Consider the following 140666-nt stretch of genomic DNA (forward strand, 5'->3'; position numbering starts at 1 on the left):
AGCCTACTGGGGCGGCGAGCGTCAAGCCTCCCGGTGCCCCACGGCCCAGGGACCCGGCCTCCCCGCGATCTCCCCAGGGCTGCGCCCCGCCGCACGCGCGGAAGGCCACTGGGAGCGCGGACCCGGAGCCTCGGGGCCCAGGCGACCCCGCCCCCGGGCCGCGTCACTGGGCGCCGCGGGTGAGCAGCTACCATTGGCCGAGCCGCGGAGGGGGGAGAGGCAGCGACCCTTCCCCGCCGGCGGGCGACGAGCCAGGGGGCCGGCAGCCTGGGCCCGGCGCTCAATTTAAACTCTGAAATCGGGGCCGCTGGCGGACTCCAGAAACGAAACCACGTACGCCTGGCCGGCCCCGCGCCCCAGGCCCCGCCGCATTCCCGGAATCGACTCTTCTCCCGCCATTTGCCACCCGCCTTTCGCCGAGCCCGCGCTCCGAGGGCTGAGGCCCACGGCGGCCGGGAGCGGACGAGCGGCATGGCGCGCGGCGCGGACGGCGGGGACGGGGCTCGCGTCTGGCAGCACGTGTTCCTGCTCCCAGGTAACCACGCCGGCCCTGGGGCGGCGGCGGCGCGCGCGCGCGCGCGGCCCGGGCTCCTGCCCTGGGCGGCCCCGCCCGAGAGCGCGCTAGGCGGGTTCTCGGCGACAGGGCGCGCCCCCTCTGGCCCGCGGTCCCTCGCGCGCGGGCGAGTCCTGACTGTTGCCGAGTCAGCGCCGAGTATAGGGGCCGCCGACCCTGGCCCTGCCCCCGCGGCCGCGCGTGGGGGACCCGAGTGTCGCCCGGAATACATGGTTCCTCCTCTTGGTCACAGTGCCCTCGGTTGAGCTTTTTTTTTTTTTTTTTAAACCTGAGCCGGAAGCGCAAAAGCAGACCGAGTTGATTTCCCCGGTTCGGGTTCTTTGTGGGTCGGGTGGCATGGAGGGAGCGGCGCAGGCTTGGGGAGGGCGGCGCGGGTTCAGGACCTGGGGGCCAGCCGCGAGGCCTGGAGGTGTCTGCTCTTGGGGTGTAATTTGGTATCTCCTAGTCGACAGTTGGCTTAGCGTCTGAGCCTTACTAGATGGGAACCTAGAATCCAATAGGTCCGCATTGACCTGAAGGCGGTACTGTCTTAACACTTATCCTGCACTGGGACATGCCTTGATTTGTGAGGCTGCATGGTGGCGGGGGATTCAGGCAGGTAGCTAAGGATTGGAGCCAGCCTTGTCAGCCTCTCCAGGATGGTGACCACATCCAGGCCTGCAGGGGCTAGGGATGGTGGACATCAGTTGGCACCTATGATGGCATGAAGTGGCAGAATAAATGGAGTTTGGGACCAGGGAGTGCAAGCCAGAAAGTTTTGGCCTTTTCATAGGAGGATACATTGATTTGATGGCATAATTGACTATCGGAAAGCCCATTGTTCTCTGTATCTAATTTTGAGATGTAGCTCAGCAAATGCAGTATTTTTGCAGTAAATGAGACTCTGATGTCAGGTGTAGTTGCCCAGTAATTTGGATTTTCATGTGTGCTTAGTTGCTCAGTCGTGCCCGACTCTGTGATCCCTTGGACTATAGCCCGCTAGGCTCCTCTGTCCATGGCGTTTTCCAGACAAGAATACTAGAGTGGGTAATCATTTCCTTCTCCAGGGAATCTTCCTGACCAGGGATGAAACCTGAATCTCTTATGTCTCCTACATTGGAGGCCGATTCTTTACCCTCTGAGCCATCAGGGAAGATTTTTATGATGGATATTGAAAATTATTACAGGATAATCTGTCAAGGGTATTTTGTGTGTGTGTTTAACTTTTCTTCTCTTTGTAAAGAAGTATAACATACATATTGTTGTCCCTTTATAAATTAATATAACATATATATTGTTGTTTAATCACTTGGTCATGGCCGGTCCGACTCTTTGTGAACCCATGAACTGTAGCTGGCCAGGCTCCTCTGTCCATGGGATTTCCCAGACAAAAATACTGGAGTGGGTTGCCATTTCCTCCTCTAAGGGATCTTCCTGACCCAGACCCAGATCATACCTGCCTCTCCTGCACTGGCAGGCAGATTCTTTACTGCTGAGCCACCTGGGAAGCCCATATACATATAGTAAAGTGCAAAACGTTTAAGTGTGCAAGTCAGTGAGCTTTTCATATGTATACACCCCTGTCACCATTCCACATATCAAGACCTAGATCTTACCCTGTGAGCTCCTCTTGCTTGTTCTAGATGACCTCAGTAACCTCCATGCTGACCTCTGTCACCAGATATTTGTTCTGCCTGTTTGGTCAAGCATGTGATTCTTAATCCCTTGCATCTTTTACTCAGCGTTACATCTGTGAGGCTCATCCGTAGTCTGTAGCTGTGGTCAGGTTTGTTGGTTCATTCGTGTTTTCCTCGCTGTGTCTATTTTATTGTATGCATAGTCATATTACTGCTGAGAATGGATATTCAAATTATTTTTTCCTGGTTATAACTATTACGAGTTGCTGCTGCTGCTGCTAAGTCACTTAAGTCGTGTCTGACTCTGTGCGACCCCAGAGACGGCAGCCCACCAGGCTCCTCCATCCCTGGGATTCTCCAGGCAAGAACACTGGAGTGAGTTGCCATTTCCCTCTCCAATGCATGAAAGTGAGAAGTGAAAGTGAAGTTGCTCAGTCGTGTCCGACTCTTTGCGACCCCATGGACTGCAGCCTACCGGGCTCCTCCGTCCCTGGGATTCTCCAGACAAGAACACTGGAGTGGGTTGCCATTGCCTGCTCCGTATTACGAGTTAGACTTCTACAAACACGTTTATGAGGCTTTAAGTAGCTGGATGTGGTCACTTCTCTGTGGTGCAAACCCAGGAGTGGAATTGCTGGCCCTGGATATTGTGTATTTAGCTTTGGTAGACATTGCTCAACAGTTTTCCAAAGTGATTGTACCGATTTATTCCCCCAACTGTATGAGAGTTCCCGTTGCTCCACACCCTCACTGGAGGTTTGTAGTTTGTGTAAGGCAAATTAATGCAAAATTCAGGGTTTTCATAGAGTCTAGTAAATAGTAAAGGGATGCCTGATACATGCTTTACAGTAGAAAATTTCTCTTCTCACTGTTAACATGTTATCTCAATGAGATTTTAATGGTGGGAACTCTAATCATTCAGAGTGCATAAAAATAATTCAGATATACATAATTGCTGAGAATAATTTGAGTTTCTTGTTCTATTTAATAAGTATTGACATTTTCATTCTTAAATATGTTTGTATCCTCATAGTATTAAAATCTTTAAGATAATTAAATATTGATTGCATCCCTGAAATTCATAGGTTCAATATGTCTGCTTTCGGACCACAAGAATTTCAGTCCAGTTCCTGTTCAAAGCTGGGACTTACTGTGACCTTCAAACTCATTGGAGGAGGCTGAGCCAGCTGTTAAGAAACTGTTGAACAGTGTGGTCAGGCAGGCTGGCTCTGTAACACTTAGAACTTGATCTTCTAGTGCCTGTAATTCTTCTAACTGGCCTTTACTGCCACCTGTAGGCTCTGGGAGTTACAGATGCTGGTGGTGTGATTGTTACCTCTGTGCAACTGTGCTTCTCAAACTTGGGGGCATCAGTCACCTGGGGGACTGAACCCTGGAGAGTCTCGGACTCAGTAGGTCTGGGGGCAGAATGCGCATTTCTAACAAGTTACCCAGTGATGCCAATGCTGCTGGTCAGAGGTTCCACTAGGAACCACTGTAGGAGGCCAGCCCTAGGGAGTGGATTGGGAGATAGACACAGCCAGCCTCAGGTTTAGCTGTCTTTATCTTTATGGTGAGTCAGAATTTCCTCAGTCACGGGAGTACGTGTAAGTACAGGTTATGAGTCTTCACAGACTTCTTGTTTTTCTCCAGTAGATGGAAAGTCCGCCCCAGTAAGTTATGCATTTGAGCAGAGGAGAACCATACCTACCACTGTTGGTTGGTTGGTCGCTAAGTCACATTCGACTCTGTGACCCCCACGGACTGTAGCCTGCCAGGCTCCTCTGTCCATAGGGTTTTCCAGGCAAGAATACTGGAGGGGGTTGCCTTTCCCTTCTCCAGGGGACCTTCCTGACCCAGGGATCAAACCCATGGCTCCTACCGCATCTCCTGCATTGCAGGTGGATTCTTTACCGCTGAGTCAGCGGGGAAGCCCATACCCTGCCATATGGCTGTAAGATATCCTTATATCTGAAAGGATACAGTAAAGGACATATTAAAAAGTACTAGTTAGGTCTCTCTGCTGCTAGTTTTCAGTTTGTCTGAGAAGTCCAGTATCCCAGAAAAACAAGAGCTGAAACTTGGAAGGGATACTTGTGAGGTAGTCAGATGTGGGGCCTTGATTTTTATAGGTCAGTGGTGACAGAACGGCCTCCTGTTTCAGCAGGGTAAGCGTTTCTTGCAGTTTGGGTTGGTCTTCAACATTTCTCCCACACGGCCTGGAACACTAGCTGGTTTCCACTTTTAGTTGCTATAAGAGACCGTGAACATCTCTACTTTTTGGAATAAGGTAGAAGTTTCCATCTCTCTTTGCTGCCCTAAAAGTAAATGTTTTAAGTTATATTTTTAATATTTTTCTCTAGTCCAAGTTTTGTATGCTTGTCGGTCCTAATAAGTTGGATTGGATGCCAGCAGGAATGGATTCAGTGAATGCAGGAGAAAGGACTGGGTGGACTGCTCCTGTGGATAAACTCTGTTACTTAGCCATCCCCAAGGAAACATGAAAGGGTTGGGAAACCCTAACGTTACATGAGGGGAAAAGAAAGTACAGAAATGATCTCAGGGATCTCAGAGATTACGCTGAAATCATGCCTTAGTCAGCCGCTGCCTGATTGGAGAGTTTCCAGGTCAAACTAGGGCTTCCCTGGTAGTTCAGATGGTGAAGAATCTGCCTATAATGTGGGAGACCTGGGTTTGATCTTTGAGCCAGGAAGATCCCCTGGAGAATGGAATGGCAACCCACTCCAGTATTCTTCCCTGGAAAATCCTATGGACAGAGGAGCCTGGCAGGCTACAGTCCATGGGGTTATAAAGAGTCAGACGTGACTGAGCGACTAACACTTTCACTTTCAGGTCAAACTGGACCTTAGATAACATCTTCAGCTGTAGACAAATTTTGCAATAAAGTTATTTCCCTTTACTTTATGGAAATACAGGTTTTAAAGTATTTTAGGTATTTGGTATTTTTCCCCCACAGATCGCATCAGCAATGCCAGCTTTTGGAGGGTAGATGACGGAGTGCTGTCTGGGAGATTATTCCAGGCCTGCCTGCCTTAGACATTCCAAGCACAGAAACGACCCTTGCTTGTGAGGCGCCACGTTAATCACACATAGTAATATCAGATTCATCTCTCCAGAAGGAACACAAAAATAGATTTGTATGACTGCAAGCTTTAGAGCTATATTCTAATTAATGGATTAAAAAAGAAATTAAAAAGGAAAAACGAATTTCCTATAATAATAATGAAGAAAATTTATATTAATCTTACGTTTGATTAGAGACTCATAGCTTTTTTTTAATAGGCCCACAAGAAACACCTCTTGTTTGAAAAGTAGAAGTTTAATGTGGCAAAGAAAGAATTACTGTAGACCCAAATGACTTTTCAATGACCCTAAAAAAAAAAAAAAGTTTTTTCCTCTTTTTACCTAAAGGCATATGGTTAGCCTCGGAACAATGTAAGCAGTTTATTTTGTTCTTTGTCAACACCATTTGCATGTATGTATGTCTGTGCTTAGAATTGCACCTTGTGGGCTGAAAGCTTCTCTACTTCCAGAAGAGCTTGATCACCTGGGGGTAACCTGTGTTAAGTTGGCCAGAGACAGGGAACCTGGCGGGTTCACGTGCTGACTTTCGACAACTTCGAATCATTCAGCTCAGGTTCCTGGAAGATGTGTCATTTACTGACTAGTAAGGCCGATGGCCGTGAGGGAGTCTCTGAGTTTTCCAGCAGGGTGTGTTTAACATTTTCCACACAAATCCTCAATCTGGTTTTGACTTTATGAAACGTTTTTGGAGTTAACCCGGCTGACCTTTCTCAGATGACCGCTCACTGAACATGCTCCCCTTGCTCTCTGAGCACGTTCTGGAGTGAATGGACTCAATCAGTTGCCAGTCAGTATAATCCAGCAGTTTCCAGAGCTTGATCCGGTCCTGCAACAATTGTTCCAAAAGGCCTTGGATGTTTGTAAGTCAGGACTCAAGACTCCCACATATTTATCCTCCAGGGCAGAAAAGAATTCATAAAAGGAAAGTAAGACATGCTCATGATTTTTTTTTTCACTTGAATAGCAGAATAGGGACTGCTTGGTTCCCCCCTATGCTCTGAGCATTAACCATGATGTTTTCAGAAACAAACAGCTCATCAACGTTCTCAAAAGCCTGGCTATAATAAAAACACAGCTAAAAGTAGATGTACACTATTTATGAGCTCTGTGTCCTTGGAAAAACTGCTCGTTGTAAAGCCTCCATTTCCTCATCTCTGCAGTGGGGAGAATAGTACTGGTCTCACGGGGTTGTTGTCTGTTGACTTGAATTAAATGTCAGTTCCCTCTTGCACCCCAAGCTGGGATACAGACCTGGGACAGAGGAGGCATGCAATGAACATTTGCTGAAAGAACAAAGGTCTTTCATTCTATTTCTCCCCACAGCCTTTGTCTTTGCTCATACTGTCCTTTTTCTTCCCTTTCTACTTCCATCCAAATTCTACCCTTTATTCAAGGCTTGGTTCACCTTTGTCTTCCCTGAAGCTAAGCCATTTGTATGTATCACAAAATGAATTCCAGTGTTCTTTTTTCTATCTCTGCCTTGATTTCCCTATTTACTCTTACTATGTGTTTATTGGATTCCTCAGTGAAATACTTAACACTCTTTTGGGGTTACACAGCTTCTCTTTCTTTGAGTGCCCATGATTTGTGCCTGCCTGGACCCCTACACACTCTTTTTCACATGCTTTGCTTAGCAAAGAAACGTTGAAGAAATCTTATCTCTTTAACCCAGCGCAGGTGTCACCTCCTGCAGGAAGCCTGCCTTCTGGGCCTCTCCCACCACCTGCACGTTTTCATCGTGGTTGCTCAGTTCGTTGTCATTTATATATGAGTATGTGTTGGGTGCCCAGTGTGTGCCTGTAGCTGGGGAGGATCCGGGCACTTTCTCCCCGGTGGCCCCATTAGTTCCTCAGTGGTAGGCTCGCCTCTGAAAGCACATATGCCACCACACCCTTCCAGCCTTTTTTGTTCTGAGGTCCTTTATATGAACCTTTAAAATACCTTTAAAAGGAAGGACCTTTCTGTTCTAGGTGTGACTGTTTGCTGAAGTGGAGTGAGCCCTCTGGTGAAAGGCTCTGACCCACTCTGAGCCCGTTTTCTGCCTCCTGAGCCTGCAAGGATCCGGGCCACTGAAGGCTCTCCAGCCAGAGTCGATCCCCCTGTGAAGGCCTGATGTCCCCGAAGCTTTTGACAGGGCTCTCTGCCGTCTCCAGCTGCTCATTTAACCTCGGTTTTGACCATTTAACTCTTTATTTAACCACATTGTTCTCCAGTGTTTTTTTTTCCAATAACATTTTTTAAGTTAGGACGGTACATAGCCAGTGTAGAAATTTTACTAATGCAGAAAAATATACAGTAAAAAGGGATTTGTCCATCATCCAGCCACTCAAAAATAACAATTTTAGGAATATTTTTTCTAACCTTTTTGTGTTGTTGGTGTCAGAATAAATCCCAGTAGTATTTTTTTCCCCTCATTTTTCTATTCCTGCTTTTCTTTCACTGTTTACTCTTATTTGCTAGAACAGTGACTAAAACACTCAGGGACATTGAGGTTACACAAGAGTACTCTGTGGCTCTGTGTACGATACTTCTCCATAGCATTAGGGAAAGATGGCTAGACTGATTTAATGCAGAGCTGTGTGTGTGCTGAGTCACTTCAGTCATGTCCGACTCTTTGCGACTCTATGGACTGTAGCCTGCCAGGCTCCTCTGTCCATGGGATTCTCCAGGCAAGAATACTGAAGTGGGTTGCCATTCTCTTCTCCACGGCATCTTCTAGGGGGCCAAATTTTTTTCTCCTTTTTTTTTGAGAAAGAAAGAAACTCAGTGACATGAATAAGCTGACGAAGAGAATCTGTAGGTCATACTTTGAGCATTGAAGAGGCTTATGACGAGTTTATTTATACTGTAAGAAATCAACCAAATAAGAATTGTCCCTTTGCAGAGTAGGCAGTACATATTAGGAATGGATTATCTTTACGAGTGGACAAAGACAGAAAATTCAGTCAGATGCCAGAAGGGTGAAGATAAATTCATAGACCCGTAGTGAACATATGGCCAGGCTAGGATGTTTTGCAAGACTTCAAAGACTTCCATTTTAAAGACTTCATTTGAGCTTGAATTTTTGAAGACAAGTGTGGTTTCCTGCAAACGACCCTGGTGTGTTTGCCATAAGTAGGATGCTTGTTTGAATGGACCATGGGTCTACCTTAGTCTGGAAATTACTCTTTCTTTAGTGTGGGACCAACGCATCCTGATGGTGTGTTAGAAAACCTGACTTACGCTTCTTCAGGACTTCCTTAGCAGGGCCACGTGTGCTTGGCAAGGGCCGGCTGTGTGAGGCGGGGTGGTGGAGAGCTCTGAGACCTCGGGAGTAGGGCGTCCCAGCACCCGGAGGTCCAGGCTGTCTGCCTCTCTCAGCGTTCACTTCGTCTTCTTAAACCAACTTCCTCCAGTCTGTATGAAACAGGCTGCACGCACCCTGCACCCAGGCCTCAAACCTCCTGGTGTCGGCTGGCAGAAGCTGCCCCCTTCTCTTAGCTGTCTGTCTTCAAGACAGCCTTGTGACCGGTTCCCTGTGACTGCTTGTAACCCAGCCTCCACCCGCTGTGAGTTGTACCTGAGGAGCTGTGAGCTCCACGAGCAGCGCAGGTGGGAGAGGAGGACCACAGAGGGTGCTGAGGGTGTCCCCTTTGTCTGGAAGAAGGAAAAAGTGCAGGGCGGATGGCCCAAGAGCCAGCCCCTGCCTTCACTCAGCAGTGAGACCCAGCTCCAGCCAGGAGCCTCAGCACACGTGACCTGGCCTGTCCTGGTAATTGGCGGTCTTTGAATGGCATAGAGATACGGCAGTGCCTGCGTGCTCAGTCACTTTAGTTGTATCCAACTCTCCTTGCTTTGCCAAGGTTTATATCATTTTTAGGAAACTCATCTGCTAGGCCCCTATCTTCCGTCTCTTACACTGATGTAATACACACTGGTATATGTTATTGTATTTGACCCTCACAGCAACCATGGGAAGTAGTCCACAGAGGCTTTCCCCATTTTAAAGACTTCAAAAAGTCAAGTAATCTGCCCAACACTCAGTAGGAGTTAAGGGGCAGAGACCGCCAGCTCTCCCAAGTCCTCCAGGCCCCCTGCTCTGTGCAAGGCCACTCTGCCTGCAGCTGATGGTCCTCTCCCCGATGGGGGCGGTGGGAGGGCCAGGCTGAGTGCCCTCTGTTGTCAGTGTGGTGACCAGGAGCCAGACTCACCTCCTTTCCATGAACCAGTGCTGTTATTGGACATCCCAGCCAAGTCTCTCCTTTCTACCTCTCCAGGATTCTCTGCGTCCCACGTATTTCAGGGCCTCGGCTCCATCTCCTTATGTTGCTGACCTTTGTGGCTTTGAGTGGCTCTAAACCTGGAGTTTTGCGTTGGTTTCTTTAATGCACAAGCCATTCCTAGAAACATGGCCACTGATAGATCAGCCTTGAAAGAAAAGAGATTGTATCTCCTATGGTCTTGGCTCAGGAGGTTTTGGCACTTTTATTTTTTTTTTCAAAACTTCAAAATGAAAAGATATTCTTAGAGGAACCCATTACTAGGAAATTGTTTCCCTAGTCCATGCCACTCCAGCTTTTCCTGGTTTGCCTCCTGTAGTGTTTGAGCAAGCAGAGAGCTTCAAAGCAGGGAAAATGACCCAGATCTCTTTGATAATAGTGCTGACATCTTGGGAAGGATTACTGAAATTAGCATTCCTGGAAGCGGGCAAGTAGCTTGAAAACTGTGCTGATTTGTCTTGCGTGCCTTATTCTTGTGTCCTAGCAAAGCCTTCCCAAGGAGATATCTCTGGCTATCAGGCAGAAGGAACCAGCGGATCTGAGTATATTCTGATGGCTGGAGTCTAAAGAAAACGAACTGAGACCTATTTTAGAGCACAGCATTACATGAGCATGAGAGTGATAATCTTTTTTTTTTTTTTTCCCCTGCTGGATCTTCTTAAGAAACCTGAATAGCCTTGATATGGTATCTAAAAACAAAATGAGTGGCGCTTTGATGTCTGTTCCCTCTTCTCCGTGTAACAGTGGGTGTGTGTTGCTCAGTGCTTATCTGCTATGTGCCAAAAATCAGACAGGGTCAAGAACAAATGCCCATGGGTTCCAAGTCATGAGGACACTTGGCAAAAAGGTGGTTCTTCTCTTTTTCCCTGTTTCGTGTCTTTGAACGATATGAAGAAGCTTGTCTTAACCAAGAGAGGGATAAGAAAGAGCTGCCAGGTTTAAAAACTAGTTGATAAATATCTGCAGATGAAAAATAATGTTCCATTTTGGCTTGTGTAATACTTTACAAGTAACCTTTCAAAATTACTGAATGGTTTTATTTACAGATTAAATATTTAGAGAGGAACATAACCATGTAACTGAAAAATACCTTGATTTGATACATTGAATTATTTTATATTTTGTATTTACTGTTATCTACTGAATTTGCTTTCACTTATTTAAAGCAATGTCAGTTACCTCTTGTAAATATTGAACTTTTGTTTTCTTCCTAATGAACATGTTTTATCATGTACTGTTCTTTTCTTACCCTCTAAAATCACCATCTACACATATTCATTAAAAATTACTGAATGGTTAAGTCTGTGCTTTTGATTATGTGCTGTACACTAATTTTTAAGCATTTAAATGTCATAGATAATTGGAGGCAGGGCTGTATACAGCTGTGCATAGGATATTATAATAGGAAGATCAGTTTCTTTTTTTTTTTTTTACCAAACTTCACTTAACTGTTTTTATCACCAGATGTTTCTTGTATCTCACGATAGATTTCTCTCATCCTTCTTTTATATATTTTTTGATCCTGTCTTTTTCTCTTTCTCCTTTTCCTTAGCTCCCCCTCCTTCCTCTTCCTTTTGCTTCACCCCTGGCATTGTGAGGTGCATGCTGGCTTGGAGTGAGGGCAGCTGATTCAGCAAGAAGACTCTAAGAAGGACAGGATAGGGATTTGAGGTGTTAGTGTCACAGGAGAGCAGTTATACCAATTATCACAATAAGATAATTATTGTGCTTCAGAGCTTCCGTCTCATTTCCTGAGTTAAGAAGGATGAGTCTTCAGATTAAGAGTTTCTCTAAAGCATCATAGTTTAAAAATTTTGTTGCCTGATTTAAATATTGGCTCTCTGTATAGCTGAATAGCTCTATGACTTTGTACAGGTTTCTTAACTTCTGTCAAATTTTTCATTAAAAAATTGGAAGTTAAAATTGTACCTACCTCATGGAGGTATTGTAAAAGGCAATGGCACCCCACTTCAGTACCTTGCCTGGAAAATCCCATGGATGGAGGAGCCTGGTAGGCTGCAGTCCATGGGGTTGCTAAGAGTCAGACGCGACTGAGCGACTTCACTTTCACTTTTCACTTTCATGCATTGGAGAAGGAAATGGCAACCCACTCCGGTGTTCTTGCCTGGAGAATCCCAGGGACAGTGGAGCCTGGTGGGCTGCCGTCTATGGGGTCGAACAGAGTTGGACACGACTGAAGCGACTTAGCAGTAGCAGCATGGAAGTATATTATGTATATGTATATGTGCGTATGCATATCTTCGTGCTCAGTCGCTTCAGTCGTGTCTGATTCTTTGTGACCCTGTGGACTGTAGCCCACCAGGCTCCTCTGTCCATGAAATTCTCCAGGCAAGAATACTGGAGTGGGTTGCCATGCCCTCCTCCAGGGGATCTTCCTGACCCAGGGATTGAAATTGCATCTCCTACAGCTCCTGCATTGCAGGCAGATTCTTTACTGCTGAGCCACCAGGGAAGCCCATGTTATTAAGGATGTTGTTTGGTATAAATGCTGCATACAAATGAGCTATTATTTTACATTTACTGTACACAGTTGTCTCTGTGTCATTGTATGTTTTCTTTAAAGTTCACATGTCAGGAAAGTAGTAATCAGAGTTCCCTTTTTGTTGAGGGTTTTAGATCGGGATGGTAAACAGATGGAAGGTTTGCTGGTAGAGTGGATGGTGACCAGTGAGACATAACGGAGAAGGCAATGGCACCCCACTCCAGTACTCTTGCCTGGAAAATCCCATGGATGGAGAACCCTGGTGGGCCGCAGTCCATGGGGTCGCTAAGAGTCGGACACGACTGAGCGACTTCACTTTCACTTTTCATCTTCATGCATTGGAGAAGGAAATGGCAACCCACTCCAGTATTCTCGCCTGGAGAATCCCAAGGACGGGGGAGCCTGGTGGGCTGCCATCTATGGGGTTGCACAGAGTTGGACACGACTGAAGCGACTTAGCAGCAGCAGTGAGACATAAAATTGGATCTTTACAGAGAAGACAGAGACCATAAGGAAACTATGTGGAATTGGTTAGACATAAGAAACTTAAGTGGCAGGGCTTGAGATAATGGGGAAGTTTAAGATATTATTGAACCTGAAGTGGCACAAAAGACTCAGTACCTGCTTCTGATTTGTCTGAATTTTTTGTTTTTGTGAAAACTGTTTTAGCCAGCATGGCTTATGATGTCACCTCTTATGTAAGAGAAAACAGTCAAAAAAAGAAAGAGTAAAGCTTGCTTTTTAAAAAATATAATGTGAAGTCTTATTTTACTCAGCATAGTTTTAGAAGGTGTTTCACATGAGTAAATATTCCATATAAATGAAGTTTGGCTCATTAAATTTAAAAAGTTTCTTTTATCATTTCTTACTGATAAATTTTTCTAAAAATCAAACAACACATTCATGTAACATTTATCAAGCACATTGCATGTGCCAGAAACTGCTGAGTGTTTAATATATGTTATCCTATTTTTTGCACATAAAATTCTTTGCGTTCTGGTTTCTTGAATATGTTTTTGTTGTTTAGTTGCTAAGTTGTGTCCAACTCTTTTGCGACCCCACGTACTGTAGTCCTCTGTCCGTGGAGTTCTCCAGGCAAAAATACCGGAGTGGATTGCCATTTCCTTCTCCAGGGGATCATCCCCACCCAGGGACTGAACCCGCATCTCCTGTGTCTCCTGCATTTGCAGACAGATTCTTTACCACTGAACCAGCGGCGAAGACTATACAGGCATAATTTTATTGTGTTTTGCTTTCTGTGCTTTGCAGTTACTGCATTTCTTTTCTTTTCTTTTTTAATTAACAGTTTGTGGCAACTCTGCTTTGGGTAAGTCTATTAGCACCATTTTTCCAACAACATTTGTTCAGTTCATGCCTCTGTGTCACATTTGTAATTCTTAGAGTGTTTCAAGGAGAAGGCGATGGCGCCCCACTCCAGTGCTCTCGTCTGGAAAATCCCATGGATGGGGGAGCCTGGTGGGCTGCAGTCCATGGGGTCGCTGGGAGTCGGACACGACTGAGCTACTTCACTTTCACTTTCACTTTCATGCATTGGAGAAGGAAATGGCAACCCACTCCAGTGTTCTTGCCTGGAGAATCCCAGGGATGGGGGAGCCCGGTGGGCTGCCGTCTGTGGGGTCGCACAGAGTCGGACACAACTGAATCGACTTAGCAGCAGCAGCAGCAGCAGCAGAGTATTTCAAACTTTTTCATTATTGTTGTATTTGTTAATGTTGATCAGTGATCTTTGATATTACTATTGCAAAAAGATTATGACTGAAAGAGCAAATGATAGCTTTTTAGCAATAAAATATTTTTAAATTATACTTTTTTAGGCATAATGCTATTATACACTTAATAGACATAACTTTAATGTGCACTGGGAAACCAAAAAATTTGTGTGACTCACTTAATTGCAATATTCACTTTATTACAGTGGTCTAGAACTGAAGCCACAATATCTCTAAGATATTCCTCTACTGGTACTAATTTAGCCTCCTCTTAGAAAGCTAATTGTTAGGCCCTTTGGTCAGTTCTGTGCTTGGATTTTTGACTTTTATATTTTGACCTGAATATTTCTAGCACACTCTTAATGTTTCCACAGAGTTAAGAGCAAGGAAACCGGTTCTTAGTTGAGTGCTTATTGCATGTTCTAGGCACTTTCACATTTAGTTAAGCCTAACAAAAACCTATAAAATAATTATTGTGCCCATTTTGTAAATGAAATAAGTGAGGTACAAGAGATTGAATATCTTGCCCAAGGCTGCACTGCTGAGTAAGAAGAGGAGCTGGGAATAGATTATGGATCTGTCTGACTTAAGACATGATTAAAGAAATAGATATCAATTAAAAATAGTTTATAGAGGAAAACCCTTCTTTACACTCCTTCTACTTTTCTGATTCTTTCCGACTATTCTAAAAGCAGATTTTTTTTCTTCCTTAATTAATTTAGCTGTCTTTCAGCTGTGCTGAAGGTACACACAAAAGTTAAAGGAAAAAACGGAGATTTCAAGCTTGATAGGTGAGGGACTAGCCCATGGGATGACCCAGGATTTTCCTAATTTAAATGAAAAATTTTAAACTCTGTATCTTTGACAGAACCTTTAGTTTAGAGTCACAAGTAACTTTGTGTGCTTCAGGCACACACAAAATTATCAACTAAGCATTGAAGCAATATGAGTTGTTTTTTCATACCAAGCCTTCACAATCTGATGGTGGTAGATCCATCCCTCCTTAAAAGCAGTGAAAACATTGGCAGAGATGGCCAAAATCAGCTATTTCAGAACTCTTGAAATTTGCCAAAGGCTTCCAACAATCTGAGGAGTATTTATTCAAGAAAAACTGCTGAATCTCATTGAGCAGGGTTTGTGGCGTTGCAACTTGAACTGCTCCTATCTCTCTTTGCTCAGGTCTGCAGTAACCTTGAAAACCAGCAGGCTTGCAGCTACTGGATGGGCAGGGCTTGCTGGGGCGCCTCAAAAAAAAAAAAAAAAAAGGCCATTCCGAAAGCACTGTCCCTATTTGACCTGTTGTCCAGCTCCCTGGAAAAGCCCTGTTTCATTGTTGTCAGTTGACCTGACTGGAGCTCAGAACTTGATCTTCAGGAAAACCCTGTCCTCAGGGCCTTTGTCAAAAACAATCAGTGGCAACTGATACTCAGCTGCTGAGGGGTCAGTAGCAGTTGTGGAAATAAGAACCTGACCCAAAACTTAAAAGGAAGATATGAGAATAAAATCTCCATAAAAGACTTTGAAAAGCTGTTAGTATAGCCACTTCAGCTGTCCTTGCCCATCAGCAGAGACTCTTGCAGGCGGTAAATGTATTAAACATTCCTATTAAAAAGGTGGAGAGGGAGGAACGTGATCCAACTGTGTGCTCTCTACAGGTCACACACTTGAGAGTCAAAGACACAAACAGGTTGAAAGTAAATGGACAAAAAAGATATACCATGTAAATGGTAATCAACAGAGAACTGAAGCGGCTGTACTAATATCAGATGATACAGACTTTAAAGTGTTGTTATTGGACAGAAAGAGGGATGCATTATAATGATAATTAGGAAGATATAACAGTTATAAATGTATGACCTAGTGACAAAGCCCCAAAATGCACGAACCAAAAACTGGCAGAATTGAAGGGTGATATGGAAATTTGAACAGTAATAGTGGGAGATTTCAATCACCCATTTCAATATGGACAAAACAACTAAGCGGAAGATCATTGAGGAAGTAGAAGACTTGGCCAGCTCTATAAACCAGTAAGACCTAAGAGACATCTATAGAATGCTCATTCAACAACATTCTCCAGAACAGACCATATTCGAGACCATAAAACAAACCTCAATAAATTTCAAAGGACTGAAATTGTACAACGTGTGCTCTCTAAAGATAGTGATGTAACATAGGCAATTAATAGAAGAAAATGTAGGGGATTCACAAATATGTGGAAATTTTAAGTTTGCATGCTTCTAAATAATCAGTGAATCAAGGGAGAAATTACAAAGGAAACTAGAAAGTACTTTGAAATGAAAGAAAATGAAGCACAGTGACGTAGGAATGCAAGTAAAGCAGTGTTCAGAGCAAAATATTTAGCTGTACATGCCTATATTAAAAAAGAAGAAAGATCTCAAGTCAGTAACCTAATCTTTCATCCCAAGAAACTAGAAAAAGAAGAACAAACTGACACCCAAGCAATCAGTTCAGTTCAGTCGCTCAGTCGTGTCTGACTCTTTGTGACCCCATGAATCGCAGCACGCCAGGCCTCCCTGTCCATCACCAACTCCCGGAGTTCACTCAGACTCATGTCCATCGAGTCGGTGATGCCATCCAGCCATCCTCCGTCGTCCCCTTCTCCTCCTGCCCTCAATCTTTCTCAGCATCAGGGTCTTTTCAAATGAGTCAGCTCTTCACATCAGGTGGCCAAAGTAATAGAGGGGAAGAAATAAAGATTAGAGAAAAACGACACACACACAAAAAAAATCAATGAAAACAAAAGTGGCCCTTTTGAAAAGACCAGCAAAATTTTGCAAATCTTTAGCTAGACTGACCAAGAAAAAGAAAATTAAAATTACTGTGTATCAGTAAAATCGGGAATGAAAGCCAGTGCACCATTACTGATCTTATAGAAATAAAAAAAGGAACATAAGGGAATACTGTGAACAACCAACAAAGTAAATAATTTAGATGAAATAGATAAATTCCTAGAAAAGCATTAACTACAAAAATGGACTCAAGAAGTAATAGACAATTTGAACAAACCTGTAGCCGATAAAGGGCTTCCCAGCTAGTACTAGTGGTAAAGAATCACCTGCCAGTGCAGAAGATGCAAGTGACGTGGGTTCCATCCCTGAGTTGGGAAGATCCCCTGGAATGAGAAATGGCAACCCACTCCACTGTTCTTGCCTGGAGAATCCCATGGACAGAGGAGCCTGGCGGGCTGCAGTCCATGGGGTCACACAGAGTCCGATACAACTGAGCGGCTGAGCACAAGGAGCAGGTAAAGGGGCTTCCAAGGTGGCGCTAATGGTAGAGAACCCACCTGCCAATGCAGACATGGCAGAGAGACGATGTAATCGCTGGGTCGGGAAGATCCGCTGGGGGCGGGCATGGCAACCCACTCCTGTGTTCTTGCCTGGAAAATCCCATGGACAGAGGAGCCTCGTGGGCTATGGTCCATAAGGTCACCAAAAGTTGGACATGACTAAAGTGACATTACACACACACACACATACACACACAGCAGGTAAAGAGATTAGTAAATTAAAACCATTCCATACAAAAAAACCCAGTCCCAGAGTGCTTCACTGGTAAAACCTAAACACTGAACAAATTAATACCAACTCTTTACAAGGTTTTCTCCAAAAATGGATAAAGAGAGACTACTTCTCAATTTACTCTGTGAGGCCAATATTACCCTCATACCAAAACCTGACAAAGATGTCATAAGAAAACTACAGACTATCCCTTATGAACATAGATGCAAAAATTCTCAAAAAGTAACAAATGAAATCCAGGAGTGTGTAAAAAGGATTATGCGTCATGACCAAGTAGGATTTGTCCTAGGAATATAGGGTTGGTTCAACATACCAAAATCACTTAATGTAATATACTATTTCAGGAAAAAAAAAAAAAAAAGGCCCCAAACCACATAATCATCTCAGTAGCCATAGGGAAGATATTCAAGAAAATACTCTTTTCATGATTACAAACACTCAAAAAATTAGGAATAGGAAACTTTCTCAGTCTGTTGAAGGGCATCCATAAAAAATCCCCACAGCTAACATATTTCACATTTTTTATGTATTGAAGTAAAGATATTTTAGATACATTGGGTTAAATATATTGCTGAAAATTTATTTTATGTATTTTTAATGTGGCTTCTAGAGAATTTTTAATTGCATTTGTGGCTCATATTTAACGGATGCATTTTATTTGTGTTTGACCATGCACTTCTGGACACGGGGCCTCTCAGATCTGAGTCCTACCCCCTGCCCTGTAGGACAGGATTATGAGACACAGGGCAGAGGCTTGAGGGACTCGGGTGAAGAAGCCGCAGACAGGAAGATGAAGGGGCGTCTGAAATGCAGTTTTTCTCTGCGGGGTTGTTTCATTCACGGCTCTATCCTCAGTGCCTTGGATAGTCAAATTGGTAATAGAATGGTTTCAATAAGAGGGTAATATTTATTACTAAATGGTTATTTAGTCAGCATCTGATCTTTGCTGTAGGTACCTAAAATCTAGAAAATGAGAATAGTGCAGTTTAGTGAGCACAGACATGGCGTTTGATAAGCATCCAGCCATGAGGTGAGTGTACAGATGCCTTGGAGGACTAAGGGAAACTAGACAGTGGGAGCTGCCCTTTAACAAAATCTTTGGTGTTGCCAGGTGTTTTGATAGTACAAGGCAAAATCTTTGCCTAATAATTTTTTTTTTAAGTATTTAGGGAGATTATATCTGATGTAAAATTAACTGATTTCCAAATATTGGCACCTAATTCAATTTTTTTTAATGTGTATATCAAACAAAACCTGCCTATACACTGGATTTGGCCCCAAAGCCAACGGAATGTCTGACTGGTAAAGTGAATATATACTTCCTTTGAACTCTTAGGCATCAAAGCAAGGGACTCAACCGGTGCTACACACAGGAAGCCTTCCTTCGCAGACCTCCTTAGCTGTGTTATATCCTGTCATAAGACCTCATAGTCCATGTATTTCTTCTTCTCGGCAGTCGTTACGTTTGTAGTCTACATTTGTGTGATTGTTTGATTCAAGATATGTCTCTTCCATAGGACATCCAAACACTCCCCATGGGCAGGACCTGGGTCTTTTTACTAACCAGTAATTAACAAATAAATGAATAAATTGAACAAGAGAGATGAATTTTGAAATGCATTCTGTATTTTAGTTAAAGAGTATAGCATCTTACTTGGAATTCTGTGTTGAAAGATTACATCCAGTAAGTTGTTTTGTTAGCTCTAGATGAGAAAAGATAACTTTTTCCCCCATTACACAGACATTTCACTGTTATCTACATTAATATATCTTAAAGCATATTTCAGAGAACTCTGGCATTTGCAGCAGAACACATTAATGTCAGTATTTATTTGTACTTAGTAATTCCAGAGTTCTTATAGTCTGACATGTTAGGCTATAGCTAATCCTCTGGACTTACTGCTCTTCCTGGGAAAAATAGAAACACTGCTTCCCTTGAATGGTTATTAAAAATATCTTTTTTAGATTTTGGATATTTGTAAAGTTTGATTATTTTAAGCTCTGGGAGGGAAAGGGAAAGGTGGAGAACTGGCAGGCATCACTAGAAGCAAAGTTTTCAATTGAAAAACAGAAAGAAACAAGAATCAATAATAATCTGCCAAGTTAAAATTGAAATATTCATTGTCATACCAAAATAAAATAAAGTTTGTCTTGCTGAAAAAGAGAGGTCACCTTTTCTCTGCCTTAAGACAGAATGAAGAAATGTGAGCTGGGGAAGTGAGAAACAGCAGGCAGGAGGGGGAAGGAGAGGAGACCACGACGTGCTGTAGTCTCCTGGAAACGTCGTTAACAGTGCTAACCCTTATCCTTTACGTTTTTGTAAGCTGCAGAAAAGAAAGCCTTAAAGATTTCTTAAAATCGAATCTGTATGGTTCCGTTTACATAGCATTCTCAAAATGACAGCATTTTCGAGATGGAGAACAGATTAGCGGTTGCCCAGGATTAGAGGTAGGGCAAACGGTTCTATCAGTTTTTGCTCTGTGTATCTTAAAGCTCTCTCTGTGTGTAACTGTGAACATCTGGGTATCCTCCTGATCCTTCTTCCATCATTATGAAACGGCCTCCTTTATCCCTGGCCATATCTTTTGTCTGTTATTAACAGAGCCATTGCATCTCTTCTTTAATTAGTTTAGCATGATAACCATACTCATTCTTCTTCCTGTTAATCAACATGTGTCTCTGTATAAAATGTGTTTCTTATAGGGAGCATATAATTTTATCTTACTTGTTTATCTAGTCTGACAGTTTCTGCCCTTTCAATGGAATGTTCACCCCATTTACCTTGAACGTGATTATCGGTGTGCTTGGGTTTGAGTCGGTCATTTTGCTATTTGTTTTCGTTTCGTCTGTTCTTTGTGCTGCTTTAACTCCCTTTCTGCCTTCTTTTGAATTCAGTGCTGTTTATGATTCTGTTTCATCTCCATTGTTGTCTTTTTAGTGATAGCATTTTTTTGTTTTGTAGTTTTTACTGGCGCTTTTGGGTTTACTGTCCACATATTTAAATGATTACATCTACCTTCAAGTGATGTAACACCACCCCACATATAGTACAAGAAACGTACAATGGTGTGTTTTCATTTCTCCCTATTGTTGTTGTATATTTCATTTATGCATAGCTTATAAACCCTGCTGCCCTAAATTGTTATTTTTGTTTAGCCAGTGATCTTTAAAGAGATTTAAATAATAAAAAAAGTTATTTACCCCTGCAGTCACCATTACCAGTGTTCCTCATTCCTTTGTTTAGATTCGTATTTTCCTGGGGTTTCCTATTCCTTCTAGCAGAACTTCCCTTAGCATTCCTTGTTGTGTGGGTCCGTTGATGATTATTTTTTCCAGCCTTTGTATGTCTGAAATAATCTATTGACCACCTCCACTTTTCAAGGGTATTTTCTGTGGTTTCATCATGTGTTCTTTTCGTACTTTAAAGACTTTTCTCCATTATCTTCTGCCTTACATTGTTTCCAGTAAGAAATTTGCTCATTTTAGACTTTGTGCTTCAGTACATAGTGTCATTGTTTTCTCTCTGCTTTTAAGATGTTTTCTTTATTACTGGTTTTGAACTGTTGATTCTGATGCATAGTTTTATTCCTGTTTCTTGTGCTTTGGGTTTGTTGAATTTCTTGAATGTTTAGGTTTATAGTTTTCATTAAATTCAAAAATATTCTGCCGTACTTTCTCCAAGTTTCTTCTGTTTCTCCCCTCTTCTCTTTCAGGAGCTCCAACTGCACATATATTATTAGGATGCTTGAACTTGTCCCACAGTTTGCTAATATTTTATTTTTAGTTCTTTTTTTTCCCGTGTTTTCATTTTAGATAGTTTCTGTTGCTGTGTCTTCAAGTTTATTAACCTTTTCTTCTGCCATTAATTGCATCTGGTATATTTTTCATCTCAACTTGAGTCTTAAAAAAATCTTCTATGTCTGTACTTTTTTAGTACATGAGGAATAAATACTGTTTTTAATTATTTTATCTCTACATTCTAACATCTGTATCTAACATCAGTACCCCCTCTCAGTAACTGATTTCTTTATTTTTTTTCTCATTGTGGGTCACATTTTTTACTTCTTTGAATGCCAAATAATATTTGATTAGACACCAGACTTTGTGACTTTTACCTTTTTGCCAGATGAATGTATTTGTATTCCTATAAATAACCTCAAGCTTCATTCTGGGACATAGTCGAGATACTTGAAACAGTTGATTCTCTTAGGTCCTGCTTTTAGAATTCGTTCGGTGGGACTGGCAGCATTCCGTCAATGGCTGTTGACCCCTTACCACCGAGGCAAGACCCTTTGGAGTGCTGTACCCAGTGTCTTCTGAATTGTAAGGTTCTCCAGTCTGCCTGGGAATAGGCCCAGGGCAGGACCCCATGTGAATCTGGGGCACTGTTCCCTCTAATCTGTTCGGCCGGTTTTTCTCCTACCCTTTGGCAGATCCATGCATGCACTGAGCAGTACTCTGTTAAATGTTCGAGCTGTGTACCCTTTGCAGGTCTCCGGGGTTTTCTCTGCTTGTAGCTCGCTCCTTTCCTGACTTGGGAACTCTAGCCGTGGCGTCCTGAGAACTCTCCACTCCTCTCCAGCTCAGGGAGTCCTCCGGGCTCCAGCCGGGATCTCCCATTCTGCACCGTGGCCTGGAAGCCCTCTCATGGCAGTAAGCTGGGGCGACAGGGCTCCCCTCGTTTGTTTCTCATCTCTCAGAGACCACTCTCCTGCATCGCCTCATCCTCAGTGTATTGAAAATAGTTGTTTTGCCTATTTTTGTCCTTTTCGCTTTTGTTTTTGGTTGTTAAATTGGGTTTTTTTTATTCCATTTGGTTGCAAGTAAAAGTCTCAAAATTAGGAGTTTTTTGTTGTTGTTTGTATATTTGTCACTATTGAGAAAAATGTTGTATTAAAACCATTTATTACCTAAGCTAGTTTCTAAACATGTTTGCTGTGCTTAAGTTCATGAAGATCTGAAGTGGAATAAAGAGGGGGCTGTAGAGAGTAAACGTGACTGTGAGTCCCTCTCCTTCCCCACAGTTCTCTGATTTACTCTTTGGCAGATTATTGCTCCCTTGTTAATCAGGGTCCCTTGGTTCCTTCTGGAGAGAGATTCTTTCAATGGGTTTAAATACACCACTGAAAATATGTGAAAATGCTATAAATAAAATTGTCACGGTTTTTATGTTTTCATCTAAGTGATTTAAACTTTGACATTAAAATATTGTAGAGAAAGCACTGAGAGGATTTAGCTCAGCAGATGTTAAAATGTCTTTTAAAGCTACAGTAATTAAGATATTGAAATACTAATGCTAATACAGCCACAGACTCGTGGGTCAAAGTATAGTGTCTATTGCTGCTGCTGCTGCTAAGTCGCTTCAGTCGTGTCCGACTCTGTGCGACCCCATAGATGGCAGCCCACCAGGCTCCCCTGTCCCTGGGATTCTCCAGGCAAGAACACTGGAGTGGGTTGCCATTCTGCAAACAGACTTATAAATGTGTCTTAAACATTTAGCTTAGGTTATTCAGTGGATGTGGAGGAGGGCATGGCCACCTACTATGGTATTCTCGCCTGGAAAACCCCATGGAAGAGGAGCCCTGGTGGGCTACAGTCCACGAGGGTCCCAAAGAGTTGGACACGACTGAAGCGACTTAGCACGTGTGCACTCAGCAGATGATGTGGAGACAAGCAGACAACTCACTGCAAAAGTGAAAATTGGAAATTTCCTCCTCTTATTTTATAGGGGATGTATTCCAAATAGGTTAAATATAATTTAAAAGCATTAGAAGAAAATAAGGCAATTCAGATAGTCTTGAGGAAGAGAAGGACTTTTTAAGTATGACACAAAAGGTATAACCATGAAGGAAAATATTGATGAGATTACACAAAGATTTTTTATCTCCTAAGTGGCAAAATAATCATTAAAAACAGGGAGCTCCCTGGTGGCCTACTGGTTAGGATTGGAGACTTTTGCTGCTCTGGCCCAGGTCAAATCCCTGGTCAGGGAACAGATCCTGCAAGCCACACCACGCAGCCCCTTCCCCTGCCCCCTAAAAAAATCACTAAAAACTGAGTTTATATCCTTACTGTATAAATACTCCTAATAAGGTAGTAAATATAAATGTCTTACTAAAAAAATGGGCAGAGAACATGAGTTAGGTAATCATAATTAGGGACAAAAAACATAAGTTTCTGGGAAATATTTATCTTTTAAATGTTCTATTTCATAATAATAGTAACAATAAAATAATTAAAGTAATAAAAGCTATCATTTATTATGGGTTTCTGTTTGTCTGAATTTGTTAAGAACTGTCAACAGATTAGCTCATTTAATCCTTTGAAAGGCAGGTATCCATCCATCATCATCATTTTATGAATGTGACACCTGAGACAGGACATGAGGAATCTTGCCTGAGATGACAGAGCAGTCAGGTGGTTGAGCCAAGCTTTAAGCCGGCCATCTGAGTCCTGCTCCTCGTCACTTCTCCAAGAAGTAAATTAAAACTACCTTAGATTCCACTGCCCTTCACAGAGAAATTGGTAATTTGTACAAGATCACACAGTTTGTAAGCAATAGAACAGAGCTAAGATTTTTAGAAAGAAAAATCATTTAAAGAGAAGAAGGAAAGAGCAAAGTGAGCAACAAAGCAGCAGTCTTCTAATTCTACAATGTATTTCTTTCCAGAATATTTGAAGGATGATTCAAAGAAGATGAAAAGTGGGCTTGTGTTTGTAAAACTGGCTAACCCATGTTCAGGTAGGTGCCCCTCTCCTCCCTTCTCCTCTGGTAATTTGAACATTTTTAAAACGTTGTGGCTGAAAAGTGTGTACATTTATTTGTCTTCTCATGTTTTTTCTTCCTGTCTAGCTTTTAAAGGTAAAACAATATTACATGATGACAAAAGCAAGCTAATGACATAACCAGTCTTCTAAGATAATTCACTTGACCCGAACATTTTTTAAAATTTCTGCGTAATTTTAATCCATAGAACTGTTTATTCATCAGAAATGCTGGCAAAACAAAAAAGCAGAGCATGTTTGATTTCTCTCTGAAAACAGATGAGTTTTCCTTGGCCTTTTAAAGCCAGCTTTTCTTAAAGTAGTTATCCAATATAAGATTCCATTTATACTCATGTTATAAAGTAAAATAAATAACCTGAGTTTAAAAAAGGGGCAGGGGAGGCTTTTACTGGACATGCCAAGGTTTTGAATACTTTCATTTTTAGCTGTACTTCCCTTATTTTGTTCAGACCAAAAAGTAGTATATATATATATTTCCTGTCAAGGTGATTTTTTTTTTCATTAAAAAACATTGTATTTTGAGGAAATACACATTTTATCAGGAATAATTTTAACTCTACACTCAGTGTATTTTCCTTTGTCTTATCATTTTTAGGCAAAAGTATAAAATACACTAAATATATGGTGATATTGATGACATTATTTATCTTTGTGAAATTGTTTTTCCATCAGTTTATTTTACAAGATTTATAGGGTTCTTCTTCATTTTACAAGGTTTTAAATAGCTATCTGATATTTAGCAGATTAGGCCGTCCTCTTGGGACTGTCATACTGAATAGTGAAAGCAAGAGACATCAGCGGGTGGTGCTGTGTTTGTAAATAGAAGTAGCAAGTGAGGCAGAAATTCCAGTTTCCTTTTCCTCAAAACGAAATTGGATGTAATCGGTCAGCTATATTATTTGAAATTCCTTAATATGTGTAAATGTAAGATGAGGTGTGAAGTGTTTTTGCAAGAGACGTCTTAGCCAGTAAAACATTTAACAAAGGTAAAATACAAATAAAAGCCAGGCTTCCTGGAAAATTCTGAATGTCCATGGACAACACTTTGCTTTACTGACTATGGAAAGATAAAGGCTAACCTTTGCTGAGCACTAACTTCTGTGCTGTGCTAGGAGCTTTACGTGTCCATATTCTCTTTTTAATCCTTAAAAAAATCTCTGGTGAGGCAGTTCAGTATTGCTCCCACGTTACAGGCGTGCAAACAGGCACAGAAAGGGTGGCTGCACTTCCCCAAGGGCACGCGCCCAGATGTGGTCGAGATAGATTCTAATTCAGGGCCCTGACTGTGCTGTGTTTGGAAGGAAATTCCTGCATTCATTCGGATGCACGCAGATGTGTGCAGTCCTCACCCCTTCTACTGGTCATTTTCTTGGGGACTCTGAGGAAAGGGAGATTTTCATCTAGTTTGACGTGGCTCTCCTCACTCCTCATGGCTGAAAGTGTGCTGCGGTCGTGGGCCCTGGCCTTCCTCCCGGAGGCCACCCCTCTAGGGTGTGCGGACCCCATCTCATCCCTCGGTGTGGGAGGCTGCAACCCCCGACAGGCCAGCTCAGTTCATCTGGCCGAGCCATTTGGGTTTGGGTGGCTTAGGAATGATGGAGGACTCAATGAGAGGCTTTGGAGCCGTTAAGATAAATGATTTGTCCTTTTGTATTTATTGGTCTAAGTTCAGTGAGGATTACAGAGCTGGGAAACAAGCATTTGTGTGTAATAGCTACAAGCTTTCCTTGGAGTAACTTTGTATAGACTGTATATGTATGTTTATGTTCATATTAGGAACATTCCTCAGAACTATTAGTCTTTTGAGTGTGTGTATGTGTGTGTGAAAACTTACAAATAAAAAACAGATTTGTCTTAACAGGGGAAGGAACCATTTACTTGTTCAACATGTGTCTACCGCAGCTGTTTGAAATAAAAGTTTTCAAGGAAAAAAACCATTCTTGGTTTATAAATGAATCAGTTCAATCAGGTAAGTGACTAGTGTATATATTTCCATTAACTAAACACATACACTGACTTTGCCATCCTTCACGCATGGAAGTCTGAGTCAGTCCGCCTGGCTTGGAGTCTAGTCCAGAGTTGTTTTTTTGTTGCTGGCATCAGAGCAGGGTTTGATCAAGGAGAAAGGAAAGATGGTTTGAACAAGTTTAGGTCACCAACTTTGTGTCTTAGGTAGGTGGCCGGAAATTTTTAGCTATTAATAACAACTCTGATTTTTTTCTCCTAAAACACTCACACCCTGAGTCAGAAGTAAGATGACTTTTGATGGAGAATACACTGAACAGTTGACTGAAACTCTTTGCTCTTCTTTTAGCCACTTTTGAGATTCTTCAAGTTTTTTAACATCTTATTTGCATTGCAAATGGATACTGATATAGCTTCTATCGATAAAGTAGAATAGAATAGAACAAAGATATTTTTTAATGCTTTGTCATATAAATTATCATTGCAACCCCCCACCCTCCCTATCCCCTGGGCTTCCCTTGTGGCTCAGCTGGTAAAGAATCCGCCTGCAGTGCAGGAGACCTGGGTTCAATCCCTGGTTTGGGAAGATCCCTGGATAAAGGAAAGGCTACCCACTTCAGTATTCTGGCCTGGAGAATTCTATGGACTGTATAGTCCAAGGGGTCACAAAGAGTCGGACAAGACTGAATGACTCTCACTTTCACCCTACCCCCCAACACACACACCCAACACCCAGTTTCTCTCTGTTTTCCTTTGTTTTGGGTCATTGTGGACTCTGAAGGAGACAGGATACCAAATGTAGCCCTGACAGTTCTGGGGTGCCGGGGGTGTGGAGGGGGGAGGTGTCCTGGGATGGTTGAGGCCATCTCAGTTCCCGCTGTCTCATTTTTTCTGTTGCTTGGGTGGGGTGGGGGGGTGTCCTGGGGTGGTTGAGGCCATCTTAGTTCCCGATGTTCCTTTGTCTTGGTTCCGTTGCTTTCTAAGCCCCTGCTTTCTGTCGAGTGTCTAAGCCGCCACCTAGTGCTAAGGTTGAAAGGCCTCTTGACCTTTCTTGTAAGGCATCCAGAAGAAGGGTTTATTGCTGGCGGTGAATTTCATATACCTGTGTGCATGAGAACATTTGAAGTGGTTTTCAGGTGCGAAAAGGCAATGGTAGACTGTGGTAGGTGCCAAGTATACATTCCTTTTTATTGTTCCCTTTTATTGTTTTTCATTTGATAATACATGAGAGTTCCAGCTTCTAGTATAATATACTTGCCTTTGGGTTTGGCTGCATAGACACAGTAACATCCAGATGAAACTGGAAAACATTCAGAGGCAGTGACTGATCACCTCTTCTGAACTGTCTGAGTTGGTACCTGCTGTTTTTTAATAGACTTTGTTTTTTTTGTTTTTTTGTTTTTAGTTTTTGGTTCTCAACAAAGGTACCTGTTTTTTTTTTCATAGTCTTCTTTTTAAACATAAACTTGAAGAAGGAGCTGTTTTTAAGAATGGCCACTAGGATATTGTTTTCAGATTGAGAAACCTGTTTCTAATTTCTGAATATAATAGATGTCTCATATAAACTGGGCTTAGAGCTTCTGATAGATTGTTTTCATAAACTTCCTTCTACTTTAAAAAAAAAATCATTAACTAGTACTCTTGCCTGGAAAATCCCATGGATGGAGGAGCCTGGTAGGCTGCAGTCCGTGGGGTCTCTAGGAGTTGTACAGGACTGAGCGACTTCACTTTCACTTTTCACTTTCACGCATTGGAGAAGGAAATGGCAACTCACTCCAGTGTTCTTGCCTGGAGAATCCCAGGGACAGGGGAGCCTGGTGGGCTGCCGTCTCTGGGGTCGCACAGAGTCGGACACGACTGAATCGACTTAGCAGCAGCAGGGTCATCATATAAAATTATGTCCTTAATTTTTTTCTTTAAACATACTATGAAATGCATTCATGTATATAACTTAGGGTTAGACTTTCTTGGCTGTATAGTTGGGTTGCAGTGTTAGAGAATAAAAATCAGTACATGTTTCCTGAAACCAAATCAGTAAGTATGGAGATAAATGAATTGTTTATTGCTCTTCTGTGTCACTTCCATGGAAGGATTCCAGGATGTTTGGAGGGGATGTGATAGACTAAAGAAAAGTAAGGTCTAGGCGGCCTAGTTGGTTTGATTTGCCTTTTTTCCTTTCAGCCTGGTGAGCATCACCCATCTAACTGCAGAGATCCCAGTTTCCTATGTTCAGTCTTGTTAGATGCCTACCCACCTGCATTTTTTCTTTGGGGGATGGTTAGAATCTGGGGTGGGTAACAACCTCTGAGCTTTGAGTCATTGACCGTGAGCCCAGAGCACATAGAAGGAGCCATGTACAGAGGGACTAATATCGCTTTCCCGTGGCTTCGTGCTCAAAAGCACAGGAAATTACATTTTAGTACAGCTCTGTAGATGGACTTACACTGGTTTCCTAATATTTGCCTGGTTCACATTCTGTCTCTCTTCCCCCAACCCTGCTATTTTGGTGGGGGGAGGAATGGGAGGTGGGGAGAGGAGGGCCTCTGTTAAAAATGATTTCTGAAGAAGAAGTGGAAAGTTGAAGATCCAGTTCAGTGTCTTAGCTTCCCTCTCTATACCAGGGTTTGAAGCTCTTTGGAGTAGAACCTCAGGGACCACATTCTGTCTTTGAGAGATTCTTGGGCCTGAATAGGGGGAGCTTCTGAATTTGGAATTTCACATATATTTTTCAGTGGATGGTTTCCACATTAGGATTAAGATGAAATGACTCAGTTGTCTTTCCAGAACATTGAATTCTCTTTTTAATCTATAGGAGGTCTTCTTCACTTTGCCACACCTGTGGACCCTCTGTTTCTGCTTCTCCACTACCTTATAAAGGCCGATAAAGAGGTGAGTTTCCCAGGTTGAGGTATTGACAGTGGGGAAATAGCATAGATTGGCTTTGTTTGTTTAACCTCCTCTCTCTCCGTACAGTGGTCCCAGTGCAGATTCCCCACAGTTGAGTGTAACTTGGTTGGTGTAGTACACCTGCCTCGCGTGTGCCAGTGTAGACGGGAGCACTGGTCGGCAGACCTGAGACACTGCACCATGGCCTTGGACTGGTTCACCAGAGGCTTCTGAGAACCGCCTCACCCTCTGTGTTACCTCCCTTCCCTGTTTGACAGAGCCTAACAACAGAAACCTCATTCGTTGTTGAATACAGTGCAGATGTTTAAGACCTCAATCCTTAAGAGCAGAAAGTAGATTTATTGTCTTTCATTTTCTTCTTTTTGAGAGACTGTGAAATAGATACACTGGAGTGTGTGTCCAGCAAAAAGCTCATTAATGGGGAAGCTATAGCCAAGACTTAAGGAATCCCAGACAATAAAATTTACCTTTGTAATATAAAGACAGAGTTTATTAATAGTAATAGTTCCAAACAGAGGTTCTGAAATACTTTGGTCCCAGGATACCTTTACACTTGACAATTATTAAGGATCCCAAAGAGCTTTTTGTTCCTGTGTGTTTTATCTATCAATATGGACTACATTGGGCTTCCCAGGGGGCTCAGATGGTAAAGAATCTGCCCGCAGTGCTGGAGACCCAGGTTCAATCCCTGGGTTGGGAAGACCCCCTGGAAAAGGATTAGCAACCCGCTACAATATTCTTGCCTGGAGAATTCCGTGGACAGAGCACTCTGGTGGGCTATAGTTTATGGGGTCACAAAGAGTCAGACACCACTGAGTGCCGGTACGGTTTCATTGACTACATCAGAAATTAAGACTGAGAAATTTTTAAATGGCCTTATTTACTTATTTACTTATTTTCAAAATAAAAGTCATAAGCCCATTTGGAAAATACTGTCTCACTGAATTTTTCAGGTCTTCCAAATGTCAGCAGAACACACACACGTGTGCACACACACACGCCTTTGTTAATTTAATATTACTGGTGGAACTGGAGAGCCTCTTGACGAAAGTGAAAGAGGAGAGTGAAAAAACTGGCTTAAAACTCAGCGTTCAAAAAACTAAGACCGTGGCAACTGTTCCCATCCCTTCATGGCAAATAGATGGGGAAACAGCGATGGACTGTTTTGGGCTCCAAAATCACTGCAGATGGTGACTGCAGCCGTGAAATTAAAAGACGCTTGCTCCTTGGAAAAAAAGCCATGACCAACCTAGACAGTGTATTAAAAAGCAGAGACATTACTTTGCCGACAAAGGTCCATCTAGTCAAAGCCATGGTTTTCCCAATTGTCATGTATGAATGTGAGAGTTGGACTATAAAGAAAGCAGAGCACTGAAGAATTAATGCTTCTGAACTGTGGTATTGGAGAAGACTCTTGAGAGTCCCTTGGATAGCAAGGAGATCCAACCAGTCCATCCTGAATTAAACCAGTCCTGAATCTTCATTGGAAGGACTGATGTTGAAGCTGAAGCTCCAGTCCTTTGGCTACCTGATGCAAAGAACTGACTCATTGGAAAAGACCCTGATGCTGGGAAAGATTGAAGGCTAGAGGAGAAGGGGATGACAGGATGAGATGGTTGGATGGCGTCACTGACTCAGTGGACATGAGTTTGAGTAAACTCTGGGAGTTGGTGATGGACAGAGGGGCCTGGTGTGCTGCAGTCCATGGGGTCGCAGAGAGTCGGGCACGACTGAGCGACTGAACTGAACTGAGTGATCTCTTTAGAAAACTCTTTGAATGCTGGGAAGCATGTCATAGTGACAGATACAAATTCTCTGCAATTCTAATTTTTGTTTTAAAGTTCAAATTTTTTCATTGGCTACAATACTGTTAGTCTTTCCCTTTAAGTGACAGATTGACTGCATTTATGTTCTGTCAAATACTCAAGTCTGAATAACAATAGTCCGTAGTGATGTTTTCAGGGGAAAATCTGAGTAAAGGGCAGCTAGCTCTGCTCACAACTCAGACAGTTCCACAGTGTGTTTCCTTGAGCCTCAGCGACAGCAGAAGTGCTTTAGCCATGCTTCACTTTCATCACACAGAACATTGAACCGACTTGCACTCAGGGTCAAGATTTAAATAAAAGTAATTGTTTTGCTGCTTGGTCCAGGAAATCCTTAAGTAAACTGACATTTTTATAACTGCTTGTCCATGGCAGTGAAGAACGCAGTGACCACTGGACAGTTCGGCAGCACCACCTTGACTGGTGCTGAAAAGCCAGCAGTTCTCCCCACCTTTGCATTGGAGTCATCAGTGCAAATGTCAACACAGTGAAAATGCAGACAGCATAATAGCATTATTATGAAAGTAGTTTGAAGTTTGTGGACCCCTGCAAAGGTTCTGGGGACTCCCAGGGGCCTCCAACCACAGCTTGAAAACCTTCGAAATAACAACATCAGGGAATAGTGTTATTCAAACACTTAGCCACATCTTCTTTTTGCACTCAGTGTGTTTGCCGGTAGTTTAAGAGCTGATGGGTTCTCACTGAGTACTTAGACCCATTTTCCAAAACTCCTGTTTTGTATTTATATCAATTTAATTGCGATAAACACTGAGTAACGAAACTGACTTAAAATTCGAAATTGTGCTTTCTTGTTTTCTCATACTCTCCCCCTCTCCTGAATCTTCACTCTGTTCTCTAGTGTGGTTTAGTGAAGTTTTGTTCCTTAGTTTAATCATGTTTTCCCTTATCTGGAGGCTGCTGTGATAACCAGTATAATTAGGGCATGAGAGCAGTGAGGCTGGTAAGCCATGTATATCTGAGGAGCAGAAATGGTTCTAGTTACCCCCAGGAAGGCCCTGGAAGTGTTCAGGGAAGAAGATGGCAACTCCAGGGGCTTCCGCTCCTGGTGTTATCTAGGGTATACCAGCAGGGAGGAAGCCACTGACCAGCCTCAGTGCCTGAGGTGATGCACCTTTAAAGGCCTTCACCCCATTTCGGGGGACTGTTCCCCTGTTTCCCATTAAGAACCTGACTTGACTGGTGAATTAATCCTCACCGTGGCCCTCTGGGAGGCTCTGGGGGTGCTGTGACTGGCTCAGGTTGGCAGATGCAGAATGAAGCTCATGGTGGTGATTGGCTTTCATTGTAAACTGTTTTGCTGTCTCTTCCCAAATACTTTTAGTGCCCCTTGAAATAGCCCATGAGGCACCCAGATATTCCTCTTCTGTATTTTAAATGTGATTTGTCTCTATTTAATTAAGAAAAATACCACTGAGCAACTAACACTTTCACTTGGGACTTCCCTGGTGGCTCAGACGGTAAAGAAACTGCCTGCAGTGCAAGAGATCCAGGTTCAATCCCTGGGTCAGGAAGATCGCCTGGAGAAGGAAATGGCAACCCACTCCAGTATTCTTGCCTGGAGAATTCCATGGACAGAGGAGCTGGTGGGTGACAGTCATGGGGATCACAAAGAGTTGGACACAATTAAGTGACTAGCACTTTCACTTTCATTCACTTTTGAAATGGTGACCTATTTTTTAAAAAATATACAATTTATTTTAAGATCAGTGAAAAATAATTCTTCTGTCTAGCTCTCCCAGCTGTTACTGACTTTATGTTCAAACACATTTCTTATTTCAGAACCTTTTTGTGTGTACATGGTAAAGAAAAGGAGAATGAAACATTAGTTTATTATGAAATGATTATGTCATGACTGCATAGTTCATTACATATAAGTAAATCATTGTTTTAAAGTAGTTAAATATTTAACACTTCAGGTGATCATAGAAGAAAATAGACTAAGCTAGGAATCTGAAGACAGTGAGACTTGGGAAGCCTGTGGATTATTCTTACTATCTAGGAAAAAGAGAATATTTAAATTGAAGCCTTTCTTGCCACTTGTCAATGGATCCCCAGTGCTTTCAAGAGCTTTCTAAAGGGAGCTGAGAGTCAGTTCTGGAGCTTGTCCCCATAGAGGGAGTTCTTAGGTGGAACAAATGGCTTGAAACTTAGTTTACAGTTCCAGCTATGAAATTATGTATCTTTTTCTCTCTTTTTTTTATAACGTATGAGTCTGTTGACTGGAGTGCTTGCCTCCTGACTGACTTACAGTCTTTTCAGGGGAAGTTTCAGCCCCTGGATCAAGTTGTGATGGATGACATGTTCCCGGATTGCATCTTGTTGCTGAAACTTCCTGAACTTGAGAAGTTACTTCAACACGTGACAGAGGAGAAAGGTATAGCATGTGGCCTGTGAAGTCAGGCTTATGGCTGCTGGGGAGGCTAGCCGGTCTGTCTGAGAACACAGAAGCTGGAAGGCCCGCAGAAGATGATGCTTATTCGTGTGGGTTATAGGAAAAGTTCTGGTTCAGATTCCCTTCCATTTGTCAGTATTCTTCCTCTACTGCACTGCTTGTTCAGCCTGTGAAGTTTGGAACAGTGAAATACGGTGGCCTGTCTCCTGCAGGGCCAGGGTTCACGAGGCTCGGGCTTTAGTTCAGTTCTTTGAACGAGGCTGTGACTTTGCGTAAGTCCCTCAACTGCTTTCTGCCTTGGGCTTCCATTTGTAAAACTTGCATAAAATCTATGCCTTTATTGATTCAGGAAACATTTATTGAGCACCTACTAAGAAGCATATATTAAGCACTAGAGCCAGGCTCTAGGGATAGTCATAAGTAAAATACTGGTCTTTTTCTTACTTTGCTTTGACTCTGATGGAGACAAATGACAAGTTAGGGCAACAGCAGTAGAGGGTAAGGGAAGTGAAAACTGGGTTCTGCGGGGATGCACAGTATACAAGTTGATGATATATCTGCTTTGAAAACAAAAATACATGGTCAGGTGAAGCAATTTTTTTTATTGAAAAATTTAAAAATAATGGAAAACTCAGAGTAAAAAACTACAAATATTGTTTGTCCCCAACCCCAATTATCAACCACTGTTAATATGTTGTTATGTTTGCTTTAAATCTCAGGGAAAGAATTTCTTTAGGAAAAACCTGGTAATCTGATTACAGGATCTGATGGCCTACAAGAAAAATTTAAAAAGCATTTGCTACATAGTTTTGAGCAAATCATTCAAACTTTTCAGCATCCGTGATACGCCAGATGAAGGGTTTGAAGGATTAAGAGTACTCCTCATATTCTGTTATACATTATAATTAGTACCCTGCAAAATTGTTCTAAGTCATAAAATGAAGCTTTCCTTCTCTTAGCTTTAGAGTGTTGAGATCTCTAATGACCAGCATATGAACATTATTTAAGTATTGGCAATTAATAGTTTCTACCACAAAGAGATACTTCAGGAATTAAATGAAATAATACAAGTAAATCAGTGCCCAGAGAGTGCTGGGTGCACAGTAAATGTTAGTATCATTAAGGCTTCTAACTAGAGATTTTAAATTCTTTCCTGATGTTTAAGTACTAGGTATACAGTAAGTGGGGCTTCCCAGGTGGCTCAGATGGTAAAGAATCTGTCTGTAGTTCAGGAGACCTGGGTTCAATCCCTGGGTTGGGCAGATCTGTTAGAGAAGGATATGGCAACTCATTCCAGGATCCTTACCTGGAGAATTCCATGTACAGAGGAGCTTGGAAGGCTACAGTCCATGGGATGACAAAGAGTCTGACACAGCTGAGCAACTGAGCATGCACGCACACATGTAGTAAATAACCAGTACACACTTGTTTGATGGTCCACTGATGACTATATAGTCAAGTGGTTTAAGTAGGAGAATGGGGATAATCAGACAATAATAAAAATATCTGAAAATTAAGATGTTAATGGCCCAGTTGTGTCCGACTTGCCCGGTGGCTCAGACAGTAAAGAATCTGCCTGCAATGCAGGAAATCTGGGTTCAGTCCCTGAGTTGGGAAGATCCCCTAGAGGAGGGAATTGCAATCCACTCCAGTATTCTTGCCTGGAGAATTCTGCCGACAGAGGAGCCTGGTGAGCAACAGTCATGAGTTGCAAAAAGTCAGACATGAACTGAGCAACTAACACTTAAGCCTGCTAGGTTTATGAGAACCTTCACCCCTTGCCTTCTCCCTACTGGATAAACCCAGCCCAGTTGCTTGTATCCTGAATGGTGATGGTGGTGGCTTTAGTTAGCACTGTTCACTTTTTTAGTGAAGGAAATGATGTGTCTCTGCTAGCTCTGGGGCTCAACATGTTTCTTGCCAAAAAAGCTCCCATTCAGTGGAGAGTTGACAGGGGAAAGGACTAATAAAGGGTTATGAACTTCGTCTTGAGTGTAATGCTCTGTTTCATATTGCAAGCAAAAGCTGCTCTGCGTTGTCAGATATGATTAACAGGAAGAGCCAGGAAAACTTACCTGATTAAAATACCCCAAGCACCATTGCCAAGTTTCTATTCCCAGGAGGCAAGAGAAAAAAAAAGAGACCATATGAGTTTCTCAGTTGTGGAAAACATTCAGAAAGTAGATGTGAAAATGTGCTCCAGGCAGTTTGTTCAACAATACATCAGGGAAATTCAAGTTTGAGAACCGATTACCCAATTGCTGAACATGTTATTTGATTGTGGACTCCTTTTTATTCCATCTTTATTTTGTAAGCCCAGTCTTTCCAGATGTTCAAGACCAGTTTTACAGGCAACAGATACATTAGGGAAAGAAACCTTTCCAGCATATCTACATGTTATCTAACTCACAAACTCTTGCAAATATTAAGTTTAGGATACAATAGAATAGAAGCCGAAGATAATAAGAAGAGGTGGCAAGAATACACAGAAGAACTATACAAAAAAGATCTCCATGACCCAGATAACCACGATGGTGTGATCACTCACCTAGAGCCAGACACCTTGGAATGCGAAGTCAAGTGGGCCTTAGGAAACATAACTACAAACAAAGCTAGTGGAAGTGATGGAATTCCAGTTGAGCTATTTCAAATCCTGAAAGATGATGCTGTGAAAGTGCTGCACTCAATATGCCAGCATATTTGGGAAACTCAGCAGTGGCCACAGGGCTGGAAAAGGTCAGTTTTCATTCCCATCCCAAAGAAAGGCAATGCCAAAGAATGTTCGAACTACCGCACAATTGTACTCATCTCACGTGCTAGCAAAGTAATGCTCAAAATTCTTCAAGCCAGGCTTCAACAGTATGTGAACCATGAACTTCCAGATGTTCAAGCTGGTTTTAGAAAAGGCAAAGGAACCAGAGATCAAATTGCCAACATCTGTTGAATCATTGAAAAAGCAAGAGAGTTCCAGAAAAACATCTACTTCTGTTTTATTGACTATGCCAAAGCCTTTGACTACGTGGATCACAACAAACTGTGGAAAATTCTTCAAGAGATGGGAATACCAGACCACCTGACCTGCCTCCTGAGAAATCTGTATGCAGGTCAAGAAGCAACAGTTCGAACTGGACATGGAACAACAGACTGGTTCCAAATCGGGAAAGGAGTACATCCAGGCTGCATATTGTCACCCTGCTTATTTAATTTAATATGCAGAGTACATCATGCGAAATACCGGGCTGGATAAAGTACAAGATGGAATCAAGATTGCTGGGAGAAATATCCATAACCTCAGATATGCAGATGACACCACCCTTGTGGCAGAAAGTAAAGAAGAACTAAAGAGCCTCTTGATGCAAGTGAAAGAGGAGAGTGAGAAAGTTTCTTAGTAAACTAAGATCATGGCATTCAGTCCAGTCACTTCATGGCAAATAGATGGGAAAACAATGGAAACAGTGACAGACTTTATTTTGGGGGGCTCCAAAATCACTGCAGATGGTGACTGAAGCCATGAAATTAAAAGACTCTTGCTCCTTCGAAGGAAATCCGTGATCAACCTAGAGAGCATATTAAAAAGCAGAAACATTACTTTGCCAACAAGTGTCTGTCTAGTCAAAGCTATGGTTTTTCCAGAAGTCATGTATGGATGTGAGTGTTGGACTATAAAGAAGGCTGGGCGCTGAAGAATTGATGCTTTTGAACTGTGGTATTGGAGAAGACTCTTGAGAGTCCCTTGGACTATAAGGAGATACAGCCAGTCCATCCTAAAGGAATTCAGTCCTGAATACTCATTGGAGGGACTGACGCTGAAGCTCCAATACTTTGATCACCTGATGCAAAGAACTGACTCATTGAAAAAGACCCTGATGCTGGGAAAGATTGCAGGCGGGAGGAGAAGGGGACGACAGAGGATGAGATGGTTGGATGGTATCAGTAACTTGAGGGACATGAGTTTGAGTAAGCTCCAGGAGTTGGTGATGGACAGGGAGGCCTGGTGTGCTGCAGTCCATGGGGTCCCAAAGAGTCAGACACAACTGAGTGACTGAACTGAACTGACAGAACATATTGTGGTATTTTTCATAATCGTGGGTAATCTGTGGCCTTCATGAATTTAATGAATTTTTAAATAAATTTTTAAACCACTTTGCTTATCAAAATAGGTAAATTTTAAAATTAAGTGATAGTTTATGCACTTGGTCCTTGTATAGCTTTTTTGGGGTATTCAAGTTGGATATTTCTTAGTGATCTTCTTGTCCAGGGAATGTTTAATTCAAAATAAATTTGCAGTTTAAAAACTTCTTAGAAAAAAAACTCTAGGCCCACCTGGCTTCATTAGGTGAATTCTACCATACTTGAAGGAAAAAATAATACTCAAAGAAATAATGATACTTAGATTATTTTAGAAATTAAATGAGAAAGGCATATTTCCCAACTAATTTTATGAAATCAGAGTGGCAAAAAGAAAACTACAATTTAGTATTCTTTATGATCATAGACTGAAACATACTTTTAAAATATAGCAAATTAACTGTGTAAAAAGGACAGTATGTTATAATCAAGTGAGGTTTATCATAGGAATGCAGAGTTGGTTGAATGTTAGAAAATCAATCAGTATGATTCACCATATTTATGCATAACAAAAAAATTGTATGATCATCTCAATAGATGTAGGAAAAACCCTTAACAAAATTCAGTCATTATATAAATTCTCAGCAAATTAGAGATAGAAAGGAACCTCCTCATTCTTTTAAAGGACATCCATGATAAACCTAAGCTAATATCATACTTCACTGTGAAAGACTGAACGCACTTTTTCCCTAAGATTGGTACAAGATAAGGATGTCAGTCCTCTCCACATCTACTCACCAATGTAGTGGACGTCCTAGCAGTTTTGATAAGATAAGAACAAAATTAAAGGTATACAGCTTAGAAAGTAAATAGTGAATTGTCTTTTTACATCAACAGTATGGGTCATGTATATAAAAAGCTCAAAAGAATTTACCAAAACCAAAATCACTGGAACCAATAATCAAGTTCCCAGGATATAAGGTCAATATACAAAAATCAATTCTGTTTCTGTATATTAGGAGTGAACAATTGGACAGTGGAATAAAAGCATGCCATTTGTAATATTAAAAAATCATGAGGTTGTAGGGATAAAGGTAGCACAATATATGTAAGACCAGTACACTGAACAATGTACAACATTGCAAAGAGAAATAAAAGAATTAAATAAATAGAGAGAGATACCATGTTCATGAGTTGGAAGACTCAGTATTGTTAAGATGTCCATCTTCTCCAAAGTCATCTATAGATATAATGCAATGCCTCTCAGGCTTTTTTTTTTTTTTTTGGTAAAAATCGATAAGCTGATTCTAGAATTTATAAAACTGTGCAGAGAATCTGTAGTAGTCAAAACAATTTTGCAAAAGAAGAACAAGTTGGAAAATTTATACAACCTGATTTCGAGACTTACTGTAAAACTACAACAGATAAGAAAGTATGGCATTGGTACAGGATAGAGAGATAGTTAAATGGAACCAAACAGAGAGAACAGAAGTGGACCGACATTTACGTAGCCAATTGTTTTTTTCAGTGGTGTCAAGACAACTCAACGAGAGAAAAGATAATCTTTTCAACATATGACCTGGAAAAATTGGATATCCGTGTGAAAAACAACATTGACTCTTACCTCAGAATCATACAGAAAAATTAACTTGAAATGGATTAATAACTTAAATGCAAAAAATGAAAACTACTAAATTTCTAGAAAAAGCCATAGAAGAAAACCTTTGTGACCCTGAGGATAGGCAAAGATTTCATAGAACACAAAAGCCACTAACCATTAAAAAAAATGATAGATTACACTTCATTAAAATTAATATCTCCTGTTTTCTGAAAGATACCATTAAGAAAAAAAAGACAAACTACAGTTGAAAGAAAATATTTACATGACAAATATCTGATAGTGTATGTGTGTGTATATGTGTGTGTGTGTGTGTGTATTCCAAATGTATAAAGACTTCTTAACACACTAATAAAATGACATCCGGGCTTTCCAGGTGACTCTAGTGGCAAAGAACCCACCTGCCAATGCAAGAGGTGTCAGAGACATGGGTTTGATCCCTGGGTTGGAAAGATCCCCTGGAGGAGGGCATGGCAACCCACTCCAGTGTTGTTGCCTGGAGAATCCCATGGACAGAGGAGCCTGGCAGTCTGTAGTCCATAAGGTCGCAATGAACACCACCAAATCCATGGCTTCTCAGACACCATCCAGGTTGAGAAGGAATCCAGTGCTCCTGTTTACCAGCTCAGTGACTTTGGACAATTTATTTTAACTTCACTCAAACCTAGTTTTTTAAGGTGGAGACAAATAGTAGTTTCCACCTGAGATTCATTCTGAGCATTCAGTGAGAAAACATGTGTGAAGAACTTAGCACAGGCCTGAAGATGTGATGTTATTATCACTAATGAGTTATTTCATTTTTTCTTAAATAATATGAAGTACTTGCTGTGTGCCAGATGTTGTGCCATGCCCTCATTTGATAGGTGACTTCCCAAGGTGACGTCACGCACTGGGGGTGTAGGAGCCCCAGCAGTACAGCTCAGAGCCTGGTCTCCTCTTCTGAACCAGCATTTCCAGAGCGAAGGGGCCTGCAAGGGGCTCAGACCGTGAGCAAGAGGAAGGAAAACTGTGGCAGGTTGTAGATCATCCTTTCACGAAATTTGGAGGCAGAGACAAGCGAGCGGCAGAGTCAAGGTGGGATTCGTGGATGGGAGCCTCTAGGGAGATTGCCTCAGGCAACAGTCGGAAGGTCTGAGACTCAGCAGCACACATGTTCTGAGTGGTGGCTGTGTGCTCTTAGAAGCGGCCCTCCTTTTGTACAAAGAAATAGTGCATCAGCTCCAGGGAGGCTGAGTCTAGTCTCACATGCCTTGGTTCCCCAACAGGCCGTTTCGTTATTCCGGTGACACATCCTGCGGACACGGGTGCAAAGGGCCAGCCCCGACTCTCTGCCTTCTAGTTAGTGCCCGCAGGCTGAGATGGGGAGGACACAGTGAGAGCTGGCTCGGGCCAGCCCTTCCCCGTACAAACCGTCTTACTGAAACTCCAGCAGTTTAACCGTCTGCAGAAAACCACCCCTGAGTAAGCAGTTTCCATTTCCCACCATGATTACGGAGGAAAGAGAAAGGCGAGCTTGCATCTGGCCTTAGGAATCCCAGTGCTCCTGCAGCTAACTCCTGCGTGGAGGCGGGAGGGAAGAGCTGCCCCTGCTGATTGCACAGAAAGCAAGAAACCCCGTGAATGAGGTGTTACCGAGGAAATAACAGCTTAATGTCATATACCATATATATGCTATACGTGACATTAAGCCGTTAGATTACATAAAGCTAGCTGGATTGTGAGAAGAGGAAGTATAATTTATAGGAGATGAAACTTTTATCCCCATAAAGGGCCAAATTGAGCCTATCATAAATCTAAATTCCCCTGAAATAGCTATGGCTATATTGGTAATACATTAAAAGATAAATCTCTTCTTCTTTCTCCACCAGTCCCACCAGCACAGTTCTAAGTAGTTAACACAGTTCTTTTCCTGAATGTATGCAATGAACTTCTTAGGCACCTGCATTTAGCTTCAATTTTCTCTCTTGGGATTTCCATTTTTATTTTAGAAAAGAAGTCTTTCATTTGAGAACATTGGGGTGATCTTAAAATTATTCAGAAAAATGAAGATGGCTTGGTGTGTTAATTTGCTGAGTTTTAAAAATGACCTTTTCAGACAATAACTAGATTTACTGTGGTGACCATTTCAGAGTATGTGTAAATATCAAATCACTCTACCTGAAACCAGTACTATATTGTACATCAATTATATTCAGTTAAAAAATTACCTTTCCTCCAGATTTGTTGGTACAGTTGTTTTCAGTTTTATTGAGAAATAATTGACATACGTCACTGTGTAGGTTTATATTGTACAGAATGATAGTTCGATTTACTTGTATTTTGAAATGACTATCACAGTAGATTTAGTTAACATCCACCATCTCATATAGATACAATGAAGAGAAAAAAATTTCTCCTTGTGATGAGAACTATTTGTATAATTTGATACTTTTCTTAAATTCTCACTCATTTAATATTTGGTGAAACCTAAGATGTCCCAGTTCTGTTTAGGAATTTTTTTTTCCCAGTGTCTCAAGAATGCTCTCAGGGTTATTAATTGAGTTTTTCAAGTATATAAAATGTTATTTATTTTTTGGCTGCACCTTGCAACTTGTGGAATCTTAACTTCCCCAACTGGGGATTGAACCAGGGCCCTCACAATGAAAGCACGGAGTCCTCACCACTGGACCACCAGAGAATTCCTTGAAATTTTTAAACTGTTATCTTGTATATGAAATAGCTTTATGAGTTTATTTTTTGCTTAACCTACTGCACTGTCTTTTTTTTTTTCTTTTAATCCAGAAGTAGACAAGAAGAAATATTACAAGTACAGCAAAGAGAAGACATTAAAATGGCTAGAAAAAAAGGTACAGTACCTCTCAGTGCCTTGTGGCAGAAAGAGTTTAATGTTCCTTTTTAAAAATGTTAAGAGAGAAGGTAGTAAGCCTGACCCCAAAAACCATCTTGAAAGTCCACCTACAAGAGAGAAGCTGTACAAAAGTCTGCCAAGTGCAAGAAGAATCTTTGACTTTGCACTTTTCCTAACTCAGGCGGCTCTGGACTTAGCTTGACGTGCTTGTTCCCATTTCCCTGTGACCCTCACCACTGAATGAAGAAGTCCTTGCTAGTTGCTGGTGTAGACTTGAGTCTTCCAAGCCAGGTAACAGCAGGGCCACGTGTACTCTCTGTGGGTCCTGCAGGCATCTCAGAAGTTGACGTTGCTCACACACGACCTGCAGGGGCCAGGCAGACGGGGTTCGGGTTTAGCGTCTAGATGCTGAAGACGGGTCTTCTCCCAGGCAAGCCCTGTGTCTTGGTGATCCTAAGAATTAAACTCAATATAAGATCTCTTGCAGTGTTCTCCCAATCAATTTAGTGGATCACAACCAGTATTTCTCTTGGAATGGAATGGAATAGAATGGGCTAGGATAGATGAGGATGAATTAAAAGGAAAGTTGGATTGAGAATTGGGATTACCAGATGCAAAGTGGTATATATAGAATGGATAAACAATAAGGTCCCGCTGTATAGCACAGGAAACTATTCAATATCCTGTGATGAACCATAATGGAAAAGAATTTGCAAAAGAAAAAACTGAGATTATTCTGTATAATCAAATATATATTTTTATATTGTTTTAAAAAAAGCACAAGATAAGGGCAAGTGTTAAGTATGACTGTAACATATTTATATATGTTTTGGGGTATTCGGTTGCTGAGTATTTCTTACTGTGCATATAGTGAAGAAACAAAAAGCCATTGGTCTAAGGATATCGCTTACTTTCACAGTGATAAGGAATCTCACCAGACCAGATCTTTGGATGACAAAGTTTTTGCAAGTTTTGTGGATATCAGTTCTAGCAGTGATTCCTAAGATTCTCTTCTGTCTTCTATATGAAAAACATGATTGTCACATCATGTTAATGGGCACATTGGGAGCTTGGGAACATGGAGATGAGCCTTGCAGTATTAATCAGGCTTGTTTGGGTGAAGTAGGGAAAAGGTTTAAAAAGTGCGTGTGTTTCACTCTTCATTTGCATCATCAGTAGTCTTTGCATTTGTGGGATTCTGTGTAGATGAAGAATGAGAAGTGCTGAGCAGAAACTGGGCATTTAGTTTTTGCTCTTAGCAAATGATAATGATATGAAATAGTGAGGTGAAGTTTATATTTATTGTGTTTCCTTTCTTAAATTCCTAGAAAGTGAGAAATTTATATTATTTATTCTCCTTAGAAAATCATAAAACACAAGTTTTGTGCCGTGTTCTGTCCTAAGGGCCTAACACCCATTAACTCATTTAGTCCTCACAGCAGTCCTGTGAGATCGGCGCTATCTTTCTTTCCCTTTCACAGGTGGAGGCACAGAGAGGTTCAGTAAGCAGTCCGTGGTCACAGCAGACCCAAGCCGCCTGCCTCCAGAGTCTGTGCTCTCGCACGGTGTAGGCCTTAGGAAGCCCACATACCGAGCTCATCCTGCAGCGTAGTCACTACCCCTCACCCGTCTCCAAATAGGAAGCCATCTCTTATCTTCTGAAGATACATCTAGATCCGTACTACTTCTTCCTGGACCTTAAATGGATTGGAATCATGGGTTTAGAAAGTCTGAAAAGTCAGGGTGTCTAAAGTTAGTTGAAAATATCCTGATATTTCCCTTTGGTTATTTCATAGGTTAATCAGACTATGGCAGCATTAAAAACCAATAAGGTAAATGTCAGTGCCCGGGTACAGTCTACTGCATTTTTCTCTGGGGGCCAGGTCTCCAGTGACAAGGACGGTAAGCGAATCATTTTTTGTTTTGTTTTGTTTGTTTTGTCTGGAGTAAGTCGCCAATGTGTAAATGCCCATCTTAGGATTTAAAAACCTTAATGTCTCAGAAACTTCACATTCTTGCCAATGTGTTCTCTTGGATCTCATGGCAGGTGTGCATTTTATTTCGAAACCAAGTAGTACTTGTGCTGTAGATCAATTCTATCACTAATTGATACTTAAGTCATTCATTCACAAAATCTATATCTTGCACTAATAGTAATAACGACCCTTGTTATCCTTTATTGAGGGTGTGTAGTGTGCCACGCCTTTTACTAAGTTGCCAGCGTGCACATACTAGCTCATCTGAGCCCCCCTCCAAGTTTCATTTTACAGCGAGTTTGGAGGCCGTGTGTAGAGTCACACAGCTAGTAAACGGCAGAGCTGAACTACTGATGGAGCTTGCCCGGCACTTAAGCCCACACTCATAACCTTTTTGTTGTACTGTTCTTGGGGGCAAGGATTTCCAGAGCTTATCTGTTTGCATCTTTCTCTCCAGAAGCATAAGTCCTACTGTAGGTCTCAATATTGTGATTTTAGATGAAATTTATTCACTGGACAATTAATCCTTTAAGATACATTCTTTTGCCTTTCTCATTGTAGTGTCCTCTTACCTTTATATGTACAGTTGAATAACAAAAGCTATCTGATACAATTTACTTTCTGAAATGGTAGGACAGTAATTCTCCTGACTTTAAACTCTAATTCAGTGTTCCCCTGTTCTAAATATATGATTCCAAAACATCTGAGTTTCGTCATTTACAAAACAAATACCAAGCAGCCTGTTGGTGATTGGCTGTGATTCAGGCAGTCTTTGATGTGCAGAAATCCACCTCACAGTACCTTACACACACAGATGATGGCTGGCTCCCGCCATTCTGGGAGTGGTGGACTGCCCTTGGCGTCTGAATTAACTAGCTGTCAGTGTCTGTGATAGGCTTAACAGAAGGAGAGAGAGACTGAGTCAAATGGCTGGCTGGCCGGATAGATGGATAGATCATGGGTGATGGATGGATACATAAAACCAAAGATTTTCAGTAAAGCAGGAGAAGAGATGTTAGTGGTTGTTTAGACAGATGTTCTCATCTTAAAAATGAAAAACTGTGGTCTCCGAGAAGTAGATCACTTACTCAGGGTCACCCATCCTAGCTAGCAGACCAGGTTGTCTACTCTGAGTCTGGTGTTTTTACCAAACGAATATCTACATCTAAGAGTCTGGGCTTCGCTATATTGCCATTTAGTGTTCCAGCCATAAAGTAAGCTTTATACTCTTTACATTCTTGCCTTTTTAGACCTTTAGCTTGATATGTGCCAGAGGAAGCAAACAGATATGTTGGCCTTCTTATTTGCTGTATGACTTGGAAAATTCAAACAGGGGCTCTGTATCAATCTAGAGGGGTGGGATAGGGCAGGATATGGGAGGGAGGTTCAACAGGGAGGGGACATATGTGTACTTATGGCTGGTTCATGTTGAGGTTTGACAGAAAACAGCAAAAGTCTGTAAAACAATTATCCTTCAATAAAAAAAAATTAATTAATTTTTTAAAAAAGAAGGGTCCAGTGATAACTTTCAGTTCTCAGTGCTGGCAGTGAAAGTCTCTTACTAAAGACTTTGAGATCAGGGCATCCAGGCAGCAGTCCCTTTCTAACTGTTGATAATACTGAGGCAGGTTGTTATCCTGATGTCAAATGTAGAAAAGGGAAAAAAGATGGAAATGAATATCCCAGCAGCAAGCCTGACATAGTGCTTTTGGTAGTTTATATCCCCTTGTGATTATCCCATCTATTGAGTGTGATTATCCCCTAGTAGTCTACAAAAAAAATACTAAATTGAGGAAGAGGGCTTTAAAACAGATTTTCTCTTTTGTAACTGTATCAAATTGATACCAGAGCTTCATTTTAGTACTGAAAATCCAGATGCTGTAGACGTCATGATTATACACTCTGTTGAGTTTTGTTTTTTACATTTTTAAGGCGTTTTATTAGTTTGAGATTCTCTGGTGGCTCAGACGGTGAAGTCTTCCTGCAATGTGGGAAACCTGGCTTCAATCCCTGGGTCAGGAAGATCCCCTGGAGAAGGCAATGGCAACCCACTCCAGTACCCTTGCCTGGAAAATCCCACGGACGGAGGAGCCTGGTAGGCTACAGTCCATGTAGTTACAAAGAGATGGACACGACTGAGCAACTTCATCCCATTAGTTTGGGGTAATATGTAACATTCAGCAAGTGCTTAATAGAGACACATTGTATATTATTTCTCTTAAATGAGCATACTCATTATTATTCAGTAATTAGGTTTATTTTATATTGAAACCAACCTAGAAAAGATGACTATTTCATCTTGTTACATCTGATGTTTGAACTTTATTTGTATTCAAGGGCCTCAACTAAGAGAAGAACCCTGAATTTTTATCTGTTATTTAGTGGGCATATATTGTATTATACTTTATTATCTCATCATATCTTCAATGTCATCGTATATGATATCTCATACATCATATCCCCCCACCACTCTGACAGATGGATATGAGCATCCCCACACACACACACAAAAAGCTTAAGTGCCTCTCCAAAGCTAGATAATGCCAGAATTTGAACTCCAGTCAGTTTGACTGTGAAGCAACCATAATTATTACTAAATTTTTTTCTCCATTCTGTTTCTTTCAGAGGATTATGTTCGTTATGCCCATGGTCTGATATCTGATTACATCCCTAAACAATTAAGTGATGACTTATCTAAATATTTAAAGTAAGTATGGTCCATCTTTAGTCGTAATTAAGCATAATTGTGCTTGGTTTCCTAGAAATAGGGTTTCATTATGGCTTATATAAGGTTTCCCAGATGACTCAAGTGGTAAAGAATGTGCCTGCCAATGCAGGAGCCACAGGAGACGTGGGTTCGATCCCTGGGAAGATCCCCTGGAGGAGGAAATAGCAGCCTAGTCCAGTATTCTTGCCTGGAAAATCCCATGGACAGAGGAGCCTGGCGGGCTACAGTCCATGGAGTCTCAAAGAATCAGACACGACAGAGTGCACAAGCAAGTATGGCTTGTCGTATCACTTTTTCTGATAAGAGGTTATTCTTGAGTTGCGTCACAGACGCTATGGTTTGGAGGTGATTTTTAATGGACAGTTTTTTGATTGGAACAAATTAATTTAATGGATACTGGTTCCAAGAACCCCTGAGTGTTACAATTAGAATTAGGAGTTGTTATAATGTTAGAGCATAAATTGTGTTAAAATTTTATCCCCAGCCAGACTTAACTAATTTGATTCATGGGACGGAAAGAGTAGATAGCAGAGTAAAATATTTTTGAAAGTTACATTTAAAGGTTGTGTACCATTTTTATTATTTTATTATTATAATCATTAGCTGTTCACTATGTATTTTTATTATGCCCAGCACTTGAAACTCTACTTTAGGCTGAAAAAGATATGTTTTTTCCTATATTTTAGCAACCACTGTTAAAATTTCATATATGTGATGATCTAATAGCTTTTCCTGATTCTTAGAATAATTTTCTCCTCTGATACGTGGAAATAAAATGAGTTTTTAATAGCTATGATTGCATTTTTAGCAAATTGTATTTTTGGTCCTACTTAAGGAACAATTAGTAGAAACTGGTTTCTGTAGTATAATATAGTATGTTGAAAGCTTGCTCTGAATTGATAAAGATACCCTTCTGTTTATTATTTTCCTGAGTCTCTTTGTACCTGCTTATCTTGTTAGAGACTTTATATCTTTGTATTCCATTATTTTTTTAGATTCTTTTCTGCTGAAATTTTAAAGTTTCAGTTAAAGACTTGAGAGAAGGATGTGTCAGTTAAACTTTTCTTTAATAGAAAAGTAAAGTTCCTGTGACTTCTTGTCAACAGAATAATTTTCACTTTTAAGTATATGCTAGATTCACCATTTATGGTGAAAAAATACATACCAAAATACATATTTATAGAGACTAAAGGAAAGCAATTCCATTGCAACCAGTGACTTTGAATTTTATTTTTTAACTCAGAATTCCAGTACAGAGAATTAAGTAGCTAAATGCACATTTTTTCACTTAGAAAAATTTCACTCTTTATAATGAGGTGATCGAACAGTAAGATATATGGAGGTGAGACTATTAGATGAAATCAGGACTTACTAAGTCTTAAGTTGGCCTGGTCATTCTGTTTGCTTGTCTATGAAAAACCATGACTCTGATTTTTATTTTTCACTCCTCAGGCTTCCAGAACCTCCAGCTTCAGTCCGAAACCCTCCCTCAAAGGTAAGAAACTGTGACTAAGATATCTTTGGAGCACGTGGAAAAATAGTATACTTTTGCCACATACATTTAGTTTACTCTAGTATATGTTAAAGCATCTTAATCCACCTTATGTGGAATCAAGATTATACTGCTCTCCATCAGTATTTTTATTTTCATGGATTTTAGGTGAATCATAAATAAGGTGCTATGAAAATCAAGGAAGAGTTGGTTCTAGCTCAATATCTGCATTGACATATTAGAGAATCATAATTAAAATTAAGTCTTCTTGCATGAGCTAGATCCTATAATTAACTTTATTAATCATTCAGTTCAGTCACTCAGTCGTGTTGGACTCTTTGCGACCCCATGAATTGCAGCACACCAGGCCTCCCTGTCCATCACCAACTCCCAGAGTTCACTCAGACTCACATCCATCAAGTCAGTGATGCCATGCAGCCATCTCATCCCCTGTCGTCCCCTTCTCCTCCTGCCCCCAATCCCTCCCAGCATCAGAGTCTTTTCCAGTGAGTCAACTCTTCGCATGAGGTGGCCAAAGTACTGGAGTTTCAGCTTTAGCATCATTCCTTCCAAAGAAATCACAGGGCTGATCTCCTTCAGAATGGACTGGTTGGATCTCCTTATAGTCCAAGGGACTCTCAAGAGTCTGCTCCAACACCACAGTTCAAAAGCATCAATTCTTCGGCGCTCAGCTTTCTTCACAGTCCAGCTCTCACGTCCATACATGACCACTGGAAAAACCGTCTAGCCTTGACTAGACGGACCTTTGTTGGCAAAGTAATATCTCTGCTTTTCAATATGCTATCTAGGTTGGTCATAACTTTCCTTCCAAGGAGTAAGCGTCTTTTAATTTCATGGCTGCAGTCACCATCTGCAGTGATTTTGGAGCCCCTAAAATAAACTCACTTTGCCAAATTTAATTGTCATAGGCACAGAGGTGCATAGAACATGATTTTTGCAACACAGAGTTCTTTGAGCAAGGATGACCACACTTTACTGTCTATACTCGAAATGATCAATGCAGTTTGTGTGTAATCTTTGTGAATCAGTGAAAAACCTTTCCTCTGCTAGATGTTTTCAAATCGCCACCCGCAGCTCCTCTGCACTGTGGACTCTGAGATACAGGGAGTAGAGAAGCCATTCACAGACCACACCCGAGAGCAAAGAGTAGCATCCCTAAGCCCGGGCCTGGCTGCAGACTAGTAAGTGCTGCCCAGACACAGGGAAATAAACACGTGCACCAGCTTGTCCGTGAGGCCATCATGCTCCAGCAGCAGAATAATGAGTACCTTGTGAATGAATGAAACATGGATGCTAAAGAACTTTCCTTCTTCCCTGCCTTCTAGGTGGCCAACATTCTCAGGATTTTTTTTTTTTTTTTCCCCATTTGTATACTGTATGAAGGTGGTGATGGCTCTAAAAACATTCAATACTTTGACTTTTAGGAAAGGGCATAAAATTTAAAGTGCATCATTGTTAGTTGGGGACCTTTTTTAGCAAATTGTGTCCAAGGAGGTTCATCTTTTCCTCACTGAAGGAAGCAGTTGGTGTAAGATCTAAAGTTGTCTTTAGATCTGGGGCAGACCCACAGCAGCACCAGGGGACATAAATATAGCTGTCTTGCTCTAACTAAGGTAACAGGCATATTTGTTTCTTTCTTATTTTTCTCCTTCCAAAAACGAGGCATATTTCTTTCTCTCAAATATCTGTCTTCCTTAGTAACACAGAGATCTAAAACTGCCCTTGAAGGATTTAGCCTTTGATATGGTTGCTGGAGGGTAGGTTCTTTTTTGTTGTTGTTGCACAAAGAATTCACAGATGAGATTCGGAGGCAAAGTAAGCAAAGGGTTTATTGAGTGACAGTACACTGTCAGGAGGGAGCCTGGGCAGGCTCAGAGCAGCAGCAATGGAAAGCAGCAGTTTTCCTTTAGATAAGCTGGTTATAGGGGATGTGAAGGATTAGGTGGAGTATTCATTCAGGGGGGCGGGGTTGAGGGGGTGATTTCCTGGTTTTCGTCCCAGCCCCACCTTCCAGAGATGAGGGGGAGTTTCTGTCCTTGTGTGGTCTTGCTCGGATCTGTCATGGCACCGGTGCACGGTGGGCACTGCTCTGTGCAATGCTAATTCTGTTGTAACGTGGGCATAGTGAGCAAAAGGTGACATTCGGACCAGAGGTTCCCATATTTCTTTGTTTGCTGCCAGGTCCCTTGTCATCACAAGACTTATGATCGCCTGTCAGCCCAGAGGTTCCCACTTTTCTGTTTGCCCCTTGGACCTCTGTCATTGTAAGATGTATGTGGTCACCCGACCCATGCCCCCTCCTTTGCTCACGTCTGGCTAATGGCCTGCTCTGACGTTCCCCTAAAGGAGTCTGCACCCTTCAAATCTTTTAAGGGTCAGAGGGTCCATGATCTGTCTTCTGAAGCTGCCTCAAGCTGAGCAGGGGCATTGTGCCTGCCTGCGGGGCCCAGATCACCTTGCCCTCTGTCAGAGATGAGGTCTCTGTCCAGAGACAGAGAGTGGGGAGTAGACAGAGGCTGCGGCCCTGTCCCGCGGATGTTGGTGGTCCCCGTTGTCATGAAAAGAAAGTGAAGTCACTCAGTGATGTCCAACTCTTTGCAACCCCATGGACTGTAGCCTACCAGGTTCCTCCATCCATGGGATTTTCTAGGCAAGAGCACTGGAGTGGGGTGCCATGGGTTGAAATTCCAGGTGTATCATCATCTGTAGGTGACTCTGTTGTAACCTGAAGAAACGAACTTAACAAGCAGGTTAAAAGGGACAGGGCCAAAAGTCAGTAAAAGTAGGATTGCAGTCAGAGGTCCAAGCAGGGGCAGGAACCAGGTTATGTTTGATAACACCCCTCTGACTGCAGGCCAGAAGCGGGTGGCACTGGGGTCACCCATCCTGAAAGTGTGTAGCCTTGGGGCCTGTTCATGTGTGCTTTGGGCGCCTTCTTCCGCCTGGCCAGGGGTGTCGATGTCGGTGCAGCACAGTTTACTGATTACTGCACAGACCCTCCCTGCTCAGCTGGGAGATAGTCCAGGGCTCTCTGTTCTGCATCACTACATCTGCTAGGAAATAAAGGGATCCCCTGTAATCCTGGTCAGAGTCGATAGAATATCTGACAGGTTACAGAGCATTGCCTCAAGGGAGGCCAAGCCCCCTCCCCCGCCATGGGAACACACCAAACTACTAGCAGCCCCAGTGCCTTCCAGTATGTGGCCCTTATGGGTGGTTACACCTGCATTCCTCTGATTACTGGGTTGGCCAAGTGTGCCACAAGCAAGGCAATATCTATACAAGGAAAGTGAAAGTCGCTCAGTCGTGTCTGACTCTTTGCAACCCCATGGACTATATAGTCCAGGGAATTCTCCAGGCCAGAATACTGGAGTGGGTAGCCTTTTCCTTCCCCAGGGGATCTTTTCAACCCAGGGATCTTACCCAGGTCTCCCGCATTGCAGGCAGATTCTTTACCAGCTGAGCCACCAGGGAAGCCCATGCAAGGAAAGGTCACAGCCGATCCCAGGGAGAGGCAGAGGAGTTGGGGTTGGTTGTTCTGAGGAGGGAAGTGGCTTATGTTTCAGCCACAAAGGGACCAATACCTGGAGGAAGCGCATGCCTGGCGCACTTCAGAGGAGTTGAGAAACTCCTTAAGTGGTTTGTCCGAGATGGGTGCCCGTGAAGCTTGGAGAGAGGCCCACCATTATGAGAGCAGTTGTGAGGTGTGAAGACGCGGTAGGACACAAGTCATGGGACTCTGAGGCCGGCAGGGTTGCCATGCGGCCGCGACCTCCACATTGGCCAAGGTTGGCAGGACTAGGCGCCTGTAGCCAGTCCCGACAGAGGGGCCCCTGCAGGGCCCCCAAATGGTAGTGCTCCTCTCTGTTACAGGAGCCCTGTCCCTGAAGGTTCACGGGAAGTATCCTCTCCATCCCCAAGGATTCACCCCTGGGGTGCATTCTCAGTCACGGGGAGAAGTTTTTAAAACAGGAAAAGCTCATCGTCTTTTGTAATACATCCGGGCCCCAGTGTAAACTTGAGGACAAGGAAGCCTGGCTAGAAAATGGAGCTTCAACTATAATAGCATCCTATGAATAGGTTTTATGAAAGGCAGGGAAATTGGATAGAGTTTCCTTATGTTCAGTCCTTTATGACCCTAAGAGAGAATCCAGAGCTATGCACGTCCTGTGTTGGGGAAGCTTGTCGGTTGGGACTGGTTCAGATTCTACAAAAACCCTCTCTGGTAGCATCTCTGGAGGAAAGTAAGTCTTGGACAGAAGCACCTAAGTCCTGATGCTCTTTCACCATCTTCACCCCTCCAGCACCGTGTAATCCTCTTTATTCTCCCGTGCAAGAAGTGCAGCAGAGTGCCCGTGCCCCCTCACCCCCCACCCCCTGAGAAGCAGTAGGCAGACCTCAGGGAAATACCAGAGTCCGTACCCCTTTGCTTTGTCTGGCCTCAGCCAGCGCTGCCTTCACTTAGGCTGCTTCTCAGGGGCCCCTGGCCGGTTCACTGAAGGATTCTGGGAGCTAATCTTTCCTTGGACCTTACTTGGAAGGACCCTGAATGTTGTCATTTCCCACTGCCACGCCCCTGAGGAAAAGACCCCTATCTGGGCACAGCCTCAAGCATTTGATGATGAATTATGTATCATCTAACCCACTTACTGCCCTGTGGGCATCACGGCAGTGCCACTGATTGATCCCAAGTGGGACTATGAACCAGGCCAGCCTGGTGTCCCTAGAAGAGCACGCACAACCCTTTGCTTCATTGAAGGGACAAGATGGTGCACAGTTAAACCTGTCAGCTGTGATAGGGTTGAAGAGGTCACCCAAGGTCAGAATGAACCCTGTTTCCCGCCCGGTTGGTAGATACCTCAGAAAGTATATGAACGTGGACCAGACACTTTTGAGGGACGTGTTGTGCTTGCAACTTACTTCATTTACCAGTTGGTCCCCGACATCTGTTAGAAACTTCAAAAGCTCACCCTGGGGTCCCCAACCCCTCTCAGCCTTTTTGTTGAGGCGGCCTTCAGTGTCTTTAACAATAGAGTCCAGGCTGAGGAAGAAAGGAAGAAGCAGCATGACTTAAGAAGGGCCCACTGGCAGGCCAGACTTCAGCAGCCGTCATGGTGGGATGTAACCCTCTTCCTGATCACCACAGAGGTGCTCCCAGAAGACCCCCGCCAGGTAAAGGAGCCTGTTTTAGCAGTGGGAACCCCAAACACTGGAGCAGGGAATGCCCAGGAAATAGGTCCTGGCCTCAACCCGAGGCTCACTCTGTAGGAAGATGGGCCATGGAACGAGAGGAAGCCCTCAGCTCTGAAGGAAGCGAGGAACTCCCCCAAGCCAGTCACGGCCGTGGTTGACTGATGAGATCCAGGACTTGCCAGGGCCCCTCAGAATACAGCGACCGTCACATGGGACGGACGTGGCGGACCACTGACGGGGCAGGTACTCTCGTCCAGTTTCCAGTGGACACAGAAGCCGCTTACTCCGTCCTCATTTCTCATGCTGGGCGTCTTGTCCCCGAAACCTGCTCTGTTGTTGGGGTAGAAGGAAGGCCAAAACAAAAACGTTTGACCACCCCTCTAACTTATACCTGGGGAAAGACCATCATAACTCTCAAGCCTCTTGTCATGCCCGAGCGCCCTAGCCCATTATTGGGAAGAGACTTTCTCTCAGCCTTGGGGGCAACTTTTGCTCTTCCTGAAAATGAAAATTAAGGCCTATTTTTGGCTGAACCTATGTGTCATACAAGACTCAGACAGTCCAGCCCATATTTTCTCCGGAAATTGGAAAACTTACAGATCCACAGATCTCGGATCAAAGAATCCCAGGATCGGCAAAATTTGCCACTTCATTAAAAATCACCGTTAAGGAAGCTAGTATCTTCTTGCCTTCTAAGTGTCGGTTCCCCATAAAACCAGAGGCTCAACAGGGCCTCAAACCCTGATCTCAAAATTCATCAAATGTGGGCATTTGGTATTGTGCCAGTCTCCTTGTAGTAACCCAGCCCCGCCTGTCCTCAAAGGAAATGGGGCATATAGAATGCTGTAAGGTCTTCAACTCATCAGTGAAGTTGCGATTCCTCTCCATCTAATCATCCCAGTCTATACTCCAGCGTTTCTCAGATCCCGGAGGACACGGCCTGGTTTATAGTCCTTGATCTTAAAGATGCCTCCTTCTCTATACCTGTTCAGTCTGATTCCCAGTACCTCTCTCCCTTTGAATGGACCGATCCAGACACCAGTGTGACCCGACAATATACCTGAACTGTCCTTCCCCAGGGATTCTGGGACAGCTGACACCTGCTTGGCAGTGCCCTAGCGAAGTAACTGCAGGCATTTAAATTAGAGATGGGGGCATTATTACAATACATAGATGGCCTCGTTATTTGCAGTCCCTTGAAGGAAGCCTCAGACTAAACCACTGCACAGATCCTCAGTTTCCTGGCTCCAGAGGATATCCCCATGGAAGGCCCAAATTTCCTCCCAGAGAGTCACCTTCCTGGGACATGTTCTAAGCACAGGAGAGTACATCTTTAACAGCAGTCCTCCACCTACAACCACCACATTCAAGGAGACAGCTCAGAATCTTCTTAGAAGTGGCTGGATTTTGAAGGATTTGGGTCCCTGGCTTTTGTCTCACACCATGCAATGCTGGAGACCCCGGTTCGATTCCTGGGTCAGGAAGATCTGCTGGAGAAGGGATAGGCTACCCACTCCAGTATTCTTGGGCTTCCCTGGGGGCTCAGCTGGTAAAGAATCTGCCTGCAATGCAGGAGACCTCAGACCTCAGTTCGATCCCTAGGTTGGGAAGATCCCCTGGAGATACCCAGTCCAGTATTCTGGTCTGGAGAATTCCATGGACCATATAATCCATGGGGTCACAAAGATTCGAACATGACTGAGCAACTTTCACTTCATCTGCAGTGGAAGCTCAGAGTCTTAACCACTGGAATGCCAGTAAGTCCCAAGCCAATATTCCATTTATATATGTATCACATCTTTATCCATTCATCTGTCAATGGACACCGAGTTTTCATTTAGAGAGATGAATTTAGGAGTTGGATAATGGAGAGAATGTGAATGTACTTAGTGCCACTGAGCTGTACAGAGATTAAATATGGTTAGAATAGTATGTTCTGTATTATGTGACTTGTACCACAAAAAAAAAAAAAAAAAAGTTTTTAATGGCTCTGACTAGTGCCCCAGCCCTAGAGATTCCAGATCTAAACAAGCTCTTTACTGTTTTCCCCAGAAAAACAGGGATTAGCCCTGGGAATTCTTGCCCCAAAGGTGGGACCAGTCCCATGGCTGATGGCATCTCTCTCCAAGCAGTTGGACCCAGTGGCCTCTGGCTGCCTCACATTCTGTGACGGGGGCCTCCAGTCAGCCATTGGTGTCCCTGATTTCTACCAGATGGCTAAAAGCCTTTCCAGTTAAGACTGAGGGAGCCCAGGAGGTAATAAAGGCATTGCTTAAGGAAATAATTCCTCAGTTGAGACTTCCACGGTCCATACAGAGTGGCCACAGTCCCTTTTTTGTGGCTCGGGTCACCCAACTAGTCTCTCCAGCACTGGGCACTTGCCCCCACCTCTGCACTGCCTGGAGGCCTCAGTCGTCAGGGAAAGTGGAAAAGGCAAATCAGACTTTAAAAAGAACCCTGGCTAAACTTTGTCAAGAGACATCGGAACCATGGACAAAGCTTTTACCCACAGCCCTCCTGAGAATCAGGGCAGCACCCAAAATAGGGCTAAGGCTCAGCCCCTTTGGAATGACTGGCCGCAGGTAGGCCGTTTGTTCCTTCAGGTATTTTGGTGGACACCAGAATTGGTGAGCTCACTAAGTAACTGATTAATTGGGGACAAACTCAACAGGCGATTTCATGGGCGGGTGGGGGCCGGGTTACCTGCCTTGAGGCAGCACTTTGTAACCTGTCAGATATTCTGTCTACTCTGGCCAGGATCACGGGGGATCCCTTAATTCCATAGCAAATGTAGTGATGGAAAAGAGATAGCCCTGGACTATCTCCCAGCTGAACAGGAAGGGTCTGTGCAGTAATCAGTAAACTGTGCTGCACCACACTCACCCCGGCCAGGTGGAAGAAGGCGCCCAAAGCACATATGAAAAGGCCCCAAGGCTATACACTTTCAGGAAGGGTGACCTCAGTGCCACCCACTTCTGGCCTGCAGTCAGAGGGGTGTTATCAAATACAACCTAGTTACTGCCCCTGCTTGGACCTCTGATCACAATAACGCGTTTGCTGATTTTGGGTCCCATCCCTTTTTAACCTGCTTGTTAAGTTCGTTTCTTTGGGTTAAAACAGTGTCAGCTACAGATGAAGATACACCAGGGATTTCAACTCATCCTTCATGACAATAGGGAACACCAACATCCGCGGGAGAGGGCCGCAGCCTCTCTGTACTCCTCACTCTCTGTCTCTGCCACTGTCAAGGACCCCGAGACCTCATCTCTGACAGAGGGCAAGGTGATCTGGGCCCCGCAGGCAGGCACAATGCCCCTGCTTAGCTTGAGGCAGCTCCAGAAGACAGATCATGGACCCTCTGACTCTTAAAAATATCTGAAGGGCTCAGATTCCTTGAGAAGGGAAATGTTAGAGCAGACCATTAGCCAGACATGAGCAGAGAAGGAGGCATGGGTCAGGTGACCATAATACATCTCGCAATGACAGGAGCCCTGGAGCAAACAGAAAAGTGGGAACCTCTGAGCTAACAAGAAGCCATACATCTTATGAGAACAAGGTCTCAGAGGCAAAGAAAGAAATGCAGGAACCTCTGGTCCGAATGTAACCTTTTGCTCACTATGCCCACGTTACAACAGAATTAGCATTGCACAGAGCAGTGCCCACCATGCACTGGTGCCATGACAGATCCGAGCAAGACCACACAAGGACAGAAACTCCCCGTCCTCTTGGGAAGGTGGGGCTGGGACAATAACCCAGAAATTACCCCCCGAACTCCTTCCTCCCGGATAAATATTCCACCCAGTCCTTCACACCCCATATAACCAGCTTGCCAGAAGGATGTCACCATGTCCCTTGAGCCTGGCCACACTCCCTCCTGAGAGTGCACTGTCGTTCAATACATCTTTGCTTACTTGGCCTCCGAGTCTCATCTCCCAAATTCTTTCTGCAACAAAACAAGAACCTACCCTCTGGCCGCACAAAGACGGCCACAGACAATTCATAAATGAATCAGTACAGCTGTATTCCAGTAAATCTTCATTTGTAGAAACAGACAGATAGCCTGTGGGCAGTAAGGTAAATCTTGCTAAGCCCAGATTTCTCCTACATCTCAGCTTCATCTTCAGGATTATTTTAGTTTCTTTCTAAGGTTTCCTGCTCTATTGTGTCTTCCTGGGGCTCTAGCGTGTACATCGCAAACTGCACTGGATAATGTACTGTAGTTTAAACAACAGTAGGATAATGTCTATTAACTTTCCCATCTGTGTCCAGGACTTGCTTGATTCTTACAGAAATATAGTTGATCATTTGCAGAAAATAACATTCCAGTGGCCATTAGGTATCTTTGCATCTCTTTTGCCTTAATATGTTTCACATTATTTTATAACTCTTAAGTTTGCTTCTTTTGAGGTCAGCTTCCAAACCTCACCCCCTTCTGTCTTTTAACTTTGCCAGTGTCAGCTCACAGAGCTGAATGTGGGGATGTGGCTGAGTTTTCTCTGCAAATCACTTGTAGGAATGATAAGACCAAGCTTAGCATTAATTCCTGTGTTGTCTGCTGTCTGCCCTTCTCTTTCCAGAGCAGTACCCATTCAGTCAGATGCATTGTTCCTGTCTTTCTGAACCACTTTTCTGTTTCTTCTGAAGCATTCGCCTAAATCTGCAGTGATTCAGTCTTTTACATAACAAAAATTTAAGTAGATGTTACAGTTAATATAAACATACTCAACGGTATGCTGGTGAAAAATTTCAAGATGTGTCATTCTGCCCACTTGTGTTACACATGTGCTGTGGCATCTTTAGCTCTGACTTTACAGTTCTTTGTTTAGTAAAAGCTTGGTGAGAAGAGTGAAGCCGGGAACAAGCCTGCATTTCCTAGTGTGGGTCCATGTTGGATCATATCAGTGTCTCCACAAGGAGCTTGAAAATCTGTAGAGTCCCAGTTGTGATCAGTTCCCCACGTTAAACATCAAGACTCACCTGCCTGCCTTGTGCCTTCTACGAAATAAGCATGTCACAACTCCTGCTATACTATAAACACAGAGGCCACAGTCTAGCTCTTGACCTGATTCTCACATTTGTTGATTGCAAAATGCTCATGTGAAAGGTGAAAGCAGGAGGGAACGGCTGACTTAATTGCGTTGGGTCCCATGCAAAGAGCACCTGTAACAAAAGGTGAGATCTCACCTCAAGTCCTCTGCTAGGCGACCTTAAGCCTGTTCACGTAACCGCTGTGCTTCCCTCTGCTGCCTGCTTGCTTTGCAAGGTTGTTCTTATGTGGATAAAATGAGATAAACGGAAAGGACACAAAGATGGAAATAATAAGAATACTGTTCCCGTACTCCTAGATGGACATCACACTGGTCCTGCAGGTGAATAAAGGGGGTTCTGGCTGGACCCCTGGCCACCATAAAGGAAATTCTCTTCTTTGATTTATGTGTCTGCATGCGCCCCCTTACACTGTCCTGGAAGTCCACGTTCATCTAGATGCCCCCCGTCCTTGTAGTATGTGATCATACTGCTAGACAACCTCAGGACTGGGTCATGGGCTTGCGTGCTCACACCCTGTCACCACCAAAGCTGCTTCTTGGAAGGGACGTCTGGCTTAGAACGTTCCTAGAAAAGTGGTAAAAAGTGAAGGGACTTGTAAAGAATAAGCGCTCTGCAGAGTCTGCAGCTCCATTTGGCTGCCACAGGGTTCCAAACTGTTCATATTTTTTTTTTAATGGATTTATGTAAGTGTCAAGGTGACATTTGACAGTTCACTGCTCTAACATTGCAGAAAGCAAAGTTATCAGATGAGCCCGTAATGGCAAAAGAAGATTACACTAAGTTTAACTCCAAAGATTTCAAGACTGTAAAGGTACGTGTCCGGGTGTTAGTAGCGTACTCCTGAATCCCGTGGCTGATACTGCTGCGTGGGGACTCCAGGAACGACTGCATGCTTGACTGTGATTTTATCGTTTTAACTGTGAAGAATTATTAACTTGAGTTTCAGTGACTTTAGAACTATTTCAAAATTGTGAGTGACAATGAAAGTATCAAGCAAGGAAGACCTTTTTACAGACAAAGAAAGGCAGAGTTATTAGCAAGAGTGTGCCTAAGTTTCGTAATATAGTATATCCAGAGTGGTAGGGTGGGGCAGAGAAACAGGCTTCAAAGGTAATGTTTTGTCAACTCAACTGCCTAGTAGCTTCCAGAAATTATGACAATAACAATTATTAACACATAACTCAGCAATCACCCCAGCAAATATTTTCATAACATTCCTTACTAAGCTTTATCCTTCACATCATTCATTATAAATACATATGTAGCTTTCAGAATTGGCATACATATGTATTGGAGTTGTGCCCTTTTCATTTAGCTCTGTATTGTAAAAATATTGATGTCATTAAGATTTCTTTGAAAAATTATAAATGATTTCATGATATTCAGTCACTGTTATTTTATTTCACCATGTAGAATATAATCTATTTAATTCCCCTATTTTTGGACACATGTTATTCTGCTTCTTTTTGTCTAAATGAAGTGATAAAACATTCTTACTTACAGTCTGCATCTCTATTTCATTAGACACAATTTAAAACTAAGAGTAAAGGCTTAGAAAACATGAGCTCTTTCCATGATTACTGAGACACATACATAGCTAAGAAGCTTTCCAAAAAGGTAGCAGAAATTTATCCTCCCAGCCATTACTGCTGATGAGTGTTCATCTCACAGTCTTGACAGCATTGAGTATTGGTTTTATTCTTAAAAATTTCGCCTGTCTAATTAGGTTACATTTCTTTGGGTAGAAAGGTTGTTTTTCCAAATGCTTATTGCCTATCTGCAGTTTTGTTAGTTTTCAGTTCATGTCTCTTGCCTGATTTTACATTAGGATAGTAATGTTTTTCTTGTTGATTTGTAAGAGCTCAATCTAAATTAAGGCTATTAACACTTTTCATGACATATAAAGTACAAATCATTTTCCAATTTTTTTAGCCTTTTCATTCAACTTTTGAACTGTTTTTTAAGCTTTTCTGAGGATTAAATATCAAAGTTTTTTTTATGATATTCTCATTATTTTTAGGCTTAGACCTTGCCTGCCCCAAGATAAATTAATTCCACTTAGATTTTAGCAACACTTACTCTCCCTTAGGTTTCATGGTTTCTAAAATTTGTATTCTTTACACGTATTTATCTAGGCATGGCATATCAGGGAATAATCCAACTTGAGATCTGACTAAATAGCTGGTTGTGTCAGTGCTTTCGTGAGCAGGGATGTTTTTGAATTTCTCCATGAGGAATATTTCCGCCCCACCCTTCTCAGTGCTGCTTCCCAGCGTGTCGCCTTGGGTGCAGCACCAGTGAGCTAAGAGGTTGAACCAGGATGTGAGTTAAGTGCAGGGGACAGAGGATAACTTGTCTCAGAGAGACTGTCCCTCTTCCCCATCCAGCCAAAACATAAGCCTAGTAAATTATAAGTGACAGAATGTAAGAAGCAAGTTTCCAGGGATCATATACTGACTGTGCCCTTAAAAGATACTTTGGCAGTGACTTTGTCTCACAGCTCGCCGGGAGACAGATGATTTCTTCTTTGCCGATTCCCATCACTTACGCTTCTGTTGAACACTAAAGGACATACAATCAGCTGCTGTTTCCCTCTGCCAGTGCTTTGTTATAGGACATGCACGGCAAAACAAAACCAAACAAAAACATTGACCAGGAAGAGAGAGAGTTTTAAAAGGCAGAGTTATTTGGAGTCAGCTTTTCGGAAGGTGCTTTTCGTGGTTGGAGGAAAAGGGAGCGCTATCCTGCTGGTCCTGGGAGCAGCACAGGTTATCTTGTGAATGTAACTGCTCTGCCCTTGGTGTCCCAGAGAGCCTCTGAATGAAGTCAGATGGTAGCAGGCTGTGAATTATTCATCACGTGGTAATACAAGGCTATAATTCCTCCCTCTGACAATTGCTGCCTGTGTCAGTTCGATTGTTTGTGTTATTGCACTTAATGCACCCTCCAGAATTTTCTCCCCACAAGTAAACCATCAGTTGTAACATTCCACTCCTTAGAAGGCAGCAGTTTTATCTCCTGCCTGTTGACATACTTTGTCTCAGGTATGAATTCTGAGCAGAAATCAGAACTTTTACAAAGAATCACTCCTTATGAGGCATGTTTTTAGCAGCATGCTTACCTCCCTGAACGAACCTTGAGACATGCATGGTCTTGTCTGATTTGCATGTGTGATTTATAAGTGTTACATTTGTAATGATTTTTCTCTTCTTATTTTCATTAACAGAAAAATAGCAAAATGACCGCAGCTCAGAAGGCTTTGGCTAAAGTTGACAAGAGTGGAATGAAAAGTATTGATTCCTTTTTTGGTACAAAACATGTTAAAAAAAAATAGGAAAGATTTGAACCTTTGAAAGTGAAATTGAGCAAAAATATCTGCCTTCTTCATGTCCCACTTTTGTCCTTCCTCCTTGCTACTGTACTTCCAAACCCTTAATTACCACCTTTTGAAAAAAGGTAGGATGAGGGCAATTTTCAGATTCACTTGAACATTTCTTTGTATTTGAATTTTGTGTTTCCTGAACAAAATACGGGAAAGTAATTGTGAAACATCATGGCTTATAGCCTTTGGAGTTTTATTTGACACCATGAAAAGTAATCAAGTGAGTAGAATTAACCTTGAGCATCACAAATTCCTCAATAAACTGACATGTGACAATGTTTGAGTGTGTGCTTGTTATTTTATCCCACTTCGCACATGGTAGCTATGGCAACACGGTTTTCAGTATACAGACAGAAATGAGATAACACAACTAGCAGATTAACTACTCATTTTTAAAAGTTTAATTTTTGGTAAATCTTTTGTTTAATATATTTTTCTGTTTTATGAATATATGTTCTTTGTAGAAAGTAGATAAAACTACAAAATAGAAAATATAATGTCCTATTTATTACCTGAAGATAATATGATGCATTTTCTTATATAATAATTTTTAAATGAATTATAGTGGTAATTTTATAACCTTTTTTCTTGATGTCATTTGATGAGCGTTTTCCTAGACCACTATTCTTCATAAATATGCTTTTTAATGACAGTAATTTTTAATTATTTGAGTGTTTCATTATTTAATAATCATGGCCCTTTTTTTTTTTTAGATGTGGGCTTACTGATTCATAACTAAGTTTTTCAAATATATAGTTGTGGGAATATATTTCACAGAAAGGTTATAGAATCTTGCACTCTAACAAATGATGGTATGAGTTCTTATCTTATTAGCTTTGAACAGTATCTTTGCAAGTTAGTGGGGGGAAAAAAGGCATGTTAGTGTGACTTTAACTTATATTTTCCTGATTAGTAATGTCAGTTGAAGAAAAACCCACACAACCTACAAGTTGAGAGTTACATTTTATTCCAGGGCTTTTCAGCTTACCTTGTGTATCCTCTTGATTAGATTACCTTTCGAGCACCCACAGAAGTAATGCTGTGTCTTTCTTAATGTACCATGTTAAGTCAAGAGTCACATGACCCAATACTAGAGATGTTAACTTTAATCACTTAGTTAAGGTGGTGTCCACCAGGTTCATTCACCATAATGTTATTTTTCTCTTTGCAGTTAATAAGTAATTTGTGGGCAAATACTCTGGGACTTAGAAGTATTCTATTCCTCACCCAACACTCACCTACATGTTTTAAAATAAACCTACTAACAGTTTTTCCAACTCCATCATTTCTTCTATATTTATTCCTTTTACATTTAGTTGGCACTCCATTTATTTATTCATTTATGAGTTAATATGGACTTGTAGGTTATTTTATCCAGTGAGTTAAATTACAATATTCTGTTCCTCATATTGTCCCAGAAGAGTCAGTGAGAGTCCCTTCAAGCTGGCCCCTGTATCTTTTTGCTGTGTTTCCATCATTTTTAAATACTTCATTATTTCTTTTGTAAGAGGGTATCCCAGGCTCTTTGTGTATTTTCCCTATCCAAGCCCTGGAATCAGCCTTTTTCCTAAGGAGTCAGAGTTCCTTTTAGAAAAGAATGGTGTTTAGAAACCAAGATCCAGGCAAGAGGTGTGCTCATTGCTACTATTGATCTATGTGTGTGATTTTTTTGTAGATTTCCTTTATCATGCTGAAGAAGTTCTTTTCTGTTCACTGAGAACAGAATCATGAACAGGTATTGAATTTTGTCAAATAATTTTTCATCATCTATTGATGATCATACATTGTTCCTTTAGTAAAGGAATATCTAGGAATATCTTTCAATAGGGCTACCCAGGTGGAAAGGAACCCGTGTGCCAATGCAGGAGACACAGGAGAGCGTGGGTTCCATACCTGGGTCAAGGAAGACCTCCTGGAGGAAGAAATGGCAACCAATTCCAGTATTCTTGCCTGGGAAATCCCAAGAACAGAGGAGCCTGCCCATGGTGAAGAGGAACTAAAGAGCCTCTTGAGGGTGAAAAAGGAGAGTGAAAAAGCTGGCTTAAAACTCAACATTCAAAAAACTAAGATCCCATTACTTCATGCCAAACAGAAGAGGGAAAAGTGGAAACAGTGACAGACTTTATTTTCTTGTGCTCCAAAATCACTGTGTGTGGTGACTGCAGCCAAGAAATTAAAAGACGCTTGCTCCTTGGAAGAAAAGCTATGACAAACCTAGACAGCCTATTAAAAAGCGGAGACATCACTTTGCCAACAAAGGTCCACCTAGTCAAAGCTATAGTTTTCCCAGTGGTCATGTATGTATGGATGTGAGAGTTAGATCATGAAGACTGAGTACTACAGAATTGATGCTTTCAAATTGTGCTGGAGAAAAGTCTTGAGGGTCCCTTGGACAACAAGGAGATCAAACCAATCAATCCTAAAGGAAATCAACCCTGAATAGTCATTGGATGGACTGATGCTAAAAGCTGAAGCTCCAATACTTTGGCCACCTGATGGGAAGAGCCAACTCATTGGAAAAGACTCTGATACTGGGAAGGATTGAAGGCAGGAGAAGAGGGCCACAGGATGAGATGGTTGGATGGCATCACCAACTCAGTGGACATGAATTTGAGCAAAATCCAGGAGATAGTGAAGGACAGGGAAGTCTGGTGTGCTGCAGTCCATGGGGTCACAAAGAGTCAGACACGACTGAACAACTGAACAGCAACAACGTCTTTCAATATGTGAAATACAATGATTGATTTTTGAATGTTGACTGTACACTCCTGGGATAAACTCTACTTGGTCTTTTCATATTTAGTATTGTGTTTTACTGCCTAATATTTTGTTAAGGATTTTTGTATCTCTGTTCCTGAGGGATATTGGTCTAGTTTTCCTTATTTGTAATGATTTTGTCTAGTTTTGGTATCAGAGTAATACTAGCTTTATTAAATGAGTTGGGGAGTATTATCTCATCACCTGTTTTCTGAAAACATTGTGAGATTAGTATTGGTTTTATGTTGGACATAATTCACCAATAAAGCCATTTGGCCTGTGATTTTTATTTTTTCTGAGAATTTTTTTAATTACTAGTTCAATTTCTATACTAGACATAGAACTATTCTAATGTTCTCCTTTTTCATGTGCCAGCTTTAGTAATTTATGTTTTTCAAGAAAGGTATCTATTTCATCTAGTGTCAGCTTCATTGGCATAAGTTGCTTTTTATATTTTTATGTCTGTGAACCTGTAGTGATAGTCCTTCTTTCCTACCTGCTTTGGTTATTTATTTCTCTGTTTTCTTGATTATTCTCATCAAATTGGGAACATTTCTGGCCAGTATTTCTTAAAATACTATTCTGTTCTTCACCTGTCCCCCTTTTTCTCTTCACCCCCTTGGTTTTTGGGACTCCAGTCACAGGTATGCTAAACCACTTGATGTCCCATAGATCCCTTCATTGATTTCTGTTCTTCTTCATGTTCAATTTTACTTTGTCTTTAGCTTTTCATCTTCTATTAACCTCAGTTAGTGAATTTGTATTTCATATATTGGAATTTTCTTCTCTAGATGTTCCTTTTTTTTTGTATCTTCCCATTTCTCTCCTCATTGTGTTTTCCTTCAGATAGTTTGTTATAGTTACAATGCGTGTGTGCTAAGTCACTTCAGTCATGTACAACTGTTTGTGACCCTGTGGACTGTAGCCTGCCAGGATCCTCTGTCCATGGGATTCTCCAGGCAAGAATGCTGGAGTGGGTTGCCATGCCCTTCTCTAGGGGATCTTCACAACCCAGGGACCAAACCCATCTTATATCTCCTACGTTGGCAATAGCTGCTTAAATCGATGACATTTCTGTGTTTATTTCTTTCTTCTCTTTTGTCTTTATCTTTTGAAATAATTTTAGACTTATAGAAAAGTTGCAAAAAAGTAGAGACTTTACATATACCCTTTACCCAGCTTCCTCTAACCATAACATCCTACGTAACCAGTACAGTTAAAACCAGGATCCTTACAGTAATACAGTTCAGTTCAGTTCAGTCACTTAGTTGTGTCTGACTCTTTGCGACCCCATGGACCACAGCACGCCATGCCTCCCTGTCCATCACCAACTCCTGGAGTTTACCCAAACCCATGTCCATTGTGTCCGTGATGCCATCCAACCATCTCATCCTCTGTCTTCCCCTTCTCCTCCTGCCTTCAGTCTTTCCCGGCATCAGGGTCTTTTCAGATGAGTCAGCTCTTCACATTAGGTGGCCAAAGTATTGGAGTTTCAGCTTCACCATCAGTTCTTCCAATGAACACTCAGGACTGATCTCCTTTAGGATGGACTGGTTGGATCTCCTTGCAGTCCAAGGGACTCTCAAGAGTCTTCTCCAACACCACAGTTCAAAAGCATCAATTCTTTGGCACTCAGCTTTCTTTATAGTCCAACTCTCATATCCATACATGACTACTGGAAAAACCATAGGTTTGATTAGAAGGACCATTGTTGCAAAGTAGTGTCTCTGCTTTTTAATATGCTGTCTAGGCTGGTTATAACTTTCCTTCCAAGGAGTAAGCATCTTTTAATTTCATGGCTGCAATCACCATCTGCAGTGATTTTGGAGCCCCCAAAAATAAAGTTAGCCACTGTTTCTACTGTTTCTCCATCTATTTGCCATGAAGTGATGGGACCAGATGCCATAATCATAGTTTTCTGAATGTTGAGCTTTAAGCCAACATTTTCACTCTCTTCTTTCTCTTTCATCAAGAGGCTCTTTAGTTCTTCTTCACTTTCTGCCATAAGGGTGGTGTCATCTACGTATCTGAGGTTATTGATATTTCTCCTGGCAGTATTGATTCCAGCTTGTGCTTCATCTAGCCCAGCATTTCACATGATGTACTCTGCATATAAGTTAAATAAGCAGGGTGACAATATGCAGCCTTGACATACTCCTTTTCCTATTTGGAATCAGTCTGTTGTTCCATGTCCTGTTCTAACTGTTGCTTCCTGACCTGCATACAGATTTCTCAAGAAGCAGGTCAGGTGGTCTGGTATTCTCATCTCTTGAAGAATTTTCCACAATTTATTGTGATCCACAGAGTCAAAGGCTTTGGTGTAGTCAATGAAGCAGAAATAGATGTTTTTCTGGAACTCTCTTGCTCTTTCAATGATCCAGCAGATGTTGGCAATTTGATTTCTGGTTCCTCTGCCTTTTCTAAAACTAGCTTGAACATCTGGAAGTTCACGGTTCACGTATTGCCAAAGCCTGGCGTGGAGAATTTTGAGCATTACTTTACTAGCGTGTGAGATGAGTGCAATTGTGCGGTAGTTTGAGCATTCTTTGGCATTGCCTTTCTTTGGGATTGGAATGAAAACTGACCTTTTCCAGTCCTGTGGCCACTGGTGAGTTGTCCAAATTTGCTGACATATTGAGTGCAGCACTTTCACAGCATCATCTTTTAGGATTTGAAATAGCTCAACTGGAATTCCATCACCTCCACTAGCTTTGTTCATAATGATGCTTTCTAAGGCCCACTTGACTTCACATTCCAGAATGTCTGGCTCTAGGTGAGTAATCACACCATCGTGATTATCTGGGTCGTGAAGATCTTTTTTGTACAGTTCTTCTGTGTATTCTTGCCACCTCTTCTTAATATCTTCTGCTTCTGTTAGGTCCATACTATTTTTGTCCTTTATCGAGCCCATCTTTGTATGAAATGTTCCCTTGGTATCTCTAATTTTCTTGAAGAGATCTCTGGTCTTTCCCATTCTATTGTTTTTCCTCTATTTCTTTGCACTGATCACTGAGGAAGGCTTTCTTATCTCTCCTTGCTATTCTTTGGACCTCTGCATTCAAATGGGGATATTTTTCCTTTTCTCCTTTGCTTTTTGCTTCTCTTTTCACAGCTATTTGTAAGGCCTCCTTAGGCAGCCATTTTGCTTTTTTGCATTTCTTTTTGGGGATGGTCTTGATCCCTGCCTCCTGTACAGTGTCATAAACCTCCATCCATAGTTCTTCAGGCACTCTGTCAGATCTAGTCCCTTAAATCTATTTCTCACTTCCACTGTATAATCGTAAGAGATTTGATTTAGGTCATACCTGAATGGTCTAGTGGTTTTCCCTACTTTCTTCAATTTCAGTCTGAATTTGGCAATAAGGAGTTAATGATCTGAGCCACAGTCAGCTCCCAGTCTTGTTTTTGCTGACTGTATAGAGCTTCTCCATCTTTGGCTGCAAAGAATATAATCAGTCTGATTTCGGTGTTGGCCATCTGGTGATGTCCATGTGTAGAGTCTTGTCTTATGTTGTTGGAAGAGGGTGTTTGCTATGATCAGTGTGTTCTCTTGGCAAACTCTATTAGTAATACCGAATTATTAACTAATCTCCTACCTTATTTGAGTTTCACCTATTTTTATACTAATGTTTTTCTATTCCAGAATCCAATCCATCCTTCCCCATTGCATTTAGTGAGCATATCCCCTCTTTTTTTATAATGTGTCTCTCAGTCTTTGTCTTTCAATGACCTTAACGCTTTGATAGCACTATCCTGTTGTTTTCTGACATTCTTCTTAATTTTTGAGATACCTTGAAATTGTCCTGATTCTCATGTGATCATTTCATAATACTGCTAAGCTGCTAAATCACCTCAGTCGTGTCCGACTCTGTGTGACCCCATAGACAGCAGCCCACCAGGCTGCCCCGTCCGTGGGATTCTCTAGGCAAGAACACTGGAGTGGGTTGCCATTTCCTTCTCCAATGCATGAAAGTGAAAAGTGAAAGTGAAGTCACTCAGTCGTGTCCAACTCTTAGCGGCCCCATGGACTGCAGCTTACCAGGCTCCTCCGTCCATGGTATTTTCCAGGCAAGAGTACTGGAGTGGGGTGCCATTGCCTTCATAATACTAGTAATTAATAATACTAACAGCAACAAATACTGTGTAGCTTTTATGTGTTTGATACTGTTCTGAGCATTTTACAAATAATAACATTTAATCCCCACAGCGTCTATAGTTGTAAGGCAGGGTGCCATAGGAGCCAAAGGGCAAAGGTTGAGAGAAAGGCTACTTAAACTCCTGGATTATCAGCCCTGCTGTAGGTAAGCTCCTTAAGAGCAGGAACTCTGCACTATTCACATTTGGGTTTTCCCATAACATTTTATGGAAAAATCCAAATTTTGGGGCCAACGTAATACATGACTGGTGGGCAGGTTGAGTAATCTAACCAGTATCCTCACTAATTGAGACTTAACTTTTTTCCCCCAAGGGTCAAAGTCATGATCTTGGTCTGTCTTGGTCTTTTAAAATGTCTAAGCTATTATATGGCCTTCTGTTTGGTCCTTAAACCTGCCGCACTGTCGCACATCAGTGGCATCGTGTGACCAGTTTATCTTGTATACCCTTCCTCCAGATCTTCACCTGATTGCTTCCATCATGCCATTACTTCTTATCTCAAACATCATTTTTTCAGAGACCCAGTTCCTGACCTTCCTCCCTTGCTGCCAACCCTCCTACTTGTCCATCCCATCTTCCTCCTCACCCTGCACAGAGCCTTGCCTGACTAGGTCACAGTTAATGTCCAAAGCATCTCACATGGGGCAGCACAGAGTAGGCCTTCTATAATGGCATGAGATAATCAGTTGATCAATTAATCAGTGTGAACTGAACACCTTCGAAAATGATCTGCAGTACAACATTGGGTTCCTTGACATGTTATGGCTGAACTTTGAAATTCAAGTTTGATTCTGATTCGTTTTCAGTGGCGTGCTTAAATTTGAAGTCTAAGGACATATTCATAAACTCCTCGTGTAGGCTTAGAAATGTGCGTGCTTGCTCAGTTGTGTCTGCCTCTTTGTGACCCCATGGACTGTAGCCCGCCACGCTCCCCTGTCCATGGAATTCTTCAGGCATAAATACTGGAGTGGGTAGTCAATCCCTTCTCCAGGGTGTAATAGAAATAAATAAGTATAATCTTTAATCTTTGGATAAAGGGCTGTGAATTTTCTTCTGTCAGTTGATTAACTGCTCTTACTGTAATCGTTTTATCTGTGTCAGAACATCCACAGTTAGAATACGTCATTTATATCTGTGTTAGTGTTAATAAATTTGCCTTTACGTGACATTTAGAGATTATTCATATAAAGCCCATAACCTAAGTTATTGAAGTTTGAAAATATATGTGGTCTGTATACTCCTGTCTTCAAGAAGTTTTTATTTTTTTCAGCTTTATTGAGGTATAATTGACAAATTTATGTTATATATTTAAAGTGTACAATGTGATACTCTAATACACATGTACATTGTGAAATGATAACCACAACCAAGCTAAGTAACGTATTTATTACATCACATGTTTATCTGTGTGATGAGAACCCTAAAGATCTGTTTTCTCAGCAAATTTCAAGTATATAATACAGTGTTATTAACTGTAGTCACTATGCTATACCTTAGATTCCAGGAGCTTTAAATAAATGCTCACACATGACTTAGCTGTAGATTAAATGGGAATTTGTGAAATCATCAGTTTTGTCTTCCATATTTGAATTTACCTTTGATGTCAAGGTGAAGTTCTTACTTGCAGTGTTGACTCTGCGTTGACTCGTAATTGAAAAATGAAATACTAAAGGTGTTACACGTGCCACGTGCTCTTTGGGGGAATAATATGAGGAACAAATCAATGTGGGCTCATGTAAGCATGCCAATATACACAAATAGACACACTTATGCACACACCAGACTTACATGTATACACATATATAGCCTATCCTTCTTTTGAGTGTAAAGAATTTCAAACTAGAGACTTTTTAGACTTTATTACTCAAACATTGGGATTCCATACCTTCCTCAAATCCTTCGGCGCTTTGCTTCTCTTATCTACCTCATTTATCTTTTTTTTTTTAATTTTATTTTAATTTTTTAACTTTACAATATTGTATTGGTTTTGCCATATATCGAAATGAATCCGCCACAGGTATACATCATTTCTCTTTTTTATTAATGTGCCGAGTTTGGAGAAAGCTTCGAAAAATTTCTGCCAACTGTAAAACCGCGTGTGTACACAGACAAGAACCTCCGTTCTTTTCATCAACCATATGCATTTCTGAAACTGATCTCAGATTAGCAGCATTCTCTCCTTTTTCGTGCCTGATTTATCTTCAGTTTAAATTTTCCTTGTGCTGTGGTTCTCAGGCTTTCTCATCTTCCAGGTTTGTGCTTCTCTGGTTCTGACTCCCAAGGAGATTCCCCTCCATCAGGTTTAACATGGACGTCAAATGGGACTCTTGTTTCATCGGTTCGGGTCTGTTTTTACTGGGCCACAGTCCATTGCCAGGACCCTATTTCTCTTTTGGGGTGCCTTAGTTAGATACCACGGAGAAGGCAATGGCACCCACCCCACTCCAGCACTCTTGCCTGGGAAATCCCATGGACGGAGGAGCCTGGTAGGCTATACCGTCCATGAATTCGCTAAGAATTGGACACGACTGAGCGATTTCACTTTCACTTTTCACTTTCATGCATTGGAGAAGGAAATGGCAACCCACTCCAGTATTGTTGCTTGGAGAATCCCAGGGACAGAGGAGCCTGGTGGGCTTCCGTCTGTGGGGTCACACAGAGTCGGACACGACTGACGTGACTTAGCAGCAGCAGCTGCAGCAGCAGTTAGATACCAAGGCAATTTGGAAATGAGGAAGTAAAATGTACCCATTTACTTACTAAATGCACAGTGTCTACACTGCATGCAAACTTACAACAATAACAGTAAACAGATGGAAGTGAGTGAAGAGGAAAATGACCAGCCATGTTTCAAATTAAGTTTACTTTTAAAAAAGTAAAATAATTGGTCTGAAAAGACCAATTAATTTAAAAGAACTGGGTTTATATTCCTACTCCTGCCTCAACGCTGACCTGTGGACAAGCTACTAGCAGGGCTGGCCCTCAGTGGTGTCCTCCGTGTGAGACGAGACTAGGCCACTGGGTTGTTTGATGTTCTGCCTTGTGGTCGCTGGCTGCTCCGGAAGCCTCCTCTCCATACTGTGAGGAGGATGCTCTTAGAGGAGCATCTGTCTCAGGCTTACTGAGCATCAGGCCCTCCTCTGAGCTCCTTGGGTGGATTATCTCATCTATTTCGCTGGAAGGAAATACCCCAGCATGCTCGCTCTGGCTGTTGTGTTCCTGGTATAGATTTGTTTCTTGTCTTCATTTTCCATAGATTACATTACTTTGCAGTGGAAAGAAAGAAAGCGAATTCTTGAAAAGTCATAATAAAGATCAACAACGTGTTTTGCCCTTTTTAAGTGCTTCTCACGTGCATTTATGTGTTTGAAATCCTTCCAGAAACCAATGTAGCAATTGGTATTATTTCCCTCGTTTTACAGTTGAGAAAAGTAAGGTCACCTTATTTGCCCAGAATCGCATGGCTAATAAAGGTGTCAGAAGCTAAACTTAGGACTTCTGTCTCCCAAACCCTCCATGCCAAATTAATTCCCTTTCCCCTAACTTTGACTTTTGTTATATCCTGAGAAGTCACCCCTTCACCAGATTTGAAAGACAACCTCTTCACATAGGTTAAGATTTGACTTTCTCGGTTCTTGCAGTTGGTTGAACTTAAACTAGCTGCCTTGTAACAATCACACTTTTTTGTTTTTGGGTGTTTTGTTTCTTTTTCCCCAAACAGTCCTTCCTCCAGGACTAACTCACAATTTGGAGCTCTCCAGATATCGCTGCATGATAGAGTTGAACCTCTTGGTGAAAAACAAGCAGCTCTGAGTCTAGGAAGGCAAGTGAAAGGCTGTTGTTTACTGTCCTTGGAAGATGTCCACAGGCTTTGACCTCATCTTAATAAGGAAGAAATGATTAGATTCATACACCTTTTTATACACAGATTTATATACTCCTTGGGGTCATTAGACTGATGAAAAGTGCCTTATATGTAATAGTTTTACAGGTTTTACAGCAATCCTGTATCATTAGTTAAATTAATCTTTACCACAACCTTCTAAGGCAGACCAGAAAGGGGGTGCATCCCTGTTTCATAGATGGTCAAAGTGAGGTCACCCAGACTGAGTGGCCGCGCCAGACACTGTTCTTCCACCCCTAAGCCCAGCCCTCTCTGTTTTTTGCCTCCACAAGGTTCTTATCATTGTGTGTACAGCTTTATGGCTGTTTATCCTTCAGTACCTGAAGCAGGAAATGGCAATCCACTCCAGTTTTCTTGCCTGGAGAATCCCATGGACAGAGGAGCCTGGCAGGCTGTAATCTTTGGGGTCACAAAGAGTCGGACATGACTGAGTACAGATCCCTCAGGATTCTGTTTTAATCGTGAATTTTATCCTAAGAAAGGAAAATCAGATTTAATCCTGCTTCTGTTCATAATGAATTCTGCAGGTCACTTTATCCTCAGCAGTGCTGAGCCAGAATTCAAGTAAAGCTTCCACTTAGCCCATGCATTTGCATGTCAAGTCTCTAATTCAGCTGTCAGCTTTTTAGCAGTTACTGTACTTCGGTTAATAAATGTTTTTGATGGTCTCACATAATCAAGGCTATTTGAGGCAGGGAGGGGGCTGGAGAGAAGCACCAAATTTACAGATAATCGGAGCCTCTTCACGACATTAAAAGAACTGTTGCCTTACACATGGGTTTTGATCAGAATGTGTAAAATTAAAGTTAGTCAAGTTCTTAGTTCTTTCAAAAGAAAAAAGGAGCCAAGGAATAGGGCTTAGATTCATTTATTCTTTTAAGAGCAGCCGCTTTGTGCCAGTGTTGTCTGGGCACTAGAAATGCAGCTGTCCACATGGCAGACAAAAATACCTGCCTTCAAGAAGTTTCTGCTCTAGGGAGGTGGAGACAGGGGCTGTCAGGCGTTGCTGGGGGCTGTGGAAGAAGCCAGACTGGGAGGTGGCCAGAGTCCTGGTGAGGTCGGTGGTCAGGAAAGGTCTCACCTCTGCCCCATCTTATCCGCATTATGGCATGGAAACCTGGCTTCCATCAACATCTTTTTTGATAACATAGCTCCACAATAATTATGTTTGAAGTTTAGTCCTCAGAAACCAGCTTTCAGTAGTCACGCTTGTTCCGTGGCATTCTTCAGGGGATATTAAGGACTACTACTTCTACCAGCAAGTCTGTATTCATTTTTTTATACATTGATCTGCATGAGGAAAAGAGAAAAATTATTTAAGAATTATCCATCTTAGAACTTTTTTCATGTGTTTCTTGAATTTTCTTTTTTTTTCCCCTAAAATGAGGGTGTCCATTCCCAGACTATGGGCAACCTGACTGTTATTTTGCATTTCACTCCCTTTGAGCACGGGAAGGAAACTGGGTCTCACCCACCTCCTGCAGTCTAACATTGACCCTCGAATGTCACCAGATGGAAACCCCTTCCTTTGTCTGAAGGCTTCTCTCTTTTTATTTACCGTCTGAGCCACCAGGGTAGCCCATTTATATGCATATATATATATATACATGTATATGTATGTGTATATATATGAGGAGGAAATGGCAACCCATTCCAATATCCTTGCCTGGAGAATTCCATGGACAGAGGAGCCTGGCGGCCTATAGTCCATGAGATCGCGAAGAGTTGGACACAACTGAACAACTATCACTCAATATATTTTATTTGTTTTTTGGCTGTGCTGGGTCTTAGTTGCTGCGTGGGCTTTCTCTAGTTGCAGCGAGTGGCGGCTACTCTTCGTTGCAGTGCGCTGGCTTCTCACTGTGGTGGCGTCTCTTGCGGTGGCGCACAGGCTCAGTAGTTGGGGCTCCCGGGCTCTAGAGCGCAGGCTCCGTAGTTGGGGCGCACAGGCTTGGTTGCCCCGCAGCATGTGGGATCTTTCCGGATCAGGGGATGAACCCACCTCTCCTTCATTGGCAGACAGATTCATTACCATTGAGCCACCAGGGAAGCCCTGAGGGCTTCTCTTTGAAGCCCAAGTGCACAGCTGCTGGTCTCAGGATTGAACCCGCCACCCTTGCTTTCCTGTTGTGAAAGTGCAGACGGACGGTCCTTGGGGTTGCAGGTGACTGTGTCTCCTCACCAGGATGCAACGTCTGCTTTCCTTTTCTCCCTAGGTGGCAGCACAAAGACAGAAAAGGGACAAGTGACCGCAGATCCACACAAGGCTCTTCTGCTTCTCCTGTGATCTAAGACTCTCCCAAAGGGCTACATACAACTTCTTCTGCACTTTCTGGAAAATCACCAAATGCCAAAAGAAGCGTTTTAAAGGACTAACCACGAATGCTTTATTTCTATGAGCAACACCACTAGTCCCTTCGAGCAGAGGCAACTCCCCGTGGAGGCGACTGTCATGGAACTAGAAAGCACCCCAAATGTGAACCTGCCCTGAGGAATTCAGGCCACATCAGTGCTCTGCTGATCTACCCGCCATAAAGCTGTGGATTTTTACATCCCAGTGCTTCAGACTGCAACACATCGGGGGCAGACGGCTCCTTGTGAGTTTCAGGTCATTTCTTATGCCTGACCCCATTGACCTGCTCTGCTTTCCTGGGGTTAAGAGAGCACTTTTAGGTCGGCATGTGGTGACTGTAAGTACTAGGTTCCACACCAGAAGCTTTGACAAACCAAGTTTCTAGACTTACTTAAGAAAAAAAAAGGAGGGGGGGATTTCCCTGGCATTCCAGGGATTAGAGCTTGGAGTTTTCATTGCTGTTCCCCGGGCTCAATCCCTGGTCAGGAAACTAGGATCCTGCAAGCTGCTCAGTGTGGTTAAAAAAAAAAAAAGCCTGACCTTTCTTTACTCCTTATCAATTTTGGCAGCTTCTAGTTCATAACAATACCTGAACATGTGCATTTTATGATCTGCTGGGGTTGTAAACTTTGCTTCATTTTTAAAAGACTTGTCCAATATGTGCATTATTATTATTATTTACAGTGAGGGCATAAGATATGGGGGAAAGTTAGAAGTAGATGCCAAAAAGTAATTTGGCGGAGAATTCTGTGAGTAGTAAGTATGATTAAGGGGTGGCGGGAGGTTTTGTGCAAACAGGTCAGGGAGTTCATGAACCTGGTGAGCTTGCTCTTCAAGAGGTGGAAGCCACGCGGGTGATCTTCATGCCTCAGACAGGACCCCAAACCTCTTCTTCAGGAAATAATTTTGCTTCTGATTGTCTTCCTCCATCAGGTAAGTAGGTTCTGGAAAGTACACTGTAATTTTTTATATACTTATTACACACAGGGACCTTCAACACTCCCAGGCTTTTGGGGTTGATGCTATGTTGTATTTGTAGGGAATCCTCACTTCCAAGGGCTTCCCTTGTAGCTCAGTTGGTAATGAGTCTGCCTGCAATGTAGGAGACTTGGGTTCGATTCCTGGGTCAGGAAGATCCCCTAGAGAAGGAAATGGCAACCCACTCCAATATTCTTGCCTGGAGAATCCCATGGACAGAGGAGCCTGGCAGGCTACAGTCTATGGGGTCCCCACTAAGCACACACACACACTCTTCTCTAAAGACCCAGTTCTAGAAGTCTGTTGTGGAATTCAGGATGTATGTACCACAGGCTTCCAAGAGGGGGCGCTCCAGAGAACTCATCTATTTGATAAGCCAGACCATGTGGATAAGAGTCAAGAGCCTAACAACATATAGTTTAATACACAGTTGTGGAGTTAAAATCCAGCTTTTCTGCCCTCTCCTTGCACAATCCGAAACTGTCCTTGGAGGTAAGTGGCCATATATTTTGGCCCCAAGTTTCCTTCTCTAGCAGACAATAACCAAATGACAACTCGCCAGTAGGAACTGAAGTCCCCTGTCCCTCCCACACCCCTGCCTCACTTCCGGTCTCTCAGCGATTCCTCGTTTATGGTGAGGCACCCCGTCCTCCCGGGACCTCAAGGCCTTGCCTGCCGAACCTCCGGCTCTGTGGTGTGTACGAAGCACCTGATGTCCTTCCAGGGCTCGGAACTTGGGAACATGCTGGCCGGGGGTGCCCAGCCCCCCCAATAAAGACCTGAGCCCAGAGTCTTCAGTGGGCTCCCAAGCGGTCACCGCGCGCCTGTGGCCGCTCTTGGCCATGGGGTGCGCTCTCAGGGGACCGAGTGACCCCTCTCCAGGGGAGACAAGCCCAAGGAAGCCTGCTCCCGATTTCTCCCACTCCGCCTGTTCTTTTCGCTTGCGACTCGGCTCTGTGTCCTCCTCAGACCACTGCATAAATCTCCGCTGTGAGGACAATTGCACAACTCCAGTGAGTCCCCACAGCAAATATTCAAATGTCAGAATGGTTTTGCTCAACACACCATGGTAACCCAGAACCCTGCACAGTATCTGACAGCTCGTAAATGATGGACTGGGCTTTCCCGGTGGCTCAGACAGTAAAGAATCTGCCTGCAATGCCAGAGACCCAGGTTCGGTCCCTGGGTTGGGAAGAACCCCTGGAGAAGGAAATGGAAATCCACTCCAGTATTCTTGCCTGGAGAATCCCATGGACAGAAGAGCCTGGTGTGCTCCCTAGGGGAAAGTTAAGTCCATGGGGTCTCAAAGAGTCGGACACGACTGAGCGACTAAATACTTTTACTTTTGCAAATGATTTACTACCTATTTTTTGAAACAAAAATGACCTCAGAAGCCAAGGGCTAAGTCTGTCCCAAGGAAATTCTCAAAAGAACTAAGAAATATAAGTTATCAACTACATTCTAATGAGCCAAAGAATGTACATACTTCTGAGAAAGGAAGAATAAAAAATGATTCAGGAAAGTTAGCAGCGTCAAAGCCTGTCAGAATGTCTTTCTCATGAAGATGAATGTTCTTTATTTGTGATGGGGTGGGGGAGCCCTGGGCCAGGACCTGCGGGCCCCCCCCCCCGCCCCCGCTCCCTAGTCAGGCAGTTTGCAGCTTCCCTGTCCCCTCCCTCCCTCACCACGTCTGTACATTGTCAGCCAACTGGATCAGGCAGAGTGAAACTCGGTATTGGGCGCAGTGCAACTTTGGAATCATCTGGAAGCTTTAAAAAAGACTGATGCTGGGCCGCAGCCCTAGAGATTTGGATATAATTAGTGGGCAGCCCCTCCTTATACCTCCACTCCCCTTCCTTTCCTGCCTCCCCCCATCTCCACCTTGACAATCATATTTCCCAAGGTCCAAGCTCACTCTCAAGGGGCAACTGATTCTTATTTTTGGAAGATTTCTTATAATTTCTGTTTTCTGGTCCAGCTCACAGCCAACAGGCAGGCACAGGGATCAGAGGGAGAAATAAGTCCTTTAATCTCAACAGCACCCGGGGGGAGCCACTAGGGCAAGCAGGCGAACTCAAAAATAAAAGTCAGATCCGTGTCAGAGTGGGTCACAACTAAGAACATCATGACAGTGCAGAACAAAGTCATTCCTGAGAATGGAGTTTCTAACAGTTCATGGCTGTCCCCTCTCCCCCATGCATGCTTCACTGACCTATGAAGTGAAGTTAATTAATTTTATTTTGAATTTTTGCTAAGAGCTCATTGTCCATGATGAGGGTGTACATGTCATTTACTGTCTCAGGAAAGTGCTCTTGTCCAGTGACTGTAAACCCATCCCTTGCCAGTCCTCCACTCTTCTCTGTGAAAGACAGCCAACCCTGAGATGCATCAGTGCTACTCGGCAAAGCTGTGACTCCTCTCTTCTTTGGAACATCCAGCAGGGCTGCTTAGGGGAATAAACTGGGTGAGGAAGGTTGTCCGGGTCTTGAAAGTCAGCAGAAGAGTTTGGCTTGTCAGTGGATGGAAATGTAGGTTCTTGAACAGAAGAGAGGAGCTATGAAAAGACCGAGGGCTCCGTGGAGAAACTGGACCTGGGCTGTAAATTGGATTTAGGCAGGCACGGCCTCAGGCCAGGCTCACAGGAGCAGAGAGAATGAACAGTGAATACACCTATTGTGTGGGCTCCCAGTAGGTGGCGCTATTGGTAAAGAACCCGCCTGCCAATGCAGGAAACCTAAGAGACAGGTTCGATCCCTGGGTTGGGAAGATCCCCTGAAAAAGGAATAGCAACCCACCGCGGTATTCTTGCCTGGAGAATCCCCATGGACGGAGGAGCCTGGCGGGCTGCAGTCCATAGGGTTGCACAGAGTTGGACATGACTGAAGCGACTTAGCACACACACACACCTACTGTGCACCCACCTGCCCTTTGCTCAGATGGAAAAGTGGAAATCCCTTCAGAATATGATTTCACTTTTCTTCTGCTGGATGCTGTGGCCTAAAGATGGAAACGCCAAGGTAGGTTGTGGTCATGACCTCTGCCCTGGAAGAGTCCGCAAAGGCGACTGAGGAGGCCTGGAGGACATGGCCTGTCCAGAGGCCCTGGGGCCAGCAGCCCAGGGGGACAGAAGCAAAGTCAGGAGACCTCATTTACTCAGGTGCTAAGAAAGGCTCACCTTTCAAAGCCCTCCAGTCGCTGTTACATTTTAACAAGGAGGGCAGAGTTGACAAATCATTGAGCAGGCACTAATCATTTTGTGGCTCATTTATCTCCCCAGCGAATACTTTTCAACACAAGCGTTTACATTTGCAGAGAATAAAGACTTGTAAAAAGACTGTTGGAGTTTATGGCTGCAGGAAACCGGCTCCCAGTTTGCTCTGCTGACAAGTTTATAAGGCCAAGGAAGTTCATAAGGTAAAATGAATTTCTAAGTAAATGTGTTTCTAGGAAATGAATTTTTTACTTTTTAAAAAAATATCAAACTTAATTTGCATTGATTTTATCAGTGAACAAATGAAAAGTGGTCAAAATGCAGTGTCTTATTTCTTTTAACATGTTCAAAAGCACCAGTGGGTTTGTGTCTTCTTTTTTAAGAAATGATCTGGGTAAAATATACCTTGTGTCTTCAAAGGTATCTGTTTGGTCTATTTTTTAAACAGATGATTTGGCTAAATAATTTGGTAAAGTGTTTGTAAATGAACACCTTGTTGTTTATTTTTTTAACTTTTTATTTGGTATTGGGATATAGCCAATTAACAATGCTGTGATAGTTTCAGGTGGACAGTGAAGGGACTCAGCCATACATGTACAGGTATCCATTCTCCCCCAGACTCCCCTCCATCCAGGCTGCCACATAACATTGAGCAGAGTTCCCTGTGCTGTACAGTAAGCCCTTGTTGGTCATCCATAATTAAATACAGCAGTGTGTACATGTCCATCCAAACTCCCTAACTTTCCCTCCATCCTTCCCCTCTGTCAACCATAAGTTGGTTCTCTAAGCCTACGAGTCTGTATCCATTTTGTAAATTAGTTCATTTCTACCGTTTCTTTTTAGAGTCCACATATAAGGGATGTCATACGATATTTCTCCTTCTCTGCCTGACTTCACTCAATTACCCTCTTGTTTCCAGAGCACCGGCCTGAATAAGCAGAACCCATTCACCTTAACACAGTCGGGATCTACTCATCAAGGAACCAAGAGCAGAGGGGATCTTGTTATTTTGGTTGCATTTGGGATTAGAAGCTAAGTCAATACATATTAAAAGTATGAAAAGGCCTGGTTTTTAAATAACTGCCATGGAGATAGGAAGGAAGGCAGAAAGCAAGGGTCCTGGAGCCTGGGAATGTTCCCTCAGCCCATGCATGTCTTTACAGGGCAGGTTTACACACCTGTGAGAGTTGCTCTGGGAAGAACATTTGGCCCCCAAACCAGGAAAGCCAGGATTTCAATCCTGGTTCTACCATTGTGAATAAGTTCTCTAACCCCTGAGCCCCTGTTATCATGCCTCTAAAATGGAGATGAAAATAATATGTGCTCCCAGGAACATATGTAAAGCTCCTAGCCCAGAGCCAGGTCCTAGTAACTTCTCTCCACAAGTTAAGTTCTCTGCTTTCCACTTCAGAGCCCCAAGCTGCTCCCACATCCAAGTAGCCTGGAGCCTAGACTCCACAGCTCAAGAGTCATGTCTTGTTGTTAAACCTTGGGTTGTCCATCCTGTCTGAAGTTTTTAGAGAGCCCTTCCCCTCACTGGAAAAATGAGGTCCAAAGGATAAGTTAAGAAAATACCCTGAATATTTTAACCCTGAAACCGTGTAATCATCAGTTAATCCATTTCACCTGTAACCCGTCTTCACACATCAAGGTGGTTTTAATTGTTGCTACAAAACTTGCATGTCCTCCAAGAAGTGTGGAGCCTAAACAAGGTTTGCCCAAGAGTTGTCTTCCAGAAACTCGTCTTCACCTGTGTCTAGCTGGAGCCAAGCCAGTTAAGACTGGCTCGGACCACCAACTCTCCAACTGGGCATATGCGAGTGTCCTCTAGGTGACCTTTTGACGTCAGAGGGCTAAGAACCCCAGGCTCAGATCCGTCCAAGTGCCTACGTTTTGAACTTGTGGAATGTGTAGTTTAGTTGCGGTTACCCCCCTTTTACCAATCACCTTGTCGCGAGCTCCCCACGCCCCCAGACCGCCCAGCTTTATTCTTTATCCCGTAAGTCTCTGCGCCCCGAGCCTTGACAGTCAAATTGGAGACCTCTTTGCTCAGCTGCCTCTCTGCTGCTGCTAAGTCGCTTCAATCGTGTCTGACCCTTAGCGACCCCATAGACTGCAGCCTACCAGGCTCCTCCATCCATGGGATTTTCCAGGCAAAAGTACTGGAGTGGGGTGCCATTGCCTTCTCCGGCCTCTCTGCTGCAGGCCTCGGCATCTTGGCGTTTTGGTTTGCTGGGCGACAGGGAAATGAACCTGGCTCAGCAACAAATCTACCTGAGGCTTCAAGATGTCTACATACTCTGGACAAATGAATCCTCTATCCTTTTCTTTTTCTTTAAAACATGTTGAGAATTAGCTGCTTCAAGCCTTTAGGCTTTTCATGCCAGAGTTTGCAAGATTAAGATCTATGTAGTTTTCTGGTTTAAGATGAAGGAGGGGAGCTGTCTTTCTTCTTTGAAGTTGTAAAAAGCAAAAGGAAAACAAGAAATGAAGATTAAGTTTCCATTTTCGGGAAAAAGTAGGAGGGAGTTAAGAACAACAAAGCAGGTGGATGGGCTAGAAAAAACGTGAAGCAGTTAGGAGGGAGAGGAGAGGTGAGTGCCTGACTGCAGGTATCAGGAGAAGTCAGCAAAACGCCTTTGTAAAAGAGGTGGGGAACAGAATCTAAGCCTCCTGTTTACAGCAGAGGGACAACGTACAAGCAGGGCAGCAAAAACTCTCCTGGACTCAGTTTAGTTGTGTAAAGTAGAGGTGATGGGGTTTTAAAAATCACACATTTGCAGGGAACGCCCTACTTACAAGCAGCAGGGGAAAAGATGGATGCTTTTTGACATAGGGATCAGACTTGCGGCCACAGCAGGGGAAGGCGAGAGTGGGACAAGCAGTGGCATTGCCGTATATGCACTGCCATGTGTGAAGGAGCTAGTGAGAAACCGCGGTATGGAACAGGGAGTTCAGCCTGGTGCTCTGACCAAGGGGGTGGGGGAAGGCAGGTGGAGGAAAATTGAGGTGTAAGGGGCATTGGAAGGGACGGCGGGTGTGGGTGGGAGGTTCAAGAGGGAGGGAATGTATGTAAACTTACAGCTGGTTCACTTTGTTGTAGACTAAACCAACATAACATTGCAAAGCAATTATCCTCCAATTTGAAATACTTTTTTAAAATAAATAAACCGAAAAAGATGCTTTTTGAAAAACCCCATAGCTGCTTATCTTCACTGGCTGGGGACAAGATATTAGTATCTATAGCCAGCATAAGGCCTTGGTTCATAACGACAATCTCTACTAGGCTAGGACGTGGTCTGCAAATTACTGGTCCAAGAAAAACTCGCCTGCCTCAAAGGTGAGACATCAAAAAGAACAAACCCAGCTTATTTCAAAGATATAAAACCAGAAAAGATCAGGAAAAGTAAATGGCAGATAAAGTATTGCCAGAGAGCTGATGAAAAAACCGTAAAATATTTTACTATAAATTTTACTACAAATTTAAATATTTAATGAAGCAGTTACCACTACAAAAGCTGGGCACAAAACAGAGACACAAATCTACTGGCAGTGATAACAAGATGAGACAGTGTGTGAACTGGCAGGGTCCAGGGTAGAGATGGGGAGAAAAGAAAGAAACGGGTGAATTGGAAGGAAAAAGAGACGAAAATTTTAAGTAAGGAACTTAGAGAATCAAAATGAGAAAAACCAAGAAAAATGAAATGGATATGAATATAGAAAAGATTTATTAAATAGGACACAAAGGCTGGGCATAATAGTTATATAAAAACCTGGTAACGTGTACAACTGGAAAACAAAAACTTAAACTGATGCAAAAATATGATCAAAATATTACCAAATGTGAGACTTCCCTGGCGGTCCAGTGGTTAAGATTCCATGCTCCCAATGCAGGGGCCTAAGTTCAGTCCCTGGTTGGGGAACTAGGATCCCACATGCCTTGGGTGCCCTGCCTGCTAAATGATAAAAAAAAAAAAAAAATTACCAAATAGACTCCAGCAACTCAAAAGATAACGCAGTGTGACAAAGTGGGGTTTTTTTCAGTGCAAAGGCAGTTCTGTTACCAAAAGTGGGGTTGGGCTGCTCGCCACTCAAAAGCTAAAAAAGAGGCAAGGTTGGTGGAAAGGAAAGTTTGCTTTATTTTGGAGGCTGGTGACCAGTTGGGCTGAGGGGGTGGGGTGGGGAACTCCTGGCCAAAGGCCGACTCCCCGCCCCCGATATAGACAGAACAAAGGGAGGGGGCTCCATGCAGAAGCAGCAGTCAGCTCTGACAGTCATCAGTGGTCTGACCAGTGTCACCTTGATTGTTTTAAGTACAGTTAGTCTTCAGTTGCAGGGTTGGTTCGTTCCCATTTCCTTGAGGCTAATTCTTAGAATTGTGACAGCTTATGTCTTGGCTCCAGCCTGGCCATCCTTGTCGTTAACTTCTTCCATCTGGTAGGGGTTTCAGTCTCCACGAGACCGCTCACAGGGGCTCAGAATACTCTCTCTAGCCCTTGAGAAGGAAGGTCCTTGACTTCGCTTACTGACTAAACTATTACTCTCTTGTCCTGTTTGACCACTTCTCTTTATTTCTGCATTTTCTTACTTCTCTGATTAAACTTAATTCTTTGGCTAAATTTTTCCCATAGACAAAAGGCAGGCTAAGGACATAGCGAAGGTGGGGGAAGGACCAGAGGGCCCTGCTCTGTTTCAGTTCAGTATTAGGAAGTCTAGTTATATGAATGCACCATATTAATGATCAAAGAAAAATATGTACTAATCTCTTTAGATGCTTAAAAGTAAAATTCAGTGTCCATTATTGATGTAAATCCAGCAATTAGGAACAGATGTGTTCTTCCCTAACACAAACCAAATTGGGAGTCAGCGTGTTTAAAGGACAAATACCAATAGCATTCCTATTAAAGTCAGGAATAAGATTTAAATGTTATAAACAGTTAGCAAAGAGAAATTAGGCATATAAAAATTGAAAAGTAATCATAATTTTTATACTTGGATAACCCAAAGGGATCATCTGAAGAAAATTATAAAAAGATTTCAGTAAGGTGGCTTAATAGAAAATCAATATACAATTTTCAAAAGCTTTTATGCATTTAAACAACTTGTTAGAAGATGTAACCCAAAAAAAGTCTTTTTTATACTTACAGTAAGGACCAAAAAAAGTTAAAGTAACTGAGAATAAACCGAAGAAATGTTCCAGTATGTGTGCTCAGTCGTGTCCAACTCTGCGACCCCGTGGACTGTAGCCCACCAGTCTCCTCTGTTCATGGAATTTTCCAGGCAAGAGTACTGGCATGGGTTGCCAAAACGTTCCAGATCTATATGAAAAAAGCTTTTTAAATTGATCCTGAAAGATACAAAAGCAGACTTAAAAAATGCAGAGGTACACCATATTCTTGAATAAAAGGAGTGAATTTCATAAAGATGTCAAATCTCCCTAAATTAAATGTCCCTGTGTATAATACTACCAAGATAATTTTGTAACTAGTAAACTACATGTATGCATAAGAACAAATTCCAAATGGATCAAATACTAACAGTAACAGAAATTTGGAAGACAAAATTATTTATCGCAAAAATCAATATAAGCAAAGTTCAAAGACAAGTGGGAAAAAAATACATGCCTCATATCACACAGAAGTGATTTTCTAGAAACTGAGACATAAAAGAACAAGCCAATAGAAAAACGGGCAAGGAAATGGACACTAAATGAACAGAAATAAAGCCGATTCCAAATGCATTTTTTGACTCAGTTTCAGTTCTGGGAAATTATATACTTGCAACAGCATAAAAAGATATACAGGCAACAAGATTAACCATTACATCTTTGGTTGAAATAAAAAACTGGCAACAACCTGAATGTTCATCTATGAGGGCTTAATTAAATAAATCACATGTACCTGCATATTGTATTCAGTTTATCAACTGCTATGTGACAAAGGACCTCAAAATATAGACGTTAGAACAACCATGTCTTCTTTCAGGGGTCCATGGATTGATGGGGCTCAGCTGGGAATTCTCACTTAGGAATTCACATGGAGAACAGCTGGTAGTTGAGCTGGACTCATGAGCTCTCCAGTTTTCCCTGCCCTGTCTGGGGTGTGAGCCGGCATGGCTGAAATAGCTGGGGACCAGCCGACCATCTCTGTTCAAGGTCCCTCCACATGGCTAGCTTGGGTTGCCTCACAGCATGCAGGTTTCAGGGGCATCAGACTTCTCCCCGGGGACTCCTGACTCAAGTGATGGGAGGCAAGAACAGACAGCTTCTTCACTCCTGACCTACAAACAGCCTCACTTGCACTGTATTCTGTTGGCCAAAGAAATCACTAAGGCCACCACATATTCAAGAATTCACCTCTCAATGAGACAAAGAATTGGGGGCCATCTTTAACGTGCCACATGATGAAATCATGCATGCCTGCTAAGTCACTTCAGTCGAGTCAGACTCTTTGTGACCGCAGAACTGTAGCCCCCGGGCTCCTCTGTCCATGGAATTCTGCAGGCAAGAATACTGGAGTGGGTAGCCATGCCCTCCTCCAGGGGATCTTCCAGACCCAGGGATCAAACCCGCATCTTCTGGATCTCCTGTATTGCAAATAGATTCTTTACTCACTGAGCCATCTAGGAAAGCATATGCAGTTATAAATCCTCTATATACCAACATGGAAAAACTCTGGGTTTTGTTGTTGAGTGAAAAAAGCCAAGTGGAGAACAGTGTAAATAGTATCTTTTTAGTAACACAGGAAGTGGTGGGGAATACAAATGCCTCTGTGTTTACTTCTGTTTTCTTAAAATAGACACAAAGCAATAAAATAATGAGAACAATGGATGCACAGGTGTGGAGATGGAAGAGAGACCTCGTAATATATGCCCTCTATATTATTTTGACTTTTGAAGTGAATTGACAGATAAAATACTTGGATCTTAAATCCAAAGCTGCTCAACCTTTCTCCTTAGAGCGATGGAGCTACATGGGAAAGTAACATCGGGTCTTACTTGTTTTATAATCCTAGACATTTTCAAGGAATCTTCTCTTTTGGTTACCTGCACAATAATTAAAATCAACTCAGAAAATGGTGCATCAGTTATGGCTAGTTACAGCTGGTAATATTGCCTACAAACTGTCATACTTGCACTGGCCTGAGGTTATGGCCATTGTCTTTCATTGTCAACCCCAAACTACCCTTTAAAGTGCAATTTAAAATGTTAAAATTGTCACAGTGGAAGATAGCCAGCGGAGTGCTGGCTCATGAAGGCCATTCGTTAAATATTCACAGTTTCACAAGCCACTTGTTAAAAACAATTGGTAGCTTAACATCAACATGATGGCTGATTCCAGTATATAAAGAAATGAGTTTCAGGTTGCATTGAGTGTTACGAATTAAAAACACAGGGAAGCCTATCGGAGAAGGAACTGGAGGGAGCGCTCACTTATACCTGGAAATCAGGCAGTGTGGCACATGGAAATAACACAGTCTTCATCAGTGAGACAAGATTGCCACTTTTTTCCTGTTTTTGTAAGAAACCATACAGACAGGGGCTGGACGACGATTTTTTTGAACAAGTTAACTTTATGGCATAGTTAATGTGCATGGCACTGCGTGCTTTGCTAGCATTATCTTGCTAGTAACCATAACTTTTTGATGTAGTCAGTGTGATGGTTGCCATTCCTCAGAGAGAAAACTGAGCGTCCAGAGGTGGGAGGTGACAGTGAGCAGCAGAACCAGAATCCGAATCTGCTGGCCTGGCTCCATTCCCCCTCACTTCGATATCTCACTGAAAGCCCATTACATTATATTTGGAAAACTCAAACACATAAAGGAGAAAAATAGTCATCCGTAATTCTTGTTCCTAACGATGACCACGATTAACATTTGATCTAAATCAGAGGCTTCCGACCATTTTTCCACTCTGGTCCATCTGAGAACTGTGACACTTCCATGAGTAACTGTGGCTCGGTCTAAATAGATTTTCTCCAGGGTGTGAAGACTGAAATCTGAAAAATCCCACATGTGGTTTTTATGTGGTCTGCCCCATCTCATTTTATTTCTTTCAATAAAGGGCATGGTTTTTCAAAGTTCACATTGCCCATGATCACATGTGGAGAAGTTTGATATGATTTTATTAGGATGGCTAATGGAAAGCTTTAACGGTTGCAGGCACATACTGATTTATCGGTACTTTCATTGGCCAGCAATTTGCTTTACTTCTCTCAAGATGCTAAGGTGGGGACTTCCTGGTGGTCTGGTGGCTAAGACTCCAAACTCCCAAAGCAGGGAGCCTGGGTTCAATTGCTGGTCAGGGAACTAGATCCTACATGCTGCACTTAAGACCCAGCGCAGCTGAAAAGATGCTATAATAGAGTATGCACATACATATAGAGTCACAGTACATACGTTACCTGAGAGTTTGGTTAATATATAAATACACACACATTTTTTGGAAGAGCTGGGTCAAAACCAATTCTGATTTTGCCAGTCACAATCACAAGATTATAATATTTTCAAATGTGTTAAAGAGGAAAGGTAAAGCCAATTCCTTTTTAATCAGAGGGTTTTAAATTGTTTTCTGTCATAAGTTGATGGCCACAAATTTTGAATGGTTTTCTAAATGTGTTTTGATATTTGGGAAGCTAAACTGACTAATGATTTTATGTGTGTGTGTAAATTTCTGATGCTCATTAATCACAGGCAAATTCATAGACTATCCAGGTTCAATTAATTATCCCTGGAAATTTGGGCATCTTGACCTTTCAAAATGGCACTTGTTGAACCTGAGAAAGTATTTGAGCCTTCTCTGTAAACTGATGGTTCTTTTGGTCAAATGCTTAATTTAAAAAACACTTCTTGATGTGTGAAGAACTTATAATGACAATTTTCTTTGTGGAAAGATATACTAATAATTAATCACAGACGTTAAGCAGTTGAATCACATTAGTTATGACAATATATTTTGAGGCAATCTCTTGATTTACTTCTTGATTTAAAAATTTTGTTAAGTTCCTGATTTTTTGGTTTTCCCATTTTCTTTGCTCTGATTTTTTTCCTTTTAGTTTGTTAGTGCTCATCAGGCCTTCCTGTGATGGGGGTGGTTCAGTCTGGCCGGTTCCACCAATGAAATGATACTCTCCTTGCTTTGTTGAGCTCCTGAGAGGTCCATTTCTTGATTTGTGACTTTGGTCTCCTTTTCGCTTGTCAGTCATGTTTTCAACCCTTTTAAATTCAGGCCTTTATTGAAGAAGATACTTTAATGATGTTTTTCATTCCTGCAATGCAAGTTTATAAGAGTATTTCCAAACAAATGTGTTCAATAGAGATGAAGAAAGTCAAACTAGCTTTTCTGTAAGTGGGAATTTTTTCCTGACAAAGCTAATGCTCCAAATGATTTCGGATCTCCTTAAAAGTTTTTCTACCCTTGAATAAGATAAAACAAGCCACGATTGGACTGGTGTTTATTAGTCGCTGGCAAACTAGTGGAGGTTTCTGGACACGCCCTGCTTTGTTTGATTGCTATGTTCTTTCTATCATGGGACCTCATTGGCATTTGTTGATCTGAGAAAGCATTAGAGATTCCCACATAAACCTATTTTATTTATTTTACCCTATGCTTAGTTTACAAAATGCCTTTTATGGAAGATAAAATGTCCTTCCTTTTTCTCAGTTCCAGTTGGCATCAGCCTAGCCTAGTCCAAGGCCATGACGTAGTGGGGGAACTCACAGGCTGTGAAGTCCAGAGCCTCAGACCAAAGCCTGCTCTGGGTTTTTTCCTCCAGGACACTGCAGAGTGGCCAGGATTTGGAGACACCTGACTTTTTGGTAATATGGTTCATTCCAATCCAGTCTGGGACACATTGAGCAGTAAATCTTACTGCATGTTTCAGGCTCCAAACTAACCATTTGTTTAAACAGCTGGATATTTTAGGGGGAAAATTCAACTTCAATTTTTTTTTTTTTGGTCTCTCCTGTGTGTGTATGTGTGTGTGTTAGTCACTCTGTCGTGTCCGACTCTTTGCAACCCCATGGACTATAGTCCGCCAGGCTCCTCTGTCCCTAGGATTCTCCAAGAAAGAATACTGGAGTGAGTCATTCCAACTCTATGCATGTGACTTAGGTCCTTTCTAAGGGTGCACGAGCTATTGTGTGTCTGATGTGTTAGGAAGGTACAAACCACTGGCCAAGAGCTAAGACCAGAGTCGGGCAGGGCCAGACCTGAAGCCCAGTTCTTAAGTCTGTGTCCGTTTCCCCATATGTAAAATGTGGGTAATCATGGACCTACATCACACACACAGGATCGTACTGGTGCCCAGCAAGTAACAATTACTGGCCCAGTAGCCACCATGATGATATTACCACCATAGCTTCCTGCAGAAGAGCCTGTGTTTAACGCTGCCATTGACCGGAAGCTGCTCTATCAGGTAGACACCAGGCCACAACCAGCCCCTCTTCTCCTTAAGCCTGCTACAGCCCTCTGTACATGGGAAGCCAAACAAGAGAAAATACTGCAAGGCTTTGCACTTGGAAGCTGGAAAACAGATGTGCAGAGCAGCTCCTCTGTTTCAATTGCACATGTGACGGGTGGGCTGATGGCGCCTTTACAAGGATGAGTTAAGTGGTTCGTTGACATATCATTATCACATTTTGAAGTTAAACCGCCACGGGATCCATGAACTCTCATCACACAGTTAATTATTCCTGGATTTCGCTGCGCTCTTGAAACATATTCTGTTTATTTAACCATCCCCTGGGAGCGCAGGCTGCCTTTGTCCCCATGACACAGCCAGTGGTGTAAAACCCCTGCATCTGTCAGATTTCTGTGTGTGCAGCGTAATTGCCTGATTTCCATTTGAAAGTACAGCCCTGACGTTACTACCGCATAGACCCACCAATGATCACAATGATGTCCTGACACCTACAAGGGGACAGGGGTGCGGGGGTGAGGGTGGGGGCCTGATGCCATAACAAATGGGCACCAGATGAATGCTCGCCTTCAGATGGACCAGGTCTGAGTTTACAGCTGCAGATGAAGTGTGCCTTGGGAACAACAACAAAAAAAAGAAAAGACTAAAGAAAAAGAAACCAGCAGATTAGCATCAGCGTGAGTCTGGTGGAGCCAGATGGCTCTCTGTGGAAACGGATCTTTCCCGCCTTCTTCCAGTAACCCCGACCAGCAGACAGCGAGCGTGCTAAGAGGAGAGAAAAATGATCTCACGCCTCAGCCAGGCACATGATTCGCCTTCTTTCTCTCACACTCAAGCTGAAGGAAAGTTGGAAAAGAAGAAGGGATGAAAAAAGAAGAGAGGGCAGGGGGTGTGGTGGTGGTGGTGGTTGGGTTGCACTGAAGAATAAGCTGGTCAGAGCCCAGAGGAGGGTGAGGTGCAAGCTCCCTGGCCAGCCCGGGGCTTCGGAAAGGCAGGCTCAGATGTCCACGGAAGGGACAGCTACGCTGAGGCATGGGAGGCGGGAGAGACCCCTGGCACGTTGTTAGCCCCTCTGCACACGTCCACCAACTTGTCCGCAGGGGCGTGGTGTGTAAGAGGCTGGAGGAGGGTTTAAAAGCGGTGGGATTAAGCTGTGTGCTCCCTTGGGAAGGACAGTGGATGGTGTTTTCAAATTTTTGCAAAGTCACTTCAGTCATATCTGACTCTTTGCAACTCTCTGGACTGTAGCCCAGGAGCCAGGCTCCTCTGTCCATGGCCTGAAGACCGGAGTGGGTTGCCATGCCCTCATATCCAGCTCTCTCTGAGGGCTGGAGGCCAGACTTTGTAATAGTCCTTGACCTGCTGGACAAGGTCGAGGAGAGCTGGATCAGAGATCTGGGATTCTGGTCCATGGCATCCTGGGAAAGGGGCTGGAAAAGCAGACAGGGTTACTGGGGAGAAGGAACCTCTCACAGGTTGTGGGTGTGGGAAGGGGCACCTCCAGAGGCACTCCACCTCCCCGGCTGAGTGGGGCATTCACTGCTTACAGAAGTCTGTTACCTGCAGTGCCAACCAGACCTCGGACCGCCGGCCACGAGGCGGGCCATCAGATGTTGGTGCCCACACACAGCCCTGGTAGGAGCCAGCGCATGCAGGTGTCCCGCCAGCTCATCTAATGTGCCCTCTGAGCAAGTGTGCACACACCCCCAGCCTGGCACCAAGGGCTCCAACCCAGAAAGAATGCTCCCCTGGGAGTGGCAGGGGCTCGCAGTCAGCCTGGCAAGGTTTCCTGGGCACCTGAAGTTTGTCTCCACCAGTGTTCACTCCGAAGAATAAATAGTGGGCTCCAGGAGAGGCCAAATGCAGGCTGTAGTCATTCGGTTACAGCTGGAGAAGATTACCTTGATCATAATAAACATGGAACAAAATCCGCCCCGTTTTCAGCCAGGCCCGGGACACCTGCTTCACCATTTCTGGCAGCCTTCGGTGGAGCTAAGCGTTAAACTGGCATAGTCTGTCTGGGCCAAGGAGGCAAAGCGAGCTGCCAGCTGGGAGCCAGGGCCGCAGGCTCCAGCTTTTCTCCTTCCAAAAACAAAACAAAAAACCACTACTCAACCAAGCAACCGTTTTGCCCTTCATCTCTCGGGCAGTGCTACCACCTAACCATGTTCCTAGTTCTAGGCGGGCTTCTCTCCCTCACAACTGGGCTGAAGGGTTTTGAAAAGAAAGCCCACAGGGAAAGCCACAGGAATCACAAGGTGGATCAGCTCTCCTTGGCCCCACTTGAGCAAGACGACCACTCAACAGGAGGAACATTTAAAAAATAACATTTACAGAGGGATAACTAAATGTCAGTAACTTGAAGTGCTTTGTGGATATGTCATTAATCCTCATGACACCCCTACAATGCAGGTCCTCTGATTACTCCCATATTACAGATGGAAACTTAAGGCACAGAGATGTTAAGCAACTTTCCCCCAACACACGCAGCTGCCAAATGGTAGAGCAAGGATTCAAACTGGGCTCTACCTGGCTCCAGGGTCCACATCCCGGCTATTCTGCCTTTTTGACCTTATAGTAACACTGGGATGTGTTCCACTTAAGCTGTCAGCCAGTGCCAGCACTGTGGGCTACCGAGTCTCCCAGAGTTGACGTCCTCATCTGTCAATCAGGGACTGGAAACCCTGGCTTATTATGGGGTTGTTGCCAAGAGCAGAAGTAATGAGTCACATACGTGCAAGGCCAGTGCCTAGCATTTGGTCGAAGATCTATACATGTTAGTAGTTACTACTGTTGTGAATATCGAGGGCAGCTTTGTGCTTTTGCAGTTCACTGTGAGCTTGGTGGAGCAGCTGCCACTAACCCCATTTTACAGGTAGTGAAATTGAGGTACCAAGACATCCAGCAGCAGAGTCTGGACAAGAACCCATATCTCTCAAAGCTGCATTCAGTCTAATCCTAACTCGCTGTGAACTACAGGCCGCACCCCCTATTTCTAGAAACAAGACACCGCTGTCATCTAGAAGGACAGCAGAGCAAGGAATTCAGCTCTTGTCACCTTCTCTTCCCCTCCTGCTCCCGGGATTGGCGGCCACAGAAGTCAAGTCTGCCCTCCCGGAAGACAGTTAACGCCTCTGGGGACAAGTAAGGTTCTGGCAAGAATGAATCGCAAAATTCCGGGTGCCCTTCATGTGGGTTAAAAAATACTTGTCTTTTCACCAAAACCAAGTGCAGATGCAGAGGCCCCTAGACCACTTCTCAGCCTCCCGCACCCCAGGCCTCTGAGAGCGTGTCCAGCACTCACCACCACCCAGGGGGCCCCACGCTGCAGCTAAAGCAGGAGAGGAAACTTGAGTCTGAAGAGGGACAAGGGACCTGGTGGGCCGGCCGCACTCTGCCTTATTTCCCCATCTTTCCTGACTCTGCCCTTCCGGTGATTTTCACATTTTCTCCTCCCTTTTACGTTCAGAAAACCTCTGGGGAAGGCAGCTTTTATTCTGTGGCTTCATGTAATTCCCAGGGCTGGGAATGAAAGTGATTTCCTTTCACAACCCCTGGCTGAGTGCCTTTCACATCCCGGCTGTGTCGTGGGGTGATTTATCAATGGCAGGGGCCGGGGCTCCTTCCCCATCCTCCCCACTCCCGCCATCACTTAGAACAAGACCATGCCCACGACCGGCTCCAAGGCCAGGGCGTCCTCTCAAGTTGGCTCTGAGGCCAGGACTCGGTGGAACCACCGTGATGAGAGCCGTTCGTTCTCCTCCGAGAGAACAAACACGGCCTGAAGTCTCCAAGTGTCGGGGCTGGCTTTGAACCGAGACTGTGAAAGCACATTTTTCCAAACTTGTCGGGATCATGTTTCATTTCTAGACCTTTATTCTCCGAGGGACAATGAGAAAGAGACGCAGCTTAAGAAGTCTTGGGCTGAGAAATGAAGTTCCTTTTCTTTGTCGCCATTAAACCGAGCAGGGGGAAAAGTGAAGCCGAGGGGTTCATGTTTCGCTGTTACAACAAAGTGCAGAGGCCAGACGGCAGCGGCCCACTGGGAAGGCCGCGTGTCTCTGTCTGAGCTGAAGGCTGCGGTCTGGCTGCTGCCTCCCCGGGTTCCCGTCCCTCCACTGGACTCCCTTTGGGTGTCGACCAGTCCGAAGCTGAAACGAGACAGAGCGGTGAGCTGAACAGTTGGCCCCAGACCGATCCCCGGGCAGGGGGGTTCTGTCTGCGCCCAGCCCTGGGGTATAGTGTGGGCACCGTGGGGTTACCATACCACCTCCTGAGGCCAAGAACATCTTCCCAGTGAGGCCAGAAACGTCCATTCAGACCTCAGCCTTGTTGCTCAATTATTGCTCTAACACTGTATCACTTTTTTGGCCACTTATCAAATCCTGACTCGTGCACAGCTCTCCTAAGAGCCCCAAGCCTCCAGACCTGCTGCCTCATGACTGTCTACATGAAGCCTGAGCATCACCACTCACAGGGTTCAGAGCCACGGCTGCCACTGCCCATCAGTACCCTCTCCGGGCCTCGTTTGTCCTCATCTGAAAAGTAGGGAAATGCTGAAGCTCCAATACTTTGGCCGCCTGATGCAAAGAGCTGACTCATTGGAAAAGACCCTGATGCTGGGAAAGATTGAGGGCAGGAAGAGAAGGGGACGAGAGAGGATGTGATGGTTGGATGGCATCACCAACTCGATGGACATGAGTTTGAGCAAACTATGGGAGACACTGAAGGACAGGGAAGCCTGGTGTGCTGCAGTCCATGGGGTCACAAAGAGTCAAACACAAGTGTGCAACTGAACAACAGCAGTTATACCCTCCTCCCAGAGTTGTTGTGGTAATTCAATCAGATGCCTTCTATAAAGTGAATACACCATGCCCCACACACAGCACAAACTCAGATGCCAATTCTTATTTTGAAGTGTGGGAAGGAGCCCATGGAGGAGGTACTGGGAAAGAACCTGGGACTATGAGCCTCAGCAAGGAGTGGGAGGGAGCGGGACTCAGAAGGAATGGAGACCAGGAGGCTAGGTGGAGATGCATCTCCTGCTTGCCCTGCAATTTCATTTGGGGAAACGTCCACATTGAAGATTTTAAAGTCGTTCATCATTTCCATTTCTTTCTCTCTCTCTCTTTTTTCACACTCGTCATTGTTCCAGAGACATTCGAGTTCAGAGGGGCTCCTGTATTTAATTTGAAGCTCTAATAAGTCTAGAAATCAGGAAATGGAGGCGAGGCTTCTGTCTCCAGCCTTTTATCCTCAGGTGAATGAATGACTTCCTTCACCACTGGGGGCTGTCAGTGTCTCCCTTCCTCCCCAATCTGGATCCGTTATTACCTCTGTTTTTAGATTCTAAAAACTATGGGCAATTTTCATCAGACGGCAAGTTCCATTTGCTAATGGACCGGTCATTAATGAACGTAAGTGATGACACACACGTGGAAAAATGTGGGTGACTGGACCTGTCCCCAGGCTCGCTCAGGCTCAGGATAAGGTGAAAAATTGGCAGATCTAGAACCATGTCACTGGGACAACTCTGAGTGATGATTCATATGCAGTATTTAACTCCTGCAAAAGCTGGTGCTAACCTGATAAGGTCCATAAACCCCTCAAACTCACCATTTGTATAAGGTATGGCTTGAGAGCAGAGCTGGCTAAGTGATGATGTCATAAACTACAGGTTCATTTGAGCATTGTGGTACAGCCCACTCCACACTCTGCCCCCCTCCACACACACACACAAAAGACTGACTCCTGTTCAGCCAGTATTTTATGGTCTTTGGAAATAAATTATTCCAATATGGGGTGGGATTTTTGCTTTGTTTTTGCTAATTCTCTGCTAGTTTTATTATTCCACATAGCCTTTATCCCTTTCACTTTGAATTACAGAGTTGATTGCAGTATTGTTTTTCTTTGACATAGAAGCCCAAGTATGATTTAAAAAGGAATTGAATTTTTCAAAAAGGGAAACATTCAGGATAAATGTTAAGGACAGTGTGTTTGAAAAAGCTGAATTCAGTTTTGTTTGGGCATCATCACAAGTAAAGGAAAAAAGGAACTGATTACAGACAGAAATTGTAGTGTTTTGGTTTTTTTTTTTCTAGTAAGTGTAGCACAGCCTCCAGGTTGCCCATCAGCACCAGGAAAGGCTGAACCCTCCCCATCTAGTTTCTCCCTGGGCCTCCCTGTAACGGGATCCTAGACCATACATCGTCTCCTACTCAACCCATGGAAATGTTATGAGAACCGGCGAGAGTAAATCTCCACAAAACAGTACTGTGATCACAGAATGTATTCTGTGTCTTTGTAATTATACCCAAAGTAGCGGTTACCCTGATAAAAACTGAACAAGAAGGAGCTGGAGTTTTGTGTTGTTTTTTTTTTTTAAAGAGGGAATACAGCAAAGAAAAACTGTCTCTCCCTATCAGCAGTCAGGCTCTGTGTCTAACGCGCTCCAGCATGGAGATGGCACCAAGACTTCTTTTGTAACCAAGATGAATAATCTATTTTATGACTTAACCTCTCACAGATAATCTTGGAAGTAAACTCAACACTAGGAAATAACATTTACAGACCTCTTAGTCTCCCCTTTATGCAACACTTAATTTCTCTTGTCAAAAAAAAAAAAAAAGTACAACATAGCTTTTCCCTTCTGATTTCCTTTTCTTGTATCCACAGCACAGTTTTCTCTCATCACACTTGGACGTGTCTCATTTTCTCGGTTATGTCTTAACTGTGGTCCTCTGCCTCCTCTTCCATTTCTACTGCCATTTCCTGTGCCTATGAAACCTGTTTTCCCCTCTTCCTTTCTCTCCTTGAGGAAAAGCTCCTTGATCATTAGTGAGACCAAGACGACAAACTAGGGCTGTGTTGGGGAAAGAGCTGAGACTGCCTATTGAAAGCTAAACAGGCCCAATTTGAATGATGCTGCCTGACAATGTCAAATGAGAATTGGTCAGCACAGAATGGCAAGACTCTCTTGGAATCTCTACACATATGTATTTGACATTTTACCCAAATCCAATTCCACAGTCCGGATGGTGGAAGAATTTCCTTGTTTACTTGAGATAAATTCTCACCCATCATCCTTTGTTCCCATGAGACCACTGCTCATAGCCCTCAAGGACTGCCTCGTAGGACCCTCACATTGCTACAGTCGAAGGCTCATTATGGTGCACAGCTAGGAAATGCAGCAGCCTGATTAATTTCGTGTTCTGACTAATTGAAAATTACAATGTACATCTTCTAATCTAAATGCCAAACCTAAATGAACTAGGTGAGTCCTTGGAAAACTCAGAGGCAACTTCAGGACTCATGGAACATCAAGATCACCACAGAAGTGGTACAGATCGGCAGAAGGACAAGATAATTGGGGTTTCCATTGGATATAAAGTAAATGTAGCTTTTGGTGTGTAGCATCAGGGAGCGAAAATAAGTGCACCATTTCAAGCACATTATTTATATATATATATATATATATATATATATATATATACACACAAAATTTGAAATGTTTTGAAATGTTTAAGTGTTCAAAGGAAAGAAATTCATGGCCTGCCAATTTACAAAACAATCTCTGTGTAATAATCCCAGGACTGTAAGAAAAAGTATATATGTACACACATATACACATACCCTCATGCACTCAAGTCTGGGAAAATAGCCACCAAAATTTTAACAATAGTCTCTCTGGGTGATGGAATTAGAGAAGCTTTTGTTTTCTTCTTTTGTTTTAGCTACACTTTCTAGTTATAAAAGATAATAATTAAATATTCCTTCCATAATGTAAATGAATAAACAAATAGCCTTAGTTGAGCAAACCAACGTGGCCCGATAAATAATTAAAGGCAGCACAGAAACCCACTTCAATGTAGATTAAGAATGAATTAAATGAAAAGAATAGTAGCAGAAGAAACCTTCCTGTTCAGAAAAAAACCATCACATGAGCCGTGTTGTCAGACGTGGACTTGGCTGGGGAGGGCAGTGGGGAAGTGATATTGAGGTGGAGTTTGGGGGACTGCCGCTGCCTTGGGGAGTATACACGGGATTTGGGTCATCGCCTGGTTGTTACAGGCAGGGCTCTGCGAGTTATAAAGGATATGATTATCTTGGGGTCACAAGAAGGGATTCTTACATTTGCAATGAGAACAATTCCTTGTCTGCATTTCTGCATCTGTTTCTAACTTCCTAGACAGAATCAGATATGGGAAACCACTTCTTGGTTTCAATCCTGATTCTCCCCCACTGAGGGGAGGGGGTTTGGCTTGAGCCTGAAGTCAGACCCCATCAGGTCTCCCCAGGACCCTGTCCTGGTCCTTCCCAGCACAGGGATGCTTGCTGGACTTCCTGTCCCACCGGTTCCTCCCGCCCCGGCTTTTACTCTCCAGGGTCTCCACGTGTCGGGGGCATGTCATCTCCTCCCCCTTGGTTCCATCAGGGTTAATGTTCCAAGAGACTGACCTGCTCTGAGGAAAAGGCAAGCTGACCACACCATAATGTTCGGCCACGGGTTCTGGGAATATTTGTGGAGGGAGACACCGTTGGTGAGGGAATTTTATCCCGTTCATAAAAAGGGCTTGATGGAGCTTCCACATTTAGGGCAGGTGTTGCCATTCTAGGATCGCCCACCAACTTGCTTCCTACATCTGTCCATGAGCAAAAGAGACCATGCTTCCGGAAGCCCCTTCATTCTCCAGGGATCAGAACAGAGGCCCCGTCCTTGCTCGGCCCTTTCCTGCCGTCACCTGCACCTTCCCTATGGTGTCGCTGTTGTGTTAGTCGCTCAGTTGTGTCCGACTCTGCAACCCCATAGACTGTATCCCGCCGGGCTCCTCTGTCCATGGAATTCTCCAGGCAAGAATACTGGAGTGGGTTGCCATTCCCTTCTCCAGGGGATCTTTCTACCCCAGGGATGGAACCTGGGTCTCTTGCATTGCAGGCAGATTGTCTGCCATCTGACCACCAGGGAGGCCTGCACCTCCCCAAGAGACTCTCAGGTCCTCAGTGTGCCTCAGCCTCTCCTGTACTTGCTGTTGGCCCTGTAACACCTCATGCTGGGCAGTGGTCCTGACTTCCATGGGGCTCTGCTATACCCGCTGATCTAAAGCTCCCTGTGTATGGCAGACTAGTCTTTTTTTAACCCCTGTAGTACCTCTTACAGTTTTGTGCCAACACTCAACTATTTGTTAAGTGGAAGGATTCTCAACAATAGAGTCCCTAAGTGATGAAGAATTGGCATCCTTGACCTTTTTATTTTTTAGCACTTTACAGCTTTCAGATGATACACAGCATCTCACATGTTCCTCAAAGTGACCTCAACCTCCTAAAGCAGGCATTCTGTCACCCCTGCTCTCCAGATGAGAAAAATGAAGCAAAAAGGGTGGCTGAGAGCCACCCAGCTAGTTCCTGGGAGCAGACCTGGGAATTCTGATTAGGGGCTAATGCTCTCGCCACTGTGACCGTGGTTCTGAAGCCTGGCAGCTCATCCGACTGCCCTGGGGAGATGGCAGAGAAACCAGGGTGGGATACACCCTGCTCTGGACCTGTGGAGACACTCGGCATGAGGCCCTGCCACCTACATTGTCAACCACAGGTGACTCTGACGCCTCCCCACACCCCCAGCTCTGACGCTGCACCCCCATCTGTGACACCAAAGCTGACAACCAGCAACTTTACAGGCTAGCCCTAACCTGGAAAGCCAGTTCATTTACTCCCAGGATCTTCCTTCTTTAGAACATCGCTGGGTTAACAGCTCAACTTCTAGAAAGCCTGAGGTTAAAAATGACCATGCCTATTCATCAGCCCCCAGCAGAAGGGGTCAGGAGAAGGTGACAGCCGTGCTTATGAAGGCCTCAGAAAAGCTGCTGAAAAGCTTTGGAGCTGAGAATAAGGGCCCAGGTCCGTCAGCCTGGTTCCAAAGCAGTTGGACCTCAGCTCCAACTGGGACAGGTCTGGGAAGGACCCTTGTGTTCTCAAGACTCTGTAAAGCCAGGGACAAAGACCCTGACAAGTGACCACAAACCCATCCAAGAATTACCCATGGAGGGTGGAGGGTTTGTGTATGGTGGAAAGTCCTTCCTGTCAGGAAGGAGCATGTTAAATGTGAGGGCAGACTCCCCAGCAAGCAGACTGCTAAGAGCTCAGTGAGGAGAGAGACCTTCAGCACTCAAGTCTCCAGGACAATTAGGAATTGGTGTAAGAAGTCCTCAGAGCTGACCTAATGTGCCCTGAACCTGGCGAGTGGACACCCTCAGCCCATGATTTATGGGGGAGCCCGGGCTCCCTGCCTGAGCGCCGTATATGGGTCAGCCTGGAACCCATTATAATAATCGTCGGGAGAATCAGCTTGGAGACAAGTTGAAGCAAGCTGAAATTTGAAAAAAACACATTAACAGGGGTCTGAAGGGAAGCCAGAAGAGCCTGCCAGCAGGGGCAGCTGGAAGGCCAATTTTTCAGTCAATACTGAAAGGTGGTTGCTTAAATCTCCGAGTCAAATACACAAGATTTTCTCTCCGGCTCAATACTCCCGTTTAATTGCTCTGGGGAGTCTCTCCACTGACGCATCTAACACCCAAATACTGAGTGGGGAGGGAGAGAAAAGCGTGTCATTGACGTGCAAATGAGGAAATCAGGTCCTGGGTGCAGCCTGGGTCCTGCTGAAGCGTCTCCTGCACTGACTGCCCCACCCCTCAACCCCAGGAGGTCACCAAGGCCCGCCTCTGTAGAGATGGCTGGGGGTGGGCGGGCATCACCTCTCAGCTGGCCTCAGGACTCTGGGGGGGCAGCTCCTCACCCCTGAAGCTCCGGCGGGTGCTGACCAGGCCCTGAGAGGGTCTTCAGGAGCCAGGGTTTTCACAGGTGAGGCCTCGGAGCCCAGAGCAAGGGAAATGTGAGCCACCAGAGAGCATTCCCACATTTAATACCCAGGCTGACGGCAGATGTGATCGGTGAGGAGAGCCTCGACTGGAGTCCTGAGATTGGGGAACAGAGGGGTCTCTGAGGGAGCGAGGTCCAACAGCCTGACCTTCAGAGGGAGTCCTGACAGATGGGTGGCTCCTGACAGGAGCCCTTACCATGATGACGCCCACAGAGGAGCCCGGGGCTGGGTCTTCATTTCTCCAAGCCTCTGGCTCACACAGCACCGTTTCCCATTCACCCACAGCGTGGGGGCTGTTCCTTGTCCACACCTCCGCTATTCACACCCAACAATCAGAAATCCATTCACATGGGGCCCAGAGGATCTGACAGAAACATGGCCGTCCTGAAGCCAAGAAGTCCAAGCACAGTTGCCTGGGGGCCTCGACTGCGTGCGTTCCCACCGGATGGCGCCTGTAGTCTGCCCCAGACAGACAGGCTGAGGGGCGAGTCCAGCTTCACTCACTCGCTGGTTGTGGGACCTTCGATAAATCATATAACCATTCTGAAATTCAAGCTTCCCACCTCTTAGGGGATTAGCCATGTGACTGAGGTATAACGTGACTTGTATGGAGGGCACCATGTCCGGAGAAACCTCATTTTGTGGGTTCATGGGGACTAATAAGCTTTTCTGAGCAGCGAGGGCCCTTCCAGAATGAGGGGGCCCCTACTTGGGACACTTGGGATGGGGAGGCAGGTAGCGTGGGGAGCATAGAGAAAAACTTGCTCAAAACACAGAGAACAGCCATCAGAAGCATCCTGCCCAGGGGCCCCTCTCTGGCCCTTTCCCCTCCCCCGGGAGCCAGGCCTCTGGCCCAGTGCAGTCTGGGGGTCTCTGCAGCCATCTGGGGTACTCACCACGGGCTGTGTCACTCTTGTGCAGCTGCCAGCTGTCCGCATACCTCATGACAGCCAGAGTCTTGCCGTCCTGACTTCCCTGATCACTTGCTTCTGCAAAAAAGGCGTGAGGGGAAAGGCTGTGAGTGCGGGTCAAGGTGGGGCCTTTCTTTGAGCCCCTGGGGACCCCCTAAACACACACACAGGACACGGAGGGTGCCCAGACCCCTCCCCCACTGCACACTGGAGACGCCTCCAGTCCAACCCTATCTGGCCATGAGAGGGAAACTCCCACTGTCCCTGGAGGTTCAGGGGTCACGTTCTCGAGTCCCCCCAGACCCCGAGCAGTGTCAGCATGGGGTCTTTACTGAGGGATCCCCGTCTTCCTGTTTCTGGTGGGGATAGGAGGGGCAGACACCCCAGAGCCTGACAACCAAGGCTCATCATCAGAAATCCTAGGCTGATGGGGGGAAAGGTGAGGGAGATACTGAGAAGCGTGAAAATTAAAAGAGATAGAGATCCCCCTGCTTCTGGTTTCCACACACAGGGTTGTGTTTCTCTGCACAGAGATTCCTAACCAGGGGTTTTGCTGGGGCTGGCATTCACCTAGAAGAAGGGGTGACTTTCCTCTATTATAAGCCACGTCTGGGGACTACCTATGCCCAAAGAGTGCCTTTTCCTGTTTTATACCCACACGCTGTTTGGGGTCTGGGAGGGGCTGTCCCCTCCCTTTTTCACATCCTCTCTTCCTCCTCTTTTTCTGGGTCCATTGTGAGATCTGCGACCAAGAGACCCTTTACTCATTCCTGTTTTGTTTCCAGCTCAGAACTGAAAGTGGGTTGGATTCTACTGGCCCAGACCAGGTACTAGAATCCTGTTTCTCAAATTTCCAGCTCAAGCACCCCCACAGGGAGAAAATGGGAAGAAGTCCATGGTTTGAGCCAGGTACACCTAGTCTGTTTATCCCATACAGCCCTCCATCCTTCGGGGAGGACGTGCTGGTGAGAAGGACAGATGTTGTTAGGTAGGTGAGGCACTCAGAGCCTAGAAATTCAGAAACTCTAATTAGGGTACCTCCTGGTCTTTATTAACCAAAACTTTTTCTACTTTTTTATTTAGATCTTTCTATCTCAAGTGTCTCCAGCAATAAAATGTGGCCAAAATCAATCACAGCTGCCAGGCACACTAAAGTGAGCTGGTATTAGAATGACAGCCCCACCAAAGCCATTGAAACAGTTCTCAAATTCCCATCTCTCCATTGGTATAACCCCACTTTTAAAAATAGGAACCGTAATTCATGCATCCCCAAGTGACCTCCCGCATAAATGAGCTACATAAATGGGGAACCTGTGGATTTAGAGATTTTTCTCTGTAGGCCCCAGGAGCAACTAAAGATTAGTTCCAATCAGAATAAATGCATTTCCTTCACGAGTTTGCTTCAAACGTTCAGGAAGCATTGCCTACTGGATTAGTTTTAACCTAAACTCACCCTCTTGCCATTCCTGGAACCAAGTGAGTCACAGATTTTATCTTTCTTCCTAGTTTTGGAAGCCAGCAGACAATGAGGAAGGTGGAACCTTCCAGTGTGTGAAGGGGAACCCTGTCTGGAGCCTCCCTGGAGGCTGAGGAGCAGAGGGAGGCTCTGAAATCCTCCCCCAGCCGCAGTAGAGGCTGAGGGTGGAAAGCCCCTTTCTTAGACAGGGAAGAGCCTTAAAAATGAATGCATGCAGGACTCTTGAGGCTGGGTGCATCAGCAAGAGAGGATTCGGGCGCAATGGTCACATGACTCGTCAGGGGCTGTGACCGAGTAGAAGGTCATAGCCTGGGGGTGGGCAGGATGGTACCCAGGCTGGCCCTCAAATACGTTTGTTACTGTTCTTCAGTTGCTAAGTCGTGTGACTCTTTGCGACCCCATAGACCGTAGCCTGCCAGGCTCCTCTGTCCATGGGATTCACCAGGCAAGAACACTGGAGTGGGCTGCCACTTCCTTCTTCAGGGGATCTTTCTGACCCAGGGATCGAACCTGCATCTCCTGCATCGGCAGGTGAGTTCTTTACCACTGAGCCACCAGGGAAGCCCACTAAACAGAGCCGAAGTTGTTAGTGCAAAAAACATCCAATAGGAGTATTGATGAGGCTTCTCTTTCTTGCTTACCCTCGGAATCAAGCCGAGCCTGAGGTTTCCCCATGATCTCATCCTCTGAGGCCTTCAGGTTTCGGATCAGAAAGTAGGTGGTCATCTTCCCTTTCCCTTTCACTTCGATTTCACCCCGCTCGGTTATTTCAAACCCTTGATTCTCCAGGGCTCTGCACAGAGAAGAGAAAAAAAAAATGCCCCAGGTCACAGAGTTGTGACTCGAGAGTGGGCTGCAGTGGGCAGGATGATGTGCGAGAAGTCCGAGACCCAAGTGAACAGGGAGGGGCCCATGCAAAGAGACAGGGCTGCAGAGTGACTAGGAAACTGCATGTGTTTATGCATTTACTGGCTGTAGAGAGATGCCGAAGGCACACCACAGACCAGTGCAGACTAACATCGCGTCCAATTCACAGTTAGCTGCCTCAGCCAGGGCTTAGCACTCATCAGTCTTCCCTCGTCCTTGGCTTTGGCTGGTTTCGTGGAGATTTCAGACCTTCGCCAGGCTCTTCATATCCCCTCATTAGGCACCTGAGCTCCTCGCTCACATGCTGCTGACCATAATCCTACTGCGTGACTTGTTTACCTGCTCAGTTGTGTCTGACTCTTTGCAACTCTATGGACTGTAGCCCACCAGGCTCCTCTGTCCGTGGGGGTTCTCCAGGCAAGAATACAGGAGTGAGTTGCTGTGCCTTCCTCCAGGGGATCTTCCCAACCCAGGGATTGAACCTGTGTCTCCTGCATTGCAGGCAGATTTTTTACCACTGAGCCACCAGCGAAGCCCACTTTGTGACCTGATCTATCCACAAATGGGAACCCTTAGAGCCGAGACCCTGTGCCTTCTCATCCCATTGACCACACCTGCCCTTTCCCCCAACTTCAGAGGTTGAAGTATCTTGTTGAAGGGCACCCACCCAAAATCCATTCCCACCTCCTCAAGGCCCAGCCCCCGGACCACCTCTTCTTTGATCTTCAGCTCCCTCTCCATTTGCCTCCTCCCCTAAGCCTAACCAGCTTGCTAAGTTCTCTTCCATCCCAAATAGAAGTAAAAATCTTCTTACTTGTTCATCTGCTTTAATGCCATACAAATGCTCATTCCTTTTATCCTTCAACCCACAATCCAGTGTCTATTCATTCCCCCACCCCTCATTGACCACAGTTAACTTCTGATAATGTTTCCAAACCTCTGACTATTTTTCACTCCTTGCCATGGAATCCATCAGAGAGCCACCAGGGAAGCCCAATTATAGTTGATATTTTTGTTCCATTCTTCCTCCATAAAAATAGCCAGAAGGGTGCCTCTCTTCCTGAATTCTCTGCTTGCTTCTCCTGCCTTTTCCATGACTCCTTCCTCCATCTGCCAGTGAAATGTTAGTTCTTCCCATTGTCCTTCTCACATGGCATCCCTCTGCAGGTGATCTCACCAACTCTCATGGTTTAATTACCACCTCCGTGTTATTACTCCAAGTCTGGTTCCCCAACCAACAGCCTGACTCCAAATCTCACCCAGCGAGTTAATGCCACCTCTCTCTAGATGCTTCCCAGTTCCTTTTATTCAATACTTCCAAACCTGAGATCATCATCTGCCTCCTAGACTGGAATCCCTCTCCCTTGTCGCATCTCAGATGATGAGATTTAGGCTCGAGTTGCCCAAGATGGAGACCTGGGAGATAGTCAAGGCTCCTCCCTCTTTCTCAGCTCCCATTTCTAGCAATTACCAAATTTAATTGATTTTATCCTCAGATTCCTACCAACGAATGTTCTGGTTCAAACCAAACTCCTAACAAGTCTTGTCTTTCCCATCTCCTGATGCGCAAATCTGCCCTTACATGGCCTTGAGTGGTCAGTGTCAAGCAGGACCCTGACCTTGCCATTGTGTCCAAGCTCACACTCCTTAGGGGCTCACACTCTTCACCATCGGTGTGAGCCCTGCCCCTCAGGGAGGCACACACAGCTCTCCCCACTTTCTGCCTCACAGCTTCCACCCCAGCAATGCTAAATCATTTGTAGTTCTCTGCCCTTATTCTACGTCTGTGTTCGTACTGCTGGATATTCACTCCAATATCCCAGTTTGGGCTAAACTCTGCTCTGGAGTTTCAAGACCCAGCTCAGGAAACTCCCTTCTCCACTCAGAATCTCCTTACTGGGCTGGGCTCCCGTGCCCCACAACACACAATAATTCCCACAGGCATGGGAATGGATGGTTAAAGCCTGACTCCCTGGGTTATATCCAGGCCATTTTCCTTCCTAGCCAACTTGTGACCTGAAGTGAGTGAATTACCTCTTTGTGCCTGATTTTTTTTCTCATCTGTAGATGTGAACGATAATAGTATATCTTCATAGGGTTGTTGCAACAGTAAATGGACTAACATATGTTGACGAGGGCTTCCCTTGTAGTTCAGCCAGTAAAGAATTTGTCTGCAGTGCAGGAGGCCCAGGTTAGATCCCTGGGTCAGGAAGATCCCCTAGAGAAGGAAATGGCAACCCACTCCAGTATCCTTGCCTGGAAAATCTCATGGACACAGGAGCTTCATGGGCTGCAGTCCATGGGGTCATAAAGAGTCAGGCATGATTGAGCGACTAACTTACTTATGTTGACGAACTTAGAGAATGTGGCCTCTAACAAGTTCTCAGCAAACTGTAAGTATTGTTTCATGCATAACATGACCACTGCACTTCTCACACTTTAAAAATAATTATCTGTGAATATTTCTTTCTTCCTGCACTACACCAGGGGTCAGCAAACTTTTTTTCTTCATAAAAGACCAGATAGGAAATATTTTCAGCTTTAGGGACCACAGTCTCTCTCACAACGACTCAGCTCTGCTGTGGTAGCATGAATGCAGCCATGGATAAGATGCAGATAAAGATCCTGGCTGGGTTTCAATAAAACTTTATTTACAGAAACAAGCAATGGCTGAGATAACGGCCCTTGACTATAATTTGTCAGTTCCTGAACTGGACCACATGTTCTTTGAGGGGAAAAATTATCTCATGGATGAGGCTCAACAACATTAATTGTCTGCCTCAAGGTCCCCTGTAAGCGTGGCTGGAAGTATACTGCCCCCATCTGATGGCTGTGAGGCACTCTGTACCTTCTGGGAGAAGAAGGGGCAAAGAGAGGCATGAATAAGTGGTACCTGTAGGTCGTGGGGCTGAGATGCACTTTGCCGGGAAGCCCATGACTTTCCATCCGAGAGGCTGTGTTCACAGTGTCGCCAAACAAGCAATACCGTGGCATCTTGTCCCCCACGACACCTGCCAAGACTGGTCCCGTGTGGATCCCCACTCTGATCTGCACAGAGAGAACCAGACTGAAAAGGGACCATCAAATACCCTTGCTTTTACTCTTGAGGTATAATTTACATAAAATAAAAAAGACTTCAAGGTATTTAGCTCCAACAGTTTGGCAAATACCCCTGAGCCACCAATCAAAATCAAACACAGACTGTCTTCATCACCTTGCAAAATTATCTTGTCCCTTTCCAGTTAAGTTCCATCTCTCCCTGCAGAGGTCACCACTTTCTTATTTCCTCTCCCCAGGAGGAATTTTCCTGTTCTCCAACTTCACATACATGAAGTCAGGTAGCATATTCTGTTTTGTATCAGACTTCATTTATCAAAATCCATGTTTTTGAGATTCACCCACATTATATGTATCAGCAGTTCATTCTTTTACTGCTAAATACTATTCTGTTGTAAGAATTACATCACAATGTATTAGTCCAGTCTTCACGAACATTTAGGTTATTTCCCATTTGGAGCTGTTATGAATATTCTCATACAGATCTTTTTGTGGACATACATTTTTCATTTTTCTTAGGAAAATATCTAGAAATGGAACTCTTGAATCACAAGGACAAATATTTTTTCCCATTCTGTGACTTTATATATACATTTTTCCTTAATAAGCAGACATCTAAATTTTTGATGAATATATTAGTCCGCTGGGGCCAAGAAAATGCCACAACTGAGTGGTTTAGACAACAAAAATTTACTTTCTCACAGCTCTGAAGTCTGGAAATGCAAGTCAAGGTGTCAGCCAGTTTGATCCTGAGGTCCCTCTCCTTGGCTTGCAGCTGGCTGCCTTTTTGCTGTGTTCTCTCAGTCTCTTCCCTGTGTGTACACATCCTTGGTATCTCTTCTTGTCTCCAGATTTCTCTTCTTATTAAGGACACCGGTCAGATTGGAGTAGAACTCACCCTAACAGCCTGATTTTGATGTGTTCACCTCTTATACGGCCCTGTCTGCCAATGCAGTCCAATTCAGTCACCTTCATGAGGTAGCAGGGATTAAAGCATCAGCATATGAGTTCCATACGTACCTTGGAGTAATGTGTCATGGTTCTCTTTCCCTAACAATACTCTTCCATGGGCCAGCAACTTGTGTTTGGGGAAGGCCCCGTATACTTCTGGAACTGGAGCTCTCTCTCAGGTCTCCTCCCCTATCCATAGCCTTTGACCGAATGAACCTATGCATTTGTGAAGATCTCTGGGGAAAATGTTGGTAAGTGGGTAGAGACTCTGTGGCTAGAACTTATCAAAGTTGAGCTGTTTGGGATTCTAACCCGTCATTCCAGCTCCAAGGTGGCCATGAAAATGTCACTAAACTTTAGGTGGGTTTCGTCTTAGTCTCCCCTTTGGTGGCTTATTTCTTCTACTGTCTCCTGGGGAAGAACCATCATGGGTGTCCTCTTGAAAGGTCTTGCCACTTTCTGGAATTTGGTTCATTTCTATTTCTTTACTATGTGATTTTTTTTTTTAACTACTCCAGTGACTCAGCAGTAAAGAATCTGCCCTCAATGCAGGAAACACAAAGAGACTTGGGTTCATTCCCTGGGTCAGGAAGATCCCCTGGAGGAGGGCATGGCAACACACTCTAGTATTCTTGCCTGGAGAATCCCATGAACAGAAGAGCCTGGTGGGCCACAGTCCGTGGGGTCACAAAGAGTCGGACACAACTGAGCGTGCACGTGGAAACAGAATTCTCTTGCAGCTTTCTACATCCCAATCAGGTTTACTTGTCTTTTTCATCTTTCCATGCCAGATTTTCTTTTCCTTAAAATAAGGTTTTAAACTCGTTTCTCTGAATCCTTTAAAGCACCTTACTTTCATGCAAGGGTGACCTCAGCAAATGTGGATTATAGGCTTTACAAGTGACAGAATGAAAAAGCTCAATGAGTATTAATTTTAAAACTGTAGAAGTAGCAGCACAATTTTCTTAAGGGAGAGGATGTCTCCAGCCCTTTCCTCTACTTCCTTAAATAAACTCACATGATATGCAGTTTCTGATAGATATTTAATGAGGCTCCTATGTCACTATTCTTGTTTTTCTAATATTTATTTATTTGGCTATGCCAGGTCTTAGTTGCACATATGGGATCTTTAGTTACTGCATGTGAGATCTAGTTCCCTAACCAGGGATTTAACCCGGGCCCCCTGCATTGGGAGCACAAAGTCTTAGCCACTGGACCACCAGGGGAGTCCCTACTCCCTATTTCTAGCCTTAGAATTGATAACATCTTTTCCTCTTTTTTTTTCCCCCTTGGTAAGTCCACTATGCAAGTTTCTAGGAATTCATTGTTCATTTTCAATCATATTGGTGTAGTGCTATTACCATCTCTGTTGCCATGCCTTTTCACAAACACTCTATTTACAGAACAATGTATTTTCCGTATTCTTCAGTGGCTTTCACTGGAGGTTTTAAGGTGGCGCTAATGGTAAAGAACCTGCCTGCCAGTGCAGGAGACATGAGACCCGGGTTTGATCTCTGGGTAAGGAAGATCCCCTGGAGGAGGGCATAGCAACCCATTCCAGTATTCTTGCCTGGAGAATCCCATGGACAGAGAAGCCTGGGGGTTACAGTCCATAGAGTCACACAGAGTTGGACATGACCGAAAGGATTTAGCATGCACAAATGTGCGCATGGCTTTCATTAGAATTCTTTAACCAAAACACTTATCTCATTTCTGACGTTCTTGTCTCTTCTCTTCTCATTACCTCCCTTCCTGATTTTTTATTTATGACATTGGGGATTTTATACAACAGCTGTCTCTGTGTGTTTGCAATGGGCCAGTATCACGGACATGACGTGTGACCACCTTTTGCTCTGAAGACTGCCACAGACACCACTGCCAGTACCTGCAGTGCTTCTCAGCCTCTAAATCGTTAAGGTGATGGTGAATGTGGCACATCTCAGAATCCCCTATACAGGGGCTATTGCTAGGGAAAATCCTACTCCATCTTATAGCCGGCTTTGTTTTTAGCTGGTTGTTTAGTTGATTGCACAGATCTGATTGACAGGAGCTGTGAAGGGATTTCGATTTTTAGAGGACAGAGACTCTGTTCCAAACCACCTCGAGACCGCTGGGCTCAGCCGAGCAGACAGAAGACGGCATTTACTTTTCATCATCAAAAGCGTCCAACTTTTATAGTGTGAACAAACTTCCATACTTGGAAAAGCAGCTTCCTGTGTTCCTGTGAGAAAGGCAAGCAGATGTCTCGCTCGTGGCCACGTGCTGGAGGGAAAGCTATTGTGAATATCTTACGGCACCATGGTGTCTGGCCTGCTGGCTGGAGGCAGTTTCACACCTCAGCCTGAGTTCCGAACCCGTCAGACGGCATGTCGGATACACAACTTCCCTAAGCAAAGAGAAGTTGGCTGTTTAGTCAACCTGAACCACTTGTTGAAAATGTTCGAGCAAAAAGGCAGGAATTGGAAATGAGCTGGCTTCCTAAGGATGGAAATCCACTAAGCCAGGGTTAGGGACAAAGGAAGCCTGCGTTAACCCCATCATAACCCCGAACCCTGAAGCCTCTTCTCAAATTTGAGAGAAGCTGAGGCAATAACCTGGAGAAGGAAATGGGAACCCACTCTAGTATTCTTGCCTGGAGAATCCCAGGGACAGAGGAGCCTGGTGGGCTGCCGTCTATGGGGTCACACAGAGTCGGACACGACTGAAGCGACTTAGCAGCAGCAGCAGAGGCAATAACACCCTAATATCTCTGTTACTTTAATGTATGCAAGAGAAGAGAGTTGGGAGAAATGACCCATTTTAATTACTGTCACATACCCAGGAGCCATCCAAGCAGACTAATAGAATTCTACTATATTGTGTGAGGTAACTGGTATTAAGCAAAGAATTCGGTTGCTCTCTACCTGGATGGGTTCTCCGGTAACAGGATTCATCACTTCTTTTGCAGAAATCCTCATCCCCAAGGCAAAGTTCGCTACCCTCTGAGCGTGGCTTCCAACAGGCACTGGTACACCCCCCACCACCATATAAGCATCTCCTATTGTTTCCACCTATAAGGGGGGAAATAGGAGGGAATTCAGAGGGTTTTCTTAATGCGCTAAATATAACACTACATTTTTTTTGGTCATTCTCTAGTAAAGAACCTGCCTGTAAATGCAGGAGAACCAAGTTTGATCCCTGGGTTGAGAAGACTGCCCGCCCCCCACCCCCAGAGAAGGAAATGGCAACCCACTCCAGTATTCTTGCCTGAAAAATCCCATGGACAGAGGAGTCTGGTGGGCTACAGTCCCTGCGGTCACAAAGAGTCAGACATAACTGAGCGACTAACACACACACATTGATGGAAGGACCATATTAAAAGCTGGTGGTTATTTTCTATGGGTGTGAGGAGCATGAGGGAGGGTGAGGTGAGAAAAAAATAACTCAGGAGGTGCCACGAGGAAGCCAAAAGTTCTTTCTGCTTTTGGCAGAGGCAAGTCCCAGAGAGGACGAAGCTGTCTATTAGATCCACATATAATGCATATATTAGATACACATTTAGGTTAGACTTGCTGCTGAAATGAAGGCATAGTATTCAGTATGCCTCTTGAAGGCAACCTTAGCACTGGGCAGTATAGAAGGATTTTTGAAAAATTTAAATTTTTAGCTCTTCCTCCCATCCCCTCTGGCATCCACACCAAACCCTAGACTAGTGAGGGGAGAGGAAAAATGAAGACCCAACACCAGGTACGCACCCTGCCCCGGCACACAGGGACACACACAGCCCAAGGCACCACACGCTTACCTTGTAGACCTCATGGACGCTGGTTAACCTGTCAAACTTGGAGTACATTGAATTCAGCATGTTCACTATCTGGATAGGTTCGCAGGCAGCACAGATGTTCGTAAACGTCACCACGTCGCTGAAGAGAATCGTGCAGGTTTTAAATTCTCCTGCAACATAAACCAGGTGTCAGAGCCAAGGATGTAGAATAACAATTCTTTTAATTCTGGATTCGAGTAGCCTTTAGGAACCAAATTTGACCGTGGCACAGGGAGAAGGAGCCAGGTCCGCATCACCATTCACCATCCACCCACCAGACATCTGTTGCGTGTCTGTTATGAGCTGGTCATCATGCTGGTGGAATCGTGTGATATGAAGCAGACAGGGGTCCTTGCCCATAAGGAGTGCCTGGTCTAGGGAAGCAGACAGAGTGCAAACACTTAATAGGGTGTGCAGACCACCGGGGATGTCAGGATGGTCTGGGTGGGCACTGCTTACAGAGAGGTCGGTGAGTTAAAGCAAAGCCTGAACCACAGGAGACACGAAGGGAAGGGAGAGTTCCATGGAGGGGAGATTATTCCCAGAGGTGCACCCGCTCAGAACTCAGCAGGCAACCCTCCACCATGTACCCCTGTGTGCCAGGCACAACACCCTACCGTGTTTACCCTCGGAGTGCCTTACCTTGACTCTTGCTATGCTGTTCTCTTGAAATGCCTTTCCTTTTTTTTTTTTTTTTTGCAGAACTGAAGGTGGCCCAACTCAGGTACCACACACTATATATCAGCCTTCACCCCCACGCCTAACCCCTGTCTCTTTCTCTTCTGACATTTATAAACCATGAATTTCTGTGTTATCTATGTTTCCAGAGTAACTTCCATGGTGGGGAAAGAAGGACGAAATTTGGAGTTAAATGGACTTCTGATGGGTTTCCTGCTCTTTTACTCATAAACTGGAGTGAACTTGCTCCACCATTTTAGCTAATAACACCTCCCTTCCGGAAATGTTCAGAAAATTAAATGAGAGAGCATATATAACCTATCTAACAGAGATCCTGGCAAGATAACTTTTCCTTAATGCACATAAATTTCCTTTTTTTTCGGTTACCCCATTAATGTATTCTGTAGGTACCAGTCAAACTCACAAGACTATAAGCTTCTTTGAGTCCCAGCACCCAGGACAGCACCCTGGCACTCAGCTTCCCATGCTTGCCTGGTGAAATGAACACTCGCTGGTGACCAGCGGAAAGTGAGTTTGGAATGAACATGGCCTTCTTCCCTCTAGAAAAAGCTTGCTCTCCCAGAATGGTCCTTAGGGACATCCCTTTATTTATTTAGCATGAATGTATCAGCTTCCCTAGTAGCTCAGACAGTGAAGAATCTGCCTGCAATGCGGGATGCTGGGGACCTGGGTCAGGTTCCATCCCTGGGTTGGGAAGATCCCCTGGAGAAGGGAAGGGCTGCCCACTCCAGTATTCTTGCCTGGAGAATTCCATGGGCAGAGAGCCTGGCCAGCTACAATCCAGGGGTTACAGACAGTCAGACACGACTGAGCCCCTGACACTTTCATTACCACGTCATTTCCAGTTGTGGTGAAGAACCCTATGTGGTCACTGTATTATTATTCTCAAGGTAGAAAGAAGAAAGCTAGGCTATGGAGCTTAAGTAATAAGTCCAAGACCACAGTTGCTAACAAGCAATGGAGACAGACTCCAAACTCCTGGTTTCAGAGCTGGCGCCCCCAGCCATCAAGGCGCCCTGTGCAGGGCCGGGCACCCCTCACCTGCGGCGACCTTCCTGCCCTCCTTCAGCTGGTTGGCCACGTGCTCAGGCAGCATGGCGTACAGCAAGGTCTCGGTCTTCCTCTTTTCTGCAGCCAAGTGCGTGGAGAGGACCCGCAGCTCCTCCTTCTTCCTCTCCAGCTGGTTGGACAACTCAATCTCTGCCAGGCGCTGCTGGTTGAGGAGGATGAGGTCCCTGGTGGGGTCGTGGGGGGCGATGTCGGAGAGGTGCATCCGGCGCTCCTCCAGCTCCTGCAGGCTGCGGAGCCTGGGGGAGCACAGGTACATCATGCAACGCAGGGGCTCCATCCAGATCATCTGGCCTTCCCGCCCGGGAGAGAGATGGGACAAGGCGGCATGTCACAGGGTGCCCGACCGTCACCCCCGTGGCCCGCCCTGCTCGCTCAGTCGTGCTCCTCCCCTCTCCGCCGAAGGTCCTCAAAGTCCTCTCCTTTCTGTCTGTCTCCATGTCCTGCACTCCTGCTCTGTCCACAGCAGCTCTCTCCACGGCTGCTTTTCTAACCTTGAAGGGACTCCCGTCCATGACCTCCAAACTACCTCTCCTGTAACACAAGTGTTTTCCTCGCTGGGCCCTTCTGCCATTTAAGGGCGTAGAGCTAATCCTGCTTCCTGGAATCTATCTCACTTCTGGGGACTTTTCTGACCCTTCTTTCATTTAGATTTCTCTTACCTCTTTCCATCTTTCCTTTAGGACTTTCACTCATCCCTTAGATGCTGGCGTCAGCACGCCCCAACTGCACTCCCACAGTGAATTTGTGGAAAAACCTTGCTTCCTGGGCTCAAGATACCTATTACTTTTAACAATTGATGTCTATTCTCTTATTATAAAAGCAGTAGACATTCACTGCAGAAAATGCAAAAAAGTGGAAGAAAATAATAAAAATCACCCATGATCACACCACCAATAATTACTGTTACTATTTGGGGGTATTTCTTTTTACTCCCCAAAAATGGGATTATCAGCCATCTTCTTTGAGTAATCTCAATTTTTCACTTAAATTCTGTAATAGGTATTCTTTCATAGCATTAAATATAGATAGGTGTCATTGTTTGCTGGGTACATGGATTATACTGTACTGTATTTAAGCAATAAGCTAACATTGATTATATTATGTCTATTTCATCATTCCATATATTGTGAATTACCTTAAAGTACATCATTGTGCATAATTGTGGCTATTTTGTTAAAGGATATATTCTTAGGCAAAAATATGCTCATTTTAAGATTTTTGATACATATTGCCAAATTGCCCTCTAAATTGTGACAGTTTACAGTCCTTGTTACAATGACTTATTATTATTATTATTGTCTATTAGGTGTTTATACATGGATGTCTCCAACTGGACTCACCTTTAGTCCCATCTACAAATCTCTTTTTTCTTAACTCTTTTATCACAGACATTTTTAGTTCCTACCATGACTTGAGCACACTGCTGTAGGTGTGGAAGAGGATACAGCAGTGACTCGAACTGACAAAGTTGCACTCAAGTTGTCAATACCATCTTTCCTTAATCACAGCTTTATGACCAGTTACCTCAGCAAGAAAGCTAATAATTACCCAAATCTTCTCTTTTTTAACCTGTGCATCCAGTCACCAATTTCTGCCTTAACTCCCTCATGAGTCTGTTCCCCTGTCACCACCCCAGAATCCCTGCCTGGCTGCACTCAGCACTCTGAGCTTCCCTCCTGCTCTCTAGGGGCAGCATCCCCTGGCCTCCCAGGCTCCATCTTCTCAACACCCCTCGTCCATCCTTCACGTGGCTCCAGAATGACCATTCTAAATCTCAAATCTGATCACGGTAGACACGTAAAAAATGTCTCCAGCTACAGGATAAAGCTCAAGTCCTCATCTCACCAGCCTCTCTCCCATCATAAACTCTAAAGTTCAATCAGGGTTCCCAGAACATGTCATTTTCCCCTCAGATGTCCCCACCACTCTGCCTGTGTTTATGCCTACAATACCTACTAGTCCAACAGGAAGCTCAAAGTATGTGTGCCTTGTAGCATGTTAAAAAATTAATTCAAAATGGGTCAGAGACCAAGTATAAGAGCTAAACCAATAAAACCCTTAGAAGAAATCATAAGAAAAGCTTCATGATGTTGGACTTGGCAATGATTTCTCTGATGTGACACCAAAACCACAGGCAACAAAAGGAAAAATCGGTAAATTGGAGAATATAAAAATTAAAAGCTTGTGTGCAAACAATACAATCAACAGAGTGAAAAGAAAACCCACAGGGTGGGAGAAAATATTTGCAAAGGATAAGGGGTTAATATCCGGAATATATGAAGAACTCTTACAACACAACAATAAAATCCAAACAACCTGATTGAGAAATGGGCAAATAATTTGAACAGACATTTCTTCAAAGAAGATATACAAATGACACTTAACATCACTAATTGTTGCTGCTGCTGCTAAGTCACTTCAGTTGTGTCCGACTCTGTGCGATCCCATAGACGGCAGCCCAACAGGCTCCCCGTCCCTGGGATTCTCCAGGCAAGAACACTGGAGTGAGTTGCCATTTCCTTCTCCAATGCATGAAAGTGAAAAGTGAAAGTAAAGTCGCTCAGACGCGTCCAACCCTCAGCGACCCCATGGACTGCAGCCTACCAGGCTCCTCTGTCCATGGGATTTTCCAGGCAAGAGTACTGGAGTGGGGTGCCATTGCCTTCGTCACTAATTGTTAGGGAAATGCAAACTAAAACCACGGTGAGATACCACTTCATACCCATTAGGATACTATTATTAAAAAAAAAAAAAAAATCACAGAAAAGAATGAGTATCCATGAGAAAGTAGACAGACTGGAACCCTTGTGAACTACTGATGGGAATATGAAATGGTGCAGCAGCTATGGAAGAGGGTATGGCAGTTTCTCAATAAATTAAAAACAGAATTGCCGTATGATCCAGCAATTCCACTTTCGGACATAAACTGAAAGGAAGTGAAAGTCGGGACTCAATGAAACATCTGCACACCCATGTTCCCAGGAGCATTATCCGTTATTCAAAAAGTGGAAGCCACGCAACGATCCACTGACAGATGAGTGAATCAGTGAAGTATAGTCTATACATGTGGGAATAATAATAATTCAGCCTTAAAAAGGAAGGGAATTCTGACATGTGACAACATGGATGAACCTTGAGGACATTATGCGAAGTGAAAAACGACAGCCACAAAAGGACAAATACTACATGATTCCACTTACATGAGGTACCTAAATTAATCAGATTCATAGAGACAGAAAGCAGAGTGGTGGTTGTCAGGATGTGCGGTTGGGGAAAACAAGGAGTTGGTGTTTCATGAGCACAGAGTTTCAGTTTTGCAAGATGATTAACTTCTGGAGATGGATGGTGGTGTTTGCACAACTTTGTGAATGCACTTACCACTACCGAACTGTACACTGAAAAAGGGTTAAAATGGTTAACTTCACATTCTGTAAATTTTATTATAACTGAAACAAAGTCAAAACAAAAATGTGTGCCCTATTATAACAGTAGGGCAGATGATCACGTTACCATATAAAGGACAGACCACTACTTGAGTACAAATAGTACCACCTGTATTCTGAAAATTCTGGTAACAAAAACCAGAACTTTATAATTACATGTAAATATAATCAGAGTTCCTTTATGCCTAAACTAGACATGGTTTGAAGAAATAAAATATATTGCTACCAGGTGAAGCCAAATGGAAAAAACATACGCTGCTGTCAATGTAGTCCCCCACTTTTTAGCCAACTTTTTTGAGGAAATTAGAAAACTGCTTCTTCCCTTTCTGTCTGGTCTCCCAGGGCAGACAGCAACCAGGAAGGAGCAAGTTACTACCTCGGAGTTTGAGCGCAGGCTGACTTCTCCAGGCTGCAGGCAACATCTCCCTGCGCGCCTTCAGGACAAATTGACTGTTGATAAATTTGCAGATGCTGAAAATGTTGAAGGTGACTTGGGGATGGACAATGGAGAAGTACTCATCTAATCGAACCTTCTGGGTTTGGAGACCCGGGACGTACTTCTGAAGGCTCACTCCAGCTTGTTTGACCTGCAGCTATCCACAGGGGACACACGTTAGACCGCAGAAGAGACAGCAACCCGAACAGTAAACGTTCCCCTAGAAATGACGCACCCCACCATGCTGTGTGACTTGCTAGGGGTGAAGGGAATGAAATAAACACCACGGTAGTAATGAAACATTTAAAAGGCAAACCTGCAGCTGACCTCTGAAAGAGGAAAGAACAGCATGGGAGTGCCTGAGAGCACATTCATTTCTTGGCTCCCAAGAAAGAGGTTAAAGCTGTCCATGGGGATAATAATTCTTTCCGAGCTTTAGTCCTCTCTTCTGTCTTTGTCTCTGTCTCTTTGGAATTAACTAATAAAGGAACGAGAAAATTCTGTAGCTTGGACCTGACACCCAGATCTGGATGAAGAAAGGAATTCATGATGGAGATGGGGTCACCTTTCACTGCCATCTCCAGGAAACACACAGAAGGAAAAAACAAAGTAAGTGGCCTTTACCTAAAAAGTCCAATGCCAACCAAGGTTATCCAGGAACACTTAAATTAACTTCACTCTGTCAGGCTATAGAAATCAACCTAACTATATGGAATAAGGGTCATTCAATTGTCTATTTCTATGCCCAAAACCTAAAAAGAAAGGGAGTGTTTAAGTAGATCAGAATTTTAAATATTAATAGTAGCAGTAATAATAATAATTAATACTAATATCCTCATGGCATTGGGGGAAAGTCACAATACATAGCTTTATAATGTATAGTTATTTCACCCAGGGGTGTTTGATTTTCTCAGATCACAAATTCTCTGCAGCCAGAGATGACCCTCATGTGATGTTTACTCAAACATGCATATACATGCATATACATACATATACATGCATATACATGCATATACATGTATACATGTATATACATGCATATACATACATGCATATACATATACATACATGCATATACATGCATTCACATAAATATCAGAGGAAGTCAGAATGGCTGAAGGCATTTTTAACTGGCAGTTTGGGGACCAAATTCATTTTGCCCTTAAATGAGTTTATAATTCAATTTTATCAATCACTTTTATCCAAGGAAACTGACCACACTTAAATGATCACTGTCCACCACCCCTCCCACAGAACAGTGGGTACAGGCCTCTCCCTCCTCCTTCAAGATGCAGAAAGACAAGCCTGGTGGAACTGAGCCATCCATGGTGGCCGTAAAGACGGGGAGTGGTCACATTTAGAATTCCACCCTGCCACTGCTGCTGTGGGCTTTTGCCTCTTGCTGGAGTGACTTCAGTGTCCTTTCTCTTTTCTCTAATGGCAAATTTGCTCATGCACCCACTGGTTCAAACCCCCTAGAACTGCTCCCTTCCGCATCCATCAAGAAGATGCTGCATTCTCATTTTTGGAAGATGCCACAATGAAAAACAGTCCTGCCAGGCTAAATCCTAGCCTCCCAAACCCTGGGTACTCCTCGGGGACTTGAAAGTCTCCACCAGCTGTCGAAGACTATGAGACTTACTCCCCTCCCCAGCCTATCCCCCGTTCAAGAGAGACAAGTCCCCCTTACTGATTCATCAAATATCACGTGAAAGGGAAAAGCAGTGCAGAAGGTCTTCGCCTCTATCCAGAGCCGCTCGGGATAAATCGGCTCAAAGGTGTCCCTGAGATGCCCTGGATGGAGAAAAAGAATCCCATTCATTCACAGACAACACTTGGGCCACCAACCCCAGAGACTATCTCAAATGTTTTCCCGGCAAAGCACAGTCCTGCCCCTCAGCATCTCAAGCTCCCTCAACATCTCCAGATGGCCGCGGCAATTCTGCTTCCAAATTAAAACAAACAGAAAACTTGCTACCAGGTTGAGAAGCGCCCCCCTGCCCCCTGCCAAGTTTCTGCCCGCCGCTCAAGGGTTCCTGGGCCAATTGAGTGTGTCTTGCCATGAAAACAGGGCCGGCATTGAAACGCTGACAGCTAGACAATGAGCTCGCTGAGCGCAGCGTGCGCGCCCGGCCGGCGTCAGGGACATTTGCCATGGAGCTCTGCAGACTGACAGTTTTGGGTGGCACATGAAAATTTCATCCAACAGCCCTATTTGGCAGGGTGTGGAGATTCGAAATGGAGCCTTTTTGATATGAAAATCTCCTAGACAAAGGATGTCAATTGCATGTTTGACTCGCTTGCGGAGGCTTGAAGGACTCAAAATGCAGTCCTTTGAGCGCAGTTGATCTTCTCCCAGACACATGTCATCATGACCCATGGTTTATGACCAGGGGTCTCCAGCCCCCTGTTCTGACTCAGGTCTTAGGTGCTGATCATGAGACTGAATATCAGCGGGGTCGTGCCTTCGAGAGCCTGATACCTTCGCTTCACAGTTGGAAGATGGAGCACTTAGGCTCCCCAGGGACACGGCCAGAACTCTGCGATCCGGGGTCCCGACACACTATCCTTCACACTCCTGGACATCGTGGTTTTTATCTACAGACTTCCGGGCCAGAAATGCCTCGCAGTCCCGAAGGCCTGAGGAGCTGCGACAAACTCTTTTATTGATACGTCAACATTCATCTGCCTCCTCTTCAACATAGTCACCAACGGGAGCTCAGTCGTCTCCCCTCCAGCAGCTTCCCCTGATTGCAGGGGAGACTGTGCCTCCGTGTCACCCCCAGCACAAGTGAAATGGGCAAAGGAAGGCAAGTTAGAGCTAGTGTTTTGAAGCTATAATCCGCGCCCACCAAATCCAAGCTCTGCAGAAATCAGTGACCATCCTCAGGATTCACGCTAGGTGGGTCTTCCACCAGCTTGTACCCTAACCCAAAGGATAGGATAACCTTCCGTATCTCTTTCCCATTGCTTCTCAGTAAAAGTCTTTTTTTTTTTTCTTCGAGTACAGTTGATTTAAAATGTGTTAGTTTCTGCTGTCACAAGGTGGGGTGAAAGTCGCTCAATCGTGTCCCACTCTTTGTGACCCCATGGACTGTAGCCCACCAGGCTCCTCTGTCCAAGGAATTCTCCAGGCAAGAATACTGGAGTGGGTTGCCATTTCCTTCTCTAGGGGATCTTCCAGACCCAGGGATTAAACAGGTCTCCTGCATTGCAGGCAGATTCTTTCCCATCTGAGCCACCCTGCTGTACACCATAGCGAATCCGTTACACACATACATATATCCCCTCTCTTTTAGATTATTTCCTCTAAAATTCTTTCAATTGATTTAATAAACCAGATGAATCCAGGGTTGAAAAAGAAATCAGTGACATCCTGATGACAGAGGACTTGGCCCATTTGTGTGCAGGAAACAATTACCCTGGTCTCAGAGCTGAGGTCAGGAGAAGAGCCCGCTCACCTTTTCCGAACATGACTATGTTCCTCACAACTTCCCAGTGGGACTTTTTCACAGCATGAATAGAGACACTCAAATATTTCTCTTTCATCCTAAGGAAAGCTGCCTCCGGGGTCTGCAGATAGCAGGGAGAGAAGCATACACCACTGGTCATGTGACTGGTCATGTGACAGGAGGTGCATGAGCCCCTTTGGCTAGGATGGGGCCAGAGGAACAATGGGGCCAATGCAAGGTCAACTTTAGCAAGATTTCATAAGCCCCAAGGCTGTTATCCAATTAATCCTCATGCTGTTTCTCCACCAAAGGCACCATTATATAAGGCAGGGGATTATAAAATCTCAAGGGGGGTGGTGTTGGTGACAGGAAAATCACCTGGTGACTTCTCTTCCTGTGGGAGAAGATTCTGCAGTGAACAAAGCAAGCTTTGAACACTCTGAGATGCAGACATTGTGTGCTCCAAGAATCACAGACTTCTCTATGAGCTCTGTGGACACAGAGAGCCACGCACCTGGTAGATATGGTACCTAAACTGGTAACAGTCACTCCACAAGCTGCAATCGAGGCAGCCAATCGCAGGCTTCTGAGTTCACTCCAGCCCCCAGTCTGGCCCCAGCTGCAGAAATGGGCACTCAGGACTTGAAAGGTCAATCTGCATCATGGGAATTGCAAAATAAGCCACGAGCTCCAAATTTCAAGGCCTTTACGTTGATAGTTTTTTAACAGGCAAAAATGTTCCAGGCTAAGGTCCATTCCCAAAGACCCTCCCAATTTTTATTCAAATGACCTTAGCCCAGTGGTTCTCAACCAACCGTAACTTTGTTTCCCACTCCTTCCTGAGGATACTTGGCAGTGCCCAGAGACATTTTTGATTGCCACAACCTGGGTGGTGGGGGGAGCTGGGTGCCACTATCATCTAGTGAGTAGACCAAGGATGCTGCTAAACTCCCACAGGACTGCCCATCATAACGAAGAATTATCTGGTCCAGAATGTCAGCAGGGCTGAGACTGGAACACCCCGCACTAACTCCACTTTTAGAAGTGGAGTTCTTTGCATCGATTGTTCTGAGACTGGTCGCTCCCCAGAGAAACTGTGCTTTCTGAAAACACAGCACACCCAGTACCTCTCGGTCTCTCTGGCTGTCCTGACTGTCTTGTGATCCCTTTGGCTTTGCCCTTCTCATCTGTCCGTGGGACTTTTGCACAATCAGAAACACTACGTGCTCCTTCTTCCCCATCCTCTCCTCCTCCTGATTCACATCAAGGATGTCCATGGTCACGTCAGTGTCGAAGAAGTCCTTGGCCACAGCTTCAATGATCCCTGCAGCAGAAGGGCAGGTGAGGGATGGCAGAAGGCAAAATCTTAAAGCAAATCAAGTTATACAACTTTTGATAAATATTCCCGAGTCCACCAAGCTTAGGCCCTGTGTCAAAGCAGGCAGCACATGCAGATTAATAAACTAAAAATAATAACTTAAAGGTGGCGATTTCTATAACTAGGTACTAAATATATTCCCACCACTCTAATTTCTAGTTTGGCATCTATTCATTGGTTTGTTTTTTCCAGGAAGGCATGCAACTCATTAAATAAACTAGAGAAAATGTAAGAAAAAGTCAACTATAAAAGTATTAACGATCATGTTTTTTAAAGTGTTCCTCTGGGAATCTATCCCAGGGTTTTAATATAAAACATCAGAAAAGCATGCATGAAGATGTTCATTTCAGCACTGTTTGCAATAGCAAAAGAGTAGAATCCACTGAAAATTCAACAATAGGTGACTATTAATTATGATATAGAATATGATTCAGCCATTGAAGACGTGGCTTTAAAGACTCTGTGAGGAGCTTCCCTGGAGGTCCCAGTGGTTAAGACTTTCCCTTCCAATGCAGGGGGTGTGGGTTTGATCACTGGTCTGGGAGCTAAGATGCCTCTTGGCCAAAAAACCAAAACATAAAACAGGAGCAATATTGTAACAAATTCAATAAAGACTTTAAAAATGATCCACAGCAAAAAAAAAAAAAAAATCTTGAAAAACAATAAAGACTGAAAATTTGAAAGGATCCCTTTTCTATAATACTGAATATAACAAAAGGATACAAAATAATATGCACGGTTATCACAATTATGTGAAAACTCCCATGATGAAAATGCTGAAACGAAAATCATCCCTTCATCTGGTACTTGCAAACTTATTTTAAGGCTCAATTTTGGGAGTTATGGTCACGATAGCAAAAAGTCAGGCTACGAAAGAGATGGGACTTGAACTTCCTACCCACAGCCGACTCTTACTCATCCTGGGGAATCTATGGGGAAAGACATCCTTACTCCATAGATCTCACAGCTCTGGGTCTGGTTAAGCCACCGCCATACCTGGTACAATGTGGCACAGACCGCTTCTATCAGAGTAGTAATGGAGAAGCATCTTCCCCTCTGCCCCTCTCTCCACACGAAAGGATGGTGCATTCATCTCCTGTTTAAAAGACACAGCACATTTTTCCCGGTGGATACAGGTTATCTAAACTATGGTCTTAAGACTTTGTGAAGCAACAGTACCTATTTATCATGTCACATAGAACTGTATCCCCAAACCCCTTCCAATCACATCCAGTGGAGAGTGGCCTAGGTCCCTACAGGTCCTTAGAACAGTCAGGGAGGAACTTTCTACACCTCTAGGATAGGCTCGGGTCTTTGACCCTTATCTAGCAGGAAGAAGTTCCATAAGAAAAGACCTCCATCCCCATACCCCTTAAGAACAAGGGTGTAGAGTCTCTCCAGGGGAATGAGACAAGCTGGGACCCTTTGCTCCAGTTGCTACAATGCTTACACCTATACACACCACTTCTCGAGCAACAAAATACAAAGAAATTGTATGGGGTTAAAAATAACCATGTGCATGCAAGCGGTTGGGGCAAATTATGGACAAAAGATACAGAGACCAGAAATCCTCTACTGCCACTTCTGAAGAGCCAGGAGCAAAAACTGGGTGTCAGGAGCAAAAGCAGGGTCCTGAGCATGCCTCTGCACTCAACACCACCAGAGGGATGGGCAAAATGCCTAAGCCAGCCCCCCAAGCTCGACCCCTGGACACACACCCTACCCTCACCCCATATGAGGAACAAGCTTTGCTCTCTTTGGGGAGTAGGCATGCAAGGGAACCTGTTATTTGCTCTTGCTCCCCACTGCTTCAGTGTTAATAAGCTCAGTCGTGTCTGACTCTGGGAGATCCTATGGACTGTAGCCCGCCGGGCTCCTCTGTCCCTGGGATTCTCCAGACAAGAATACTGGAGTGAGTTGCCGTGCCCTCCTCCCCTGCTGCAGTAGTGGCTCCAATAAAGCCTTGCCCACCCCAGAAAAAAAACACCCACGATTTTTCAGCCCCTTAAAGTCGGGAATTTTATATTATACCTAATCACCTAACCAACTCTATATGCAAGTATTATTGCTGCTGTTGTTTAATCACTAAGTCATGCACAACTCTTTTGTGACCCCCTGGACTGTAGCCTGCCAGGCTCCTCTGTCTGTGGGATTCTCCAGGCCAGAATACTGGAGTGGGTTGCCTCTTCCTTCTCCAGGGGATCTTCCCGACCCAGGGTTTGAAGCCATGTCTCCTGCATTGGCAGAAGGATTCTTTACCACTGAGGGACCAGGGAAGCCAAGTGTAAAGAGGAGGAAATTGAGGCTCAGGGAGGTTAAGGCCAGATTCACTGTAGAACATTCTTGACCCCCAAATGAGTCTTTCCACCATGCCATGCTGCTTCTATCCATACTCCAAGGCGTGCTTGGCCTGTGACCAAGTGACCATGAGAATCTTCAGTCTGAATGATCAGGAGCTTGGAGGAATTGGCAAGTGGATAAAGTTCATCTCTTGCTCTGGAAACATAAGGCCATCTGTGCTGCAGTGTTGCACATCTGAAAAATCAAGGCTACATCTGAAGAGACCATCTCACTCTGGGAATAAATGTTGACATCCAAGTATGTACCATCTCATGATAGATGGTGCCAGGATGTCAGGATAATCCCTAAGGATGTGTGAAAATTTGGGGGTTTTTTGGGGGGGCGGGGATGTCTAGGGGAATCCCTGAGAGAAGCTCTTTTCTTGCTCGCTTGGGTGGTAAGCAGCTCAGTACCCAGGTTCACAGCTTTTGGCCTGAGTGAGGGAAGAGATTAAGGAAGTGGGTTCCTTCTGAGATTTTTGCTCTCTTCCACAGTGGTGGTGGTAGTGGAGGGTGGGAGTGAGAGAGTCAGAAGGAGGTAAAGAGGGGATGCTGGTTAAAATGAGGGTTTCCCCCTGAATATCTATCTTTCCAAAAGCATGTACATAGAGTATGGATGGGCATGCTTACATTTGAGTAATCTGAAGAAGATTGGAGGCAGTGCAATGTAAAAAAATGATAAAACAGGAAAAAGTTACTTTAAAAAATTATATCCAAATCCTACCTAGTGAGAAATAACAATAATAATAGAATACAAAAGGGCTGAAATGAAACACAAGCTTTTTCTAGCATTTCTACCCTCACTTTGCACCCAAGCCTCAGCTACTTCCTAGACACAGTTCTTGAAGCTGGTGTTTTAATCCTTCCGGTCATGTCTCCAACTCTCTAAATATTAAGATTGTGCTTTTATATTTTACTTGAAATGTGGTTTTATAAAAGTGGAGAATCAGGGCAATGGGAAAATACTGAGAAGCCAACCAGAACATGGTTTTTGGAGACAGACACACCTGGGGATGCGTCCTGACTCAGCCCCCACAACCTGGGTGATTTGGGACAGTTACTTTGCCTTTCTGGACCTCAGTTTTTTCATCTGTATAATGGGAAAAATAAGAGGGCCTAATCTTTGGCCACATCATGCGAAGAGTTGACTCATTGGAAAAGACTCTGATGCTGGGAGAGATTGGGGGCAGGAGGAGAAGGGGATGGCAGAGGATGAGATGGCTGGATGGCATCACTGACTCAATGGACATGCGTCTGGGTGAACTCCAGGAGTTGGTGATGGACAGGGAGGCCTGGCATGCTGCGATTCATGGGGTCGCAAAGAGTCGGACGCGACTGAGCGACTAAACTGAACTGAATCTTAGGGGTAAGAGGATAATTCAATGTTTATACACTACTTAGCCCAACATCTGTCTCATAATTGGTGCTCAAATGAAAGTCAACTAAAAAATAACAAGATTAATGGCACCGTTAAAACCAAAAATATAAACCTCAAGATTCTACCAAATTACTAGAGATAGACATAAAGAAAAAGTCAGCTTTATCTTATTGTATTTTTGCCTAAAGAGATAATCTATAATCTTTTCCCTGGAAATCTATCAGACACCATTGCATACATTTTATTTCAGCTCATATAACATTTATATATTTCATTTATCTCATTATGTGCAAAATGTCCTCACTGACACCAGAGAAGTTCTAGTCTATTGCTTCTCGCATTATTGTTTAGTTGCTAAGTCATGTCTGACTCTTTTGCGACCCCATGGACTAGCCCAGCAGGCTCCTCTGTCCATGGGATTTCTCAGACAGAATGTTGGAATGACTTGCCATTTCCTTCTCCAGGGGATCTTCTTGACCTGGGGATCAAACCCTCATCTCCTGCACTGCAGGTGGATTCTGTACCACCGAGCCACCTGGGAACTCCCTCAAGAGTAGTCTGAGCATTCAATATAGAAATGGTGAAGAAAAAGCTTAGCAAACTGCAAAGGGCCCTAAAAACAAATATCAACTCTTTGTATATAAAATAATAAGCTATTATTATGACATATGCAAATGCCACTTTGCTTCTTTAATACATTATTTTCTTTTTTAAAAAAAGGAAAAGTGAGCCTGGCCATTTAAATTTCCACCGATGCCTACAAACAGGAAAACCAGGAACTGAACTCCAGCAGGACAGATCCCAGTAGGGAAATCAGTTTAGCACCTCAGGCAGTCATGCCATGGGTTAATCAGAGTTGGGTGGTATCCGATTCCGGCTCTTGGCCCTGTTAAGACATTGCATCTAATACATGAATAAATGAATCTGGCTGCACAAGTTATTTATCAGCTCCTTCCAGGCCAGGAAACCTGAGAAGAGATTTTGCAAATCCCCTGAAACCTGACTGGTTCCCAGTCTTTGTTCCCGTTGTGATCAATCTTTAAATCTTCTGGACTTAATGTCAAACCCCCAGCAGCTACCAGCACAAAGTCGACCTCTCCAGCTTGCCCTTCTTTGCTCACTGCAGCCAGTTTATAAAAGTAGCCAACAAGTTTTCATTTTCCATCTGTCCCCCCAGAAAACTCAACCCACTGATGCCATGTACCAAGGATTCCACAAGCCCCTGGCAACTGCAGCCTCTTAGGGGAGGTGGCGAGATGACCCAGGACTGCTAGAAGCACCTGCTTCCTCTCAGGGCCACTGAGCTCTGACCCAGATGGGCTTACCTGATAGGAGTGCGCCAGGTAGCTGTGGAGGGCATCTAGGTTTTCAATAAACTCTGTGAGGTTTCCTCCCAGTGTCCGTAACATTCGGTCATAGCCAGACATTTTGCAGAATTTAAAGAAGTATTCCCCAAAGAGTTTCAGAATGGCTTCCATGGAGACCCCTGTGGAACCCAAAATACAAGCCCCGGCCAGGTGAAATACTAAATTGCACGCGTGTCTTTTCCAAAGGTGATGAGCCCCTGGGAAGAGAACTTTTGAAAAGTTCATGGACACATGTGGAATTGTTCCTTCCTCTTTCCTCCTACCACCCCTCCTTTCCTGCTATTAATAAATCTAGCTTGTTCAAGGTGAGAAAAAAAACAGCTGTGTTGTGGGCCCCCTAGACTGAAGCTCTGAGCAGGTGCATCCTGTCACCTGCTGGGAAAACAACCCCAGAGGCCTCCCCATCCTGAGGACCTCTGTCAGGAGGGCTGGGCTGTTTGCAAGTTGGGTCTTAAAGTGGTAGTGTGCTCGGGGCTGGTGCACTGGGATGACCCAGAGGGAGGGGATGAGGAGGGAGGTGGGAGCGGGGCTCAGGATGGGGAACACATGTACACCTGTGGCGGATTCAAGTCAATGTATGGCAAAACCACTACAATATTGTAAAGTAGTTAGCCTCCAATTAAAATAAATAAATCTATATATTTTTTTAAAAGTTAAAAAAAAAAGTGGCAGTGGCAGCCTTGGACAGAAACACTGTCTGCTTGGCTCTCAGGTTCTATAAAGGTACAAAAATCCATGAAGTTGCTGTTCCAGACACTGGTTATTCTGTTTCAGGCCATCCCACTCTGTTCATAGGAAAGGACCTCTGACTGTTTCTTGAGCAAGCATCTAGGGTTTGGGTGTGGTCTTTCCCATCCCTGCTGAGCTTGGAGCTTTCTCTAGGATTGTAGTTGAGAATGCTTGTCAAGGAGAAGACAAAGGTCACTTTTCAAAACCAACCCCTGCGTTGTGTAGTTAAACAGTTTCCCTTCAGTGAATTTAGGATTCCCCGAGTTTTCTAAGTCATGGGACATCAGGAATATGTAGGAAATGACAAGAAAATGTAAGAAACAACTAAACACAAGTCGTAGATGCCTTAGCGTATTTTTTGACAGTGTATAGGAGAGTCTAAAACATGCTTAGTATTCTGTCTTCTGTGTAGCAAATAAGGGGCAATAAGGAAATACGCATCTATCTGCTTATTTGTGCAAAGATAAACACCAGAAACTACTGAGATTGGTTCCCTATAGCTGCTGCTGCTGCTGCTAAGTCGCTTCAGTCGTGTCCGACTCTGTGTGACCCCATAGACGGAAGCCCACCAGGCTCCCCCGTCCCTGGGATTCTCCAGGCAAGAACACTGGAGTGGGTTGCCATTTCCTTCTCCAATGCATGAAAGTGAAAAGTGAAAGGGAGGTCGCTCAGTCATGTCCGACCCTCAGCAACCCCATGGACTGCAGCCCTCCAGGCTCCTCCATCCCCAAACTTTTAGGCACCAGGGACCAGTTTCATAGAAGACAATGTTTCTGCAGACCAGGAAGGAGGGGGATGATTTCAGGTTTGTTCAAGCACATTTGAAAAGACCCTGATGCTGGGAAAGATTGAAGGCAGGAGGAGAAGGGGAAAACAGAGGATGAGATGGTGGATGGCATCACCAACTCGATGGACATGGGTTTGGGTGGACTCTGGGAGTTGGTGAGGGACAGGGAAGCCTGGCTTGCTCCGGTTCATGGGGTCGCAAAGAGTCGGACATGGCTGAGTGACTGAACTGAACTAGCACATTTATTGTGCACTTTGTTTCTATTACTATTACATCAGCTCCACCTCAGATCATCCGGGATTAGATCCCAGAGGCTGGGGATCCCTGACTTACAGGGTGCTGGGAATGGGTGGAAATAGAACAATCGTTGAGTGTGCGTGCATAGGGAGGGGCACTTCTCTGAGCAAAATTTTTGCACAGTTCTGGTTTGGGGCATCATGTTAATGATTCTTACACTTGAAGAAATAAATAAGGATAGAGAAAACTCTAAGTTGGAATACAAACAGAAACGAACAAAACAGCATTTCAACAGAATATTTCTGAAGAACCTAATAACCCAGGGGGCAACCAAATAGCCCCGGCAGCAAAAAAATATTGAACCCTGAACATAGGATTTCGACTCTGTCCTTTAGGTTAAAGACAAACGAACTTTAAATAAATATTTGACTATAGTGAGTAGGCTTCCTTCCCACAGCAATGTGAGTCAGCAAATCTGAAATGACTTTCTGAATGCCCAAGGATTAAACCTATAAGTAAATATGTGGGAAATGATGGGAACCAGGTTTCTCTTTCTACGAGAAAGAAGAGTAGAAGGAAGCCTGTGGTATAGATCAGGAAAGCTACCTAAGAAGACCACAGAACCCATCCCAGCTTCAGATAGATATAGAGAATTTGAGCATTAGAATAACAAAAATATAAGATTATAGCCTATTAAAAAAAATAAGAGTAAAGAGTTCACACTGGTATAGATAGGGAAAATTCTTCCTGATAGTAGAAATTCAACTAATTAATTAAAAGGAATGATATGCTTAGGAAAAAAAATCACCATTTGACAGCATTATAAGGATTGATTCAAATAAGAATCACCAGTGAATACTAAAATTAGGGAAGGGAGAGTTTAAGAAGCAACAAGATATAGACATAGTCTGAAAGTATCTCTCACAAGATACTAATTTCAAAGGGGGAAAAATAATCACTTTACAGCGGAGAAACGTGGCAGATTCCATGTAAACCAAGCAATCAAATTAGCACCACTAAGGGGACAAATAGGCATAAGATGTCTCCTGTGATGAACTGGGAAGGCCAAAGCATAACCCTCTGGTCTTCCTGCCAAGAAAGTGTAGCCTGAACTGAATCACGAGAAGACAGCAGATAATCCTGAGCTGAGGGGCATGCTACAACATAGCTGGCCAAGGGGACTTCCCTGGCAGTCCTGTGGTTAAGATCTTGCCTTCCAGTGCAGGTGTGCCGGTTCAATCCCCGGTCAGGGAACTAACTCCTGCATGCCTCGTGGCCAAAAACAGAACAAAAAAAAAACTCAAAAAACAGAAGCAATATTGTAACAAAATCAAAAAAGACTTTTAAAAAAACGGTCTACATTAAAAAAAAAATTAAAAAAAATAGCTGACTAGAACTTTCTGAAGATGTCAACGTTATAAAACACAAAGACTCAGGGACTGTTCCAAACTACAAAAGTCACAGAAATGTGACAACCAACTTGATCCAGGGTGTTCTTTTGTCCTACAGGACATTACTGGGAAAGCTGAGAAAATCTCAATCAAGTCTGTAGTTTAGACAATAGCACCATAGCAGCATTCATTTCCTGAACTGAACTGGTTACATAAGAGCACTTTTGGAGTAAAGAGACATCATTTTCTTAACATACCAACGATTCAGGAAAAAAATATAGATATAGAGAGAAGGATAGAGCCAACGTGGTAAAATGTTAACATTTGGGGAATATGGATGAAGAGCGTACGGCAATTCTTTGTACTATTCTTACAATCCTTCTGTGAGTTTGAAATCACGTCAAAGTAAAAAGGTTTCACTGATTGTCCTGAAAAAACCTTAGGAAATCTAACATCAGAAGACCACAGTTCTCCACCACCAGCTGAGGTACAGCTGGCTCCCGGGTCTCTGGAACATTCAGAATTTTGCTAGGTAGAATCAGGGCATTATGATTATGCCTTAAAATGCCTTTATCTTGTTAGAGATTCATACTGAAATATTTACGGGTACAATTACGGGAAACCTGAGATTTGCTTGAAGATTTTCCAGCAAAAATTAAACCAGAAATAAAGGTGAAAGAACCACAGAGAAGAAACGAGATTGGCAAAACATGAATACTGATTGAAGCTGGGTGAAGGGGATGTGGGCTTCGGTGTGCAAGTCTCTTGATTTGTGTGTGTGGGTATGAAAAATTCTATTAAAAAGTGTTTTGTTTTGTTTTTTTTTAAATAGAAGGGTTCTTTGATGGCAGGAAAATAACAGTCACTGAGTGTCTGTGCTTGGCTTCCCAGGAGAGAGAGAGCTGTAGGGCCTTCTGGGAAGCTTTTCAGTTGGAATGATGTATAAGCTCAAACTTTCTGACTTAACGAGCTTGGCTCTTCGGCATCACCAGGAAATGTTTACTGCTTGCTGGGCGACAGCTCAAGGGACTGGAAAGAGCAGAGGTAGCTGAGCAGGGCGGGTGGTGGGAGGGGACACCTGCTAAGGCCCAGCGGGGCCCCAGAGTCGCTGCCACCCGCCCTGGGCCTTCTCTGGCAAAGGGCCCTCTCCAGGCTGCCCTGCCCACAGCCTCTGCCCACCTCCCGTCACCCAGAAACAAGTGACAAGAGCTGCTCCTCATGGGGACCCACCCGAGGCACCCAGAAAAGCACGTGCTCTTCCACAAGACAGGGGAGGGACTGCCACGCATTTTTGAGATTTTTTCCTTTGAAAATGGGTCTTTCCCCCTCAAAGCTTGGGTATCCAAAGGAATCAGCTTCAGATACCTGGAAAGAACCATTCTTTTAGAGCACCCTTCTTCTCAACAATATTACTCCAACCAGGCATGAGATGACAGATGGGAAAATCTTCTGTGAGGAGGCAGAGGCCTTTAAGAAAGGGAGAAGGGGACTGCCCTGCTGGTCCAGGTGGTTATGACTCCAACGGGTAGGGCACAGGTTTCCATCCCTGGTGGGGGGACTAAGATCTCACATGCCACAAGCCAAAAAATAGAAGGCAAAAAAGAAAAAAAGGAACAGCTCTCCATGTTGGTACCATAGGTTATAAGGAGGAAAAGTGAAAGTGTTAGTCACTCAATCATGTCCCACTCTTTGCAACCCCATGGACTGTAGCCCACCAGGCTCCTCTGTCCATGGGGATTCTCCAGGCAACAATAGTGGAGTGGGTTGCCATGCCCTCCTCCAGGAGATCTTCCCAACCCAGAGATCAAACCCTAGTCTCCTGCTTTCAGGCAGATCCTTTACTGTCTGAGCCACCAGGGAAGCTCCACAAGGAGGAAACAGATTCTCAGTTGGGGGGGTTGATTCCTGGTATAGCAATATGTTTATCAGGTAGTAGGAAAAAAAAAAAGAACTGGGAAGTGGATGCAGGCAGCTCCGGTGGGAGACCATCTACAGCCAAGGTGCCGCGTCGCTCACACCTGGTGTGAGCTGCCTGCTTCCTGGTGAGCTTTGGAGCATAGAAGTCTGCCCAGCAAGGGGTCCACTGGTTGGGCTCAGGAGGGAGGCGCCTGCTTTGCTGAGTGGAGGGCACTTGGCTCACATGATCGAACTTCATCTTTCGGATAACCACCCGATGTAGGTGCTGTAGGTGCCAGCAATGTTTACCGACGAGGAATTTGCCCCTTGTTACCCTGTTAGGGATGATGCAGCCAGGGAGCGCACCCAGGGCTGACCAGTTCCAAAGACCTTGCCAGGAACGCGCCTGGTGGTCCAGCGGTTAAGACTCGGCACTCTCAATGCAGGAGCCCGGGTTCCATCCCAGGTCAGGGAACTAGATCCCACATGTCACAACTGAGACCCAGCACAACCAAATAAATAAAAATAGATATTGTTAAAAAAAAAAAAAAAAAGCAAGCAATCTCGTGCCCACCCTGTCCACTGATCCTCCCGCCCATGGGCTGCAGTGCTGGCCTGGGCGTCAGGACACCTGAGTTGTATCTGCATTTTTGGTTGGTTGCAGGATCTGGGCTGTTTATTCCACCTGAGAGAGTCACAGTAAAGATCAAATGATAAGGCCTGATTTCAGGACCTTGTAAAATGTTATGTTGTTCCTCTTCTTTTTAAAGAGCTAGGTGCAGAGAAGGCTTGCTGGCACTTGCTGATGGCTAACTGTTGAAATGCGTTTTACTGCTGGTTTCTTAGCAGGCAAAGTCTAGACGGGCACAGCTGTGCCAAATGGCTGTGGTGTGTTGTTTTGAATTTTGTCACTTCAGATCACTAATAACCCACTTACACGCTAAGTAGGCACTTATTCATACACAGAGCAATTCTTATGCAAGGCTCAACCTGCCATCTGGTGCCTCCCTGAATTATGCTAATTAGAAAGCGCAGAGCTATGCAGTGGCAGAGTGGCCTGGAAAAGTCCCAACAATTGCTTAAAGGTAGAGAAATGGCATTCTGGAGCCCGTGTGGAAGGCAAAGTACTAACTAGCACTTCGTAACCGAGCATGCGCTTATCCTTTGTCTAAGGAAAGAGTTTGTCTCGATTGACCAGTGTCTTTTGTTAAACAATGAAATGCCCTTCCTGCAGACTTCTCTCCTCCATCAGGGCCTTGCTCTCTCTGATTTATGGAAGATAGATAGACAGACAGCCAAGACATTCACCCAGATCTATCTGATTCCAAAGGCTTTTCTAAAGACCTAGTACCCACCCAATAGGTGGGTACTATTTATATACACCTATGGTGGGTGTGTGCATGCACATTCAGTCATGTCTGACTCCTTGTGACCCCATGGGCTCCTCTGTCAATGGAATTTTCCAGGCAAGAATACTGGAGGGGGTTGCCATTTCCTTCTCCAGGGGATCTAACCCGTGTCTCTTGCATCTCCTGCACTGGCAGGCAGGTTCTTTACCAGCTGACCCACCGGAAGCCCCAATATCTGAATCTATATTGGTATATTGATAGCTATACCGATACTGTACAGGAGACAGGAATCAAGACCATCCCCAAGATAAAGAAATGCAAAAAAGCAAAATGGATGTCTGAGGAGGCCTTACAAATAGCTGTGAAAAGAAGGGAAGTGAAAAGCAAAGGAGAAAAGGAAAGATATACCCATGTGAATGCAGAGTTTCAAAGAATAGCAAGGAGAGATAAGAAAGCCTTCCTCAGCAATCAGTGCAAAGAAATAGAGGAAAACAACAGAATGGGAAAGACTAGAGATCTCTTCAAGAAAATGAGAGATACCAAGGGAACATTTCATGCAAAGATGGGCTCAATAAAGGACAGAAATGGTATGGACCTAACAGAAGCAGAAGATATTAAGAAGAGGTGGCAAGAATACACAGAAGAACTGTGCAAAAAAGATCTTCACAATCCAGATAATCATGATGGTGTGATCACTCACACTCACCTAGAGCCAGACATCCTGGAATGTGAAGTCAAGTGGGCCTTAGAAAGCATCATTATGAACAAAGCTAGTGGAGGTGATGGAATTCCAGTTGAGCTATTTCAAATCCTAAAAGATGATGCTGTGAAAGTGCTGCACTCAATATGCCAGTAAATTTGGGAAACTTACCAGTGGCCACAGGACTGGAAAAGGTCAGTTTTCATTCCAAACCCAAAGAAAGGCAATGCCAAAGAATGCTCAAACTACCACACAATTGCACTCATCTCACACACTTTACTAAAGTAACGGTCAAAATTCTCCAAGCTAGGCTTCAGCAATACGTGAACCGTGAACTTCCAGATGTTCAAGCTGGTTTTAGAAAAGGCAGAGGAACCAGAGATCAAATTGCCAACATCCGCTGGGTCATCAAAAAGCAAGAGAGTTCCAGAAAAACATCTACTTCTGCTTTATTGACTATGCCAAAGCTTTTGTGTGGATCACAATAAACTGTAGAAAATTCTGAAAGAGATGGGAATACCAGACCACCTGACCTGCTTCATGAAAAACCTGTATGCAGGTCAGGAAGCAACAGTTAGAACTGGACATGGAACAACAGACTGGTTCCAAATATGAAAAGGAGAACGTCAAGGCTGTATATTGTCACTCTGCTTATTTAACTTATATGCAGAGTAAATCATGAGAAATACTGGGCTGGAGGAAGCACAAGCTGGAATCAAGATTGCTGGGAGAAATATCAATAACCTCAGATATGCAGATGACACCACCCTTATGGCAGAAAGTGAAGAACAACTAAAGAGCCTCTTGATGAAAGTGAAAGAGGAGAGTGAAAAATTTGGCTTAAAGCTCAACATTCAGAAAATTAAGATCATGTCATCCAGTCCCATCACTTCATGGCAAATATGTGGGGAAACAGTGGAAACAGTGGCTGACTTTATTTTGGGGGGCTCCAAAATCACTGCAGATGGTGATTGCAGCCATGAAATTAAAAAACGCTTACTCCTGGGAAGGAAAGTTATGACCAACCTAGATAGCATATTAAAAAGCAGAGACATTACTTTGCCAACAAAGGTCCATCTAGTCAAGGCTATGGTTTTTCCAGTAGTCATGTATGGATGTGAGAGTTGGACTACAAAGAAAGCTGAGCACCAAAGAATTGATGCTTTTGAACTGTGGTGTTGGAGAAGACTCTTGAGAGTCCCTTGGACTGCAAGGAGATCCAACCAGTCCATCCCAAAGGAGATCAGTCCTGGAATTTCTTTGGAAGGAATGATGCTAAAGCTGAAACTCCAGTACTTTGGCCACCTCATGCCAAGAGTTGACTCACTGGAAAAGACTGATGCTGGGAAAGATAGAAGGCAGGAGGAGAAGGGGACGACAGAGGATGAGATGGTTGGATGGCATTACCGACTCGATGGACATGGGTTTGGGTGAACTCCGGGAGTTGGTGATGGACAGGGAGGCCTGGCTTGCTGCGTTTCATGGGGTCACAAAGAGTTGGACACAACTGAACAACTAAACTGAGAACTGGAACAGATATATATATATATATCTATCTATATATACCTATAGGTCAATAAATAGACGTGAAGAGATAGAAGCCACACGGTCCGTGCTTCCCAGGGTCATCCCGATTCCAAGTCTCACGCATGTGCTTACTCAATTTTGAATCCCAACTTTTTATTTGAAAAATGCACTCACCATACCTATACACCCTTTCAGGGATAGGCTGACAGATGTTACTGTGATAAAGAAGAGGAAAATACCCTTCTGATTTTCAAAGCTAGATGGAGAGAAATCACAGCGCTAGACTTTGGCCTTTGGTAGGAAGGCAATGTGAGTCAGCCTACACGTTGGTCTATACACTTGTTGCTGCCTCCAAACGCGTTGGCTGGTTTGGAAGTGTGAGTACACTGGGGCAGGCCTGTGATGGGATCTCTCTGCTAAAAGTACTGCTACACCACAGTGGCATCCACAACCATACACAGTCACCAAAACAGCCTGGGTGTGATGTTAGAGGTATGCAGTAGTTCTTTCTGGACACATAAATACTAATTAGAATTCCTGTACTGGTCTGCTAGGACTGCCTAAGCAACGTACTGTAGCTGTTTTAGAGCTGCACAGACATTTATTTTTCTCAGTTCTGGAGGTTAGAAATTCAAAATCAAGGTGCCAGTATGGCAGGTCCTAGTGAGAGCTCTCCTCCTGGCTTATCCCTCTCTACGTTATGTGTGTGTGTGGTGGGGAAAGACAGAGACAGACAGACAGGCAAGAGACAGAAAACAAGCTCTTCAGTGTCTCTTCCTATCAGGGCATTAATCCCATCATAAGGATCCCACCCTCATAACCTCATCTAAATTATCTCCCCAGAGGCCCCCTCTCCAAGTCCATCACATGGGGGTTTGGATTTCAACATAGGAACTTGAGAGTGGACACAATTCAGTCCACAGAAGTTCTCAATTTAAAAGAGATTTTCAAAATCTTGAAAAATAGCTGTTTCTTACAGCTCCACTCTCCAGATCATGAGATGACCAAACTTTTCCTGGAAAGGGCAAAGAGTCAATAGTTTCTGTTTCGCAGGTCATGTGGTCTGTGGGGTAGTACGTGTTTGAATAAGAGGGGATCTACCTGTGAGCTTTGATATTTAACATCGTAAGTGAAAGTGAAGGTTGCTCAGTCATGTCTGACTCTTTGCAACCCCATGGACTATATAGTCCATGGAATTCTCCAGGCCAGAATCCTGGAGTGGGTAGCCTTTCCCTTCTCCAGGGGATCTTCCCAACCCAGGGATTGAACCCAGGTCTCCCACATTGCAGGTGGATTCTTTACCAGCTGAACCACAAGGCAAGCCCAAGAATACCGGAGTGGGTAGCCTATCCCTTCTACATCTCTACATCTTCTCTAACATCGTAAACACATATGTAAAAGACCTAAGAAGTCATGGTTAAGGAGATAACCCCCCCAGCCTCCGCCCCAGATCTCTTGGGCAGGTGTGCTAAACAGGAAGACGTTGAGGCGGTACCCAGGGCGGGCGTGCGGCTGTTCAGGAGCAGAGTTGAATCTGGCAGCCGGATCTCCAGGCTCCCAGCCCAGGGGGCGGCCCAGAGCCCTGTAAAGAGCCCTCGCCCTGGGGTCAGACTCCCGCAGGAAATCCTCGCCCCACCTGCCTCTCGACAGCCCAAGCCTCACACAAACCCCCACCCCACCCCCGGGATCAGCTGCATGATGACAGAGGGTTCTGGGAGCCCACTCCCCGCAACAGGCAGCACAGGGTAGGAGTTGGGTGTGGACCAGGAGGTACTGGGCCAGCTTTTCTCTAGGAAGTCTCCCTGTGAGCCCCTTTAGAAAAAGGAGAGGGTGGGGGGTCGCTCCACCAGCAGGAGGCTGCAGGAGCCCTGCCTGCTGGCCGCCCACATCCTCTGTCACAGGGTCACTGCCCGGGGAGGTGGGGCACTGGCTTGGGAAGCTGTCTGGAGATGGTGCTCCCTGGAGCCCAAATTCAAGGAGCCTAAGGATCAACCGCACAGTTTACTCCCTGCACCTTATTTTCAGCCTCAGAAACAACCTTGTCGACTTCTATCAGGAAGTGCAGGTGACAAGTGACTAGGAGCTAACAGACATCTGGCTGGACTAGTTGGTGCCCCGAATTCTTCCTCCTTCCCATCACCATCGTCCCCCGAGTTCTCACTGGCACCCCTGGCCCCTGCTTGGCTCAGACAAACAGCCTGATGAACCAGAGGAGGCAGCCCCTTGGCTGGGGTGGGTCTGCTCGTCACACACGTCAGCTCCCTAAACCTCAACGGGTCCCCTTCAGGCTCTGCAGACACTCTGGGCTTCTCCCAGGTGCAATGCCCAGAAGGATTTTCTGCATCCAGGAGTTGACCAGGGACAGGAGAAGGGGCGCAGATGTCAATCACATTGCTATGTGAAAATCCAGGGGAAAGCCTTCTTTTCTATTGGATCCAGGTGCGTGAGGTTAGGGCTGGCACATTTGTTTTCTTTTTTTTTGATCAGAGAATTCGTCTTAGATTCAAAGGAAGGGGAAATAAACACAGCACCTCATCTGACACAGGCACTTACACATTCCTGTCGCATTCTAGAGCAGCCCCTTGTCCCTGTGGGTTGAGTGGCTGCCCTGGTGTGTTCCTGAGCATTCCTGCTAGGCTAGTTATGCTGATGTTCAGTTCAGTCACTCAGTTGTGTCCGACTCTTTTCGACCCCATGGACTGCAGCATGCCAGGCCTCCTTGTCCATCACTAACTCCTGAAACTTACTCAGACTCATGTCCATTGAGTCGGTGATGCCATCCAATCATCTCATCCTCTATTGTCCCCTTCTTCTCCCGCCATCAATCTTTCCTAGCATGAGGGCCTTTTCAAATGAGTCAGTTCTTCCCATCAGGTGGCCAAAGTATCTGGAGTTTCAGCTTCAGCATCAGTCCTTCCTGGCCTTAATCTATAACCGTCTCAGAAAGAGGTCCCCAGGATGGTAGATCTGTTGGCTGGGCCCTCAGAGGTATCGTGAAACCATTCCTGCCTCCTGACCCTCTAGGGGTTGCATGGGAATAGGCCTGAAGGCCCTGAGCTCCTGCCTCATCCACATTTCCAACACATCTGCCCCAGGGTCTTAGGTGCCAGGCAACAATCCTGATGTTGCCATGTCCACTTGCAATAATTCCTAAATGCCATCCTAGCATGACCCAAAGCTATGCTGCCTGTGAGGATGGGTAAGGGAAACTTAACTTGGACTGAAAGAAGGGTGTTATCAAAGAGGCTGGAAGTGCTGGAGGGCTTCCTCGCCTCCCTGCTGGCAAGCCCCCTAGAGCTCGGGGCCGGAGAGGCCACCTGCCCCTCCTTCCTCTCCAGGCCCTGGCTCACTGTATGCTCCAAGCGGGGGAGAAGGAAGGAGAAAGGAAAGGAGGGTGGACTGGGTTGAACAGTGTCCCTATCAAAATCTAGGTCCACCGGAAACCAAAGAAGGCCCTATTTGGACTTACCGAGAACCTTGCAGGCCTCTTGAATGAGCTTAATGGTGATGACGTCATCATACACCGTGTAAGTCATGAAGGCATCTTGCACATCTGCAGAAGCTCTGAAAGATAAATCACAGCGCCATGGAAACCCAGCAACTGGAGTTCTGGCCCAGGAATACATCCATCGACCTGGCAAGATGCAGCAAGAACATTCCCGATTGTAAGGAATGGGAAGTATTGGTGTGTTTGTGTCTCAGCTCTCCAGTGACACTTTCCCTGGGCCCTGGTCTGAGCCAAGAGCTCCCTTCTTGAGCAGAAGGTAGCTCCCTTCACAGTAGGTGATGTGTTTCCCCAACTTCTGTCAAGAACATTGGTCTTACCCTCTGGCCTGGGCTGCTAGATCATGATTTATTGTGAACTATCTTTGTGTGCTCACACTAAGTCACTTCAGTCATGTCCACCTCTTCATAATCCCATGGACTGAAGCCCATGAGGCTTCTCTGTCCATGGAATTCTCCAGGCAAGAATACTGGAGTGGGTTGCTATGCCCTCCACCATGGGATGTTCCCAACCGAGGGATTGAACCTGTGTCTCCTGCATCTTCTGCATTGCAGGTGGATTCTTTACTGCTTAGCCACAGAGCAAGCCCAAGACCTGCAAACAGCATTGTCTTGGCACGTGTTAAGAACCTAATGCATGGTAGTGAACTTGGAACTCAGTGGTCATGGTCTTCTGAAGCAGCTTCCAGCTGCTTCAGAATCTCATGGTCTTGCAATGTACTTGGCTGGGTTGTAGGAGTTACTGCTGGACTTGGGTTTTGTAACGTCTGACCAGATCTGGTGAAGAGAGACTGAACCTGGGAGTCAGAAAGCCGACATTCTTGGCTTGGCTCTTGTGTGGATCGCTAAGGTGTAGTTAGCAATTCAGTTAACGTAGGGGGAAGGAGGCAGGTCAGGGAATGCTTCCCTGAGAAAGGGAGGTTTCATCAAAACTGAGGAATGGGTAGGCAAAGAGGAGCACTCTGGACAGAGAGTTTATGCTTTGAGGCAGCAGAGAGCATCTTGAAGATTGGGGTGAGTACAGAACATTTGAGTTTATCTCAGAACACATCACAGAATCTTGGAATTGGGAGAGGTGAGAAATTTCCTAATTGTCGAATTTCCCACCCTACACAACTCAGTTTCCTCTTAACAAGAAGCTCACTGCTCTGCAAGCAATACATTGTGTTCAGAGACTGCTATCTCTGATAGAAGGTTCTTTCTTAGGTTGAGCTAAGACCTACGTCTGAGCCTCATTTTGTTGAGCATCTGCTTTTGGATAGAGATTATTTCTAATCACCCCTTGTCCTACTGAGGAAACTGATGCTCAGAGAGGTCAGTGTCTCGCCGGCATCAGCCAGTTGAAAAATGAAGGATCTGGGCTCTGAAGCCCACAGAGCTCCTGCATTTTGCTGTTCCCTGCATGTGCCTCCTGCATAGTTCTGCCCTTTGGGGAAAGGCAGACTGGGCTAGTCCCACCTCCAGATCCCAAGCCTTCTGTATTTGAAGATCCTTTCTCACTCCTAAATCTTCCAGTTTTTCCTGGGCTGAACCCTCCTTTCTCTTTCTAGAACTCATTCCTCACTGCAAAATGGAGTAATGATCCTTGTCCCACATTTCTGGCGGGAGTATGTGAAAGTGAAAGTCGCTCAGTCGTGTCCGACTCTTTGCGACCCCAGGGACTAGTCCATGG

The 140666-nt window shown here is 44.1% G+C and overlaps 2 protein-coding genes across 7 annotated transcripts; one reads left to right on the forward strand and one right to left on the reverse strand.

The window, feature by feature from the left end:
- The first annotated feature begins 204 nt into the window (after positions 1 to 204).
- RNASEH2B (ribonuclease H2 subunit B) lies at positions 205 to 75426 on the forward strand. 6 transcript variants are annotated; one of them, XM_061434663.1, is made up of 12 exons: positions 21821 to 21982; positions 23663 to 23854; positions 24000 to 24071; positions 25977 to 26084; positions 28893 to 28969; positions 33082 to 33205; positions 41691 to 41755; positions 43554 to 43659; positions 46359 to 46440; positions 47914 to 47956; positions 58947 to 59027; positions 61443 to 61876. In XM_061434663.1, the coding sequence occupies exons 3-12, from the start codon at positions 24026 to 24028 to the stop codon at positions 61548 to 61550; spliced, it is 840 nt and encodes a 279-aa protein (XP_061290647.1). In that variant the 5' UTR covers positions 21821 to 21982; positions 23663 to 23854; positions 24000 to 24025; the 3' UTR covers positions 61551 to 61876. The 6 variants fall into 6 exon arrangements, with proteins under 6 accessions (XP_061290651.1, XP_061290646.1, XP_061290650.1 ...); XM_061434667.1 differs by lacking the exons at positions 21821 to 21982; positions 23663 to 23854 and adding an exon at positions 205 to 535; XM_061434662.1 differs by lacking the exons at positions 21821 to 21982; positions 23663 to 23854 and adding an exon at positions 205 to 535 and having other exon boundaries at positions 33091 to 33205.
- A 17736-nt stretch (positions 75427 to 93162) lies between these two features.
- On the reverse strand, positions 93163 to 113786 carry LOC133258263 (guanylate cyclase soluble subunit beta-2-like). Its single transcript, XM_061434668.1, has 7 exons — positions 113052 to 113786; positions 111294 to 111442; positions 110413 to 110559; positions 106395 to 106549; positions 103276 to 103427; positions 101143 to 101235; positions 93163 to 93524 (listed from the first exon to the last, which is right to left on the reverse strand). The coding sequence occupies exons 1-7, from the start codon at positions 113365 to 113367 to the stop codon at positions 93379 to 93381; spliced, it is 1158 nt and encodes a 385-aa protein (XP_061290652.1). The 5' UTR covers positions 113368 to 113786; the 3' UTR covers positions 93163 to 93378.
- Positions 113787 to 140666: the final 26880 nt, after the last annotated feature.

This window comes from Bos javanicus, chromosome 12, assembly GCF_032452875.1.
Source record: "Bos javanicus breed banteng chromosome 12, ARS-OSU_banteng_1.0, whole genome shotgun sequence".
In the NCBI taxonomy this organism is placed as follows: domain Eukaryota; kingdom Metazoa; phylum Chordata; class Mammalia; order Artiodactyla; family Bovidae; genus Bos; species Bos javanicus.

Coding starts and splice junctions, on each gene's coding strand:
- RNASEH2B (XM_061434667.1), top strand. CDS start 472: ATGGCGCGCGGCGCGGACGGCGGGGACGGGGCTCGCGTCTGGCAGCAC. Junction 43,660..46,358: donor GGTCTCCAGTGACAAGGACG/GTAAGCGAATCA, acceptor TGTTTCTTTCAG/AGGATTATGTTCGTTATGCC. Junction 59,028..61,442: donor AAGATTTCAAGACTGTAAAG/GTACGTGTCCGG, acceptor TTTCATTAACAG/AAAAATAGCAAAATGACCGC.
- LOC133258263 (XM_061434668.1), bottom strand. CDS start 113,367: ATGATCTGGATGGAGCCCCTGCGTTGCATGATGTACCTGTGCTCCCCC. Junction 103,428..106,394: donor CTCAGCCCCACGACCTACAG/GTACCACTTATT, acceptor TTCTCTGTGCAG/AGCCCTGGAGAATCAAGGGT. Junction 101,236..103,275: donor GGCTCGGCTTGATTCCGAGG/GTAAGCAAGAAA, acceptor CCTTTTTTGCAG/AAGCAAGTGATCAGGGAAGT.